This window comes from Myotis yumanensis, unplaced genomic scaffold, assembly GCF_028538775.1.
Source record: "Myotis yumanensis isolate MYYU_CA2020_CCGP unplaced genomic scaffold, mMyoYum1.0.hap1 SCAF_12, whole genome shotgun sequence".
NCBI classification, from domain to species: Eukaryota; Metazoa; Chordata; class Mammalia; order Chiroptera; family Vespertilionidae; genus Myotis; species Myotis yumanensis.
The window spans coordinates 26,772,446-26,913,277 of NW_027223763.1; the positions used below are offsets into that span (position 1 = coordinate 26,772,446).

General features: G+C 49.2%; 4 protein-coding genes across 18 annotated transcripts; 1 reads left to right on the forward strand and 3 right to left on the reverse strand.

The window, feature by feature from the left end:
* Positions 1-1,083: 1,083 nt before the first annotated feature.
* Positions 1,084-55,784, reverse strand: CCDC180 (coiled-coil domain containing 180). Of its 10 annotated transcripts, none has more exons than XM_070431122.1 (40): positions 55,063-55,784; positions 49,991-50,110; positions 49,484-49,550; positions 49,184-49,275; positions 47,247-47,437; positions 46,078-46,166; positions 44,505-44,608; positions 43,079-43,207; positions 42,864-42,974; positions 42,646-42,741; positions 40,611-40,774; positions 39,174-39,293; positions 37,127-37,206; positions 36,659-36,747; positions 34,592-34,714; positions 33,043-33,216; positions 32,121-32,236; positions 30,939-31,065; positions 29,751-29,790; positions 29,165-29,622; positions 27,779-28,008; positions 24,018-24,136; positions 22,285-22,465; positions 21,251-21,397; positions 20,459-20,603; positions 20,167-20,283; positions 18,808-18,906; positions 17,792-17,911; positions 16,264-16,436; positions 15,910-15,965; positions 15,716-15,791; positions 14,151-14,228; positions 13,976-14,042; positions 13,045-13,186; positions 9,661-9,821; positions 8,969-9,106; positions 8,394-8,505; positions 6,175-6,280; positions 5,321-5,456; positions 1,084-3,939 (listed from the first exon to the last, which is right to left on the reverse strand). In XM_070431122.1, exons 4-40 carry the CDS (start codon positions 49,250-49,252, stop codon positions 3,811-3,813), a joined length of 4,812 nt encoding a protein of 1,603 aa, XP_070287223.1. In that variant the 5' UTR covers positions 49,253-49,275; positions 49,484-49,550; positions 49,991-50,110; positions 55,063-55,784; the 3' UTR covers positions 1,084-3,810. The 10 variants fall into 10 exon arrangements, 8 of the variants coding, with proteins under 8 accessions (XP_070287223.1, XP_070287222.1, XP_070287224.1 ...); XM_070431121.1 differs by having other exon boundaries at positions 24,018-24,193; XM_070431123.1 differs by lacking the exon at positions 21,251-21,397 and having other exon boundaries at positions 24,018-24,193; positions 55,063-55,783.
* Positions 55,785-55,833: 49 nt separating this feature from the next.
* On the reverse strand, positions 55,834-89,840 carry LOC139020996 (stimulated by retinoic acid gene 6 protein-like). 6 transcript variants are annotated; one of them, XM_070431133.1, is made up of 18 exons: positions 89,652-89,840; positions 81,993-82,068; positions 80,161-80,226; positions 77,845-77,975; positions 76,931-77,051; positions 75,447-75,492; positions 74,558-74,686; positions 71,986-72,056; positions 67,834-67,945; positions 65,252-65,405; positions 64,793-64,868; positions 62,580-62,661; positions 62,254-62,302; positions 61,667-61,784; positions 60,492-60,611; positions 59,103-59,266; positions 58,200-58,346; positions 55,834-57,270 (listed from the first exon to the last, which is right to left on the reverse strand). In XM_070431133.1, the coding sequence occupies exons 2-18, from the start codon at positions 82,052-82,054 to the stop codon at positions 57,122-57,124; spliced, it is 1,797 nt and encodes a 598-aa protein (XP_070287234.1). In that variant the 5' UTR covers positions 82,055-82,068; positions 89,652-89,840; the 3' UTR covers positions 55,834-57,121. The 6 variants fall into 6 exon arrangements, with proteins under 6 accessions (XP_070287234.1, XP_070287231.1, XP_070287232.1 ...); XM_070431130.1 differs by having other exon boundaries at positions 80,161-80,261; positions 89,652-89,839; XM_070431131.1 differs by lacking the exon at positions 89,652-89,840 and adding an exon at positions 89,457-89,616.
* Positions 89,841-96,276: 6,436 nt separating this feature from the next.
* Positions 96,277-112,540, forward strand: IGFBPL1 (insulin like growth factor binding protein like 1). Its single transcript, XM_070430109.1, has 5 exons — positions 96,277-96,718; positions 105,526-105,635; positions 106,604-106,720; positions 108,693-108,846; positions 110,279-112,540. Exons 1-4 carry the CDS (start codon positions 96,277-96,279, stop codon positions 108,840-108,842), a joined length of 819 nt encoding a protein of 272 aa, XP_070286210.1. The 3' UTR covers positions 108,843-108,846; positions 110,279-112,540.
* Positions 112,541-117,522: 4,982 nt separating this feature from the next.
* ALDH1B1 (aldehyde dehydrogenase 1 family member B1) lies at positions 117,523-122,218 on the reverse strand. The gene is made up of 2 exons (XM_070431136.1): positions 122,142-122,218; positions 117,523-120,123 (listed from the first exon to the last, which is right to left on the reverse strand). Exon 2 carries the CDS (start codon positions 120,111-120,113, stop codon positions 118,560-118,562), a length of 1,554 nt encoding a protein of 517 aa, XP_070287237.1. The 5' UTR covers positions 120,114-120,123; positions 122,142-122,218; the 3' UTR covers positions 117,523-118,559.
* Between the last annotated feature and the right edge of the window lie 18,614 nt (positions 122,219-140,832).

Here is a 140,832-nt window from a genome sequence, read left to right on the forward strand (position 1 = left end):
CAGCCTATTTCAGAGCTCTTTCCCTTCTCTCTCCCCCAATCTGCTCCAAACACTGCAGTGGATTTAATAGACCTAAAATGCAACCAGACCCAATTTGGACTCTGCAGTGCTGGTAACACTCTCTGGCTCCATATTTAAAACGGGAAATATGAAAAAGCCACTCCCAGTTGAAAGAGCGCCAGTTGGAGTAGGAAATTAGAAAAAACTGCGGAGTCCAACATACAAAATAAGTGATAAAACCAAGTGAGTTGACCCCAAGTCTGAGATCCTTTATCCTTGCAAAGGGGTTCCATGTTTGGGCTGTCTTATGGGTTAAGGAAAAAGATGCTCTGCCGCTAGTTTTTCTAAGAAATCAGCTTTACTAACGAATACTTTACATATAATAAAAAATTTAATATACAGTTTGATGAATTTTGTTGTTTCTAGGTTGTGGCTATCTATATATATAAAAGCCTAAGCGACTATCTGACCATCTGACTGGTCGCAATGACATACAATGACCACCAGGGGGCAGACCCTCAATGCAGGAGCTGGTGAGCTGCGGTGACTTGGCAGCTGCGGTTCTCAAGTGATGCACCAAGGACCAGAGAGGAGGGAGCCCGATTAAAGGGTGCATCACCTGAGAAACACCCTCTTGCAATCCAGGACCCCTTAGGGGATGTCGGAGAGCTGGTTTTGGCCCAATCCCCACAGTCCAGGCTGAAGGACTCCACAGGTGCACGGATCCGTGAACCGGGCCTCTAGTTATGAATAAAACTGTTGTAAACAATCACATGCAGATTTTTGTATGGTTCTGTTTTTCTTGCTAAAAGAGTTGGGAGTAGAGTTTCTAGTTATAGAGTAACTGCATGTCAAACTTTGTAAGATAAAACTGTTTTCTAAAGTGATTGACCTATTTTGGATTCCCCTCCCTCTTATCCCCACCAATGTATGAGGGGTCCAGTTGTTCTAGTACTTAGTATTGTCAGTCTTTTTCATTTTAGCCATTCCAGTGGATATCTAGAGATGTCACATTGAGGTTTTTCATATTCCCATGACTAATGATATTGAGCATATTTTCATGTTTATTGGCCCTTCGTAGATATTCTTGGGTAAAGTATCTATTGTAGATAGATTTTTTATTAAGACATATCAGACAATTCTCAGAAGTCCCTGGGTAGCTGACATAGCAAGAACAGCTTAGGAAGTTGTGTTTATTTTCTTTGGGAATGGTCCAAGGCCCAAGGAGTTCAAGAATTAACCCTCATGCCTTGGATATAACTGGATTTCAGGGGAATTAAGGGACATTCAAAATTATACAAATTAGTTACTCTTTAAGCACAATGGTTCTTACTGGGGAAAGCAGTCAGTATATATGATACAGAGGTACACATAGATACAAAATTGGGCACATGATTTAAGAGATGGTTTTGTACTCCCTTTCCCTTGTAACCTCTCTTGTGTAAGGAAGGGAGATGAATTTGTTGTCACCTTATCCTGGGGTGAGAAAGGTGGAAATGTTTCAAGTGTGAAAATTCCATTGAAAGCTCTTCATGCATTTTTCTCCATACCTGGGGAATCTGATCATTTGAGAGAGCCACGTTGAACACAAAAACCAAAACACCTGTACAAGGCATACAGGACCAAAACTATTGGTTGAGTTTCTGACTCTTCCTCCCTTCTCTCAGTTCAGAAAGCACTGTTTACAATGCAAGGGACACAGCAACCATGTTCCAAGAACCTATCCGTCTTTCACTTTGTTTTTATCTCACCAGGCAGCTTTACCAACATCTCTTTCACCCTCCAAAATGTAGAGAGGCGATTTTAGAGGCCTCTGGTTGCCCTCAGCTCACTTCCCATCTGAACTCATCTGTTTCCTCTATACGTTGTCTTCAAAAAGGAAACCCAAACCCAAACTCTCGTTTCCATCAACATATGTTCCACCAGATGAGCCTCGGGGACTTGGTAACTGCGCTCCTGGGAACCGTTCCTGAAGCCCCCCTGAAAGTGGTTCCTCCTCTAGCTGAGCTCCTAGGGCACCTGACGTGTTCCTCAAACATATTTACAGTGGAGAACATGGGAGGTGAGTCCATGCCTTGAAAAGAATTTAGATTTTATTCATCTTTTTTCCCCTCTGAATTATTTAATCGCAAATAATTTTAGCAATAATCATTTTAACCCTTTTTTGAAGCTGAACAACAACATGTTCAAAGTTGTAAACAGTGATGAAACCCAGCCTCACCGGTTCTTGCTGCTTACAAGGTCAGGGAAAACAGATCCAGACTAAAGGGACCTTTGGGTAGATCTACTTTTGGTTAATCGGGAGTATCACAATCACTCCCTCTCCCGTCAGCTACTGCCTCACAATCAAATGCAGAGAAACGCCTAGACAAGTGCATTTGTTTTAACTGAGTAAGGAGAAAAACAAGACAAAAAGCAAAAGGGAGAGATTGCCAGAGCCCTGCTCAAATCCAGGCTGTGGTACAGCTAAGGCTGTGCTGATCAAGCAAAACTCCCTAATCTGCACACAAAGACCTCCCAGGTGAGTCAGCAGAAAGGGGCTAATCCCCAGAGAGGCGGATCCCTAAAGCTGTAGAGGCCACACAGCCCACAACATGGAAAATGGGGCATAACAAAAAGTTTAAAGCGGTACTGTGTAGTGAGAGGTCACGGGAGGACAGGGGAGGGTCTTGGCTAAGAGATGGCCTCTGCCCCCTCTCCAGTTGTGGGTCATTTACACAACTCAGCCTTGGGCAAGGCCCGGATATTAGGATGATTCCAAGGATACAAATATTGAGCTGTCAGCTGGTTAAGGGCCCAGTTGTGGGGTAGGGCACGGAGGTGGGGTAACTAATACTTTAAGGAAGGCAACCAGCTACCATATTCCTGATTCCGTAATAGTCAATCAACCAACTGGTACAAAATGTATATTACACTAGATGCCAGGGTGAGGAAAAGAAAAGGCAGTGGGAGGAAAGCACATTAGGTATGTGGAAGCCTACCTCGTGAGCCATTAAAGGAGAGAACGCATGTGAAAATGTGAACTGATGCAAAGTCAAAATGCCAAGCATGTGAAAGAAACAGGAGTGTACGGTGTCGGGGAAGGAATATGAGCGCCCTGTCCAAGTGACATAGAAAGCTACCGACAAATGAGATCTGGCATGATGGGGCCGCTTAGCAATCCAAGAAGAGAAAGTAGAGAAGGAAGACAGCAGGACGGAGGTTTCTGGAGAGAATGACCTGAGTCTCCTGGGATTAGAGCGGCCCTTAGGAATATTAAGGAGGCCTAGCAGACATTTTTCCAAGATGCTGTCTTTCGGTCAGGCGCGTTGCCAGGCAGACATACAGTCAACAATGGATTAATTCTTCACTGGTTCTAGGAATCAGGGCATGGCTGCAAGTACAATCCTCATTTTGTTTTATGTAAAATATACTCTTTTCCAAATTATTTCATCTTCCAAGATGAAGCACCAAGCATGACTTTTGTTAGTTATTTGCTTCAAAGTACTGGTCGCTGTTGTAAGTGACCTATTCCTCTTACCCGCCATCCCTGCTAACCACAGGGAACTCCTCCGCTCACCTCCGTCTTCCTCTTTGGAACTGGTGTCCATGGGGGCAGGGACCACATCGTGCCCTGGCCACAGATGAAGCTACAGTGCTGGGTACAGAGCAGGAATGATGGATAGATGGATGGATGCGTGCGTGCACGCGTGGGTGGACGGACAGATGGACAGACAGGCAGGTGGACGATGGATGGACAGAGACGGATGGGGAGGTCAAGAAGCAGTTCCTACAAAAGGAGCCTTTATTTGGGGTGAGTTGAGGGCCTTGCTAGTACAGGCTCTGGAGGGTTTCCACGGATCTCTTCCAGCTGTTCTTCCAGCGCTGGGCCTCGTTCACCTGCACTGTGTTCTCGTCCTGGATCTTCTTCAACTCCTCTTCAAACAATGCCAAATATTTCTAGGAGCGAGGCAGCAGGAAGAGGCCGCATGAGGAGGGGCTTCTGGACTCTGTGCTCTAGAGCAGTGGTCGGCAAACTGCGGCTCGCGAACCACATGCGGCTCTTTGGCCCCTTGAGCGTGGCTCTTCCTAAGCCTTAGGAGCACCCTAATTAAGTTAATAACAATGTACCTACCTATATAGTTTAAGTTTAAAAAATTTGGCTCTCAAAAGAAATTTCAATTGTTGTACTGTTGATATTTGGCTCTGTTGACTAATGAGTTTGCCGACCACTGCTCTAGTCTAGAGGAACACTGCAAACTGCTGGCTACTTGCTTTAACCCACCCCTGGTACTGGCAAGAGTTCCACCAGTCATTTCTCATGTATTTGCCCAACCACCAATCAGGCAGGTCTGATTGTTCAATAGATGGGGAAACTGAGGCTCCGACTGAGCCTTGCTGGGATCACCCGGCTAGAAAGAGACGAAACAGGGACCAGGACCCCAGTCTACCTGACTATGGACTCTGCACTTCTTGCTAACTGCTGCCCACCCTGTGGCCTCCTTGGGGATGTGGGGTCCTGGCTTCCTCGGGAGGCCGAGCCCTCTAGGCTTCAAGCCCTCGCTGAACTCAGCAGGCAGAGCTGGGGTCCCCTCTGCCTGGGGCTTGGCATGGTAGCTGGGTCAGGGCGGCCCCGGGCACAGTAGGCTTTCCCAATACCAGGGTCAGCATATCTCTGGGCAGGAAAAGGTTTCTCTCTGGGCACCAGGACCAAAGGTCCACACATCTTCAGAGCTGAGAGGGCCCATGGTTAGCATCCAGTTGTAGGCTCTTCTTCACACAGGCCCCCTGGGTGTCTGACAGGCACTCGGTTTTAACCCTGCCTCTGCCACTCTGTAGTGGCATCTGGAGGGCACTCTCTTTAAGCCTCAGTGTCCTCATCAGTAACATGGGACAATTCTACCTTCCTCATGGGGATGTTACAAGGACTCAATGAGATGCCTCATGTTGAGAACAGAAACCGTCAGCCGTTCCACCCACGGCTCCCAGGGCCTCCCTGCCTCTGACCGACTCTGGCCCCTTGTTCCTCTGAGAAGCCTTCCTCTCCCCGCAGTCTGGGTCGGGGGTGACCTCTGCGGGGCTCCTGCTGTACTGGGCTCACGCCATCAGATTCACGCTATCCCTGGGACTGGACATGACCAGCGGCTCACGTCCTTGTGTCTGAGCACATCGACTGTCCTGAGTGTTGACACTGTGCTCTGGGGTACCCTGACCTGTGCCATCGGCTCCATGGCCACAGGCCAGGACACTGTGATGGGAAGCTGTCTCCTTCCCCAGCCAGCCCAACGGGGCTGCTGTGCATCCCTCGGGTGCGCCAGTCCCCGCCCGCCTCTCCACTCACCAGGTAGACATCATCTCGGGCTTCCACGGTCGCCAGGTGGCCCAGCGTTGTTTTGAGGGTGGTGATTGATGGCGTTTTCCGGAGGAGAATCTCGTTTTGGATGGTGACTTCGGTGGGTTTGATTCCAGGCCACTTCCTACAAACAAACATGCATGTAAAAGCCCCGCAGGCTTGCCTCCACCATTTGCGGTGCACCCTCGAACCCTGGTGCGGAGATGAGCATTTCTTTAAATGTCTTCATTAAAAGAAAACCCCTTCTGATCATTTAACGTTAAGCTTCTTCAAGCTCTTTTTTGTATCTTCATCCGTGTGAAAAGTTTAAATCCACGTGAATAGACAACCCTGGGCTCTGCCTGGGCAGAGGCATGGCACACCTCTCCTTGTTTCCTACTTCTGGGCCCTCGTTCACTCCTCAGACAGCCAGCCAGGTGGCAGCCGCAGGCTCCTGCTCCATTTTTCCCACTGCGCTGTAATAGCTGCTGCTAAGAACGAAGCTGGGCAAGTCACTCCTTCCTTCTTCCTGAGTGACATACTTGGGGCACAGGAACGAGCACTTTGACAGCTCTTGTTACACATTCTCAGTGCCACCAGCAACCCTAGAATTTGCCTCACGGTGGGAAAGGCCTCCTTTTCTTTGTGGGCCCCTTTGTAGATCCTAACGGCCACTGAGTTCTCAGTATGTGCCAGGGGCACTCCAATCTCATTTAACTTTCTCTTCATAATACCACAGAAGGTAGGCTGCCACGCCCATTTCACAGATGAGAAAACTGAGGCACAGAGCATAGGGTTATTCCACAGCACTGCCCCCAGCAAATACAGCCATTCTTGGTATACCTCCCGTTCGTGGCTCTCACCTGCTGCCCCGTTCGATCAGAGGCTTCTCACTCTCTTCCTCCAGGGATAGCCCAGCAAGTTTCCTCCGAATGAGAATTGATGTTTTCTGTTTAGGGGGCTCCATCTCTGGCAGGCAAGAGACAGGTTACTGACCGAGGCCTTGTCCACAGCCTGAGATCAAGCCCCCCACCCCACCTCTGGCCTTAGAGAAATGAGGGCCTCACTCCCCTTCTCCCCACTTGGAGTCTCCCATGGGAGGCAGAGCTCCTCCCGCAGAAAAACTGACTGCACCAGATATGTAGGCTGTATTCTTCCTTTTTAAAAAAAGATTTTTTAATTGATTCTGAGAGAGGGAGGAAAGGTCAGGGAGAGAGAGAAAAAGTCGACGTGAAAGCGAAACATGGATTGGCTGCCTTCTGCACATCCCCCAACCTGGGATCAAGCCCACAACCCAGGCATGTGCCCTGACTGGGAACCAATCCAGCAACCTTTTGGTCCCCTGGATGATGCCCAACCAACTGAGCCACACTAGCCAGAGCTGTAGGCTGCATTCTTAAGTTTCTTTGTAATTCATATTGAATTCATTATTTTACTATAATGAATATTTACTGTCTTTGTAATACAAAAACTTTAATAAGAATAATATATTTTAATTACTTAATCGATTAGTGATAAATGAATAATACTTAAGATGTGATTTAAGTGTTTCTATAGCTACAAAAGTAATATGCACATTATAAAAATTTGAAACATCCCTAACCTGGAAAAAAAAAAATAGATTTTAGAAGTCTCTGGTAATCCCAGCCACCAGAGGGGATCATTATCAAAAGTCTGGTACTATCTCTCAGGCTCTGTCTCTCATTCTCTCTCTCTCTCTCACATGAATTCATATATATAGTGTGTGTGTGTGGTTTTTGAATGGGATCATAGAAAAGTACTCACTGTCAACTTGTGTTTTCACGTAACAGTATTTCTTCCTGCCTTTCCACATTAGCACATATAGACCATTAAACACACTTTAATAGCTGAACAGCAGTCACTGTACATTTCAGCCATAATTTATGTATCCCATCCCTTATAACTAGATATTAGTATTGTTCCCAATTCTTTGCAATGTTAGTGTTGTGATGAATATGCTTTAGAATATGTCCTTGAAAAACTGTGCAACTATTTCTGTTGGATAAATTCCTAGAGCAACAACTGCCAGGTCAAAATTAACAATTGTGACCGGTAGGTACAAGGAAGAGAAAAAGGAATTTTGACGGGTACTGACAGCGGGTTGCCCCCGAGAGCGGTAGCAGTGTTACCCTTCTCCCAGGGTCTCTATGGCACTTGGGCTTCCTCACAGTCTCACCAGGGCTGGTTGCCACCAAACTACTATGGTGGCAAGGCTGTTGGCGAAAATGGATATATTCATAATGTTCATATTTGCATTTTTTGTCATCAGTAAAGTTAAGCATTTGTTACATTTGTTACAGTAATTCACTGGCCATGTGAATTACTTCTCTTTTGAATTGCATGTGTTTGTCTTTTGTCTCTTTTTACAAATTTGACCTGGTAGAGTTCTTTGTACCACAGAGATGTTGGACTTTTCTCTGACTTTTAGATAGTAGGAATATTTTTCCAGTTTGTGGTTTGTCTTTTCATCTTTCAACAGTTTCCCTTGTTTTGTTTTGTTTTGTTTTTGCCACAGAGAAGTACCAGCCTATATTACTATATATATATATTAATTTCAGAGAGGAAAGGAAAGGGAGCGAGATAGAAACATCAATGATAAGAGAGAATCATTGATCGGCTGCCTCCTGCACCTCCCCCCCCCCTTATTGGGGATCAAGTCCACAACCCAGGCATGTGCCCTGACCAGGAATCAAACGGTGACCTCTTGGTTCATAGGTCAACACTCAACCACTGAGCCACGCCAGCCAGGCTCAGCCATTTCCTTTATGGTTTCTGGCTGTCATCTCATAGTTAGGAAAGCTGTCCCTACTCCAAGATTATGAAAATATTCACTAGTAGAGTTTCATTTTCTACATGTAATTGCTGACCCATTTGGGATTTGTTTTTTAATTTAAAAAAAAGTTATTTCTCATGAAAACAAACAAAAAGTCATCAGTCCCCTCGGTGGAGAATCTGTGTTCATTCTGGTGGAGTTGGGGAAAGGCAGAAATCCCGCATGGCCCATCAGCTTTTGTCTCGCCAATGCCCTGCGGCCAGGACACAGGGCCGTAGTGCCACTTACTTGCAACCTGGACATCATCGACGACGACCACTTCATCCAGCTGCAGCAGGAACTTTTCGGTGAAGCTGGCCAAGCTGGTTATGAATAACCGGCCACACTTCCTGATGCATTCCTGGAAGAAACATGGGGAGCCCAGTTGGTAGCAGAGAACCTTGCCTCCAACAGCAGGCTGAGGGAGGATTTGGGGAGCCAGCGGGTAACAAGACAAAGCCACACGTCAATTATAGCCAAGATAACTGACATTTGGTCTTCAGTCAGGAGACCTCTCCCAAGAGGTGACTTGGCTTGAAGGTAGGAAATGATTCCGAAATGGCCAAGGGACAATTCACCAAAGAAGAAATAAAACTAGACATGGATGGTGGGGGAAAAGTTCTCATTAATAATTTTGTAAATAATTAATTTAGAAATTAAGAGATACAAGTCACAAAAGGCCAATACTGACCATCTCCACCTGTAAAACCCGCCCACTTTCATCTCCTGACGTGGCCAGGGTGTCGGCACAAAGCCGTGCTCCATGCTGGTGCCGGGCTGTCAGTGGGGTCATCTCTCTGGAGGGAATTGATGGCACCACTGACCTCCAGCTTCTCCTTGGTGCTCATAATCATGCTGTCCAATTCTTTCTGTCTTTTCTCTTCCATTAGACACAGAGACTCCATTTGTTTTGAATGTATAGGGTGTCCAAGATTTGGATGAAGACTCTGGGCATTTTTATCCTTCAATTTTAAAAAGATCCAGAAATCAGCAGGAATTTCAACCACGCTGTCTTGAGGTCAGGACCAAAAAGTCACTGGCCTAGGTCCTCTGCCAGTTATGGCAATGGCCAGACTGGTGTGTGTTCTGACCAGGGTGTGTGAAGGGCCATGAGTGGGCAGAAAAGGCAAGATAGGGGCCTGGCTGGAGCTGACTCTGAGGGGCGGGGGAGGATGAGCTGAGCACCTGCCCAAGCACAATCCAGGCTTTGGTTCAATGAGAGGAACAACTCATGGCTGTGAGACCAGGGAGACAATCATTGTTGATCTCAATGACAATGGCCGCACATAACCCAGCTGACCCACCCAACAAGGAGTTTACTGAATGACTTCACTGAAGAAGCTGCCGGTTCCACTCCCATTCCCCCAATGCCTTGTGTCCCCCAGTCCCCATGCAACAATCCCAAGCCTGGCCCATCACCTTCCCTGGGACGCAGTTCTTCCCATGCCCTGCATCCATCTCTGCTCACCCAGGGCCCCTGAACCTGGAGAGGAAGGGCAGGTCCTGGAGCCCCTACCTTCCTTTTCTCCAGTTGCCTGTGATAATTCAAGAACTGTTCCCGGATCTCTCTGGTGGAGGTGCAAAGTTTTTGCCAGTTGTCCTCCTTGAAATTTTCCATCACCAGCCAACACATCTGGGGCAGCAGCTCTTCAAATCTCCGCATCTGGGCACGTAATTCTGTAGACATTGGGGAGGAGAGGCCAGGGGGGAGAACAGAACAGAGCCCCGTTGCTGAGGGAGTCTCTCTTACCAAGGCCCGAAGCAGTTTCCCAGAGAGAGAGAGACTTGGTCTTCGATGAGGTAATACCTATTTCATCAAAAGGGGTCCTGTGGCCAAACTAGTGTAGAGAAAACTACTACAGCATAAAAGTTCCAAAGACTTTTCTCTTCTAAACTCTGCAGGGCTTTTCGGCTCATTTAAAATAACATTATATCGTAAAACATTGTCTCATCCATTCCCTCTTTAAATATCGTCTTCTCTCTAGTCTCCTGCCTGTCCTCTCAGACTTCTAAATAGCTATATATGTTAGATCTGCTCTTTCCTCCATATCTCTTCACCTTTCTTCCCAAATGTCATCTGTTTTCCTGTTGTATTAAGGATGTTTTCTTTGCATCTACGTGCCAGTTCACTAATTTCACCTCCACCAATGAACAATATGGTTGTAAAGCCATTTATAATTTTTAAGTTTCAACTATTTATTTTTCAAATATAGGAGTTCTATTTCGTTCTCTTTCATTTCTACTTGTCCATTTTCATAATCTCTTGTTCCTTACTCATTTTTCCAATTTCCTCTTTTATTTGACTCTAATAAATACATGCTTTTATATTTTCTGTTTGATAAAGTCCTTACTGGCCTCATCCTGCTGTCTACCTCATGTTCAAGATACCTTTTTTTCCGTGTGTGTGTGTGTGTGTGTGTGTGTGTATGTGTATGTTTTGTTTATTTTTACCGTGAACTCTTTTTCTGGGCTTTTTATTTTGGGGAATCCTTGGAGGCCTGAATTGAAGGTGGATTTTACTAAAGAAGATTTGTAGCCCTAACCGGTTTGGCTCAGTGGATAGAGCATCAGCCTGCGGACTGAAAGGTCTCAGGTTCGATTCCGGTCAAGGGCATGTACCTTGGTTGTGGGCACATCCCTAGTAGGGGGTGTGCAGGAGGTAGCTGATCGATGTTTCTAACTCTCTATACCTCTCCCTTCCTCTCTGTAAAAAAATCAATGAAATATATATTTTTTAAAAATGAAGATTTGTAGTGTCTGTATTAAACAAGCATCTGGCACAACTAACTCACGATCATTTTCAGCTAAAGTATCAGTGAGAGTCCTTTTGGATGCTCCACAGAAAGTTAAATTCAGGTTTAGCTCAGTGTGACTTCAAGTTTAAAAACCACACTGGGGCTGGCTTATAGGTGTGGATTCTCATTGGAGTTTTTCTTCTTTACCCAGCACCAAGGTTTTTAATAAGACAGTTTGGGCTGTAGGAGTGGGAGGGGTGGTTTTTGTCTCGTTCCCCTTACTCTGTAGGTAGAGCCCTAGTGTCCTTTTGGACTTCCCACCTTGGGAGGTCCAGGCTTTGTCTCCTGTTCCCAATGCCCTGAAGGCCATGAAACCAGAGGCTTAAATTCACCTGGGAGTCAGCAAAGTCCTTAGGGAAGAGCCAAAATTACTGCTCAATTTATCTCTCAGAGTTCCAATTTTGTTTACGTCTGGGGCCTGTGTGTTTCTTGCTTCACAGTTAGCTCGATGCATTTAAAAGATTTCATCACAAACATATTATATCCGGCATTTTTACACCTTTTCACTGGGAGAGTTGGTCAGATACCTGGACTCCCAAACTGTAAGAAATGGAAGTGAACATTTACTGTGAACGGAGAATCTTCCAGAGACGCACATAATTGGCAGCATTTCCCAAGCCCATTTGACCACGGGACCTTCACTTTATGGAAGAGCATATAGAACGGAGTTCACCTGGGGAAATGCTGAGCCAGAGAAATGAGATGCTGCCTGCAGTGTCTATTCCAGTCGTTGCACAGCCACAGTAACGAGAGCCACGGCGGACTGTTTTCCCCTGCACATGGCAAGTCTGTGCGAGGGGTTTCATCCTCAAAAAAGCCTTGCATCGTGGGTTTTACAGACGAGGAAACGGAGGCTCATAGAGGCCAGGTGGCTTGGTCAAGGTCATACAGCTGGAAGATGGCAGTGCTCGGCCTGGATCACAGGTCTGACCATCCCCTAATCCTCTCCCTCTTCTATCCATGCTGCCTCTCCACCAACATAGCAGGCCTCTAATAGGCCCTCAGGTTCCCTGACTTACAAGAGGAATAACTAGGACTTATGACTGCATAAAACACACATGACTATGGATGAAGATGCAGAGGTACATGGAGAAATGGGCAAGAGGGGGGTAAAGGAGTTTTCACAACTCCTTTAAGTCATAATAATGGCTTATTATATTACATATAACAATAAATGTAAATGGCAAGATGTATCTACCTGCCTATTTTCATATCCCTGTTCTCTAGGAGGCACTCTCTACTGAGTTCATCCCAGCCTAGCCCAGCCCAGGCCAGGCATGCAGTAAGCACCGTGGAAGGATTCTTCAAGTGATTAAACACAGAGTCACCATATGACCCAGCAATCCCATTCCTAGTCATACACCCCAGAGAAATGAATACCTATGTCCACACAAAAACATGTACATGAATGTTCACAGCAGCATTATTCACAATAGCCAAAACACAGAAACAATCAAACACCCATAAATGAATGAGCAGATAAACAAAATGTGGTACATGCAGACAATGGACTATGATTCAGCCATTAAAAGGAATGAAGTGCTGATACACACAATAACTTGGATGAACTTTTAACACATTGTGCAAAATGAAAGGATCCAGTCGCAAAAGACCACATACTACATGATTCCATTCATATGATAGTTAACAACCGGAAACTCGATAGAGACAGAAAGTAGATTAGTGGTTGCCTAGGGCTGGGAAAGTGATGAGGGACCGGGGGTTCTAAACCTGACAGTGGTGATGGTTGCACAACTCTCACTAAATCCATTAAATTGTACACTTTAAATGAGTGAATTATATGCAGGTGAATATCTCAATAAAGCTGTCGAAAATATCTGTGCAATGAACAAAGCATTGTTAGTTATAGAAATCACCACATATCCCAAAATAAGGGGCCTTTTGGGACGAGGCATTGTTATTTCCCCCAGCTAAATCTGATGAAGGTTTTAATTCTAAGATGTCAACTTTTCATGGAGAGGCTCCTCTGACTCACCTGGTGACCTCCAGGTGAGAAAGTAACATCCAGACCCTGAGGCCCAGGTCTAGCTCAGGCAGTGGCTTCGTGCCACACCGGGGCCCGCCTGCCGGCCGCCCGCACCCACCTATGAGGCAGGAGTTGTGGTAGTCGTCCGTCTGGTTCTGGTACTCCAGGATCTTCTTGCAGACGTTCTCCATACACTGCTCCAAGGTATCAGACATGCAGTCGGGCCTGGTGACTGAGCGCTTCTCCCTGCGGTAGAACTCCTGCAAGAGAAGGTTGGCGGCGTGTGGGTGAGGACCCTCGCCATGGGACTCTGGTCCGCGATCCTGGCATCCTCCTCCCTGCTCTCAACACCGCCTAGCCTTCACTCCTGCGGTCCCCTGTGATGGTGACCCTTGCTCTGTCTGTCCTTTTCACCACTGCTGGTGTCACAGGGCTATGCAAGGCACAAGAGAGGGGATGGCACAATTCTATTTATCCTTCAAGGCCAGTATGGAATCTCTCTTCAATGACAGGGCTGAGGGCTTACTATGACACGCCAAGCTGGTTACCAGACTGAGGGCCACCAATATGGATGATCCGAAGCTCCTCCTCCGAAGGACTCACAGCTCAGCGGGAGGCAGACAGGAAAATGCACAGACACTCCTGTGTGGAGCGTGTGCTAAAACCGGGTACCGAGCAGTTCCTGTTGGAGGACCCCCTGCTGACATGTCCCACCTGTCTCCCTGTGGTGCCGCCATGTCTGTCACCCTCCTGCTGGGCACTGGCCTCAGCGACAGAGATGGGCTTGCTCCTCTGGGCAGACCCAGTATCTGAATACAGTTAGTGTCCAAGAGATGTTTAGGTCTGAATAAATGGCTAAATGAATGAATGAATGAATGAATGAATGAGGTTTAGCTGGGTAACCATGGTCATGGGGGCTGGAACCCCTTTCCCCCAGTTTCACCCACAGGGCCCTTATCAGCAGAATGCAGGAGGCAGAAGCAGCTGGGGGGCATGCGGCCAGTGGCTGGCAGAGGGGCAGGCAGAGGCTTGTGGGCTACAGCTCTCACCTCTATGACATTCATCAGATGCTCACTGATATCCCAGAGGAGGGTCAGGATGACCCCTTTAAAATCCCTGCAACAAACATGAGATGGATTCCTCAACGGAGTCAGGTTTAGCTAGCGCCCCTAGATGGACACAACAGGTTAAAATGTAGTTAAAGGAAAAGGCGCTGTCACTTACTCGGCCTGAATACGTGGCTTGTCCCAGAGCATCTGGTACCGTCTGTCTATTCTGTTGGGCTTGGTAAACCGTGTGACACTGTGGGACAAAGGTGAGTCAGTGCTCTGGAGGCCGGGGACAGACAGGCATATCTGAGCCTGCGGGAGCCCCACCTCCCTGTAGGCTACCTGCTTCCCACGTTTGGGGCTGAATCCTTCAAAATGCCTCTCTGCTCCTCAACAGTTCTGGAGACCACCTTACTGTGGAAATGAAGCTCTACCGCTGAATCCCACCCAAGGCCACTGAGAAGGGGGAAGGGAGCCAGGTGCGCGGCCTGCAAATTTGTATCCTTGCTACCCTGTTGAGCCCCCAAAGAAAAGTGGGTTGAGCCACATATAGGGTTGCAAGATTTTCAAACAAAAAAACAACGCCCCCATTTAAACTTGAATTTCATATAAGCGGCGAATGGTTTTTTAGTGTGTTTCTCATGCTATATTTGGGACATACTTACACTAAAAATATTACATGTTTTTCTGAAACTCAAATTTAACTGGGCATCCTGAATTTTCATCAGGCAGCCCTAGCATCATGGATTTCATTTTGTAGCCTAAATAAGTGTCTGTAATAATCGGCCCCCAAATGACCAGGAATTGGTTAATAGGTGACAGCTTTCCAAAGTTTTGTCCTTGTTTCCAACTTAAAACCAAACAGAGAAAAACCAAACATACTCCCCTAACCAATCATATCGGATGCCCCGCAGCTGCCCTCCTCCCACTTCCCATTGGAGGCCAACAGCCTCCAATCACATACACCCAAAGCCCTCCCTCTTCTCCACTATAAAGCTTTTCCACTCCTCTGCCTGCCTTTGAGTCTCCGCTAAAATGCAAGTGACGTGGCCGACTCCCTTGCTGTCGCCAAGTGCTGAGTAAATAGCCTTTGCTTTTCTCATTTGGTCGATCTTTGTTTACTTCTGCATTGCAGATGGCCTGAGTGTTTAAAAAGACCTTCTGGAGGTATGCAAAGCCATAGTTTCCTCACCACCACTTGCTCAAAACCAGGCATTAAACCACATCAAGGAGGGCTCACAGAAGACCAAGAAAGTTTGTGGCCTGCTCTCCCTCTTCCGTAAAAGCCATGTTGGGTGTTAGCCAGAGCGCATGCTCACTGAGCCATGAGTCTAATCACTCCAACATGGCATAGTGGGCAGAGCACATGGCTGGAAGGCAGAGGCCCAGACTCCTCCTAAGGTTCTGTGATGTCACCCAAAGAAAGCCATCTCCAGGGTCCAGCTTTCTGTTCAGTATGATGTGCGTGGGAAGGTAGAGGGCTTGGATCCACCAGCCATCACCTTGGGCACCACTGAATTCTCAGACAGGCTCTCTAAGAGGGAATGAGCGCAGATATGACCAAAACCAGCATCAGAGCTGGACCCTCACTGTGTCCCTTGGAGTCTTAAAGCTGTGGGCACAGGCGGCACATCCTGATGACAGACTCTGGTAAAGTAACAGGGTGGTCTCTGGCCTCCCTTTAGGGAGACAAGGTTGGGGTCTGGGAAGGGGAGATCTTGGGCAGCCCAGCGTCCCTACCTCACTACGGAGGTGGCATTGGCACTGGACAAGGTCTTTGCAGAGTGTTCTCCCTGGTTCCGGTGTCGCTTGAAGCCTTTGGGTGACAATCGCCCAGGACAAGAACAGAGGACCCCAGGTGAGTATGGACCAGGTGGCACCATTGGCTTCCCCACTGCCAGTGCCCTGCGACTCACAGGCCTGCTTGCTTTTACCTGTCGGCCATCGAGTTTTATCACCTGGGAAAACTGAAAATCTTGAGTCCTGAAATCTGAAACCAAAGGAAAGGATGTGAGGTTTTTCCCAGTGACCATGAGCACAGCTCATGCCAGACACTGGGCACCAGCCCGGTTAGCACACAACACAACAGGACTTCATCCTATCATGAGCCCCATTGTAGAGGAGAAAACGGAGGCTCTGAGAGGAGAGGTCCCTTGCTTAAGATCACAGGCTTTCAGGGGTGGGCTCCCATGGGAACCCAGTGTGTGTGGCTCCAAAGCCAGTTCCTAGAAGGCTCAGGGCATGGGCCCCGGTGGCTGGGCCCTGGAGGGCACCCCAGGGCCACTCACTGCAGGATCTTCTTGACCACATCGATAGCTGGGTCTTCAATCATGGGCCTCCCCATGCGGCTTGGCTGGACAAAGGACTCAGGGGTGACCACATCTACCTTGGCCTCCTCTTCAAGGACTTCTGAAGACACCAGGACGTCACTCTCGTTGTCCAAGTCAGTTAAGGTGCTGCTCTGCAGGCCAGAGAGAAAGGCCCAGCCTAGGTGCCAGGGAGGCAGATAGGCTGGGTTCACACTCCAGCACCACTTTGCTCAGGTGCTGCAGCTGGAGGCCAGCTGACTGACCATGTTGAGCCTCTACTTTCCCATTTATAAAACAGTAACGGTCACATCTCTTTTGGAGGGCCACTCACGCATGCATGCATGCATGCATGCCAAATTTCAACAATGTTCCCTGAGTGCCTGCTCTCTGCAAGGCTCTGCCTGGGTCCCTGGACATGGAGTGAAGAGGCCACATGGGCCCTTGCCCTCATGGACCTTAAAGTCTAGTCAGAGAGACAGACATGTAATACATATCAAGTAAGTGTTTGCTCACAATGGGGACCAGTACTGTAAAGGAAAAGATCCAGTGTCTTCTATGAGACTGAGGGTCATGGACCTGTAAGGCTGGCCTGTGGGTGTTCCCAGGCAAAGTTTTTAACTAATAGATGAATGCATGGATGGGTGAGTCGCCAACTCCCCCTTGAGGTGGACCTTAGAGAAAGGGTCAGAGTGGTGGCTCACAATGAGAGTTCAGTGACACTGTCCCCTCCTTTATTCTGAGTCATGACACTGCAGTGGGCTGTAAGAGGGAAGGCCCCAGCTGGACTTCTAAGCTTGTCAGGAGCAGCAGTGGTGGCGCGATGGAGGCTTAGTGTTGATGGTGTGGTGGGAAGAGCCTCCCCTTAGAAGGAAAGGCTGGTTCAAAACCTGGCAGGGTCTGAGGGTAACTAGAGCAGAACGTGAGGGGTGCCCATTTATGCTGCCAGAGGCTGCTATATAAGTCTGATGAAGGTGACATCTTAGGGGGGGGGGGGCAAAGTGGCATCTTGGGGATACCAGGAAAATGAAGAGGCCATGGAGGGCGGACTGCACAGGTTGCTGCATGGGTCTGATTTCACCCAGAGGGCAGGAGAGTGATAGTCACAGTGGCCTTTTCTAGGGTTTGGTCTGGCTGCAGCTCAGGAAACGGATCACGGAAGGAAGTGAGAAGCTAAAGACAGCCAGGGGGGGCAAGAGACCAGGGGATTTGGATGAGGTGGTAGGGGTGGGTAGAGAGAAGCTGGTGGGTGGAGTGAGCGGAGGGCCCTGATGGGGGAGAGGAGGTGGTATCAGGAGGTGAGGGGTCCTCTAAGAGACCAATGCAGGGAAGTGGCCCATCTTGGATTTGGACCCAGATCTGAGTGCACAGCCTGTGGCCTTTCCAAGGCACCCCATAGGCCTGATGTCCAGCAGGGGCCTGGGAGCGCCCTCCTCCCTTGGGCTTTGCTGAGCCCTGCATTCTCTAAGAGCTCACCCCCACTTCCCCGCCACCCCCTTCCATGCCTTACAGCAAACACCACTTGAGTTATAGACGCGTGCTTCCGCTTGCAGTTGAGGTACTGAATCCTCTGGCCCAGTTTTTCTTTCCAAGTTTGTATGAAGCCATGGAAGTCCTCAGTGACCACTACCTAGTGAGAACATGGGAGAAGAAAGCCGCAGGAAGCAGGCTGCAGGAGGGCGGGCCGATTCCATCTGAATCTCAGGAAGGGGAGCTGGCTGGTGAGAATGCCTCTTGGTTGGATGGAGGCCCCTCACTTGCAGGAAGGGCTCTGGGGGAGTGGCTGGCTCTCCCAGGCTGCTGCACTGGGACAGCAGCTCCTTCAGCGGCTAGGGCATTGGGAGTTCCACTACCGGGTCTACAGATTTGTTCTCGGCAAGTGATTTCAATATACTTGACTCAGTCTCCCCATCTGCATGATGGGGACAGGGAATGCTTCCCTAGGATTTCTCCTGGATCTTAACACGCTAGGTTCAGAAGGAAATGTTTGGCCCCAGATGGCAAAGGTGTGCAGAAGTGAAATGACCACAACTTTCTGGAGGGGCATCTCCAGGACAATGTCACATGCACACAGCGCCAGAGTAGCAATCCCATGGCCCATGCCCCACAGGTGTGTAGGAGAGCGCAGTGAGGTGCCGGGACACAAAGAAACATCGGCATCCAAATACAGGAGTCATGAGTGGCTCTGAAGGAAATGAGAGCAACATGAGTGATGTGTGTTCTCCACTCTGTGCTTTGGGAATGTTGGAACTTTTTCCAAGAAGCATGTGTTACTCTGCAAGAAAAATCAATAAAGACAGAAAAATAAATGTCCTCTATTGTTAGACAATGAAACCTTAATCAGTCGCTGAAATGAAAGAGAAAGGACTCTCTCACTGGACTCTAGCTGCCGGCCTGGGATTAAGTAGGGAGGCTCCAAGGCCCCTCGTGCTGGAGAAATCTTGACCGTGTGAGTGTATTTCCAGATTATGATTCCAGCATGAGGCATCTTTACCATTCGTAGCTTAGCATCTACTGAGCACTTACATTTTTATCTCCCTTTGAGTTTCGATACATTTCTACTTTGCTTTGAAGCTGTTCCAGAGAAGAATTTAATCCATCTGCTTGTGAATTAGATTTTGCCACCTAGAAAAGACAGAAGTTCCAAGATTTGTTTCTAGAATACTGATTTTGATCAAGAAAATGTTTAGTGAAACATATTACCTGAGAAATGAATTGAATACTGGAAAAATTAAATCAGGAGGGGGAAAAGGCACAATCTTATCAGAAACTTGATCAATGTGCGTTTTAAAGATTTTTTAAAAATTGTCAAATAGATAAGGCTTAAAAATAAAATTGGTGCCTAACCGGTTTGGCTCAGTGGATAGAGCATCGGCCTGCGGACTGAAGGGTCCCAGGTTCGATTCCGGTCAAGGGCATGTACCTTGGTTGCGGGGACATCCCCAGTAGGGGGTGTGCAAGAGGCAGCTGATCGATGTTTCTCTCTCATCAATGTTTCTAACTCTCTATCCCTCTCCTTTCCTCTCTGTGAAAAATCAATAAAATATATATATATAAATAAAATTGGTGACTCACAGCACTGGTTGAGGGTATAGGTATGTTTCTAGGAATTTATCCATTTCTTATAGGTTATCCTTTTGGTTGGCATATAATTGGTCACAGTAGTCTCTTCTGATCCTTTGTATTTCTGTGGTATCAGTTGCAATGTCTTTTATTTCTGATTTTATTTGAATCTTGTCTCTTTTTTTTCTTAGTCAGTCTAGCTAAAGGTTTGTCAATTTTGTTTATCTTCAAAAAAATCAGCTTAGTTTCACTGATCTTTTGTATGGTTTTTCTAGTCTCTATTTCGTTTATTTCTGATCTGACCTTTAGGTATTTCCTTCATTCTGCTAAAGTTTATTCTTCTTTTTAAGTTTCTTTTTCTTTTTTTAGTTCCTTGAGGTGCTCAGCTAGATTGTTTATTTGAGATCTTTGACCTGGACTCACATTTTGGCTGTACCGTTTAAGAGCTCTGTGTCCTTGACTAAGTCACGTACTCTGTGTGTTTCTTTCTCTCTAAAATGGGGATTAAAAGCAGTGCTTGCTTTGTACAGTTCTTGTAAGGACTAATATAGCCAATCAAAATAAGTCCATTAACATTCAAAGAACTGAATGAATGTCAGAAGCTATGACGATTTAATCTGTTTTCCTGGCATGAGTGCAAGTCCCATGGGGCAGAGACCACACCAGTACCCCCAGCTTCTAGGACAGTGATGGCATGCAGGTGTGTGTGTGTGTGTGTGTGTGTGTGTATGTGTGTGTGTGTAAGAGAGAGAGAGAGAGAGAGAGAGAGAGAGAGAGAGAGAGAGAGAAACAGACACCAGATGAAGAATTAATCGGTCCCACCTCACACTTAATGTTCACTTGCAGATTTGTCAGCAACCGCTGGATTTTCTCTAAGAAAATAAGGTCCACAGACAGGTTATGGATTTTACTTTCAAACTTGTTGATAAAATCATTGGCCTGTAAATAAATATAGAAAGTAAGGGGGGGGGGCTTAATTGGGCACTTTTGGGCTTCAGAAGCAGAGGGGGACAGGCTCAATTAATGGTTGGAAAGGGGGCCTGACTGGCCTCGTTGACCTTGTAACCAGGTATCCTGGGAGCCTGGCTGGAGGTCAAGGGTGGGGCTCACCCACCTGTTCCAGGTATTCGCTCTCCATCTTCTCCATGTTCATCATGATTGAGCTTTCAACAACCTCTATCCGGGTAGCTTCCTTCTCTAGTCGATTACACAGTGACTGAATTTCTTCAGGGGAAAAGTTGCCTCCCTCTGAAAACAATCTGAAAATAATTTGGGAGACATAGAAGCCACTGATCAGACCTGAAACTTTCTATTCATCCCAAATATGTGGTTAATAAGGCTTTAAATTAAAAGTACAAGATCAAGGTAAAATGAATGCAGGTAAGTCAAGGACAGAAGCAGGAAAATAACCCACATGCCCATCGAGGGATGGGTGGATAAACAAAATGCAGTATATGTGCACGATAGAATCGTATTCAGCCTTAAGAAGGGAGGAGACTCTGGCACACGCTTCAACATGGATGAATGCTGAAGACATTATGCTACGTGAAAGAAGTCAGACACACAAAAGGACAAATGTTGTGTGATTCCACTTCTAATGAGGTATCTGGAGGCAGAAAATCGAATGGTGGCTGTCAGGGGCTGGGGGAGAGGAGAACGGGAGTTAGTACATGACGAGTTCAGAGTTTCCGTTTGCAAAGATAAAAATGTTCTGGAGATGGATGTTGGTGATGGCAGCACAACACTGCAGATATCCTTCATACCACTGAATTGAACATCTGAAAACGGTGAAAATGCATAGTTTTATGTTATGTACATCTTGTCACAATAAAAAACTAAAGGGGACATGACCAACTCTCAATAGAGAAAGCCTGGTGGCCGCAGAGGCCCGGACGCTGGCTCCCACCTGCTGTGCTTGATGAAGTCAATGTTGGTATAGCGAAGCTTGCCCAGGCTCTCCTCCAAGTACTGGCGGAAGCTGCGCAGGGACACCTGGATGACATCAACGTAGCTAAGCAGCTCCCGGTTCAGGGTGCTGCTGAGAGTGACCAGCCTGGGGACATGGGAGGGGCAGGGTGGTGACTGGCAAGGGAGGCCAACCTGGAAGGCTGCTTGGGCTCCACTGCTGTGCCCAGCTGTGAGGCCACCAAGCAGCACTGCCCATCGTCTCTGCACAGTAAAAGAGGCATTCGAAGGAAGTTCAAAATGCCGGCGTGTGCGGGACACAGTGTGGAACTCTCAGTGTGCGGGGTCAGAGGGCCCCTCTCTCCTCACTCCAGCCCCTGCCACCAAATTGGTAAAAGAATCCCTGGGTCCTACTGAATCTTGTCCTCCCCCCGGCACCCTCGCTCTAACTCCCGGCAGCATGGCTCCTGTTCCCCAGGGCTCCCCGGAATGAGTGCCCTTGCAGGTTTCCTCTTCACACCCAAGTCCACCCTAACCAGTTGCCTCTTGTGTAGCTGATCACTGTGCGGAGACCTGTGAGGCCTCCTCGCCTGTTACCAGGCTGAGCCTCCCTGAGCACGCAAGAGCCCCCATCCCAAATCCCTGCATGGCCTCCTGGAACCCCTTGCTCTGCCCTGAGCACATATCTACCTCCAGCGGGGCCAGTGCCCCTTCCTGATGGGAGAATTCTGCCCCTACCCACCTTCCTCCATCCTGATTGCCCTGGACGGAAGGGGACATTTCAGGATATATTGTCTGCATAGAGCACCCTTTGTTCTCTCTGGCTGCACACCTGCCCCGGCCCCCAAGCCCCAGACAGATGTTTCCCACTTGGACTCTGACTCTCGTGCAGAGGTGAAAAGAAAAGAGAAGGTTGCTCCATGGCCTGGAAGACCCCAATTCTTTTATCCACCAGAGGGACCACCCCTCTGACAGCAGCCACCCGGCTGTGTTCTAGGCCCACAAGGCCAGGGTGGGGGACTCCAGGGCCCTTACTTCTGGCTCTTGGTGGCATTCAGGAAGATGTGTTCCATGTCACTAATCTTGCTGCGGAAGTTTTTAGTCTTCACGTTTTGCTCCTCTTGGAACTGGGAGAACATCAGCTTCTCCTTCTTCAGCGCCTCCAGCACCCCGGCACAGTGGCTGTCCAAACGCTCTTGATGAAGCAAGAGCTCGGCTGAAATGAACGAGGGAGCTGAGGTCCTCTGGGCCCCGAGTCGACTCAGGATATCCCTTTCCCTGACATGACGGCTGCCCTTCCCAGGCTGCTGCAGAGCAGGGACGATTCAGGACAATGTCCCTTCTTCTGCCCTGCTGCCCTCACCGGGGCGTGGCCTGGGAATGGGCACAGATATCAGGGAGGCCAATTTGAAACTGCTCCAGCGTCTCTAATTGGAGAGGAAGCTCTGCCCAGCTATGGTAGGGAGGTCTCTGCTGGTGGAGACACCCTGCCTACAGCTAAAGGGAACAAGGCCTGGGAGATGGAGAGCCCCAGAGAAGCAACCTGGGAGCACGTGAGATAGGGGCAAGGTGTTGGGGAGGTCAGGGATCTCGGTAAGAGGGCCTGGGAGAAAACACCCAGCCCACAGCTGAGCTGTTGAGGCTGGTTCCTTTTGATCATTTCCAATGAGCCTGAATTCCAGTGGACTTCTAAGATGAAGAACCGGGATTTGGCTTCAAAGGATCCATCACAGGTCTTTAGAGCTAGCAGACAGGCCCAGCTCACCCTATCTGACCTCCCTACCGCTGGGAGAGGTGCAAGTGCTGTGGTCCCAGCGCCGTCAAAAATGAATGGTGTGGCTCTGGGACATTGCTTCTCTGGCCTTGACTTCCACATGGTGCATTGGGCCAGGGAGCCAGGGAGGGGGAGGAAACCAGCCTTTGGAAAGCACCTTAACTTATATTTATCGTTGATGCACATTTTTCAGATGAAGACAGTGGGGTTCCAAAAGTCAAGAAGGTCTCCTGAGGCCACAAGCACTGGGACTCCAGGCCAGGTTGCCTGATTCCACAACCATTTCACCACCCCGGGCAATAGGAGGCTGGGTGGGATCCGGTGGGAACTGTCTGAAGGTCTGTGATGGAGCTTGAAGTGTGATCCAAGTGAAAACCTAACAGGGGTCACGGAAGGATCCAACTAAACGTGTGCCCCCGCCCCCATCACTGGAGCCCTCTGCCTAAGAAAGAAAAGGCACCACTTTTAAGTGTTATACATTATAAGCAGAAATTAATGGCTACCACTTCGGGAGGCCTGTGGCTTGTATGAGTTGCTGACGGTTCCTCACTGTGTCACTGCCACTAACAACATCCTCTTCTACAGGTAAGAGACAGACCGGAGAAGTCAGGTAACCTGGCCGAGTCACACAGCTACAGTGGTTGAGCCTGACAGCTCTGATCCTGGAGCTACAGGCTTGCCTCTGGAGCATCCGCCACATATCTGACAGGTATGTGAACAGATCTGGCATCCACACAGCTAAAACAGGACAACACCCTTCGTTTCAATATTCTAATGCCTCTTTAAAAAACAACAACTATTAAAACATTTTGAATGAGTCTTCTTAAGTACTACCTTCTCGGCCAGCCTGGGAGGAGCAAACCCTGACACGCGTGGTGTGACAACAAGATAAGGGTTGTGTGGTGCAAACTGGGGCAGCGAGTGAGCGTGGAGCTGTGGTGGCACCGACGCCAGGGGTCTGGAGCAGGGCCGCCTCCCCAGGCAGGGGCTGTACCTGCCCTGACGTTGTGGATGTCCTTTTCAATGTGCTCTGCTCTTGGCTGGTGCAGGTGCAGGCGCAGCTCCAGTTCTGAGTCCAGCTGATCAATCTTGGTGGACACGGTGACCCGGGCACTGAGGGAACATTGGTCAAACCACTTCTCTAAGTGCTCGAAAAAGCCAGCTCGAAGCCTGAGGGGGAGACCAGTGAGGGTCATTCTGACGGCAATCGGGGTCTACGAGAGATCTTTCCATATTGATAAAGTATTTTGCCCTTCCACTCTTCCTTCCTTATTTTATTTCCCCAAAACACTGTGTTTTTGGTGTGGGTGGATCATAATTCTTTAACCATACCCCTGCTGGAGGACACTGGATGGGTTTCAACCATTTGTTCTTACAGAGAAGGCCACAGTGAATTACCTTGTACATATGTCAAGTGTAGACGCATTTCTATAGGGCAAATTCCCTGAGCTGGAATTGTTAAATCAAAGGCTAAAATACACGTGTGATTCTTGAAGATACAACCAAAGTACTTCTACTTCGAGGCAACTTGAACTCCCATCAGCAGTGAGGAACAGTTCCTACTTCTCCATAGCCTCAGAGTGCATTGTCCAACTTTTAAATTTGACAACTTTGTCATATTATGACTGAGATTGAGCATATTTTCATTTGTGGAAGACTATTGTATTTCTTTTTCTGAAAACTATCCATTAATACATTTTGCCCATTTCTCTACTGTGTAACTGCTTGTTTTTCTTATTAATCTCTTTACACAGGAGCTCTTTATATATTGGGAACATGAGGTCCTTTGACTGTGATGTGAGTTGCAAATATTTCCCCAGTTTATCATGTCTTCCTTTTTAAAAGTTATGTTGACAGCTGTGTATTGTTAAGATGTCAGTTCTCCCCAAATTTATCTGTAGATTCAATGAGATTAAAAAAACAACACACACAACTCAGCAGATGTCCTCTTATTGAAACTGATGAGCTGAATTCAAATTTATATAGAAATACCAATGGTCAAGGATAGTTAAGACAACCTTGGAGAAGAGCAGATTTGGAAGACTTACACTTTGAGATATTGAGACTTGGTATAAAGATACAGTGCTCAAGCAAGGTGAGGTGGAGATGCAAGGATATACACACAGAGCAAAAAGAAAGGGGCACAGCAGAGCAGTGGGGAGAGAAGAGTTTTCCAAATGACCTGGGGTCAACTGGTTATCCATATGGGAAGAAATTAATGTTGACTCCTACCTCACACCATATACAAAAATCAATTCCAGGTGGATTTACATCTAAATGGGGAAGTTTAAAACAATGTCTTGTGGCAGATAACATAGGACAATATTTTCATGACCTGGGGCAAGCAAAGATTTCTTAGATAAGACACAAATTACACTAACCCTAATGAAAAAATTTATGATAGGAACTTATTACAAATTAGAAATTCTGTTCATCAAAAAATACCTTTAACAGAATAAAATAAAGTGCCCTACCGGGTTTGGCTCAGTGGTTGGAGCATCAGCCCTCAGACTGAAAAGTCCTGGGTTCAATTCCGGTCAAGGGCACATACCACATACCTGGGTTGCAGGCTTGATCCCCAGTGCTGTTCAGGCATGTGGGGGAGGCAATCAATCAATGTGTCTCTCTCACATCAATGTTTCTTTCTGTCTCTCCCCCTCCTTTCCACTATGTCTAAAAATCAATGGAAAAAATATCCTCAGGTGATGATTAACCAAAAAAAAAAAAAAGAAAAAGAAAGAAAAAAGAAAATAAATGGGAAAAAAAGAGTAAAAAAGGTAAGCAAAGAGAGGGAATGAATATTTGCCATGCATTTACCTGACAATAACCTCATATCTAGTGGAAGTAACTAACTCATATGAGTCAGGAGAAAAAAGATAGATAATCCACCAGAAAAAAAATGGGCAAAAGATTTTAAGATAAAATAACCAAATGGTCAGTAAGTATATAAAAAGATGCACAACATCATTACTCATCAGAAAAATAAATACAAAACCACAATAAAGCACCACTACTCGTATACCATAGTGGCTAAAATAAAAACTGCTGATAATACCAAGTATTGGTGAGGATATGGAGCAAGTGAAACTCTCACACACTGTTGTAAACTGTTAAAAACACTTTTGAAATCTCTTGGCAGTATCTTTTTATTTTATCTCCTCAAGATGGATACATGTATAACTCCATGTCCTAACAATTCCACTCTTAGTTATATATCTAACAGGAAAAAATATATATATATATATATATGTTCACCAAAAGATGTGTGCATATAAAAATGTTCAGAGTGGCATTGTTGGCATATCCCCAAATGGGAAACAACCCAATGTGCATCAGTAGTAGAATAGATCAATAAAATGTGTCATATTTTTAATAATTGAATACTACGCAGAAATAAAAAATGAGCTATAGCCACATTAAAAAATATATATGAATCTTATAAACATAATGAAGGACGCCTGATATAAAACAGTACATTCCGTATGATTCCATTTAAAGTTGAAACACAAGCAAAACTAATTCAGAAGGTAGAATATTTGTTATCCTTGGGGAAGACAGCGTAGTGACTTGGGACAGGTACATGAGGGGGACTCCTGGAGAGTTGGTAACATTCCACTTCTGTGAGTACTGGTTACCTGAGGTATTCCCTTTGAATAATTCACTGAGCTATATACACTCATGATTTCAGTACTTTTTGACATGTATGCTATCCTCCAACATGCAAATCTAATAATTTAAACACAGAACTATTTTTCTGGTTAGTTCCAAGGCCAGATGGCATAGTATTTGGTTCAAGACTCCGGAATTACAGGGTCTAAATTCATATCATGGATCTAACCACTTCCTATCTCAGAGATCTTCTTCAAGTTACTAACTCTCTGAGCTTCAGTTTCTTCATCTGTAAAATGGACTAATTACTGTACTCCTCTTATACTTATTGAAAGTATTAGGTCCTCTCAATAAATATTAGCTCTTGTGGTGGTCCTTGTTCTATGGGCTCTGAAGAGGACAGACATAGCCCTGTGATAGAGGAAGGAGAGGATGAGGTTCAAGTCAGGAGAGTTTCCAAGGTCAGAAAATGCCAAGATAAAGGAGAAAAGAATACAAAGGCCTGACTCTACTCCTTCTATTCCCTGCCCATGTGTAAACATGGGAGGTAGACTAGCAAGTGATCTATAGCTGGTTAGTCCTAGCCATGGTGCTGTAGAGCCAGAAGGACAATGGAAATGTTCTCCTAAAGCCAAATACAAATATCCATGTTTGATCCAAATTCAAACATGAAGGCCCAGAAACTTGGGAGTTAGGGGTGGTAAATTCTTAGTGGTAAAACTATGGGTCATTTCCATATTCTTCATCATACTTTTTTCAATTTTCTATATTAGTTGTGTCACATAATCAGAGCCAAATACCATACTGATATACTCACTCCTATAGTCTTTATCTACAAAATTTTTTTTTAAGTAAGAAACCCTAAGGTAACCAATGAGCCATGATCTAGATCCCAGAAATATCTTGCAGGGAAAAACATTAGGTCTTAGGTACAAGGCCCAAGACAGCAAGGCATCCTGGGACAGGTGGAGGGGTCACAGAAGATATCTGTAACTGCAACTAATCCTGGGCATTTGTGTTTCTCATCTATACTCTCAGGTCCACATTTCCTCTTCCTTGGTGAAATTAGTCCATTTTTTGTTAAAATGTTTCAACTTGTTAATAAAACTCGACAAGAGAATGAGAATAAAAGGGTTTCCTACTCACTGTTTCTTAACTTCTACAACCAGCCTGGATGGAATGAGTACTTGTTCTAGGAGCCTCGCATTGGAAGTGTCGCTGAGGAGAATGTCAGAAAGGTTGGAATGGGACCCCTTGATGCCCTCCTCTTCTTGTTCCAGAGGCATGAAGACAAAATAAGTGTTCCCACTGGAGACTGTGAAGGACTCCATGTCCTCAGAGGATACGGTCCCCAGGCTCTCTTCCTCGGCTTGGGACTAAGCAGAAAACAAGAATTTAGACCTGACATCATCAAGCAGACTTGGGGATGCAAACACAGGTTCCTTGACATCTGAGGTTATAAATCTATGACCAGAATCTTGCCTGTAGGTTTTTTTGTTTTGTTTTGTTTTGTTTTGTTTGTTTTTGTGGGGTGTTTTTTGTTGTTGCCCACAAAATGCTTTTAAAGTCGGGAAATTACACATATAGTCTAGATTCTGGAATTCTCTTAAAAATCAGAAAACCTGGCAATTCTGAGCCCACCTCCCACGTGACATTGTTGACTGGGGCTGAGTAATGACTGCACAGTTGCCATAGACTGAATGGTGGATGTTCTTCCAAAATTTATAACACCATCGTGTTGGTATTTGGAGGTGGGCCTTTAGAAGGTGATTCAGTCATGAAGGCAGAGCACTCGTGAATGGGATTAGTGTCCTTTTTAAAATAGACCCCAGAGAACTCCACTGCCCTTCCACAGTGAGAAGATGGCCATCTATGAACCAGGAAGTGACCCTCACCGCTTGTCACCGCTCTTTACCGCCTGTCACCATTTTACACTTGGTCTCCAGCTCTGTGACATGCCTATGGGCATTTGAGTTTGAGATCCCTGCTCAGAAAGAAGTCTCACGTGCCAGTTCTTCCACAGCAACACAGGAAAAGTATCTTTTGCAATTTCACGATGATGAAATTCAAGTTACTATTCTGTGAGTTTGAACGTGTCAGGCAAAATTTAATGATATGAGAATTACTTCCCTGTACTTGAAGGAGAACCCTGTCTGCCAACTTGGAGATGGGCCTTTGTTTTTCTCAACCAGAGAATGAGAAGAGAGGAAGGACAGAGAGGGTAAGTTGACCTATACAGCAAAGAGGAGCCAGGAAAGAGAGAGGACCCGGGAAGACCAAGGAGAGCCATATGACCTCAGAGTAGGTTGTCGGATGGGATGTGAGGAGAGGAAGGTGGATTTTAAAAAAAATTTCTATGAGATAATAATTAGGTCCCTATTGGCTAACATAAAAGGTGTGCATGCCTTTGTAATTCTTTATACACACCCCAAGGGAGACCGTGTCACTGGGGGTTCAAGCTTGTATTAATGACACACAGAGGGAACATAATACACTTTCCCCATGCAAAGCACAAACCCATTCTTGGCCTACCTCAACCATAAGTAAACTCTCAGGTTCTTCCTCTTCCACCTCCTCTTTCTCTTCGTCCTCCTCTTCTTTCTTCTCCTTCTCCTCTCTAGTTTCTTCCTCTGCCTCTTCCTCCTCTTTCTTCTCTTCCTTCTCCTTTTCTTGAACCATCACATTTTCCTCACTCGGGGATGGTTTTAAGGAGCTGTCTCTTTCAACCTGCATTGTTTCTAATTCCTGAATAGAGTCCTCTCTCGGCCCATCCGTCCCTTCACTCAGTAAAGGTTTTTCCATCCGGCTCACGACCTCTTCAGTTATGGAGTGTTCAGTGTCTCCATACTTTCCTTCTTCCATCTCTTCTGTGGACCAAGGGAAACTTTCACCTCCACTTGTGCTTTCCTCGCTCTTGCTCGTTTCCATGCTAGCACTCTGCTTCCCCCTCAGTTTTCTCATTCTCTCCTGGTAATCCTTCTCACATGCTTCTGTTGAGGACCAACCCAAAGCACAGAGAAAGACAGGTTACCCATGTAGCCTGAATTGAGTGTCCCCAACCCAAAAATATACACGAGTGGAGCCAGGGAGAATCAGACTTGACTTGTGAAGCGTTTACCTGGTTCCCTGAGTTTGAGAGTGACTTCCCCATCCAAGTTCTACAAGGAGAAAACAGGGACACTGAGCAGCACTGCCCTCCTCCTAAGTGCCACTTCTAAGGGCACCTCCTTTCTTTTAAGTAAAAGGAACTGCCCCTTCCCCCAATACCTAATGCAGGCATTTCACTGGGTCAGCAGGGTATTCTTAATTCAGGGAATCAGTTTTACTTAATCCCAAACATACTAGCAATCCCTTTCATCATACAGTAGGCATTAATAGAATAAAGTCTCATTCTGACATTTTTTGTTATTGTTGTTAATCCTCACCCAAGGATATTTTTTCCATTGATTTTTAGAGAGAGTGGAAGGGAAGGAGAGGGGGAGAGCGAGAGCGAGAGCGAGAGTGAGAGAGAGAGAGAGAGAGAGAGAAACATTGATGTAAAAAAGACACATCAATCGGTTGCCTCCCACACTCGCCCCAACCAGGGGCAGGTATTGAACCTGCAACCTTTTGGTGCTTGGGCCGATGCTCTAACCATGGAACACACCAGTGAACTGAAAGAATTGTCAAATTAGCCTTTTTGGAGTTCGCAGGTCTGGATTCGAATTCCAGCTCTTTACAAATTGGGTCACCTTGGGCAAGCCCCTTAAACCCTGTGGGGCTCAGTACGTGAGGAAGGTGATGTGGGAGGTCAGGCTCGGTGGGTGGGGTGCTTGCCACTGGCCGTGGACTGGAAGTACGGGTGGGTTTGGATGAGTGGAGACAGGCAGATGCCAGCAGAGGAGGAGGAGGAGGACGGGCAGGGGCAGATGCAGGCAGAGTGAGGAGTTAGCTGAAGCAGGGACAGTCACGGCGGAACCAGATGCGGGGCCTCTGCGGTCACCTAGGAGCTGTGGGCTGAGGGCCTTGTGAGCAGAGTGGGGAGGGCAGAGCTGTACTTTAGGAGGGCCGTGTGGCAGTGGTGGGTTGGATGAATGAACTCAAAGAATTGTCAAATTAGGCTTTTATTATAACTCCATCCTTCAACCTCTTCTAATCTGAGGAAGTGGTGCTCTCTCTTAGAAATGCTTTTGACTCCTTGATGTCCTGACATAGAATCTAATTCCACGTGGGTTAGGAAAGGTGTTCAGAGTTGAAGCAAATCAGAACTAGAAGTCATCCTCTGCTTCTCGGTGAATGACTGGGCTTTTTGCATCCCCCTCCGTACCTGCTCAAAGATTTCACGAACATGGAAGTATTTGCTGAGGTTGGAGCTATAGGAGTTGAGTTCGTTCAGAATGATCGCTGAGTACTCCATCACTTCTCTCGTCAAGATGACATGAAATTGTTCATACCTGGGAGGTAGGTGGGTGATACCTTCATCTAAGAAGGGCTCTGCTGAATGTGGGAGACCCCAGCCAACAGCGAAAGCCCTGACCCCACGGAGGTGGGCTAGAATTTGGCATTTAGCTCTGCACAGAGCTGCTGTATAGGTTTCCTTTTACAATGATAGTCCTTGGCTTGCTTTGCTATTTTTCCTGATCATACGAGGGACACATACTTGCTGTAGAACATTTAGAAAACACACACAATAGCGTTGTAACATGGTTCCCACTTCCTGCCCAACTGCCCTAACCCTGTACTTGAACGTCATCTACATGCTCCATCAAACCCTCTGATGCCCCAAGACGCAGGCTTTTATGTTTCCCAGGTAAGGAGACCGAGGCTCAGGGGTGACTTATTTGCCTCAAGATATAGATCGAAGTCCTGCAGACAATCAGCAGTACTATTCCTTTTCTGTAAATGGTCCTCACAGAATTAGTTGTACAAAGGCACAAAGATACAAGATGGTTCACAGAGAACTGTTTTTAACATTGAAAAACTGGAACCAATCTTCAAAAGCGAATCAATTGGGGGATGGTTAAATCATTATAAAGCAACTATATGAATGGATTCTATATGGTAATTTAAAAACAAAAATATATTTGTAGTTATAACCTTTACTTACAAGACACTATATCTCCACATAAACACATGCCCATAAAAACAAGTTGAGCAGGAATAAGGGGGATTTTTCTACATGTTTGTATTGGCTAACTTCCTTTTTGTCTTTAAGAAAGAGCAAGTATGTTTAAAATTTAAAGGAAGGAGAGAGCCCCGTGCCCTTGACCTTTAAGGAACAGGGCCTTGAAACCTCCCTCCATGAGCTTTTCAGATCAATGTCCTCCCTGGAAGTTTCTGTGCTGACTGAGAACGGAGCTGCAAAGGGCCACAACATTCTCCAGAGCTGGAGGCAGCAGCCGAACCTTGAGTTTGTTGGGCACACGCTGGGCTCCACAGCAGGCCGCCTCTGACCCTGAACACGGATGCCGGCTCTCCCCCTCCGTCTCCTGGGGTCTGGCCTGCCTACCTGCCTTTCATACTCTTCAGGTAGTCTTTGGCCTTTTCCAGGTGAAACTGCAGTGATCCCTCGGTGCTTAGCTGCCTCAGTTGGTCCAAGAGCTGGTCGAGGTAGGCCTCCTGGGCCTGGCCGCCCCCCCGAACACAGGAGGAAGCAGATGGGAGTTACCGGAGCTTGCAGAGTGGAAGTGACATGCAGAGACCCTGCCACTGGAACTGAGGTCCAGGTGCCCAGGGCAGGCCCAGGACTCTCCTTTTTTCACAAAAAGGGCACTGCTCTAGGCCCCGGGCTCTTCTCTGTGCCTGGCATGTCCTTCTCTGTCCACTTTACATCCCCGGGGACCCAGCTCCGGTGGGACTTCTCAGGGACCTGTCCCTTACACCCACCCAGCCTCGCCCATCACATCTTCCTGTAGCCCCTGCTCCTCGCTCTCATACTTGAAATCATGCTGAGAAGACCCCATCCACTCCCACCTGTGTGAAGGCAGGTGGGGCAGGAGCCAGCCCCCTGCCGGAAGTAGATGCCCCACACCAGCGGTCGCCAATTGGTGGTCCGTGGGCCACTGGTGGTCCGTGAGGTCCGAAAGGTTGGCGACCGCTGCTCCACACCCTCAGTCTGTCTGTCTGTCATGCACACTCTCTTACAGACACATCTGAATCCAGGGACCCATTGCACAGCCCAGACCGGACTTAGGTGGTCCCATAACCAAGGTGAGCCTCAATTTCCCACTGGCTCAAGTTTTACAGCTAGCTTGAGGTTTTACATTTGACATAAATTTTTGTGTATGGTGTGAAGTGTGGGTCAAAGTGGTATGTTTTTTCTTTTTTGCATTTGAATGCTGGCTAAGTTCACAGGCGACCAGGCAGAACCATCAGGCAGCAGACAATCCGGGCACAGTCCCTCCCACCTCCCCTGGGAGCTGGAGCCATACCTGGCACTGCAGGCTGTGCTTCCGGCGCTGCTGCTCCATCCGCTTATCAAGCTGCAGCTCCTGCACAGACAGCATGTCCTGATGTGCCTCCCACCGCTGCACGGCCTCCCGGAAATAGCTGAAGAGGTCCAAGCTCTGCCACTCTGCCCGCTTCGCTAGGGCCTCAAAGGATTTCTGCAGTTGCAGAACCCAGAGGAGGGGCCCTGAGTGCCAACTGCCCCCAGGTGAGGAGGAGGGCCCCACTCACGGGCTCCCTCTCCAAACAGTGGAGAACTCAAGTCTCCAAGGACTGGCCATTACCGCCCCTCAAGGTCATCTTCTGGGGCTCACCTTGGCTCATGGCCCTCCCTCCTCTGGGACAGCACTTCTAGTCTTCCCAAGGTCATACCCTTGGTCTGGCTGACCCTGAAGCCCCATGTCTAGAACCGCCCCATGGCCACTGAAGTCACTGACAGGAAGAAGATGGAGTTTGGGGTTTGGAAACCAGCCTGAGCATCCGGGTGGCTGCACCCATCTTGGCCGGGACATCTTTCCCTTCGTGAAACTCTGTAACTCTCAGAATCAGAGCCAAAGCCACACTCTGCTATGAAATCCTCAACTCTACTCCACCCTCTTTTGTTAATCCTCACCCAAGGTTATGTTTTCCATTGCTTTTCAGAGAGAGTGGGAGAGGAGAAGAGAAAGTGAGGGAGGGGGGAGAGGAGAGAGAGAGAGAGAGAGAGAGAGAGAGAGAGAGAGAGACCGATGTGAGAGAGACACATCAATTGGTTGCTTTCTGCATGAGCCCAGACCAGGGGCGGGGAGAGAACCCAAAACCCAGGTATGTGCCCGTGACCCTTAGGTGTGCAGGCCAATGCTCTAACCACTAAACAACATTGGCCAGGGCCTCACCTCTCCCCCTTTTAGAAAATCTATGAGCTTTATGCTCTCATCAGTGTTAGGGGTCAGCAAACTCGGCCTGTGGGCTAAATGTGGCTTCCATTCTTTTCTGTTTGGCCCTGGGAGCTAAGCACAGAGTTTATATTTTTAAATGGCTGGGAAGAATAATAAGAAGATATTTAATGATGTGAATATTACATGTAATTTTAATTTCAGAGTCCAAAAAGAAAATTGCATTGAAACACAGCCACATCCATTCATTTCTACATCGCCTTGGGCTGCTTTTGTGTGACGACAGTAGAGTGAGAATTTGTTACAGAGACCTGACAGCCCGCGGAGCCTGAAATATTTACTATCTGGTCCCTCACAGAAAATGTTTGTTGGCCTCATTCCAGATTCTAAGCATCATGGGGCAGGGTTTACTGCTCCTGTGGCCCTTCAGCACCCAGACTGAGCAGGGGCTCGAGGAGCACTCGAGGGTTTCCGGGGAGTCCTGTGTTGTATGGTGCCAGCGGGTGACTGGGGAGCCTGGCTGAGAGCCAGGACTGCTCTGAAGGGGGGCATGATGAGGGAAATGGACTCAGGCCCCCGGAATCCCGTTCTTCCCACGGCCCAGCACCCCGGGTGACCCCGCCCTGCTCCCCAGCGGCAGGGGTCCCCAGCCACGCACTTCCAAGGACTCCAGCTCCTCCTCCACCTTGGTCTGGAGCACTCCCACCATCTGCAGGAAGGCCGGGCTCACCATGCTCTCTGCCTCCTCCTCGGTGAAGGCTTCCCAGTCCAGCAGCTGCTTCTGGAGGGACAAGGCAGAGCCTGGCCGGGCTGGTGGGGGCTCTGCCCCGGGGCCAGGGCCTGGCCCCTGAGATCCACCTCCCCCTAATCCCTGAGATCCTCAGGGAAACCCTCACAGCAGTGGAGATGGCCTGTCTTTGTGGTCCGCCCACTATGTCCAGGTGCTGTGTGCTGCCCTCTCCTGTCTTACTGCATCCCCCAGATGTGTCCTCATTGGCCCCATTTTTAAAACAAACATGTTTTTATTGATATCAGAGAGGAAGGGAGAGGGAGAGAGAGAGAGACATCAATGGTGAGAGAGAACCATTGGTCGGCTGCCTCCTGCATGCCCCCTACTGGAGATCGAGCCCACAACCCGGGCATGTACCCTTGACCAGAATTGAACCCGGGACCCTTCATTCCATAGGCTGATTCTCTATCCACTGAGCCAAACTGGCTAGGGCTCCCATTTTGACAGATGAGGAAACCAAGGCTCAGAGAAGCCGGAGGCAAACAGCTGGCACATGGTGGGGCCAGAATCGGAACACAGCATTGCTCTACTGCAGACCCCACAGGCACAACCCACCATCCTGCGTGGCTTCAGCGTGGCTGCAAGCCAGACAGGGCTCCCATTTCCTGTAAATGACTTACGCTAACTAGAAAGTGGGCTCTCTCTATCAACAAAGCTTCGGTTTAATGCATAAAATCTAAAATACACTAACCTCCCCAAATTAAAAATTTGTCTGCTGTTCAATGTTTCCAGTGCTGCTGAAGAGGAATGCCAAGTGTCCTCTGTCAAGCTTAATGCACTCTTAGGATACGGGACAACTTCATTACTCACCCCCTGCGCCGGGCAAGGGACAGTGACAATGGGCGCAGGTGTCAGCTCTCAGGGCCAAGGTCGATGGAGCTCTGGGGGAAGTCCTGGGCGGCAGAGGGGAGGGGAGGGGAGAGCTGGGGCAGGGGCTCTCAGAGGACATGGGCTTTACTTCTGAGGTGTGACTGGGAAGCACTTGGCTGTCCCTAAGGCCACAGAGCAAATGGGCAGAGCCCTGTGGGCTTGGGCAGCCCCTAGGCCTTTCACACATGGGTCTCCTCATCTCCATATGGGACTGGCGACGCCCACTCTGCAAAACCGTGTGGGATTCAATGACAGGGTATGCAAGTGGGTGGCACAGGCCACAGAAAGAGCAGCACTCGGACCATGCGTCACTCTGTGAAACGCTCTGCTCACCTCAGAGTCCCGGTGGCTGAGCAAAAGCGGGGCAGACATGTGAGGGGTGGAGCAGCAGCAGCATGTGAGGGGGGGGGGGGGGCGCGGGCGGGCAGCAGGTGGGGCCCTCAGAGCCTGGGGACTCCTCCTGCTACAGCCGGCAGGCTAGACCCTCCTCACAATGATCGGCTTTTGTGTGTGTGTGTGTGTGTGTGTGTGTGTGTGTGTGTGTGTGTGTTTTAAATTTAAACAGTTTTACTGAGGAGGCAGGGAGAGAGCATTTTGACAAAATATTTCCTTGCGCCCCAGAAAGCCAGGCACTGTCATTGAAGGGGTTTGTGGGTGAACTCGCTGGCTCACCGTCTGACAGAGGTGGGCGCAGTGAAGAGCACTGGAAATACCCCCATACACCCTCCGCGGGATAAATGATGTCAAGTGCTGTGACACGGAGTGTCAAGGGTGAGGTCTGAGGTGCTCAGGGAGCATATCACTTTGCCTGTGAGATCTGGGAAGGCTTCCTGGAGGTGATCATTCATGTTGGGCTACAACCTGAGGGACAGGTGGGAAAAACTGGGGAGCTCAGGTTCCAGACAGAGGGAAGAGCTTCAGAATACCCATAGCCAGTGAAGGCCTGGGGCCTGAGAGAAAGGAAAGCAGGGGGCCCGGGGGGAGAGAGAGGCAGGGCGGGCCAGGGAGGGGACAGCAGGCCGAGCCGGCGAGCCTCTCCTCGGGCCCACAGGGAGGGACACCCACCTTGCACTTCTGCACGTGCTCCAGGCACTCCTGCCAGGTGTCCTCATACTGTACACGGAGCTGTATCATGCAGTCCATGTGGTAGGAGTCTCCACGGGCAGAAACAAAACATGTCAGCTGCTCTTCCAGAAGGAAGAGGGGCGATAGAAAGAGGAGTTCCCCCTTTGCTAAGGGCAGCGTCTTCTCCCCAGGAAAATGCCTGAACCAGGACTACAGAGCTCACCTAAGTTATCCTGGCTCTCCTGGCTCTGCCAGGCCAGGGCGTGGTGGTCCCATATGAGCCCTCAGAACGTATGCCTCCCTTCACACCCATCCCATCTCCCCCAGGAGGGCCTTGCCACCTGCTCCTGAGTTTATAAGGAACTCTCAGATAAATGACTGGCTGACTGACAGAGGAAGTTGCTACGAAGCTACTACTTGAGCAGCGTTCTGGAGAGACCCGAGGGAAACCCCGCAAACCCCACTCACCAAGGCTGTTGTTGATGGAGTCCAGAGAAGAATACCATTCATCCAGCTGAGCTTTGCTGTAGTTGGGGGGCAGAAGGTCGCTGGGAAGGAAGACAGGACAAGTAAGCCAGGCCTGAACGGAACCTCCACTGATGGAAACGAGTGGGTCTGCAGGGAGCCTGCTCCGGAGCAGGGTCTGTGACTTGTCGGGGTTTCCCGCTGCCACGCACATACCTCATGGAAAAGTAACTCATGTGAACGAGCCTGTTACTTAGAAAAGAAAACCGAATTTTCCTAATGGGAAAAAAACACACAGCTTACCTCACTTGAGCAAGGAAACCACCTTTGGGAACCTAATCTGAGATAACAATACAAAATGCATACAAAGTTATGCATTAAGACAGTCGCTGAACATTACTGTTTACAAACACACAAAAACCACAACCTTCATATCCAACAATAGGGAATTGTCCAAATAGAGCGCAATGAATCCTCTTGTGAAGTCATTTAAAAAGTGTGCAGCTAGCTGGTTTGGCTCAGTGGATAGAGCGTTGGCCTGCAGACTAAGGGTCCCAGGTTCGATTTTGATCAAGGGACAGAAAAAGGACATTAGTGGAAAAATGGGTAAATCCAAAGAAGGCTGATGTTTAGTTACTGGGAATGCATCAAAGTTTAGCTTCTCAGTTTTGACAAATGTCGAGTGGTAACAAGATGATGACATGAGGGAAACTGGGTGAGGGACAGACAGGAATGCTGTGGACTATCTTGGTAACTTTCCGGTAAATCTAACATTACTCCAAAATACAAATGCGTCAGCCTGCGGACCGAAGGGTCCTGGCTTTGATTCCAGTTAAGGGCACATGCCCGAATTGCGGCTCGATCCCCAGTAGGGGGCGTGCAGGAGGCATCCTGATTGATATCTCTCTTGCACTCTCCTTTCTCCTCTCTCTAAAATCATTAAAAACATTTTTAAAACATTTTTAAATTATATGCACATATGCTTATTGGATCTAAGTACATTCATAGGGATTCTCCCTGGACATTGGATAAGCCCGTCTTGGGCCCCTGGGAATCTTAGCACCACTCTCCCCACCTCACTGCCCACAAGCCAGCAGAGGGACCGGGCAGCCTGACCAGAGTACAAGGGCTGGGGGAGGTGCAGACAGAGCAGGTTTCGTGGGGGCCTGGCACTGAGTTTTGCCCAGTTTAACAAACAGGGGCTCAGAGTCAGAAATAAGTGGAGTTATGGAAAACAACAAAAGCATTTTCTTTATATTGAGATGTTTATCCACCTTGTTAATTTTACACCCGCGTGAAAATGAGGTCGCATGTGGAGCGGGAGGTACCAGCGAGGGGGAGGCTGTGTGGGGCTCTAATTGTCATTTATATCCCAGGAGAACTTGGGCAAGGTGGTGAGGGGGCCCGAGTCCCAGGGTTACCAGGATGGGAGGGACCAAGGAAGACATTGTCTCCAGCCTGCGGGACCACACAGGCTCCATCCTGCTGCTGGGAGTGGATGCCACGGGCTCCCCGGGCAGTGGGCTTCCAGGGTCTAGAACATTCAGTGTACCTCCCCCTAAACAGCTTATTATGGGATTAGCGCTGGGTGGACCCGGGCCTGAGGGAGGTGCCCACAGCCTCTAACAGGTCCCCTGTCCTATAGCAACAGTCTCCTCACTGACCTCCCAGCCTCCAGCCACAGACCTCTCCAAACTGCAAAGCGGATGGAGCCAGTCTGCTCCCCACTGCTCTCTGGATAAAGTCCAACCCCTTAACCTGACTCGCTCTCCCCTCACTGTCTCCCCACCTCCCCGCTGGTCATTGACTCTCTCCAATCTCTTTGGTACAGTCCCATTAAACTTCTTTCCGCAGCAAACATACCATGTTCACTGTTGCCACTGGGGCTAGAACAATGTAGAATGTGGGCCCAGGCCCAGAGACCAGGAGATGATGGCCTAGTCTGGAGGATGCCTCAGGAGAAAGGTCTGTGCTGGGGACTGGGCCTGCCTCCCCTGTGGGTGCCCAGGGGCACCCCTCCCTAGGGACACCCCCCTCCCCCCCACTGTACCAGATGGTGCAGAGGTGCCTCAGCCGCTTTCCCTGCAGGGCTTTCTGTTTCTTCAGCATGTTCTCCAGCTCCTTCTTCACGGCTGGAGGGTCCTGGATCCTCTCACTGGCCATGAACTCACTGGGTATCCAGACACATTGGCACCATGGAGAAAAGACGGGGGGCAAGGTGGTTGGGAGAGAAGGGATGAGACCCACGGTAAGAACATTCAGAACTCCACCACCCTTACTCCACTCCCAGCCCCTTCCTCCCCACCTTGGGCCTCTGGGACGCTGGGGAAAGGAGGTGGAGGAGCGGAGGGGGCGGAGGGGAGATTAGAACCAAGGCCCTGTCCGAGAGACTCTGGTGCTAAGAGCATGAGACCAGCAGGCTCAGACCCGGGTGAGGGACCTGACTGCTGCCTGCCAGCCCTGTGACCTGGGGCGAGTCACTGCCCTCCACGCGGCATCTCAGGTTCCTCTTCGGGAACGGAGCTGATGATGGCCAGGACCCAGCAAGATATTGCGAGCAACGCCCTCAGCACCGTGCCTGACTCACGGGACATGCCCAGTAAGTGTCAGCCGCTGCCATCACTGTTGATGACTACTGGCATTTGTTAACCTCCCGGGTCCAGAGCTGACCCTTTTCATGCGGCATCTTGCTGAGCATCACTGGCCTGTCACCAGCCCACCGTGCCCGCTCTGCACAAGGAGAGAGAGGCTCCGAGTGGTCAAGGGTGAGATCAAGGTCACAGGGAACGTGCAGGTGGAGCAGCTTTCCTCCATCCTCCGTGTCAGACTCTGGTGCTCCCATCGGGAAGCGCGGATGCACACCTGCAGACCCACAGTACACACGGACAGACACTGGTGTCCTCAGACATCTTGGCTCGAGGCATCCCTTCCTTAGCAAAAGACCGCCTCGTTTGTTGGCCCAAAGGTCCAGGGCCCTTGTATCGGTATGAACAAAAGTGCCACCTGGCAGAGGAAGCGTGGAGATGGGCCTTCACTTCACCTCCCCTCCCCTGGGTGAAGTTTGCCATCGGAGTGGGACAGATCCAAGCCGCTCTTTCCACCCCGGTAACGCAAGGCCACGTGGAAGAGTGAAGAGTGGAAACTGGGCAGATAACCAGACGAACGCTGCCAAACAGCCTGCACTGCTCTCGGAAAACGCGTGTGAGGAAAACAAGATGCAAACCTACACACGCAGCGTGGGCATCAAAACGCCTGCGAGAAAACACCACAACCCCAGCTGCGCTTCTCGCTGCGGCAAGGGGTGCGTGGTGATTTTCAAGTTCCTCTTTATGCTCTTATCTACGTTAACTTTTAAAACAATAGCACACATTACATTCACCACCAGAAAACTGCAGCATTTTAAAGCAACGGCAAAAAGGAAGGGAGGATGCCACCCCCCCACCCCCCGCCTGTGCCCGCCGGCCAGGGGGGCTGGGCAGCCGCTGACCTCAGGTTCTGCAGCAGGACATCCTTCTTGACAGCCTTCCAACCGTCAACCAGGCTCTGCCAGCGGCGGCGGCTCTCGAGCTCCTGCTTCAGCGTGGCCTCCATCAGATTGACAAACAGCTGCGCGATGGCCCTCCGGTTGCCCAGCAGGGCCTGGTTTATGACCTGTGGGCACAGGCAGGCAGGCTCTAGGTGGGTTGGGGGGCTCTTGAAGGCTCAGTTGGACAGGGTGATGGGAGGCTGGAGAGGGACCGGGTGAGGTGCGGGCTCAGGGGCGGGAGGGGAGCGGTGCGGCCGTGGCCAAGCGGCGGGTGGCGGTGTCTGAGGAGTCCTGAGGGGTCACTGGGCACTCAAGAGACTGCCCCGAGCTCCATAGCCATGGCAGCGACCAGAGTCTTTCCCGAAGGCTTAACCATGAGCCGAGAGTGAGCTTCAACACAGCTCCAAAGCCACCTCCGACTGTTGGTTAAAGACACCGATGTTGGTTTGCGGGAGTTGAGCACTCCAGAGGGCTCTCGGTGTTTAACTGTTTTCTGTTTTGTTTTTTAATAAATTTGTTCCAAAAGCAGAGCGCCCACGCCATCAGGGAGCAGCCACATATGGCCACGCTGAGAACCGGGATCCAGTCACCAAAGGGGGCCGGAGCGGGAACACCCGGAGGCAGTCCTCCCAGTGTTCTCTCCTGGGCACGCTGGGCATGGCAGTGGGGAAGTTCCTCATTGTGTGGTACTGCTCTGCCATTTACGTCCCTGCCCCCTTCATGGACAGCAGCCTCTCCCACTCCCCCAGGGGCAACAGCATCCAAAAGTGCCTCCACACACTTCCTGGATCCCTCCAGGCACTGCCCTGGGCTGGGGGTGAGGACCTGCCAAGTGCAGCGAGCAGAACTTCCTGCAACGCTTGTCACTGGAGCCTGAGGCTCGATGCAGCTGTGCTTCCTGGCATTGCTAAGTATCTCCCGAGCCTCCCAGTCTGCGGCCGTAACGTGAAGATACGTACAGCACAGGGAATTCTCGAAATCCAGTGAGATAAACGCACACAGGACAAGTGGCATGTGCCAGCGTTATAATGAGTCAAATAAACCTGAGGAAGGCAGACCGTGAAACAAAACCAGGACATGGCTAACTCTGATCCCCTGATGGAGCACACGGATACAAGTTAGGAACTCTTTCCTGTCTCAGAGTGAGAGCTGCCCTGGCCGAGCCCCTCCGCTGTCATCCTCCCAAGTTCTGGGGGGTAAGTATGATTGTCCCCATTTTATGGACAGGGAGCTCCAGGGACAGGAGCGGAGTTACTTCACGCCTGCGCAGTGAAGAGGGACGTCTGTGCTCGCTCCCGGCCCGTGAGACCCCAGGCACAGACCTGGCTGAGCCCATCGGCCATTCTGAACGCTGCGCTCCCTGCGCCATTATCTGGCTGCCAGCTCTTGGCCAGGACCTGGGAACCCCTGCAGGCAAAACGCGCCTCTGAGGAGCCAAGAGCAGTGCCCTTTGTGCAGCAGAGGAGCCAGACTTCACTGGCTTGGGAGACACTAAAAAACAACCTTGAATTTCTTGTATTTTTCATCCCAAAGAAAGCAGCCGGGGAAGGCTGGGGTGGTGGACAGGGAAGCAGCGGGAACAAAGCCAGGGGGCAGGCATGGTTCAGCAGGAGGAGAGACAAGAACCACCAGGAAAACGAGACTAACAGAGCAGGCGGGCGTCACTCATGAGGGCACAAGCCACCCTGCGACTGTGCCAGCTGCGAGATGACGCCCCAGAGTGCAGCCCCCGTTGTGCTGCACGTGGCAGCTGAGACATGGCCCCGTAGGCGCCTGTAAAGTCGTCAGTGCTCCAAACGATGGCGCTGTGTTCGGCAGACGGAGATTAAGATGGCAGGAAAGCATGGAACGCACTTTAGAAAGATTCCCATTGAAAATATTTAACTAAGAGTCTGGTTCTGAACCTAAGTGGTTACAGAGTTACTTGGAAATGCTACCTGTGAGAAGTCCGTCATTTCTGAGGCACCTGGCTCTGGGGCACATGAAAACCACTCACCTTGGCTTCGTTATTTATCAGCCTGTACACATCGGGCTGCATGAGGTAGGAGGTTTTCTCTATGATCAGCACGTATTTCTTCAACACGCTCTTTAGCTAGAAACGACAAGGCGCCATAGTTAGTGACGCTCGCTCGTCCTGGAGAACTGAAAGGAAACAGGGCATGCCTCCTACAAGTGGAAATCACCACGAGCCCACCCACTGGCGGGCCGACTCACTCTGTCTGCCCGGGAGAACTCGAGTGAGTTCAGTGTCTCATCCAGCTCCTTAATCCCCTGCTTCTGGAGCAGGAACCTCTGGGCCACCTGATCCCACAGCTCCATCAGGGTCTGTGCCGAGAAGTTTGGGTGAGGCTGGGAGGACGGAGGGCAAGGCGGGAAGGAGGAGGAGGAAGGCTGGGGATGGGGCCGGCCAGCCCACCAGGGACCCCTACTTGGATGTCGTAGTCTACCAGGTTTGTGTCGTTTTCCACTACTTTGAAGAGACAGTTGATGTTTTCATCACACTCAGCCAGCTTTTTTAAAAGAAGTGCCCCTGGCTCCAAGATGAGCGGTTCCATTTCCTAAAACAGGCCAGGAGAGCGATAGCTACAGCATCGATAGCCTCGGGCCAGGGGGAAGCCCCCCAATCTGTAATGAGGAAGAATCAGCCGAGGTCCTGTTTCAAAAATAATACTAATTCTTACCCAGACCTAAGGAGTGTCGATTCACTAATTAGCTCACAGCTAGAGCACAGGGGCAGCCACCACTCGGGGCACAGAGCTTGTCCTCAGACTCACTTGGTTCTCACCACAGCCTGGGAAGTAGGTGCTGACATTTGGCCAGGCCCATGGTTGGGACTCAACAAATATTCATTAAAAAAGGCCTTAAAATTAAAAAAAAAAAATTTTTTTTTAAAAGGCTGTAAGCCCTGGCCGGTCTGGCTCAGTGGTTAGAGTGTCGGCCCACACACCAAAGAGTTGCAGGTTGGATTCCCGGTCAAGGGCGCATACCTGGGTTGCATGTTTTATCTCCGGCTCTGCTTGTGGTGGGTTCAGGAGGCAACCAATTGACATGTCTCTCTCACATGAATCTCTCTCTCTCTCCCGCCCCCCTTCCACTATCTCTAAAAAGCAATAAAAAAAAAAATATCCTCAAATGAGGATTAAGCCGAAACCGGTTTGGCTCGGTGGATAGAGCGTCGGCCTGCGGACTGAAAGGTCCCAGGTTTGATTCCGGTCAAGGGCATGTACCTGGGTTGCGGGCACATCCCCAGTAGGAGATGTGCAGGAGGCAGCTGATCGATGTTTCTCTCTCATCGATGTTTCTAACTCTCTATCTCTCTCCCTTCCTCTCTGTAAAAAATCAATAAAATATATTTTTTTAAAAAAAGAAAAAAAAATGAGGATCAATAACAACAAACAAATAAAAAAAGAGAGAAAGGGAAAGTGGCCCATAAAGAACTCCAGGTTTCCTTCAGGTGGGACTAAGCCTCAGTTACGTTGTGTGACCAAAGCCACCGAGCTCATGTCCCGTTGGGGCACACTGGCAACGTGATGAGCTGGGCCCCATGAATAGGCTTAAGCGGGGAGATCAAAGGCTGAGGCTGGGCTTTGGCACTAGACCTGGAGTCCAGTTTCCACTTGGCCCCTTAAAGGCCAAGTTAGACAAGACTTCCTGGGCTCACCTGTCAAATGGGAGTCATGACAGAACCTGACGCAGGTGACAACATGCACTCAGACGTGTCTACTATGGCTCTGTCCACACGACGGTGGGCCGCTGAGAACCGGGGAGCTGGGGGGGCAGGGGAGGGTGGGGGCCGGGACAAACCTGCCTTCGGAGGCCCAAGGATGGAAGGGGAGCAAAAGCACAGGTTCTCACCATCCCTATCTGGGCGATCTCCTCCTTAAAACTCATCAGAGTGTTCTCGTAGTTCTTCTTCTTGTAGTCCCCTTGAAAGGTGACGGTGCTGACCCTCTCAGGAACTGGGGGAGAACAACAGAGGTGGTGAGGCTGTCCTCAGAGCTCCCGGGCAAGGGGAAGGCATCCAGGAAAGGGCAGCAAGGTACAAAGTGCCCTGGCTCAGGAGATGCATCCCGAAACCAGGCCAGCAGTGCCAGAGGCTTGAGGGAAAAGAGGGAAGATGAGGTGATCCCTAAGTGCTATAGAAAATGAAGCCTCACATATGCAGTTAAATGCTGGCAAAAAGTTCCAAAAGGTATGTACAGAATGGGGCCCATTATGTCTTTTAAAAATTAGTTTTATAGAAGGAAATACATACAAAAATAAGAATAACAACACTTACATGTGCCAGTTGTTGTTCTACCTCAATTACTTATTGGTCTTATTTTACAAGCGAGGACACTCAGGCTTGGGGTTAAAGGACAAAGGCCGTCAGTGGCTGAGCAGGGATTTGGACACAGGCCCTCTGCTCTAGGGTCTGCCATCTCACACTGCTCTGCTGTCCCCTGAACCTATGTGGAAGCTGAACACCACATGTTTCATGGGGGTGGGCACTCTTGGGAGGAGAAGGGGTGCTATTGTAGAGGCGGAGTTTTTACTTATCTCCTTTCTCCGTTTTTCCATAGTGAGCATGTCTTACATTTTTAATCATAAGGAAAAAGACCCTTCGGCCCTGGCTGGTTTGTCTCAGTGAATAGGGCGTCGGCCTGCAGACTGAAGGGTCCCAAATTCGATTCTGGTCAAGGGCACATGCCTGGGTTTCGGGCTTGATCCCCAGTGGGGGACATGCAAGAAGCAGCCAATCAATGATTCTCTCTCATCATTGATGTTTCTATCTCTCTTTCTTCTCCCTTCCTCTCTGAGATCAATAAAGATGTATTAAAAAAAAAAAAAAGAAAAGAAAGAGATCCTTCATAAGAAACCGGTTTGGCTCAGTGGATAGAGCGTCAGCCTGCGGACTGAATGGTCCCAGGTTCGATTCCGGTCAAGGGCATGTACCTGGGTTGCGGGCACATCCCCAGTAGGAGATGTGCAGGAGGCAGCTGATCGATGTTTCTCTCTCATCGATGTTTCTAACTCTCTATCTCTCTCCCTTCCTCTCTGTAAAAAATCAATAAAATATATTTAAAAAAAAAAAAAAAGAAAGAGATCCTTCATATTGAGATAAAGTCAACTAAGAATGTGGTATGAAGGAAGAAAATGTGGATTGAGAAATTCTCTTGTGAAATCACAGTAAAGCGAGCATCATCCTTTACCAACTGGTTTTCATTAGTAATAGTGATAGTGCAGGAAGTCCCTTCCTCCGCCGCCAGCTCCCTATACTGGGAGAAGGCTCAGGGGAGACGGCCCAGGGGAGAAGACTCCGGGGAGAAGCCTCAGTGGGAGCTCCACACAGTGAGGGCTTCAGGTGCTTCTACGTTAAGCTCCTAGGAGGTCCCCAGGGGCTCTCTGGGGCCCAGGCCAGGCCTGCCCTTGCTGATTGGAGGCTCACCGATGGTGTCCGTGAGGCCCCGGACTTCTCGGGCAGCGATGGTGCTCTCACTCTCTTGAGCTTTTTTTTTCTCGGTTATTTTCTTTTCCCTGAGGAAAAAAATAGAAAAGAACAATGAAACCCCAATATCCGCACCCTCAGGGCAGCTCTGGAGGAGGACTGACTTCCTGTCCCAGAGTCCCAGCCCTGAGAGGGTTTATGGCTTGCGCTGAACTGGAAGAGCCAAAGGGAAGCCCAGCTTCTGCTACATTCTTCCAAGTGCCCTGAAGGAAGATGCAACCCTGGCTTTCCTTTCCTTTTCCCCCACGTAAGGAGTCTGAGCTCACGGAGCTGAAATCATCTGCTCAAGTTTAGCTTCTGAACTTAGAAGTCAGAAGGAACCCCTGATCTTTCTGCTCCAAACCCACCAGCTCCCATCTCAGGAAATGGCACCTCAGCTGTCCATCCAGGAGCTCAGGCCAGAGACCCAGGACTCCTCAAATCCAATCTAGCACCTGGTCCATGGGTTCTGCCTCTAAAATATACCTGACATGACCTACTCTCCCTCTTAAGGTCCCACCAAGCTTAAATGGACTGCTGTGGCCTCCTGCCTGCCTCTTCTTGCAGCTCCCTAGATTCTGCACGTGGCACCCAGAAGGCCTTAATAATGAAAATCAGCTGCTCACTTCAGTAATGTCCAAAATACCGACTGTGGCGTGCAAGCCTCTCCCAGCCTCATCTTCCTCTCCCCAGGCCACTGACTTCTTCAGCCTCCGGCAGTGGACCGAGCCCATCCGGCCTCAGAGCCTTGCCCATGCTTCCCTTCCCTCATCTTCTGGGCTCAGCTGAGTCCCTTCCTCAGAGAGCTTTCTGGACTTCCGTCCCACTACCATCTTCTGTGTCAGAACCCTCCCACCTTTGGGGAGACCATCTTATTTATTTACTGTAGAGGCCTCAAATTCCAGGAGGGTGGGAGCCCCATGCCTAATGCCTGGCCCTCAGCACTTAATCAATAATTTGGGAGGTGGGGGGAGAAAAGGAGAAGCAAAAAGTCCTAAAAAGCAGGTGTTATTACCTCCCTGGTACTTCCTTCCTACCTAGCACTCATCTTGTGTGAGCTCTTTTTGAGTTTTTGAAGGCTCTGATGCACCCCCAGTGTGTGGGCATGTGGCCTGGATGGCAGGACCTACCGGTAGAAAACAGGGTTTTCCGTGACCCAGTCATTGGGTAGGCTGTGCATCCACTTGTGCTGCCGAGGGGACAACATCTCCCCTTCAGGAATATCCACCTTCTTCACCAAGGGCTTGCTGCTGTTCTTCAGGGCCATGGAACTCTCCCCATCTCGCTTCCTGGAGGTCACCAGGGAGTGGACCAGCTGCACCTGAATCCAAAGAAGAGCCAGTTGGGGGGAGGGGTCAGAGCACAGACTTCCCAGCACCCTCAGGCTGACTGTGCAGTGGGAACCTGCCAGTAGGAAGGGGCTTTGCAGGAAGGCCTCCAACCCCAGCAGAGCCTCCAACCCCAGGTAGGGCACACCACATACAGAAGGGTTCTCCGCTCCCTATAGCAGCCATTCAGTCACTTCCAGGAAGACATCTTTTAAGAAATTTTAATGAAGACCAAGACCAGCATTTTTATAATCACAAGGAATTCAAAAAATGGAACTGTCCAATGACAGGGGATTGGTTGAGAGGATATTATAGGTCCCTTCAATGGAATGTTAGGCATTTATTAAAAATGAGACTTAGGATTTTTTGTGACATCTGATATGACATAGTATATGATATGTTATGCTATAAAACATATCAATTAAAAAATAAGTTAAGCCAGGCCGGCGTGGCTTAGTGGTTGAGCATCGACCTATGAACCAGGAGGTCACGGTTTGATTCCTGGTCAGGGCACATACCTGGGTTGCAGGCTCAATCCCCAGTGTGGGGTGTGCAGGAGGCAGCCAATCAATGATTCTCATCATTCATGTTTCAATCTCTCCTTCTCCCTTCCTCTCTGAAGTCAATAAATTATATATTTTTAAAAAGATAAATTATAACCTACTGATACAGTATGATCTCAACATTTAAAATGCATAGAAAAATGACCAAACATTCTGGTGGGACAGGAGTCTCTGAAACGTACAGAACATATGCCAAACATTAAAAATGTACCACTTCCAGGGAGTAGGATCATGTGAGTAAGGATCATTTGTTTCTTTGGTCTCTTTATCCTTTCATAATTTCCAAGCCTTCTATCAAGAACGTTTTTTAGGGTTCAAAGTAGGAATGCAAATCCCTTTTAAAGAAGCAGCACAGAACTTGAAAGGAAGTGTTCAAGTCTGCGTGTTTCTTTTAAGATTTGTTTTGTCTGTGCAGTGTCTTATAGATGACAAGGCAATTCCAACACCTATGTTACTTTAATACATTACAGGGCCTAGATCAACTAGGCAGCCACTAAATGTTGCAAAGTATATGAATACCTACTGACATGGGAAAGGTCTGTGAAATACTGTTAACAGAGAAAAGCAGGTTTCAAAACACTAGTATAGAATCAAACCCAGTTTTTATTATTTATTGATTTTGAAATTAAATATAATTTTATTGATTTCAGAGAGGGAGGGAGAGGAAGAGAGAGACAGAAATATCAGTGGTGAGAGAGAATCATTGATTGGCTGCCTCCTGCACACCCCGCACTGGGGACTGAGTCCCCAACCCAGGCATGTGCCCTGACCAGGAATGGAACTGTGACCTCCTGGTTCATAGGTCGACGCTCAACCACTGAGACATGCCCGCCCGGCTCAAACACAGTTTTTAAACAGAAAAATTAGAAATGTTTTTATTCATAGGAAAAAGGACATCCAATGGTTAATTCTGGCTATTTCTGAGTAACTTAAAGGTTTTAATTTAAATTTTCTAATTTTCCAGAACAGACACTTAAATTTTATATTCTTATACTTTAGGAACTAATAAGAATTATTTTTTAAATTGAAGCCATTTTCCAAGCCTTTATTTCATTAGATTACCAGGCAAGGAAGACTTCAGAGGGAGGGAAGCTTTGGAGGGAAGGAAGGGAAAGTTTGGGGGAACAGAACAAAGTTTGAGGAGCAGGAAGAGGGGAGACAACAGGACAGGCCTACCTCAGCCTCGAAGATCTGCTGGTAGACTTTCCCGCCGGGAACCTGGGTCGCCTTCCCCACCGAGGACATCTTGGCCGCGGGTTGGACCGTCCCTGCAGGAAAGCAGACGTCGGAGAATCACGGTGGGGTGGGCTCTCGGTCAGACCTGAGGCTGAGAGGGAGCCTCCACCCTCCCAAGGACAAGCTCTCTCCAGAGGATGTGGCCCCGCACGTGGGGCGGGACCCCACCGATGGGCCCCTCTCCGGCCTCAGCGTTTCTCAACAAAAAGGAGGGAGGGGCGAAGAAGCAAAAGGACAAACCTCAGGCGAGAGCTGAACTCACAGAGAAGCCTGGCTCCCCAGTCGCAGGACTCAAACCCCAGAGGGACTTCGGGGTGAAGAATAATAAATGTTAATTGTTGGATGCTCCACTCTCCAAGCTCTTTTGGGAAAAGTCAATGTGTCCAAGGTGTCAGATGGGATTTGAACCCGACCTTGAACTCCCAACCTGGCGCTGAACACGGTCTCCCCGAACGCCCCCTCCTCACCCCCAGCCCCACCCCCCTGGCCCCCGACCCCGCAGTGCACACAGGGAGGGGAAGTTGAGATGGAGCAGCCTGACGCTAGGCTCCTACAGGTGCTCAGAAGATCAGCAGGCTCCGCTCAAGACCCAGCCCACCCCGGCCCCAGCCCACCGAGGGGGGTGGGCAGCCCTGGACATCCCATCCGAGCCCGGCCGGCCGACCGAGTGGAGAGAGGTTGGAGCCGGGGCGCGGCCTCACCCCAACTTCAGAAAGCACCGCGCAGGTCAGCCAGGGCCGGCCCTACCTCTCCAGGAACAGGACGCGCTTGGTCTCCAAGGCGACGCGGAGGGGCGGGAGTCCCGCTGGCTCCGCCCCCACTTCCTTTCCTCGCGGGGCGACGCTGCCCTGGCGACGGGAGCGCCCCCTGTGGAGCAGTGAGACTCTTGTCAACCCCACCATCCCGGCCAGGTCTCCTCTGTGCAGGGGGAGCTCAGGGCTGTGGGGAGGGTGAGTGTTCCGGAACTAGTGGGAGGCAGGCACCGCGTGCAGCGCCCAGTCCTTCACCACGGCCAAGAAGATCGGTCCTACCTTCTTCACCTTCTTAAAAACAGCCTCCGAGCGAGCGATGCTGGGCTGCAGGTCAGAAGTGGAAGCGTCTCTAAGAGAGAGAGCACCTCTTTCTCCGTTTAGAAGAGGTTGAAAGGCTCAAAACTTAGGCCTCCAGGCTTGGAGTTATCATAAAAGGCTAATTTGACAATTCTTTGAGTTCATTCATCCAACCCACCACTGCCACACGGCCCTCCCAAAGTACAGCTCTGCCCTCCCCACTCTCTGCTCACAAGGCCCTCAGCCCACAGCTCCTAGGTGACCGCAGAGGCCCCGCATCTGGTTCCGCCGTGACTGTCCCTGCTTCAGCTAACTCCTCACTCTGCCTGCATCTGCCCCTGCCCGTCCTCCTCCTCCTCCTCTGCTGGCATCTGCCTGTCTCCACTCATCCCAAACCCGCTCATACTTCCAGTCCACGGCCAGTGACAAGCACCCCAACCACCGAGCCTGACCCCCTCGCCGCCCCCCCCCCCCCCCCCCCCGACTCCTCTCTCTGAGTGCTTGTACATGCCTTGCTGTCAATGACAGGAGTTCAGAGCACCTGTTGAAGGTGTTTCCTGAAGGGCAGGTGTGCCTTGCTAACTTTCATTCCACCTGGATTGCCCTCAGCAGGGGCCTGGAAGCCATGCCTCTGCTGTCCCTCCTGTCTTCACTGCATCTCCAGGGGAGGGCACCCTGCCTGCACCAGGGCTGGGCACTGCAGGGGAATCCCACTGGCCAGGAGGACAAATGGGCCCCCTAGCCTTGGGTCTAAATGGCTGGACCAGGGACAGGTATGTGTGCATTCTCTGACTCTCCCCTCTGTCCCTGTAGCAGTCGCTGCTAATCAATTCCACCTGGGTGTCTAGTTGGCAATGATATATACCCTAGATCAGTGGTTCTCAACCTTGGCTGCACATTAGAATCACCTGGGAATCTTTTTAAAATCCTGATTTCTGGGGCCCCACCCCATAACAAAGAAACAGAATTTCCAGAGGATGAGGCCCAGAAATCAGGATTTTAAAAAGATTCCCAGGTGATTCTAATGTGCAGCCAAGTTTGGGAACCACTGCCCTAGATCAGTGGTCGGCAAACTGCGGCTCGAGAGCCACATGCGGCTCTTTGGCCCCTTGAGTGTGGCTCTTCCTAAGCCTTAGGAGCACCCTAATTAAGTTAATAACAATGTACCTACCTATATAGTTTAAGTTTAAAAAAATTGGCTCTCAAAAGAAATTTCAATCGTACTGTTGATATTTGGCTCTGTTGACTAATGAGTTTGCCGACCACTGCCCTAGATGGATTTTAAGAGTCTGGGGAACTGATGGATTCTTATTGGATCCTTTCTGAATAGAAATCAGAAGCTTCGTGTAAACTAGGAAACACAGCATTTATATCCTGTGCCCTGGGCATCCCTGACCCTGTCTGTCAGAGAGGGCTCCTCTGGAGTCCCCTTCCTGAGTGGATAAAGAAAGCTGTGCAGGGGAACGTTCTGAGGAGGTGAAGCCTCTGGCATGGCCTTGGGCCCAGGCTGGGGGGCAGAGACCCCAGTGGGGCTCAACCAGGCTCTGAGACACCCCATCCCTTTCCATTTATGGTTCAGCCGGGCTGGGGGCTTAGCTACACACTGAGAGCCCAGAGGAGAGGACTCTGATTAGTGTGGGCTGGGTGGGGTAAGGCAGCTGGGACAGGACCTCTGACTCCTCATCTGAAAGAAGGGTGACGATCCTGGGGGCAGGGTGGTGGTGAGGTTAAGGGAGGGAAGGAATGCACAGGCTTTGGCACCCACTTTGCTTGGGGGTGTAAGGGAGAGCGATGACCACAGTAAGGTGACAGAGTCCTCAGGAAACCCTGTGAGGGAGGTGAAGTCTCACTTTCCAGATGAGAAAATAGGCTCATGGTCAGACCACAGGCCCAAGGTCATGCGGGGTGAGTGTTCAAGCTGGGATTGTGCTAGAATCCGAGCACCCTGGCTCATGGAGTAGCACTGGTACCAACTGACTTGGGTCAGGTGTCCAGGGCCCAAGATGAGGGGTTCTGGCCGGAAATGGGGTGGAGTATGGCCTCAGTGACCCTGTCCTGGATCCTGGCAGGAGCAGCCCACCAAGCTATCCCGGAGATGATCCCTAGGGAGCCCAGAAGAGGAATAGCAGGGGCAGGGGAGTGTGCCTGTGGGGAGGGGCTCCAGGGCCAGAGGAGAGGGGCTCCTCCCTCCCAGCTGGAGGCCTTGAAAGGGGGCCTTCCTCTTGCAGCCCTGCCTCCTGTTGCCACAGTGCCTGAACCCTCCCCCAGAAGTGACTGGTAGGAGGGGGCCTGGAGAGCTGGGTGCAGGATGGATTTGGGGGTAGGGAGGAACCTGGGACCATAGATCCTGTGACTTGTCAAAGGAGGCCCTGGGTGGTGATTAGGAGTAATCTGGTGTTCTTAGAGGGCGAGGGAGGGGGATTGAGGGGAGGCTGCTCCACATGGGAACCCTGGGGTGGGCCAGGAGGCTGAGGGTGAGGAATCTTCAGGGGAGGCTATCAGGGCAGCACCTGAAAATTGGGGCTCATCACCATTCCCACCCCAGTGGCACAGGGTGTCATCCTATTCCTTGGCACGCTCCTCACTGACCTGGTGACGCTGGACACTGTGATGGAGGATTAGCTGGAGGTCAGTCTGGGGGCAGGAGAGCGGGCACCAGGATCCTGAGACTTGGTAGAAGAGAGCGCCCCCCCCCCTCCCCTGTCCTGGGGACCCTCTCAGCTGCCTTGAGGGCGAATGAACGGAGGCTCCCCATAGACACCCATCCCAGTTCCCAGGCTGGCGAAGCAGCAGAAGCAGCAGAGCTGCCTGAACGCAAAGGTGCAGGAGGTTTTGTCCAAGATGGCTCAGCCTCTCCCTCAGGCGGTGCCCACAGTGGAAAGAAGTGTCAGGGTCCTCCAAGTTGGGCGGCACATAAGTTACAGAGTTGTCCCTTCCTGTCTGAGGCCTCAGTCCCCCACCTGCCATCAGAAAGACTTGGGCTGGAAGAGCCTCAGCTCCCACATCCCCCCAACTTTGGAGCCCAGAGTCGGGCCTAGGTCGAAGACCTGTTTTCTGTGTGTGCCCTGCCCCCTTGAGGGCTCTTGTGGAACCGCAACATGAGAAAGAGGGAAGATGGGGGACTAGTTATGGACTAGCTAGGAGGCTCTTTCTGGTGGACTTTGGCTGTTTGCCTCCCGAGGGAATCAGATCAACCTCCAGAAAAAGAGTAAGGCGAGTAGCTGTGGCACTCACTGCGGGGGAGGGGAGGGAAGTGGAACCCCCCTGGGCAGGACACTCCGTGCTCCATCCCCTGCGCTTCACATTTACTGGGAGAGTTTGATAACAGAGAAGTAGGGGCTGGTACCAAGGACAACGTGCTGGAAGAGGGGCTCTTCACACCCATCCCTGAGAACAGTTAGGACCTGGATGGAATTGGAGGGAAGGAGGGTTCCCATGTGTGCAGAGGCCCAGGCCTGGCCCCCTGCCTTAGTCCTCACTCCTAGGGCCCCTGCAGCATCCCCCCACCATGCCCTACCTGCAGCCTGTCTTTCCCTCTGTCCCTGAATACAAAGTAATGAGAGAGATCTATGTCTTGCTGCGGGGGGCTGCAAGTCATTACAATCTTGAGCCTGAGGAGCGATTTGGGGCCTGGTTCCAGGATATGGAGCAGCTCAGCAGAATGAGAGGTAAGGCTGGGCAGGAGTTAGATGAGGGCAGGTACAGACTCTCCCTGGTGGCCATGGCTCCCTTATCGGCTCCAGACCTTGTGGCAAGGCCACCCTGGGGCACCTGGACTCCAGCTACTGGGCAGACACTGGGAGGAACACGTGAGGTGTGGCACAGGTACTGCTCCGTCCTGTAGCTACACCCTGTCCTGCCAGCTGCAGCCCCAGTCCTAATCAGCCAATGGAACACTCAAGGCTCAGAGGAACTGGCTACCAGTGAGCTCAGGGGTGAGTGTCCAGGCTGACAGTGGCTGAACCCCAAGGGCTCCGTAAAGCTTTGGGGCAAGTGTGGTCTTGAGGAGTCAGGTCCCAGCTACTGACCAATCCTGTGCCTGAGGTGGGTCACCTCCACTTTCTAGGACTCAGTTTTCTCCTCTGTGAAATGAGTGATGCTAAATGATCGCTCACATGGCAGGGACACATGGGGTACTGACTGATCAAGCACTCAGCACAGTGCCTGAATCAGAATGAGTGGGGACAGGGTGGTGAAGGTGGGCCATGAGCCTGGGGGATGCCCCCCCAAGGTAATCCCTCTCTTCTATCCAGCCAGAAAAGAACACCCAATTGACAGTCCTAGAGGGCTCTCCTCCTTGCTGGGAGGTGTTGCCATCACGCCCTCTTGTGGAAATTCTGAGAACAGCACCCTGGTAAGGGAGCCTTCTAGGTTTAGCAATAGGGTTTTCTCCTCAGACTGGCAGAACTCCTTACTAGAGTGCTGTTCTCAACATTATTAAAATCCATTTTCTTTTACAGCTGAGAGCTGAGGTTTGGTTCTCTAGCTTCCTGTGCTAATTTAAATTAGTTCAGATTCTCACATTCCTCCTCTAACTAAAATATCTCACAGGGCCATTAGTGTATTGCATATGGGAGAAGGGAGAAGGGCCAACCCCTTCCCTGGCTATGAAGGAGACCTTCCGGGCCCCCTTCCTCAGAGAACACATTTCATTATCATGAATAAGGAGTAGACACAGCCCCTCAGAACTCCTGGGGTTCAGAGGTCGAAATTCTTTATAGGCATAGCAACAGCCACTGACACGTGGGCATCTTTAAAAATAACACTTGCCTGGACTACGTCCTGTCCCAGGACAGTGGCTTCTTTTCTACAACTCTGAAGGAAGAGGGACCATGTTCTTCGTCTCTTGCTGAGGTTTCTCTGGGCCAAATATTAGGAACTTGTGGTTTTCTAGTCCAGTCTCTGGAATTGCATCAGCACTAAGTAGGGAAAGAAATGTAAAGAGATTGAACACTGCGTGTGGAAGGGACAAGGCCAGAGGAAGATAATTTGCAAATGAACTAAGGGCAGGCAGGACTTTCCCTCCTGAGTCCCCCCTCTAAGGACCCAATGATCAGCCTTTCTAGATTTGAATCCCCGGGGATCCTTGTCCATGATCTCTGGATTCCCTTTCCTGCTTCTTTCACAGCCAGGGGAAAGACGACAGCGGGGCCTCGTTCCATGAGCATGTAGCTACCTGTGAACTAAGATGTCCAGCCGCCCTGCACATCCTGGAAATCCCCTAGAGGCCCCAGCCTCTCTCTTGGGGACATTGTGGCTGAGACCTGGCTGGGACCTGATGGATGAGCTCTGCTCTGCCAGGATTAGGGTCCATGTACTTGGCCATGGAAAGACCCTCACACTTCCCCTCACTTGTCAAGGTGACTTCTGGGAGCAGGTCTACCAACAGGCCTAGAAGCAGATAGAGCTGCTGGGTGCAGATCCTGAGGAGGGTCAGTAGTAATCTCCAAGGCAACTACCTCAGGGGAGACCACGGCCGGCCCCTTCTTCACGGAGCTGCGCATCCTGAGGCGGACAGATGTTAATCAGATCACCACCAAGTTAACGTGACAGGTATTTATTGAGAGTTGAGGGTAAATCAGGCATTAACTTAGGAGTGTTTGTATTAACTCATTTCATCCCCCAAATAATTTTGGGTGTTGTAGGTATTAGCCCTTTTCTATGTGAGGAAAAGGAAGCACAGAAAGGCAATGTGATTTAGCCAATGCCACACGGCTACGAAGTGATGATGTGGGGATCCCAGCAGCCCGAGTGTCCGTTTTCCCAGCTTCTAAAAGCAGAATGACAAAGCTCGGTTGTGGGGATTAAGTTAAGAGATAAGTCCGGCAAACACCTAGCAACGGGACTGGGTTCACAATGGGTGCTCGGTAATGATTCCTGAAGTTCAATGGCTCTGGGAGGTGGACAGGGACCTCCCTCACCCTGTTGGGAGTCCTCCTGGCACTTGCACTGTGAATGGTCAGACTTTGTACAGACCCCGGGCCATCAGAGACCTCGTGCCTGGGTGTGAAGGATCTGGGTAAGTCCCAGGCCCTCTGCACAGAGAGGAATGTCCAGGCTTCCAGCGTGGCGTCTGGGCCTCCCTGGAGGGTCTAACAGTTCCCTACGCCCTGCACTGCAGGCACCGGAGGGCTCACCCTCGTCAAACGCACCTGCTCTCGCGGCTTTGCTCTTATCGTCCCCCACCTAGAATGCCTGCACACCCACCTCTGCCTCCCCAGGAAGGTGGCTTTCCCAGGGGATCCCCTCGCCAGAGAGAACGTGTACATCTCTGTGACCAAGGCCCAGTCGTCCCGGCAGGGAGAGCTCAGTATGTGCCTGCTCCCCCTACCAGATGGGAGGATGGACCACGGGTTTCCTTCTCTCTCACCACGGTAAGGCCTGGAAAGGAGGAAGCAATGAGGGCCCTGTTGAACTAAGGCCATACTTTCTCCCAGAAAAAAACAATCAGACGGTTAAACTATCCTGATACGGAAATTTTACCACCTTCCTCAGTGACACAAAGTTCTGCCCTGTGGTCACACTAAGTGCGTCTCAACACGGAACTCCCCAAGGCTGTCTCCCAACCATGGGGAGGAGAAATCATGACTGGACAGAGTTTGTTCAACAGAGTCTCTCTTTCGTGCTTGGTCTTTTTACTAGAGGAGTGAATTAGACCTGAGCCTTCATCGTTCAGCCCAGATGATATCCTGAGGGGCCAGTGCCATGAGCCATCTATGTGGACAGTGGCTGGGCGTGCCATCTCTCTGGGGGGCAGCTGCTGGGTAGCCGGGGCCTCGTCTCGGCAGCAGTCATCCGGGCGTGGCGAGGAGCGGTGCCGGAGGCCATGTCAGCTCTCTGAGTCCGTCAGCAGGATCTGGGTGAACTCCTGGGAGCCGTGGTCTGGTTTTGACTTTCTGAGCATGACCAGTCTGGGGTTGTTGATCAGGGTCTGTAGCAGGCGCCACCTTGTCCTGGGCCTCGCCGAGGTGCGGGGACCTAGGAGAGAATCAGAGCAGGTGGCCTGGGGGCAGGGGAGGTGGTAGCTGTCTCTGTGCTTCTCCGAGGCTAAAGAAAAACTGTGAGGTGTGAGGTGTGGGATACAAGTGGGGCAAGGGGCTGGACCAGGCGTCCTGGGGACATGAGGGTGGGTGGAAGGATGTATTTATCCCACAGAGCTGGGCGTCTGCAGTGTTGGGAACAGTGATGACCGCAGTTCAGATCGGTGCTGACAAGACAGGATTACCTAGGGCTTCCCAGCAGCAGGCAGAGCAGAAGAATCAGGTGGGAGAGTTGGGAGTAGACAGCATAGAGCCTTGAGGGGCAGGAGTTGGTGGCTGAATGCCCTCTTGGAGGGCATCTGGCTGAAGGCTGGGATATGCGTGGGGTCTCAAACAAATTGGGGGACTCAGCAGAACAGGGAGGAGCCAGCTAGAAGGACAAGGACATAAGGCCTCAGGGGCCCCATAGCCAGGCTGACTAGGGGCTAACCCTCCTGATCTCCTGAGTGGATTTCCCAGGGCAGGGAGTGTGGAGGAAGGCAGGCAGGGACGGGGAACCTGTGACATCTCAGGGATCCCAGAAAACATTAGGGTACAGTGGGGCCTTGACTTACGAGTTTAATTCGTTCCGTGACGGAGCTCGTAATTCAAATTACTCGTATGTCAAATCATAAAGTGAACCAGTGAGACACGTGATGCTGGGCTGATGTTGTGGCGTTCACTGTGACGTTCGCTGCGCCAACTAGCGGTGGGGTATCTGAAGCTGGCTCGTAACCCGAATTTTAGCTCGCAACTCAAAGCAAATAATCAGCCGAGAGACGGCTCATATCTCGAAAAACTCGTTAGTCGGGACACTCGTAAGTCAAGGCCCCACTGTATTTGTTTCCTGGTGTCTAAGCACAGGGAAGGTTCAAACAGGAGACTCACCTGCTGACTGACGCAGGTGCTCACATCTGATGGCCTGCTGCAGCTTCCTCTCCCTCAGGCCTGTGAGCAGGTTGTGACAGAAGCTGACCAGCACGGGGTTGGTGTGATAATGGTCCACATAGAGCATGCCAACCCATGCACTGAACCCTGAAATCCACAAGGCAAGTCAGGCCCTGGGGCACATCGCAGGGTGGCCCGGGGGGTGCTTTTTATGACAACTGCAGCATCACTTTGCTCCTAAATGGTGCCCGTGTCTTTGCCGAGAATCTAGAAAATTGGGTATAAAGAGCCAAAAGGGCCCTTACAGATCACATTCTACTGTCATCCGTCCATTTCATGTGGAACTTAAAGCTCAACAGAGCTTGGGGCTCCTTTAATGAACAGATGAGTGAATGAATGGACACGGGCCAGAAACAGAACAAAAGCTATCTTTGCTCTACAGAAATGGTTTTGATTTTAGAGTATTTCAACTGGACAGACCAATTTCTTCTCTAAGTACGTTTCCAAATAGCACCACCAGTAATGCTGGGATGAGTCCTTTCTCCAAGTTTTCAGAGCCGGGCAGGCACAACTCGCCTCCTAACCATTTAGAGAGAACTGTGCTACCTCCCACTGCCTGCCATTATACCTCAAAGCTCTGTCAGCTGCGCAGATATTCGATCGCCTGCATTCCCTTCTCCCCATTGGGCTGAATGTTTTGGGCTTTTTTGTTTGTTTGTTTGTTTGTTTCTACTCAGTTTATAGCCTCCCTGGGAAGATAAGCTCTGAGCAGAAGTGAGGCGTGAACCCTAGGCCCCTGGTACCCGACCTCCAGGTGGCTTCTACAAAGGCGGGAGTCCAGTCTTCCCCCAACAGGTGGCCACAGGGTGTGGCCACAGGTAGGAGGTGGGGCTGGCCACTGACCCATGTCGGCTCCCTCGTAGCCGTTCTGCATGATGGTCCTGTCGATGCGGGCGATCAGCCATGTGCCCAGGATGCAGCTGATGAGAAGCCTGGAGAGGCAGGCGCCCAGGCCCAGCAGCACGTTGTAGAAGAACAGAAAGTAGTTGAAGTTGTGGAACACTTTCCTGCGAATGGAAGCAGGCGGAGGGGCGGCACCCTTTCAGTGTGAGAAGCTGGCCAGGCAGGCGGGCTCAGGTGCCCCAGGCCATTGGCCAAAACCTACATCTCCTGGCTGCGAGCTGTGTGACCTTGTGCTGTACGTGTGAGCTGACTGTCCCCACCGCCCAGCGCTGGTGTGAGGACTGGCTCAGCTGTAACATAGAGGGCTCTGAGCACAGGGCAGGACGAATGCTAGTAGCGACTGCAATGACTGATGGGACCCTTGGGTTTTGAGGTTTCCTGAACAATGAGAAATCTCCTGTGGCCGCAGCTGGTTGTGTGGTTACACAGAGGCTGTGGCTTCCCCACTGTCTGTTGCAACAGCGACCTGCCCCCAGCTGGGACTGCTCCGAGTTCTCCAGATAAAATTTCCCAAATGACCACTTGATCGTGGGGTCTCCTGCTGCCTATGGGATAAGTGCAAACTTTGCATATTGAATTCCTGGGCCGTCCTCGAAAGGGGCCTTTCTGGCATTGGCACATTGTGCCCCTCCCTCCCCTCACCACCCAGGCCACTGCATGGCCATCACATTTGATTCTTACTGTTCTCCTGACACATCCTGCCCTTTCATGGCCTCCTGCCTTCATGGTGCAGTGGGGGATGCCCTCTCCTCAGCATCCCACCATCCTATCAACCTCAGCTCAAGCGTCCCCTACAGTGGAATTAACCACTCCTGCCTCTCTTCTATCATCCTGCCTCTCCTCATTACTCCTGTTCCTCTTGTGATCCTTTCACGCCCTCTGTCTGGAGGCTACTGTCCCTATATCTGTGTCTGTCAGCCCCAGCGGACCCTGCGCTTCTCACAGGCAGGTCCTGTGGGGATATCTCTTTATGCCTATGCTGTTTCCTTCATCATGAATGGCTTTGAATAAGTAAATTAGAAAGGATTACCACTGGCCAGCACTATTGTTCCAGTTCATATTTGAACACATCTCATCCTCAGAACACAAATGCACAATTATTGACATTCATGGATGTTTAGCAAGGTCATACAAGGTCACATAGCTCATAATGGGTGGAGCCAAGATTTGGAACCAGAAAGTCTGGCTCCAGAGTCCACTCCTCAACCACAGCTCCTCGCTCTATAAGCGAGTGTAGAGTTTGCCCACAAACCTGCCAATGGTGAAGAGGAAGGAATAAGATTGCTGAGACCAAAGTCCTATACTCACCATTCCCTTCTTTGCCCTCACCTGTTGTTGAGCGCCAAGGGCTTCTGCTTGTCAGCTGTGCCCATCTTGGGTTGCAGGAAGAAGCTGGCAGCGATCCATACCTGCAGGATCATGAGACCCAGGACGATGGATATGGTGAGGCTGAAACACAGGGTGAGACCATCCTAGGTGGCCTTGTCCATTCTTCTCCAGCCCTTCTCAAATGCCCAGTGATAAGTGCCCAGTGAGATGCTGCCAGCCCGCCAGACCAACAGTAGCAATGAGCTCTGTGCTTTATGCCTACAGAGCATTCCATGTCCATTCTGCGGTGAGAAAATTGAGGCTCCCAAAGGGGCGATAACTTTCTCAAAGCCACATGGTCAGAGTTCTAGCTCTAGACCAGACCTTCAGGATCCAGGCATGGCAACTGGGACGAGTGGTTTAGCAGCATGGGAATCGAGGAAAGGAATGGGGCTCATGAAGGCCACGTGAGAGTGGACAGGGCAGGCTCTGCACCAGACTCATGGGCGTCTCTAGGTGAGTCTGGAAGCAAGGAGCTCAGAGCAGGGGGTGTCCAGGGAGCACCACAGCCTGTGTTTGCACCCCCTGAGCGGCAGTGTGAGCCAGTGGCTAAATGAGGCTTTGGTTTTAGATTGCCAGGCTCCCAGTCTTGCTTATCAGTGGACAAGCTGCTTCACATCTCTGTACCTCTGTTTCCTCATCTGAAAAAGAGGGAGCTAAATAAGTCCCAACCTCCAAGAGTTCTTAGGAGAAAAAGCACATAGTGAATTCTCAATGTCAGCACTCACTTTTATCTTTCATACGGGGAAACTGAGGCTCAGAGAAGCAACCTACCCAAGTCATCTAGCTGATTTAAAACCCAAGCACAGATCCCTCTCTCCTTCTACTACACTGTCCTATCTCTCACTTCACCTCCTCTCCTCTGAACCTTCCCAGCTATCGAATGGACACATGCGTATCTGCCACAGACACCACTGGGACGGGCCCCATTAAACAACGAGAGTGGCAATATTTTGTAAATTGTAAGGTTCCTATTGCGATGTGTTGCTCTTCTGGCCCATGCTTTGATCAGACCTAAAAGCGCAGTTCCAGGGAGTGGTGGGAGCTTAGCAGGAAAGGGGCATTTTGAGCAGCAGCTGTGAGGGCCCACCAGCTCCCAGGCCTGGGCAATGCCAGGAAGCCCACCGAGCACTTACATTCCAATGCCCAGTCCTTGGAGCATCTCCCGGCCCTGGTTGTGGATGATGGGCAACACCAGGCTGTACACGATCACCATGCCACACAGGCTCTGCACCACGTGGATACTGAGGTAGCCTGTGGGCCGAGGGAGCCGGTGGTCACTCAAGGCCCTTCGTGACCCAGTCACCTGTGTCCCTGTCTGCAGCCCTGATCCATCCTCCTGCCACCAAAGGTCCTGACACTCTGTCTGTGCTGTTTCTTCTGCCTGGCATGCCCTCATTTTTCTTCCTGTTGACCTTCTGCTCACCCTGCCAGGTGTGGTTCAAATGCCAACTCCACTAGGATGCACTCAAGCCCTGCCCAGGGTGTGGAGTCACTTCCTCCTCTGGATCACCACCGCCCTTGGCATACACACCCTGTGGGCTCAGGACAGGTGGGGGTGATGATCTATATGACTGTGTGACTCTCCCTCCCTCCTGAAGGTCCCTCACAGGCAGGAGCTAGGGCTGCTCCTGCCTCACCTCTCTCCTCCCTGCCTACCCTCAGGCTCTGCAGGTGCCAGGTAATGTGTGTTGAATTGAATGGGTCGCGTGATGGCACTTACCCCACAAAATGTAGGCTATTTGCCAGCCAGAGTACCTTGCAATGGCCGCCTGGGATTTAAAAAGAAAACGGGTCCCAGAGGGGAGAAAACCTTGATCACCCCGGACACGTGTCCAGCATCCCTGTCTCACTGGAGATTCACCCACCAACCCACTGAGGCATCTGGCTGTCCTCATTTCACAGCTGAGGAACCGCATGATGAGAACCACTGTCCCATCACCCAGCAGCAGAGCGTCCTAGAACTGAGGCCTCTGGCTGCCACCCAGGGCTCCCCCACACCACGCTGCCCCTGTCCGAGGTGCAGGAGACAGGTCTCTGCAGACTTACCACACTCCCTGAGGAGGAAGGGTTATGGAACTTCAGAGGGAGAAAGTGTTTATTTCCTGCCCACAACCTCTTCACGTGCTTTCTAGAGAAAAGGCGGGAAATTAGTAATGTTCATAACCACAAGTCCTCATGCATGCAGAGCTCAACAGATACAAACAGAAGGGCCTGTGGAGGGAGATGGTGGGCAGCTTAGCCTCTACTACTGACCATAGTTCATGCGATGGTTCAGATTAGCCTTAAAAATCTCAAGTTTAATACATTTTATTAAAATAATAAACAGTTACCTAGTCTTCATGACGCTATTTGAGACTGTGTATGTGGCTTTTATTTTCTTCATTTTGCTCTACTTTTTGTATTTTTTCTACAGTGACTATAAGTCATTTATGTAATAATACTTTAAAACAGATGAAAACAGGAAGCCATTTGTAATGATACTCCCAACGTATAACATAAAGGGAAATGAAAAGGGGGCAGCACCCCTCACAATCCCAGCACCCCAAGAAATCACCGCATGTTTTCCCAGTTGCTAGTCTCGGGCCTGGACCTTTGCATAAAGACTAGGTTGGCAGAGTCAAGTTCATGGCCCAAATTCACATCTGAGTCCTGCTTTTTCAATAACATTCTATCTCCAGCATTTTCCAGGTGGTTTTGTCATTTCATGACCACTGAATTGGGACAGCTTGGTATGAAACAGAGAGTGTAAACATCTCATTAACAGTTTGTATATTTATTACATGAGGAAGTGATGGTACTTGGGTTCTGTTAGGATAAGCATTTCATTAAATCGTTTTCACCTCCCTTTTTACTTTATTAGTTGCATCTACTAGAAAATTAAAAATGGCACCTATGGCTCTCACTGTTTCTGTCTGGCAGCCCTGCAGCAGAGTGTGCAACCAGGAATACAAACAATGTTTAGCTCAGGGGCAATACATTGAGGTCTGAATGGAAGAGTTACTTTACACTGAATATTTTTTTTGGTAACTTTAAAAAAAAATAGCTTGTGTGTAAGTTGGAATAATTCTAAGAAAAATAAAAATACTGGCAAAACGCTTCCCAGGTTGTAGGGTGCTTTCTTGTCCATTATTTCCTCTGCTCCATCATCTACAATGGAAGCAGAGCCCAGATCATCGCTCCTGGGTGACAGGTGTGGGAGAGGGAGCCAGCTGGGGCAGGAATGAGGCCTTCCCAGCACACGTGACTTCTCTTCCCTGTGCTCTCAGTTGCCCTCTGCCCACGTCCATGCAGTCTGCTCTGCACAGTGGTTGTCCCTGCTCATGACCAAACGCCTCAGTGAAAATCTCCCAACGGCTTGAAGACTAAGCACGAAAGGAAGAGACATGTCCCTTCATCAGACAGGGCAGGGGACAACATCAGTGTCCAGTCCACCCACAGGGCCCAGGGAGAAGTGAAGCTGTGGCCTCTTCATGCCAAGAGAGTCTTTCTTTTGGATGCCACTGGCAAGAGACTCAACCTGTGGGCAGCCAGATGGTGAGGATGCAAAGGCAGGATATTCGGGGGGGCGGGGGGGAGGAGGCAGGAAGATTGGCCCTGAGCTTCCTGTAAGTCAGTATGAGTTAGAGACTGAGACAGAAAGAGAGGAAGAGAGAGGCAAAGACAAAGGCAGAGAAACAGAGAGGCCAGAGCTACCTGCATTCAACAGCTATCTGCATGCAAATGCTAGCTAGTATTGAGGGCCATCCCCTCCTCCTGCCACTGACTTCGGTCCTTGAGGTTGAGGCCCCTGGTCCCCTTGACCCAATTTCCTCTGATGTCTTCTTGAGCCACATTCATCTGCTGATAGCCCGGTGCGATGAGTCCTGGAGAGCAAGAGGGGTCTGACACCCAAGAGAGTTGCCAAAGTGAACAAGAAATGTCAAGGTCTGGGGTCAGAAGACAGGATCAGCCATTACTTGCTTGGGTATGATATTTTGTTGAGTCTCAGCTTTCTCGGCTATAAACATGGAGATGAAAGTACCCCTCAGGGCTGTGGTGAAAATGAAGATTCTAGCACAATGTCCAAATCATAGTATAGAAGCTCAAGTCAATAGTTCTGATTTGTTGTTTACTAACAATAGATGTGGTTGTCCCTGGACCTTGCACACACTCCTGGTTCCACTCCCGGTCACTGCTGGCACTGCTTGGGAATTCTTAGAAAATTCCATCAGATACTTTCCTGGCTGGAGACACACAATAGACACCCTGAGCCCTCTTACCTGTAACAAGCCAAAATGTGGAATAGATAGCTCACGCACGTGAGGAAGGCAGGAAAAATGGTAACCACCCAGACTCCTGAAACAGAACAGATGACAGGAGAGGCCTCCGAAGGTGAACTAGAAACAGTATTTTCAAAATGCAGAAACTCACATCAGAAAGGTCTGGGTCCTTTAACACACTTCTTGTGTAAATACAGTTGTGCTTATATATTTCTGTTTCATTTTTAGCCACACACACACCCTTGAAATACTTTATTTCCTGCACAGTCCTCTCCTTTGCTATTAATATTTTCAACCCATGAATAATGGGAAGAGAAAATTATGGCATATATACATTTTAGGTAGCTTCCATCCTTGTAAAACTTTATTGAACTTCTAATTGCCACTTTTGGGGAATGGGGAGGGGAGATGGTGACCCACCTCCAGTTAAGGGGCAACCATGTGCAAGGCTGGTTTTACCTTTGAAGATGTTCATCAGCTCCTTCGCCTGTAGGATGACTGGGGTCAGGGTCCCGGTCTGGTTCACGGAGGCAATGTAGCTCTCTAACTCGCCTTCAAACACATCCAGCTTGTCTCTCACATACATGAACACGCAGAACTCAATGACAATGAACTGGGGACACAGAGCAAATGCTTCAAGGTCTCACCCTACTCCAGCTTTTGCCCAGTATGTGAATAACTATGGGTCTCTCTTTGGTTTTGAGGTCAAAACTCTTTGAAGTTCAACACTCATCTGCAATAGACTCTGGACACTGGCTCTACTGAGGTGAATGGGATTGTGGCTTCCTTGTAGATGGGAGACACCACAAACTCTGTTCTTCACCCCTCAGCGTACGAGACAAGGTCCTACAGGGCTCAAAGAACTCTTCAAACTTTAATTAAACCAGAGTGAGATAAATGCCTAATGTTGAATAAGGGGTGACCTTGGGGACAATTCCAGTCATATCTCATTGCTCCCCTTCTTGCATCTTAGTGATAACCAAAAAGAAGGTACCATTTCCTATACACATGCCATGCTTGCTCATCCCCATCATCCTGTCATCATGCCATCCTGCTCCCTCATCATGCCATCCTGCTCCCATCAACTCTGGCCTTGCCATTTTTATTGCTCCACTTTGACCCTGCTTTTGACCCAGTTTACCTTGAATAACTTTGACCACACGAAATGTTTTGATTCTGTGCTTAATAAAAAATTTATTGAGCCCTGACCAGTTTGGCTCAGTCATTAGAGTGTTAGACCGTGGACCAAAGGGTTCAATACCTGGTCAAGGGCATATAGCTGGGTTACAGGTTCAATCCCTGGCCCCAGTAGGAGTACAGGCAGGAGTTAACCAATCAATGTGTCTCTCCACACTGATATTTCTTTCTCTCTTCCACTCCCTTCCACTCTCTCTAAAAAAAGTCAATGGAAAAAAATATCCTCAGGTGAGGATTAACAACAAAGAAAGTGTAAAGGTGTGTGTGTATGTGTGTTGAGAAAGCAAAGTTAAATAACAGCCAAATGAAATAAGACATTTCAATTTTTGACCCTTTAAAATAATATAGTACATCAAGTTTATCCACTTTTCTTTTTAATCCAAAAATTATTTGTCAATTATTTTATATTTAAATGACATAATTCTTATTTGGTTAAGTAACAGTGTAGCATAAAAGACCTCAATGAAGCTATTTTCTTTAGCTCTGCTGAAATAAATGTCTCGTAGAACTCACCAGTGAGCCCATCTGGGCCTGGTGCTTTCTTTTTTAAAGGTCATTACTCATTGATTCAACGTCTTTTAATAGCTTTAGGCCTATTCAGATCGTCCACCTCTTCTTGTTTAAGTTGTGGCAGATTGTATCTTTCAAGGAATTCGTCCACTTCACCTAGGTTATCAAATTTGGGGGCACAGAATTGTTCATACTACTCCTTTATTGTTCTTTTAAGCCCATGGAATCTGTAATGATGTTCCCTCTTCCATTTCTAACGTGTCCCCTCTCTGTTTTTGTGTCTGGCTAGCGGCTTGTTGATTTTATTGTTTCGAAGACCTAGCTTTTGGTTTCATTGATTTTCTTTATTAATTTCCTATTTGCAATTTCACAGGTTTCTGCTCTAATTTTTATTATATCTATCCAGCATATTTTGTATTTAATTTGCTTTTCCTTTTTAGATTCCTAAGGTAGGAGCTTAGAGATTGATGTAGATCTTTGTTCATTTCTAATATATACATTCAACGTTATAAATTTCCCTCTAAGCACTGCTTTTGCTGCCCCTACACACACATTTTTGGTAAGTGTGTTTTCGTTTTCACTTAGTTCATTTCATTTTTTAGTTTATTTTTAACTTCTCTTGAGATATTTTTTCTTTGATCCATAGTTACTTGGAAGTATGTTGTTTAATTTCCACTATTTTGGGATTTTCCAGTTATCTTTCTGTTATTTATTTCTAGTTTAATTCCACTGTGGTCTGAAAGCAGACACTGTGTAATTTATATTCTTTTAAATTTTTTAAGATGTGTTTTATGGTCCAAAATTTGGTCTATCTTGGTGAATTTTCCATGTAGTCTTGAGAAAAATGCGTGTTCTACTATTGTTAAGTAGTTGATGAATGTCCAAAATTCCGATTGATTGTTGGTGTCCATTACAGTTCAGATTTCCCTACCTCAGCACTGATTCCCGTGGGGTTTCTGCTCCATGCTGTTGTGATTCTCTATATGTACCTGTCTGTCTCTTCAACTTAGGGGCAATGATTTACCCCATAACCCCACTTCTATGGATCTAAGAAGAGTTGTTGATTTTTTTTTTCAGTTTGTTTAGGTTTTCATTTGTTGTTAGGATGGAATGGCATTTCGCAAGCTCTTTACATGTGGAATTAGCAAGTAAAGTCTCCATAAATAATTTGATTATATTTATTAGTAATGTTCACCACATGGGTAAAAGTGTCCTTGGAGTCAAAACTGTTTAATCTACAGAGATGAAATTTTGAGCCAGCTTTTTAAGAACAGCTCCTCTCCCAGCCCCACCCCATTTGCAAAGTAGAAAAGAATGTGCTCAGATCTACTTACGAGATACAGGCAGATAGAAGCCAACACGGTGGTTCCGATCATTCTGCTTGGGAACTGAAAGCAGGGGTCCCACTCGTATATCCTGCTTTGAAACCAAGACTTTTTTCTCTCTCTGTTAATGAGTAAACACCAAAAAAAGACAGGTTGTGGTTGGTAAACAAATGCCTAATTCTTCTAAAAATAACCTTGTTACCCCTCTTCATCTTAGATTTCAGTGAAGAGCAAAAACACTGGTAGATTCTACAGTTTCTATTCTCCCCTGATTCTTAAGAACAGAGACTGGGTTCTGTCTGGTGCAGCAATTCACCAAACTGAAAGGCTAGAGCAGCCGTGGGCAAACTACGGCCCGTTTGAAATGAATAAAACTAAAAAAAAAAAAAAGACCGTACCCTTTTATGTAATGATGTTTACTTTGAATTTATATTAGTTCACACAAACACTCCATCCATGCTTTTGTTCCGGCCTTCCGGTCCAGTTTAAGAACCCATTGTGGCCCTCAAGTCAAAAAGTTTGCCCACCCCTGGGCTAGAGTTTCTGACCTCTCTTACCTGTAAGAGTGACCAAGACTAAGTACAGGGCAATTAGTGACCAGAGGGGTGGTGTGGGACTTTGGGGAGGGTGGTTAGATAGAAACAACACTGCAGAAGGGGCCCCATAGCCTTTCCTTCTTTTCTCCTGCCTGCCATCTGAAATGCTGACATAGTAGCTGATCCAGACTGGAGTCCCGAATCAACCGTGGACCATAGACAACCTTCATGATGGAAATCACTAAAATACTGAAGCAGGAAAACAGATGATCTTGGTGCCATAGTGAGCAGCAGTCCAGGATCAATATGGACTGCAACCTCCAGAATTCTTTTAAATACATATATTTTTATTGATTTCAGAGAGGAATGGAGAGGGAGAGATAGAAACATCAATGATGAGAGAGAATCACTGATCGGCTGCCTACTGCATGCCCCCTACTGGGGATTGAGCCCCAATCCCGGCATGTGCCCTTGACCGGAATTGAACCCGGGACCCTTCAGTCTGCAGGACCCTTCTATCCATTGAGCCAAACTGGCTAGGGCCAGAACTCTTTTATATGAGAAATAAATCTCTCTCATTTGTGCCACTATTATTTTGTACTAGCGACCCAGTGCACAAGAATCATGCACTGGGGGGCAGGGGGAGCCCAGCCTGCACCCTCTCACAGTCCAGGAGCCCTTGGGGGATGTCCGACTGACGGCTTAGGCCCACTCTGGCTCTGGCTGAGTGGCGATCCCCCTGTGGGAGTGCACTGACCACCAGGGGGCAGCTCCTGCGATGAGTGTCTACCCCTTGGTGGTCAGTGCGCACCATAGCGACCAGTCGTTCTGCTGTTCAGTTGATTTGCATATTAGCCTTTTATTACATAGGATTATTTGCTACATATAGCCAAGTGTAATTCTAATGCAAGTACTAGCTTTGCTGGGGATCGAACCTGCAACCTTTGGTGTATGGGACAAGGCTCCAGCCGAGCCACCTGATCAAGGGTGTGCATTTGTTTATTAAGTGTGAAGTTGCGGGACTCAACCAAGATGGCGGCATAGGTAAACACCGGAGACTGCTGCCACAAACAACCACTTCAAAAATACAACTAAAAGACGGAACGGACATCACCCAGAACCACAGGAAAGCTGGCTGAGGAGAGACTCTTCAACTAGAAGGAAAGACAGCAGCATCCTGAGGCTCAGAGGAGGCGCAGTGTGGAAAATTTAAAGGTGCGGAGGTGCGCGAGAAAAGCGGGCTGGTGGCTGAGGGCGCGGTTGTCATTTTCGGTCGGGAGTGAGTCTCAGACTTTGGACTCCAGATCCGGGCGAGTCTCTAGGGACTCAGACACAGACGGGAGAAGCGGGATTGTCCGGCATCAGTTGGAACCTAAGGGCAGCTTTCTCTCCGAAGTTTGCAGCGGCTGCTGGGGTTCTGAGAAGCAGAGCCTCGGGGAACGGGACTGAGAGCAGCCATAACTGCTCCCTCCGCCCGCCCTGCTGATCCCTTGCGATCCACCCCGCCCAAGCCCTGCGCAGAGCCATTTGCCGGATCGCCTCAGGCAAAGGCTAGATTAGCACCTCCCCAGAGGACAGAAGTTTTCCCATGGCAGACACAGCTGATTCTCACAGCCAGTCGGCCTGGTGGTCAAATCCCTCTAGTATTAACTACAACAATCAAGGCTTAACTAGAACAAGACTGCGCACAAAGACCACAAGGGGGTGCACCAAGAAAGCATAAAAAATGTGGAGACAAAAAAACATGACAGAAATGGAGGATATGGAGCTAAAAAACGCAATTTTGAGGGCTTGCAATAAACTTGTGGAGAGCCTCACGAAAACTAATGAGACCCTCAATGCTACGATAAAGAAACTAGAAATTAAGCATACACGGACTGAAATAAAGAATATTATACCCAATAGCAGACCAGAGGAGCACAAGAATCAAGTCAAAGATTTGAAATGCGAAGAAGCAAAAAACATCCAACTGGAAAAGCAAAATGAAAAAAGAATCCGAAAGTGTAAAGATAGTGTAAGGAGCCTCTGGGACACCTTCAAGCGCACTAATATCAGAATTATTGGGGTGCCAGAAGATGAGAGACAGCAAGATATTGAAAACCTATTTGAAGAAATAATGGCAGAAAACTTCCCCCACCTGGTGAAAGAAATGAACTTACAGGTCCAGGAAACGCAGAGAACCCCAAACAAAAGGAATCCAAAGAGGACCACACCAAGACACATCATAATTAAAATGCCAAGAGCAAAAGACAAAGAGAGAATCTTAAAAGCAGCAAGAGAAAGAGGCTCAATTACCTACAAGGGAGTACCCATACGACTGTCAGCTGATTTCTCAACAGAAACTTTGCAGGCCAGAAGGGAATGGCAAGAAATATTCAAAGTGCTGAATACCAAGAACCTACAACCAAGATTACTTTATCCAGCAAAGCTATCATTCAGAATTGAAGGTCAGATAAAGAGCTTCACAGATAAGGAAAAGCTAAAGGACTTCATCACCACCAAACCAGTATTATACGAAATGCTGAAAGGTATCCTTTAAGAAGAGGAAGAAGAAAAAGGTAAAGATACAAATTGTGAACAACAAACATGCATCTATCAACAAGTGAATCTAAGAATCAAGTGAATAAATAATCTGATGTACAGAATGAACTGGTGATTACAATGAATCAGGGACATAGAAAGGGAATGGACTGACTATTCTTGGGGGGGAAAGGGGAATGGGAGATGTAGGAAGAGACTGGACAAAAATCGTGCACCTATAGATGAGGACAGTGGGTGGGGAGTGAGCGCGGAGGGTGGGGTGGGAACTGGGAGGAGGGGAGTTATGGGAAAAAAAAAAAGAGGAACAAATGTAATCTGAACAATAAAGACTTAATAAAAAAAAAAAAAAAAGTACTAGCTTTGCCACTGTGTGAGCTTGGATTAGACATGTCCCTTCTCGGAGGCGTATTCTCTTGTACACAGTGGCAGGGATAAGGTGACCACTATGATCACTGAAGACAGTATACTTTTGCCTGGCCAAGAGCTATATCCTCTGTTATTGGTAATGGCATACGAGTTTTTCTCTGAGAATTTACTCCTTTCCCACCATCAGTCCTAAATGGGCAAGTACAGCTGAACCACTTCCTGGGTCCAGTAGTAAACATGTGACCCAGCCTTGAAAATCACTTTAGTCCAATCCCCCAGCCACAGTAACTGGTCCTGGAATGGCATTTGGTCCAATCTGACCCAATAAAACACATGCATGGGACTTTGGTTTGAATTATTAGATAGGAAAAATTCTCTTTCCTGTGAGCTTAAACCAGGAGGGTATAAGCTTAGAGATTCTGGGGGCCACCTCGGGGAGGAAGCCCATCTAACCAGAAAGCTAAGTCAGATAAAAGCACAGTTAAGAGGGGACAAGGGACAGAGGCGTAGTTCTGCTGGATCCACCTAAGCTTGAAACTGACTACCACCAGACTTTTAAATTACTCAACTCAATCCCATTTGAGTTGAGTTTCTGTCATTAGCAAACAAGAGCCCTGACTAATACAGAAGACTTCCTGTCATCTTAGGGTCTCATGCTGTCAGGGCTCGTCCCTGTTGGTGGGAACACCAGTGGTGAATGAGTCAAACCGTGGCTTACTGCAGGGGGGGCTTCCGCAGGAGCTGCTTGACATGCTCTGCCTGATGAATTTCCAGAAACGGCTTTTCTTCCTGTGAGAAAAGAGAGAGGGATATGCTTTGGCTCACAAATTCCTGTTGGAGTGTTGGTCTCTTCGAGGGGCTATCACCACAGAGGGTAGGAATTTGGGTAGCACTTGCTCTTTTGGATTCAGCCATTCCCAGACACCAGTTACTTAATGGAGCGAAAAGCAGGGTCCCGTCTCCTGTTACCAAGCACTTGCTTTCAGGAAGTGCCGGTGGTCTGGCTCCCTTGCCTCCTCTGCTTACTGACTGCACCAGTCACTGCTCTGGGAAGTCTTTCTTCTCTTTGAGATTTGGTGATTTCCCATCATAGTTCAAAACACGGTTTAAAATCCCATTGTTTTTACTTATTATAAATAGAAAGAGTTTCTTTCACTCATTTCTTATTCTGCAGTATTTAAAAAAACCCCACTTTACTGATATGTTTTAAAATGTTTTCTCTGCCTGTCTGGTGTGGCTCAGTGGTTGAAAGTTGACCTATGAACCAGGAAATCACGGTTTGATTCCCAGTCAGGGCAGATGCCCGGGTTATGGGCTCGATCCCAGTGGGGGCCTGCAGGAGGCAGCCAATCAATGATTCTCTCTCTCACCATTGAAGTTTCGATCTCCCTTCCTCTCTGAAATCAATAATAACAATAATAATTTTTTCTCCAAGTGTAATTAGCTTTTCACAGTACTCATCTATTCTGCTATATATGCTGAATATATACATTTTACATGCTATGAGATGAAATCTTAAATAATGCAGATATTAGGTAGAGTACAGAGGACCTGGTTAGAATTTTGACTGGTGAGTGACATCAATGAGATGGAGGAATAGGGGGTTCCAGCACTCAGGCCACGCTGATACACCTATTTTGACAAATACCCACAGATGAGAGTAACTTTGTAGAAGCCCATGAGTGTACCGGGGAGGTTCCAGAACTCCAGTCAAGCAAAAACTCTGAGAAGAAATGCACTGAAGAGGGTAAGAAGAACATTTTCACTTTACCAGTGTCACCCATCCTCAAGGTGGCACAGCTCAGTGCATAGAGAGACCCCCACCTTGGCCTGCAAATTCTCCCATGAGGGAAAGAGTAAAGGTGTAGAGCTTTTCTATGCAATTAAAGTAAGTTGTTATCAACTTAAAATAAACTGTTATAAGATGTTTTATATACGCCGTATAGTAATCACAAAGAAAAACCTGTTTTATACAAACAAATGATAAAGAAAAAGGAATCAAAGCATACCACAACAAAAAGACCCACACACATCACATCACAAAAAAAGCAAGAAATGAGGACTTACAAAACAGTCAGAAAACTAACAAAATGACAACTTTAAGTCCTTACCTACCAATTTCTTTAAATGTAAATGGATTGAATTCTCCAAGTCAAAAGACATAGAGTGGCTGAATGAACTTAAAAAACAAACAAAACACCTCATACAAATATATGCTACCTTATAGGGGACTCACTTTAGCTTTAAGGACACACATGGGCTGAGAGTAAGGGATTGGAAAAAGATAGTTCATACAAATGGTAACCAAAACAGAGCAGAGGTGGCTATATTTATATGAGACGAAAAAGACTTTAAGTCAAAACTGTCACAAGAGACAAAAAAAATCATTATATAATGATAAAGGGGTCAATTCCTCAAGAGAACATAACAATTGTAAAGATATATGCACCCAACATCACGGCACCTAAGTATATAAAGTTAATTATTAATAAAACTGAAGTGATAAATATACAGCAACTTAATAATAGTAGGAAACCTCAACACCCAGCTTTCAACAATAGACAGATAACCCAGAAAGAAAATCAATAAGGAAACGGCTTACTGGAACAGCACTATAGGTCAAATCGACCAAATAAACATACATAGAACATTCCGTCCAAGAGCAGCAGAAGATATGTTCTTCTCAAGAGCACAGGGCCCATCCTCCAGGATACGTCACACATTAGGCCACAAAACAAGCCTTCACAAGTTCAAGTATCAAGTATCTTTTCTGACCACGACATAAAGCGAGATATCAGTAACAGGAAGAAAACCGGAAAACTCACAAATATGTAGAAGTTAAACAATACATCCCTGAACAACCAACAACCAATGGGTCAAAGAAAAAAATCAAAAAGGGAAATCAAAAAATATCTTAAAAACAAATGAAAATGGAACTACAACAGACCACCACTTATGGGATGCAGCCAAAGCAGTTCTAAGAGGGAAGTTTATGGTGGTAAATGTCTACACTAGCAAAAAGAAAGGTCTCAAACAAACAGCCCAACTCTATACCTGAAGGAATCAGAAAAAGAACAGTGGTTAAGAAAAAGCCTCGACAACCAAATGGTCTGGGTTGCTTTTCTGGCTCTGCCACAGACGGGATACGTGATCCTGGGCAACACATGTACTTCTTTGGGCCCAAGCTGCCTGCTACAGAACTGGGGGGAGGGGGAATAGCACCTCCCACACGGACTGTTGTGGAGGCCAAACCTGTCAGGACGCGCGCAGTGCTTATACTTAGTACTCACCGTCTGTAGCTCCCAGCCCAGGCGGACCCTCAGAGACTTGACGAACATGTACAGGAAGCGGCCCAGCAGGAAGGACAGGCACAGCAGTGAGGGCCAGTAGAACATGACGGTCTCATACCTCCCCAAAAACTACAACGAAGCAGACCACTGGTCACTGGATCTAGATGGGGCAGGACCAGGCCCCTGATGAAGCTGTGGACAGGAGCCTGCCTGCCCCAGCCTGCTCCCACCAAAGCCCACTCCCAAAGCTTGGATTCTTGCTCCTCCAGCCCCACATCATTGGAAAGAGCAGGGGACTTGGAGTCCAGCAGCCCTGGATATGAGTCCAACACGCCCATTTTACTTTATACAAAGGGATTTGTTCAGATGAGGTGTGAAATGCTCCTTTTGGAAAATATAAGAGAAGTAGAGGGAAAGTAAGGGCGGGGGGGGGGGGGGAGAGGAAGGGAAGAGGAGGAGGAGGAGGAGGAGGAGGAGGAGGAGGAGGAGGAGAGAGAGAGAGAGAGGCCTTGCTCCTTTTCCTGGGGTATGGGACTAAACAGATGAACAGCTGTATCAGTCTCCCATTAATAGACAGGGAAACTGAGGCTACATGAAGGAGTGTAAAGAAATGAGCCCCTGATTCAGCCATTCCTGGTCTCAGTGCCCAGATCTGCTGCTTCTTAAGAGTTACTCCATATCCTTCAGACAGGTTTGTTGAGAGCTTCCCCACCTTGAGGGGCTGCTATGGGCATTGACTGAGAGAATATCTCTCTGAAGTAGTACCTTGATGAACATAAGATACTATACAATGGAAGCAGGATGAATGGTTCCAACTCCCTTTTGTACACAGGAGAAATCAGAGGCCCATAGAATGACAGAAGCTTGTTCAAAGTCACACAGGACTCACCTGCCCATGGGGACACTGTGTGATGTGAAGAATGGTGACAGCAAACCTGCCGGAGAGAAGCAGGACTTGGGGTACTTCCAGCCCCTGTGACAACAGCCCAGATCGCCCCGGCCTGAAGTTACCTCCTTGACAGGGCTGGTTTCCAGGCCTCCGTGTATGCCCCACCCAGATCAGGCACCCTGCTTGTGCCTAAGAACATGCAACAAAATTCATTTAATGCCCTCAACTCGGACACAATCCCAGAATCCACAGCAGCAGAGCAGGAAGACCCTGAGCGGTCCCCCCATCCCTCCCCTTCACTCAGAGAGGGAAACTGAAGCCCAGAGATGGGAAGGGATTTGTCCAGAGTCACACCAGAGCCAGGACCAAGATCCAGGTCTCCTGACTTTGGGGCTGAGGCTCTGTCTGCCTGTAAAATGAGCCTCAAAGCTTTGCTCCTGCTGAACACACATTCCTGGTCATGTCCAAGCTTGGGTCTTCCTCCCATGGTGTCCAAGCTGCGGCGTGACTCCTGCCACCCTGTCCTCTCCTGGTCAAAGAGTCTGTCATAGGCTGAGACGTTACTCCTCAGCTAACACTGAATATCCTCTCTTGTAATTTTTTTTAAAAGCAAGCCACTTATACACTCTGGAATTGCAGCCACTGGCGTGCCAGTCACTTGTCAGCCCCCTGCATGCTTCAGACACTGGGCCTGGAACCCCTGCCCTCAAAATGCTATAGGGAGGCAGGCCCCATAAGGAGAAGTGGACAAGGAAATGAGCCTAGCAGGACTAGAGAGTGGAATTGCCCAGGGGATGATTCAGTGAGCAAACATTCCCTGGGGCCAGGTCTGCTGGCCCAGTGCCGAGGGCACAGAGCTGACAGAAGGGTCAGGAAGCTCCCACTGTGGTGGCAACAGTCCACAAAGGACGAGCACATGTCCCTCCCTGGGTCGGGTGGGGGAAGATAATCCTCCCGGGGAAGAGAAACACGGAGACAAGGCGACCAGAACACGTGGTCACGAGGGGCTTGTCTCATTTTCCAGTATGTTCCCTGGCTCGTCCAGTTTGCTAAATGAGTATGAGGAAGGAATGCAGGAGTTCTATATGACCTGCATACATGCCAGAGACTGGTTAGGGGGTAGGAGAGAGACAGGAGAGAGACTGAGGCACATGCACTTTCTCCAGGGAAGCCACAGCACAGGGAAGCAGCATCCACACGAGACTCCTGCTGCCACCAGTGGGACCCTCGCAGTTTATGGAAATGAATTTTTCTACATCTCTGAATACTGGGAATGTGTGAATCACGAATGGCTGCTTGTGAAGCAGACAGAATGCTGGCCTGACAGTGGGACTGTGGACCAATCATTCCACCTGCCCTGGGCCTAAGTTCTGAGCAAAGGTACCCTTCCAAGGAGGGCTCTGAGGTCACCACCAGCCCTTTGTCCAGTGTTCAGCAACGGCCTAAGGAATTGTGGGAGGGCAGGCAGGCAGAGTCTGTCTTACCAGATCAGAGAGTAGAGGAAGCCCAGGATGGAGCTGACCAGCTGGAACTCCGATGAGAGGCAGGCAAAGAAGGGGAAGTGGGACAGGCCGACTTCGAAGCCTCCAATCAGAAGCACAAAGGCTGGGAAAGACAGGGCCAGAGATGCTGTGAGTGCTTCTCACGGGCTCAGGGGAGCCCCAGGGAAGCTAAGGGCTTTGTGCTGACTTGCCGTCATGGACCTCAGGACCCGAGGAGATGAGTGGAGGAGCCCCAGCTTAGCACAAGAAGGAATGCAGGAATGTCTTTCATTCATTCATGCAACAGACCCTCCTGGTACCTCTTCCATGCCAGGCACTGGGCTAACTGTTGAGATGAAGAAGACTTGCTCCCTACCCTTGATTAGCTCACAGTAAAGTGGGTGGAAACAGACCACACCAACGAACAAACAAGAATCACCGAGAGAAAACTGGTTGGACAGAGAGGTTTGAAAGTTGTCATATTAGGGATGGTTGAACCTGTAGATTAAAGTTGCCACTTCAGGGGGAGCATGAGGCATGGAGAATGAAGAGGCCCCAGACCAACGGCCAAAGATGATCTGCTCTTTGAGGAAGTATCTGAGGGCCTATTGATAGTAAGAAGGCAGCCATGACTATGGCTCAGGAGAGATTTTCAGGGTGGGTGGTGGTGAACCTACTTTCTGAGCCTTTGCTCTACTCTGTCTAAAGAACCTCTGCCTCTAACTAGGAGAATGCCCCCCACACAAGCTTTGAGACTCTGTGGGCTAGGCACTGATGTCAGACAAGTAACAGGCAGGAAGAACACTGAGTTCCCTCACAGAGCTTACCCTCTGACCCCAGAGAACCCCTGCATGCTGTCTCTGAGAGCAAGAATGTCCATGGTTAAACTCCCAGCAGCTATGAGGCGGTCCTGGTACCTTGGGCCCACTGCGGGATCTGCCGGAGCTGGGAGCCTTCTGAGAACAAGAACATGACCTTATTGGCTGTGGCTCCGAAGGCAATTCCGTAGGACCATCGGTTACTAAAGGTGCCCACGAAGTCCAGAGGTCTGTGAACAAGAGAAACAGTTCATGAGGCCAGAAGGTGGCTCCAAGACATCCCACATTTCATCTCCAAAGTCCCAATCCCACCTTGAGGATGAATGATTGGGGAGTGAACTATTCATTTCAGATGACATTTTCTTAAGCCCTCTGTGCCAATTCTGGGGCTAGGCAGGGATTCAGGGTACTGAAGTGAGGAAGACAAAATTCTTTAAAAAAGTTTTTTATTGTTGACAGTACTATTACAGCTGTCTCCTACTTCTCCCCCTTCTACCCCCTCCGCCCAGCCTCTAACATTCCAGCCCCCCCCACCCACCCACCCCCGCCTTCACCACACTATTGTCTGTGTCCATGGGCTATGCATATAAGTATATAAGTTCTTTGGTTTATCTCAGGAAGACAAAATTTCTTCCCTTATCTAGGAGGAGATGAGCAAGGATACCAGTAGCCATGACAACAAGCAAAATGGGATGAGTTTCATCTATGGGAACACAGGTAGTATGACTCAAGAGACCAAAACAAGGAGTATGTCCCAGACAGGCGTGGGAGAGGCTGCCAGGCATCCAGCCAAGGTCTATGAAAGTTCTTCTTCTCAGTGTCCCTGGGAAGGTCTGGGTATCATTGGCTGTGCTAGTTCTACCTGATCACGCCTTTCCTAGTTACAGCTGATTGGACTATGGGTGACCACCTGCCTTTAGATGGGCCAATCAGATGTCTGGTCTTAAATTTCAGATTTGTGGCCCTGAGGACATGAGCCAAGCAGCTGTCAATATTCTGTTGGCATCATGCTAGAGGCAAGCTGAGGTTTTAGGGAAGCAGAGATCCTGCCAGATGGCATGGAGGAAAATGGTAAACGGTGCTGAGCGCGCCACAGTGACACAGAGAGAATCCGTCTCCCAGAGATGCCCGTCTCAAGAGCCCCCGTTCCCATGAGTCCAGCCTTACAGTGAGACTTCTGTAACTTCATAAAAAACCCTGTTCTCATTTTATGTAAATAAGCTACTAAATATCTGTTTCTCCTAATCACAGGAGACCAGCCTACATCAGAGTAAGCAATTGCAATTGGATAGAAGAGCAAAGGCTTTCCCAGCAGTGTCACTTGAGGCAGGCCTCAATGAAACCTCAGGGCGGTGCGAAGAGCAACCTCACCTTCCTCAGCCATTTGCCCTCTCACCTTCACCTCCAAGGATCAGCTCACGAAGCACCTCTTCTTCGGAGCCTCCCTGGCCACCCACTCCCAGCCAGGCACATGCAGTGTCCCCTCAGTCGTAAGCTCATGTCTGTGTTTCCCACACCTCCCTCTGTGTTATCACTTGCTACTCTGTGCTGGCATACAGGGTCCTTGGACATTGCAGTTAGATTTCTCTCTCCCTGAAGCCCAGATTTTCTCTAGCCTCGGTCCTGACATCCTGGTCTCCTCTCCCTTCCCCAGAGGCCAAAGCTAAGGTCTCGGCATGTCCACATGCTTGAGCCTGCTTACGTTATGACGCTGGCGGAATTAGAGCAAATATCAACCAGACCTGGGTTAAAGCTCTTGTCCCTTACTAGCTGTGTGGCCTTGGGCATGTCACTTAACCTCTCTGAGCCCAAGTGGACTCATCCATTACATGAACATAACCACTTTCACCATGCTAGGCTGGCAAGAGGGTTCACTGAAGTAACGCAGGCAAAGCAAATCATTCAGTGCCTGGGTCACAGTCAGTGTGCAATAATAAATATTAACGATAATGAAGAAGAGAATGAACAATTAGACCTTAAGGAAAAATGTGGTCATGGGTGCAGAGACTCAGAACAGCAGGGCTAGAAAGGCCCTGAAAGTGCCCTGGTCCAGTGGGCTCTCCTGGTGCAGGACTCATGGTGCCATCCCAACAGAAGGCATGCTGCCGTCAGGGACAGGGAACTCGCTCCCGCCCTGCTTCCTGGTGTAGCCATAGTGCTGACTATAGGAAGATCTGAGCCTCCTTGAGATGTTTTACTAGTAAGCATATCTGGGCACCCTTGGGTGCCTAGGATATAATGGCTTGGAAGCCAATTCTGAACTCTCAGGGCTTGGTTTGGGTTGGGGCAAGGCTGTCCACAGGGAGGCAGAGGTTGGGTGGAGGAGGTAACTGGGAGTTATCCTGGCCTGACTATTGGTGTTGGCTCCAATCACTGATACCAGAAGCTGCAGTAACCAGCCCTGGCTCTACTCACATGATAATTCCAAAGTGGTTCCCCAAGAGGGAAGAAGTGTCATCTCTCTGTTTGCAGTGCTCCCGTCTTTGGAGAAAGGACAAGACCAAAATGATGAAAAGCTACAGGGGAAGAAGATGAGAGAGTCAGTGGGAATATTCATCCTGGGCATGGCCTTGGTGTCAGCCCTGAATGACACGTGTGGGTGAGCAGAGCACTCAGCATGTGTGCTCTGCTCAAATGCCAGAGGCACAGAGTGGCTGCACACACCCTGGAGCTTCCAGAATGTTTTGTAATCAGCTTTCCTTTGGGTTGCCCTGAACAGATGTGAGCTCAAATCTAGTCTCTTCCATATACTGGCTGAGAGAGAGACTTAACTTCTCCGAATCTCAGTTTCCTCATCTGTAAAAAAGGGGAAAATAACTGTCAGGTTGCAAATCCTTCTTTGCTTTTTCCCCTTGTGGATTCAGTCATTTTCTCACATAGTTGAGGCCCTTTCTTCTTCTTTTCTACCAGAAACTTCTTAAGACTTGTCTACACTTGCTGACTCCATTTCTTTGCCTCTCACTTGCTCTTCAACCTCCTAACCTGCCCTCATTGCTCCATGGAAACAGCTCTGGCTAAAGTCACTAATCACCATCTTGTTGTTTCATATGATGTAAACTTGAAGCTCAACTCTGGCTTGACCTTCCAGCAGCATTCCTTCCACCTCCTCTTCTTAGAATCACTCCTCCCTAGCCTTCCATGCTTTCCTGGGTTTTCTCCATTACGTCTCAGTCTCCATTGTTAGATCATTCTTTATCCAACCATGAGATTTGGAATTCCTCCTAGTTCAGTCCAAGGAACACTCTTCTTATTACCCGATCCTCTCTTCCTCAGCAACCTCATCCATGTCCATGCTTTCCATGACCACCAATACACAGAAGACTCACAAACTTGATCTTTAGCCCAGACCTGCCCTTGAGCTCCATAATTGTTCCAAATACACAGCTGGCATTTCTTTGTGAAAGATTCTTGAATTCAGTACATCTTACATGAAACTCATGATTTTCCTCCCTGCCCAATCCCTTCATCCACCCCAAACCTGGACCTCTTCATATTTTCCTTAACTAGAAAATGGCAGATACCACCATCCTCCCAGCTGTGCAAGTTAGAAACCAGAGTCATCCTCATCATCTCCCTCTCCTTAACTTCTCTATCCAATCCATTACCGAGTCCTATTGCTTTTACTCCCAAATGTCTTGAGTTGACCACCATCATCTAGGATGAGGTACAATTGCCTCTCACCTGGACCCCTACAACCATCTCCTAACTGGTCTTTCTGCGGCCTCTCTGGCCCGCCTCCAACATGATCCCAACACTGCAACCAGAGTGATCATTTCAAAACATAAATCTGATCACACCACCCTCATGCTAGAAACACTCTAATTACTTCCCATTGTACTTGGAATAAAGACAAAACTCCTTTGCACAGAGCCCCACAGGGCTCCTCCTGGCCTGGCCCTGCCCACCTCCCTGGATAGCTCCCCCTCAGTTCACTCCAGCCACAGCAGCCCTCCCGGTTACTCACACTCTCCAATCCTCCCCGCACACACACACACACACACACAGAGAACCTTTGCACATGCCCTTCCTTCTGCCTGAAATACTCTTCCAATAGATCCCAGCTCCACCATTGCTTCCCTGAAAAGCCAGGATCTCCAACTCTACACCCTTAAAAGCCTTCTTCTTGTGTTTCTAGTGCATAACGTCAAGAAATCTGCTGACCTCTTCAGGCCCCTATGGGAGCTTGTGTGTGGGAGCAGCCCAGTTCCTCTTCCATCCCCTCCTCCACCCTCTCCTGCTTTACTTACTGATGGGATGAGCGAGTAATGGAGAAAGAGTTCCATGTCCACCAAGCCAGCGCAGGTGCCATTTAACTGCCTTGTCCTGGAAAATGGCCAAAAAACACATTCATATCATCGGTCACTGCTGCAGGCATTCGCCCTTCGGTCCTGACCATCACTGTCGGGAGTTTGGCTTGCAGTCCACTAAGATCATCTGATCTTTTTAAATTTTGCTTTCTCAGAGCCAGTACTACCCACATGTGATGTATCTTCCCCAAGTGGATTAACCTTTTTTCCGATTTCTTTCTCCACCCTGATCGTCTACCCAACCGCCCTGCTAACTGGGCCTAACTCCTTCCTTCCTTTTTCTTTTTTTTAAAAAATATATTTTATTGATTTTTTACAGAGAGGAAGGGAGAGGGATAGAGAGCCAGAAACATCGATGAGAGAGAAACATCGATCAGCTTCCTCCTGCACACTCCCTACTGGGGATGTGCCCGCAACCAAGGTACATGCCCTTGACGGGAATCGATCCTGGGACCCTTGAGTCCGCAGGCCGACGCTCTATCCACTGAGCCAAACTGGTTAGGGCCCTCCTTCCTTTCTTGATGACACAGTCAGGGACAGATTCAGGTCCTGTGGGGCCCAAAGCTTATATCATTTGGACATCCTTTTCAAATGTAACTCCAAAAATATCTTACTTTCTCCATGTTTTAAGGAAAACATATGACCATGTAAACACTGAACTGGGGTGCCCCCACCCTCCAGCAGCCTTGGGAGGGTCCTGAGGAGCCCTGAGACGTAAGTTTCCGTAACTTTGCAGGAAACCAGCCTTTGGGCACAGTTTTCCAAAAACAGAGGTCAAGAAGCGTCAGCTCGCTTCTGACCCACGCTGGGCCCTTGGGGCAGGATGGCGGTTATCTGGATGATAGTGTGGACTCTGTCCTCTCCAGGCTTCAGTCCACAGGCCAGGGCTGCTGGGGTCTCAAGTCTGAAACACGTGACAGACAGTTTTGTGACTTCTCTTCAAAGGGACCTCCTTTCTGGGGCTCTCATCACACTTGCTCGTGCTGCTCTGACTTCCACCGCACCAGCTCTGCATGTTCTCACACCTCCAGATCTCTGCTCACTGTGTTCCCTACCCCAGCAGCATCCATCCAGCCGTCTCCTGTGCTTTCTTCCCTGGCCAGCTCCTACTTTTCCCTCAGAAGTCTCAGGGGAGAGCACTCCGCTGGGGAGCCCTTGAGCATGACACATTGCCCCATAATTCTTTAAAATTCCAGTGCTCCCCGGTTTTGTCTAACGATGAGTCTGGAACATCTAGAAGTGGAGGGGGTTGGGGGGAGCTTAAGCTGTCAGCAATGTGATAGGACTGTAAAGCGCAGACTCTGTCTTTTAGGAAAGTCAACTGAGCACATACATCAGTCTCCCCTTCCCATAAGAAAACCATCAGATGTGATTTTTTAAAAAGAAAGAAAATATGGCCATATTTGAAAGCAAGAAGAAAACCTATCAGGGACACAGACCCTGAGCAGTGGAAAGAGACTGGGACCAGGTCAAAGAGAAAAAGCATCAGCTGACCCGGTCCAGGCTGTGGGGCCGGTCGAGAAGTGCTCGACACCAGAGTGCAGGAGGCTGAAGCAGGATGGGGCTGCCCACTGACCACAGAATGATAGCCTGGGATTGATCGGGTACCCAAGTGTCCTCCCACCCCAGCTGACTAGCGGGGCAGTGGTGTTTAGATCTGAGGGAGTAGTTAGTACATACGGGTCACTCAGAGAGAGGCAGTGCCCAGATCACAGGTGGCATCTGGGAGGGACCAGGAGTTCCAGCTTCCAGAAGGCCAGCTCCTGAGGCACCCCATCTAGGGACATCCCACCCCACCCCACTGCACTGAAAGAGGCCGTGTACTGGCAGCAGCTGCCACCCTCCCACAGCTAATATCCCAGGGGAAAGCCCCATCACAAAGATGAGCAAAGAGCCACCAAACATCTAAGGAAAGATGACACCACAGAAGGGAGCCAGAAAGTCAACAGAGGAACTTACTCCTGAGGAAATAAAGTCAACGCAGAATAGAGGGGATTCTCTAAACAAAGACTTAATCAAGGAGGAAGGAGAGGGGTACAGAAAGCAACAGCAGGCAAAGAAATTAGCAAAACTTACGGTTGATATTGAGCACAGAATTTTAAATATGTACTTATATATAATAAAATTATCCTATAAATTTACATTTATACAATTTATATAAAAATATATAAATATTTATATATTTACATTTATATTATTTACAATATAAGTAAATTTCTAAGTGTGAATTTATTATATAAATAAGTTATATATGTATATATAGAGACCATTTTTAGAAACACAATTACGCAAAAGACCCTCTCTGAAACAAATATTGGAGGAAACTTTCAAGCAATAGGAAAAATATATCTAAATGGAGAAGGATTTAAAAGCAACCACGGCCCAGCCTGTGTGGCTCAGTGGTTTAGTGTCGACTTATGAACCAAGAGGTCCCTGGTTTGATTCCCTGGCAGGTGAGTTCAAGGAAGGTGGGTAGTGCAGCCCTGTAAATAAGGGGTCCTCAGCTACAGCGGCTGGTGCCACTGGCCACCTTCCGCTCCAGCAGCCACTTCGGTGAACACATGAAGCATGCCCCCGAGTCAACCCAACTCAGAAAGCCAAGGAGACACTGCCTTGGTCTCTGAGACCCACGAGGCTTCCTTTGTGGGTCTGGGGCTGGTGGGGCAGGTCTGGTGCGGGGTGGGTAACACCTGCTGGGCAGCAGCAAACCAGCACCCCCAAATGCAGAAGGCCCACTTTCAAGTGGTGATGCCTTGGAAATGCGTTTATGATACGCTGTTAAATGGAAAAAAATGATAAAACAGTATGATCCCAGGTTGTGAAGTGGTGGAACTAGTAGAAATCATTTTACTTTCTTTTCCCCTGGAAAACAGCCTCCGGGTTCAGTGGGGATGATCCTCATTCTCTCTCGACTGCCTGCTTTTGAATAGCTCTGGCCAAAGAAAAGGAGACTCTCGCTGGCTGTGTTTCTAACTCCTCAGACCCCAGACCGTTTGCTCCTCTGTTTCCTGGAGTGTCTCGGGTCAGCCATTCCCCGGGCTGAGCACCCCTCCCCAAGCCTCAATCAAGCGCATATTGTGGGCAGCCAGCTGGTATCCCTGGTCTCTTGCTAGGTGTGAGGTGTCAGGAGCTCCCCTACCCTGTACTCCTGACCACACAGTGGACTGAAGTCCTTCACCTGGTTAACCAGTAGCCAGAGCAGCTGCCCATGCCTGGCCCCGTGACCAGTCTCCCACGTCCATGCTGCTAGCAGGGTGACCCAAAGCATGGCAGCCTTGCCCAGAACTGTCCCGCTGCCGTCCCCAGCCGCCGGCCTCCTCGGAGGCCGTCCTGAAAAGAGGCCCAACCAGGAAACCAGCGGCGTTTGCCCCAGCCCTGGTGCTCAGTGCCGTGGCTCCTGAGGCTCAGGGGACTCATGGGTCTCAGTTTAGTCAGTTGTTAATTGTGAAGTTGGACTTAGCCCACTGTCACAGCAGCCAGCCCACTGTTTAGAAATGTCTTTTTATGGGTCTATGTCCCCAGTGGATGGGGAGCTTCTCGGGGGCATTCATCTCCATGCGCCCAGTTCCTAGCCTGACATGTGGCACTAGCAGGTGCTCACTGATATTCCCAAATGGATGGATGGGAAGCTAACATTTCTCCAGGGCCTGCTGTGAACCAAGCTTACCCTTTAAGGGTTAACCTTTTATTATTAACTAACTTCATCCTCACAGCAGCCCGGAGAGAGAGGTCCTGTTATCAACCCATTTCACAGGTGAGGAAACTGAGGCATCAAAAAAAAAACTTGTCCAAGCTTACCCAGCTGGTGAGTTGGGGAGCCAGGACTTAAAACTCGGGCAATGTGGATGATCATGTAATTCCCAGCTGTCACATTCTGTGTCTCATCAACCTAATTTTCTGTTCCTATGGCCAGGGCAGTCTGAGCTCTCCTGGGACAAAGATGTGAGAATCGCGGGGACTTGTGACCATTTAAGGGTAAATGTGTGACAGGTCATTTGTGCACAGCACAGTAATTCCACGGGGGGAAGTAAACTTCTTTTTGTGAGTGAAATCCACGGTGAAATGACAGGCTGTCTGAAGGAGGGGGAGCAGGTGGGAGGACCAACAAAATAAGACTGCCCTGCGTTGACGACTGTTGGAGCTGGGTGATGGGAATGTGGGTGTTCTTTACACTAGTCTCTGCTTTTGTATAAGCTTGCACACTTTCCTAAAAAGAACTTTATGTTTCTCAAATAAAATTAAGTCTATGACTATCATACAACCCACATAGGCTGCCTGCCACCTTGCCGACAGTGTCTTTGGCCCACCTCCCTCTCTCGTCCCCCTCCATCGCCCTCAGGCCTGCCTCTGACAGCCTCCCCAGAGAGTCGCCTGCATCTGTCTACCTCGCTCTCTAATTGCCTGTTGGTTTGTCTCCGTCTGTCACTTTCTGTGACTCTGAGAATCAGGGGAAAGTTCCACAGTGAAAGACAGAGACTCTCTTTTCTCTGTGTGTCCAAATCTGTTTTCTTCTTTGCCTCAACCTCTTCCATTCATTTTGACCTTGCTGTGCAGCTAGGGAAGGTCAGCTCTGGGTCAGTACCCTCCTTTAGAGGGTGTGTCTCGGGGTGTTTCTATGCTTATGTGGGTCCTCAGGTCGGCCTGGAGGGAAAAGCCGGGATTTGGAGACAGACACCTTGAGATCTTGGGTGAATCATTTCTCCTCCTGAAGCCTCGGCTGCTTTGTCTGTAGAACGGGAGTGATGCCACCCCTTCCCTGGGTCATTAGAGAACGAGTAGGAATGGCGCTTTGTTAACTGAGAAGCACCACGCATGCTGGTTCTCGGGCCTGCTTCTACCTTCCCTACAACTACCTCCCCCCAACACACACTGTTTCACAAGGTGGGAGTGGGGACTCCAAGCAGCAGCCCGGACCCCAGCAGACCCTGGGGTGCTCTCCTGGGGTGGCACCGGCATTATCAAGAGACACGGGAGCCACTGTACCAAGGAGCTGGATACCCTGGCTGGGTGCCCTGGCTCCACCAGAACTAGCTGGTTAACCATCTCAGAGAAACAGAGTCAGCTCAGCCAGGTTGGCAACAGAGCTCTCCATGGGGGCCCAGCGGTGGGACCTTCCCCGTGCCAAGCTACAGGCACCGCGGGAAAGAACGGTGCTTTATGGCTGACGCAGCATCCCCATTCTCCAGGCCTCGCGGACCCTCAGAGCAAGGTCAGAGAGAGGCTGTCACGGGCCCACAGTGGGGCTCACACACAGGCACTAACGTAAGCCATGAGGATTAGAAATCAGGTATCAATTGTCTGGCCTGTCTTTATTCCATTTTTCTCCCAGGACCTCCCTGCTTCCTCCTCTGTGCCCAGATCTCTGTTTATTCTCCTGTGCCTTGACCTTGCCCATTCATTCTGAGCTTACGGTACAGCTCAGAAAGGTTGGCTCCAGGGGGGCTGTAAAGGGTGTGTTTCAGGTGCTTTCACACATGTCTGAAAAGTTTGGAGAGAGCGACATGAAAGAAAAGGTGCTTGAAGAAGACAGAAGCCCAGTTTTCTACTCCCTACCATGCTTAACTGTCCAATAAAGCAACATTTGTTTTCATTTCTTTTCACTTAATAATAATAATAACTATCACATACTGAAGGTTTGCCACATGCTGGACATTGAATTAAGGCCTCTATGGTTATTATCTCACTTAATCCTTTTAAAACTTAGGCAGCGCGGATTATTATTCCCACTTCATGGATGAGAAAGCTGAGGCTTAGAGAGAAAGAAGTAAATGCCCGAAGTCACTCAGCTAGAAAGCAGCAGAGCTATCATTTGAACCCTTGTTATATTTTCTACACAGGAAACATATTCATACACAAAATTACATTAAGACATTGAAAGGGGTTCTGTGTCTGTGGTCCTTGAAGAAGACAGGGACCCCTTATCTTCACTGGGCAGACAAGTCTGACAACATGCTCAGGCCTGAGCCCGCCCTGTGAGAAGGGCCCTGGCCAGCTAGCCCACGTCCAGGGAGATGACCGTGATGGAGAGAAGGTCCTGAGAGGGATGCGTGGGGAGTATGGTGCTGACGTCAAATAAACGTCAGGGGCCCAGAGGCCACACTGGCACCTCAGGTGGGCCAAGTTCTTTGGGTTCAGCCCAACTTTTCTGAATCCAGACCATAAAGCCAGTTGACTGCCTCCTAGTCATCTCCTTTCGATGTCCCATGGGCATTCCAGTCCAACATGTCCCAACGGAACACCCCCTCCAACCTGCTCCTCCTCTGGGGGCCCTCCCCTCAGGAATGGCACCACCATCCACCCTTTAGTCTAAGCCAAAGACTGAGTCATCCTCAACTCCTTCCTCTCCAAGTCACTCCCATTCAAGCCCAGTCAGTTCAACCCCTCCAATCACTACCAAATTCAGAGACATCTCGATCCCTACAGATCCCTGCTTAGTCCAGGCCACTGTCATCTTCACCTGGACTTTGCAGTAGCCTCCTGCCAGGTCTCCTGCCTCCAGCATTGCCCCTCTCCAACCCATTCCCCACTCTCTGACCAACTTCCTAAGAGTCCATATTCCAGCACATCACTCCCCTGGTCCCTCTCAGCCCAAGGAACCCAGCTGGAGAGAGAAGAGAGAGAGAGAGAGACCAATTCCCTTGGGCTTTCTAGTTCATGCCCCCACCCACCGAGCTGACTCCCTGCTCTCGGTCCCCCCGTCCATCAAGCTGATCTCTGGTCTGTTTCCCGTCACGTGCCCTTTTCCATGCACTGCTCTCTGGCTCCCTCCTGCCTGTGCCTGTGCCTGTGCTGTGCCTGCAGGGATCTCCTTCTCCAAGTGACTCTCATGATGCCTGTCCGTGTTCTCATGACTCCTTCTCTCCCTTTGCCTTCCACAGCATCCCCTGACAAGCTACACGGATACACTATAACCCCAGAGAGCGAAGGTTCTATTTTGTGTATATCTGTAGTAGTCTTTTCCTTTCTTAGATCTTAGACATTTGCATGGTTGAATGAGAACTCTTCATTCCTGACATCTGGGCAGGACTTTCCACCTCTCAAAGTCCTGTCACATTCTGTTCTCGGTGATCTCCACAAAGCTGTGGGCTAAGAAGGACGGGGGTTATTACTCCCGATTTACTGAGATCTGCCAGAAACTGCAGAGCCAGGATTCAAACCCGGGTCCTCCAACACCACGCCTGGACTCTTCCCACTCCACTCCGTGGCTCCAAAAGGAAGATGAACGAAATCTGTTCACTTATCCAAGAACCCTACCCATGACTCTTTCCTCTGTGCCAGCCTGCACAAACTAGCGAAACCAGGCCTTTCTCCCAATTTCCATGAGCCATCCACATCAGAGGAGGAAGCTGCCCGGACACACGGTTGTCCAGCATGACTGGTCTTACACCTTGTCTCGGAACTCACCTCTCGGCTGTGGAAATCATCTCGGTGGGAAAGCACCACCCGCAGCCCCGGTGAGCAATTTGCTTCTCGGTTTGTCCTTTGAGCTTCCCCAGCCTCTCGGTTATGACTGCTTCTGACAGTCTGGAGTTCCACCCCGGTCTCTTCACAGCACCCAGACAACTCACGGAAAAGGCAAACATCCAGTCAAATATTTACCAGAGAAATCGAAGCAAGCGATGGCCTTCTTCCTTGTTTCTGAACGCTGCTGGCTATTCTTCTGCTCTTCCTCCTCTTCTCACACTGAGTCAACAGGAACCTCCCTCCTACTTCCCCTCTCCTGGGCCCTTGTTGTCTCTTATAGGCCCCTGCCATAAGCACTGGCCCTCTGAGCCATCAGAGCTTTGCCCAGCGGAGGCCTCTAGCTGGCTGTAAAATTTATTACCAGCAATCCAGTAGGACTGTGCCCCAAGCAATAAACGAGGAAACTGGAACCACTCACTGATTTTAAGATTCTCCTTGGGAACAAGGCCGCCCATTTGCTGGGAGAAAGGGTTGGAGACAAGTTAAAAATGAATCCCACATTTAAAAAAAAAAAAAAGAATCCCACAGATATGGTGGAGAATGTGATAAGACTTCTACGTTACCATAATTGCCCATGGATTCTAAATGCCCACCCTGTTTCCAAATGATCTTCTGGGGCTTATTGGCAACTAGGCTCCAGGGAGTCACTGCATCCATCAGCTCCTAAGCCAGTCTATGGCCCCACCACACTTTTATCACCCGTAAGTTGTCTGTGGCTCCTCCCCTTCTCCATTCATTATGCCTCCTGATGGTTCTTATCCATCCATTTGTGCCAGAGGGTTCAGGGTGTGGGTATGTCTTGTTCACTTCCTCTTTTTCCTTCTGTCAGCATGGAGTTGGTGTTCAGAATGGTGGAGCCACAACCTGGAAGGAGCCTGGGTCCCTGAATCAACACTGAAGGAGAATAGGAATAGCTGTTTAGATTTTACATGAATAAGCAATAAAATTCCATGTTAGGACCATTATATACTTTGGAGTTGGCTATAGCACCTAATTCTTATCCTAATCAATACACTGTATTTTCCATCCACACTGCTTCTGCCCCAGATCCAGTCCTCTGCACCTCCTGTCTAGACTATGGTAAGAGCTTTCTAATGGCCTTGCAGCTTCTAGGCTCTAAGCTCAGTGCATACATACATACACCTCCCTGCAGCACAACTCAGATCTGTCACACCCCTGCCAAGCGTCGTCCCATACTCTGCACTCCCGACTCGAGCACTCCAATCCAAGCCTTCCAAGAAGTTGCTTTAACCCTCTTTTCCAGCCTAATCTCCACTGGTTTCCTACACACATCTACAGGGTTTTTTAAGTTGCTTAATCATCCTTAAACATAGCCTTTCATACTACTCTGGATCTTCAGGGAGCAAGGAACAGAGATCCACTCAAATTGCCCTGAGTTAAAGGGGCTTCCTATTACTCCCCGGCAAGGGCTAGGATCCAACCTGGGAAGGTGTTGGAAACTGAGGTTCTTGGGAATAGTTCTTCCCCTCTCGTGGCCAATGGGTTTCTCTTTCTCTCATCTCTCTCCCTCTTGGTATTTTGGCTTCAATCTATTCTCTCTGCAGTTCAGTCCCTTTGCTTCCTTATGATTTCCACTCTTCCCTGGTTTCAACTCAGCACTTTCCTGACTCTAGCTCATATCCTTTCACCTTCTACCCGCAAAATTCACTGGCTCCTTTCCAGGGTTCCCCAGGTCTAACTACCGGGAGAAAAGATCTACCCCAGTTTATCTTTTCCCCCAGGTAGGACACAGGCTAGTCTATGCTCTTCTGTCCTTGGCTCAATCCCACACCCCTTATATTCGTTTTCCTAGGGCTGCCATGACAAAATGTCACACACGGGGTGGCTTAAACAACAGATATGCATTATTTCACAGTTCTGGAAGCTGAAGTCCAAAATCAAGGTGTCGCACAGCAGGTTTGATTTCTACTAAGACCTCTTTCCTTGGCTCGCAGAAGGCTGCCTTCTCACTGTGTCCACACACGGGCTTTCCTCTGTGCAGGTGCATCCCTGGTGTCTCTGTCTGTCCTAATCTTCTCTCCTTATGATGCCACCAGTCAGGTGGGATTAGGGCAGTGATGGCGAACCTTTTGAACTCGGCGTGTCAACATTTTGAAAAACCCTAACTTAACTCTGGTGCCGTGTCACATATAGAAATTTTTTGATATTTGCAACCATAGTAAAACAAAGATTTATATTTTTGATATTTATTTTATATATTTAAATGCCATTTAACAAAGAAAAATCAACCCAAAAAATGAGTTCGCGTGTCACCTCTGACACGCGTGTCATAGGTTCGCCATCACTGGACTAGGGCCTCCCCTAATGGCCTCATTTTAACTTAATTACCTCTTTACAGGCCCTATCTCCAAATACAGTCCCATTCTAAGGTACTGGGGTTAGGGCTTCAATATATGAATTTGGGGGGGACACCCCTGGTCTAAGCAGCTCTGGTGGAGTGAGAGAGGGTCATGGAGGCAGTGAGCAGGCACCATCACTGACAAACTCAGGCCATTGGTGTTTGCCCATCTTGATCCCTTTACTCCCACCCAGAACACGCTCTCCACCTCTGCTCCCCACCATCGTCTTTGTTCATTAAGTCCTACCTCAAGCATCACATCTGACATGAAGTGTCTCCTGATCACCAGGTATAATCTTATTTCCCCTGGCTTGGTCTCCATCTCTTTCACAGCATGCATTTAGGCCTCCTTCATTTGTTTAATGCATTTAACGCATATTTGTGGCGAAGTAGTCTGGTGCACTGGTTCAGAGTGTGGACCTTGGGGCCAACTCCACCATTTACTAGCTGTGTAGCTCTGGCCAAGGGACATGGCTTAGCTCTCTGAGGCCCAGTTTTACCTGAGATAAGGCACACCTGCTTGATGGACATGTGAAGTTGAAGTGACCTAATACACATACAACGCTCAGGAGGGGGCCTCACGCGCAGTAAGTGCTCAGTGGCATTAGCTGTTACTGGGCGCCTGTTCTCTGCCAGGTCCTGACTGCATGCGACCACACAGTCACGTCACAGTTCAGGTGTCCAGGTCTCAGCTCCCCTGCTGGATCACAGCGGCCAAGAGGCCACGACTCGACCTGATTCAGCATGACGTCTCTGGGGTACAGGGGAGGCCCCATAAGTGCTGGTTCTCAAGATTGAAAATAATGGGAGAAAAATGAAAAAGACAGAAATATAAAGACCGCGTACAACATCACTCTCTTCCTCGATGCCTAGAAACAAAGAAACACTGCAAATGTGTTTTCTCTGGAGCCAGGCCTCTCTGTGCCTGGAAGAAGCAGTTCCTGGTGCATCCATGCCGCGTCGTTCAGGGAAAAGCCTTGCAAAGTGCTGCTTCTTCCAGGCGCACGGAGATGCTATCCCTTTGGGGAGTGCCCACCTGCCAGATGCTTCCTGGCTCCACTGCTCAGGCTCAAATGGACATTCTAAACTCTGATCATGCTAGTTCTTCTCACAATTCCTCTCTTCACACCCTTAAGGAAGAGTCATTGTGAACTGCACTGACCACCCTGGGGAGGTTGGGAAGGGAGCCACCTTCAAGGGGGAGAAACACTAAGACACTTGTTATGAAATGTTTAAGTTCAGGAAAATTCCACCCATAGTAATAAGGACGCATTTCTAAGGGGTGACCATGCTGCAGACATGACCCCTTTTGAACCGGAAGTCAATCCTGTGTAATAGATTTCATTTTCCCTCTCCCATATTTTCTCAGTTTAGTGTTGAATCAAAACAGAACTTACATGGATCCGGAGAATATGTCAACATTTGATTTGTCTCTACCATTCTAATCTATTGCCTCTCTAATCTAATGTGCACTGATTCCTTTTGAATACTTTTGTGGAATTCATCCAGGTTATTGATAAAAACTTGAATAGAACAGAGCCCTAGAGCACTCCACTAGAGACCTCTTTCCAGGAGCCAGGTAACGATGCTGCAGGCAGCTGGCAAAGAGTGGGAAAGAGATGACTGACTACACCCGAACTCGGGTTAGGAAGGGTTACTGTGTTTAGCCCTGTGTTCAGAGACATAACGGAAGGAGATTCAGTATTTCATCACAAAGACAATGCTTGTCTCTCAAGTGCTGGGAGCTTATCACAGGACAGCCTCTATTTATTCTGTAGACCTATGGCTTAATTATTAAGCTCAGAAACAAAGTAACCAAGATATATGGAAGACCTAGTGCAATTTCTTTACTGTGACATTGATAGCTTTCTGGGGTGGGTATGACCTTTGACTAAGAACATTTTTCTCTCTTTGAAAAACAATGAAACTAACCTATATTCCTCTCCTGTCCCTTCTCTGTCACAAACAGGGCTGGCTCCTCCTGCTGGCAGAAGAAAGACAAACTCCTTAGCTGGGTATTCAGTGACCTCAATTTATCGTCACAGACTAGGCTCAACTCTGGGTAAGTCCACAGGAAAGCTGGACTGGCCTCTCAGGTGCCACCCGCCTCTCCTGGCCTCACTCATGTCCCAAAGCACCCATGTGCCAAGAAGTATGCTAGTCCCTGAGGACAGACACACATCTTGTGCCCTCTTCCCAGGTCGGCCAAGATCCTGGCTTAAGCACAGTATCCTCTCTAGGGAGGTTTTGGTGCTTTTCAGTTTATCTCAGCTGGAATACTGAGGAGGGGAGAGATTACTGCACCAGAAGGCAGGCTGGACGAACGGCCGAGGTGGTGCTGCACAGGGACAGACAGGAGCAGCAGATCAGACCCTGCAGAGGCCATTTCTAGAGCCCCAGGAGGGGGACCCTTTAAAAGGAAGGCCAACCAAACTGAAGCTGGGGTGACTATCTGTATGCATTTCTCTTCTCTCCTCTGGACCGAGAGCGCCTTGTCCCAGCACTTCGGCTCATTTGTATTATTAGAAAATGTTTATCAAACTAATGAATTAGGAACGTCATTCCTAGATCTGTAATCCCTGGGTTGTCCACAAGATGGCGATTTGCACGGGTGGCACAACAAACTGCATTTTGGTGGAAGCCCTAGGACAGCTGTTCTCAACCTGTGGGACGCGACCCCTTTGGGGGTCGAACGACCCTTTCACAGGGGTCGCCTAAGACCATCGGAAAACACATATATAATTACATATTGTTTTTGTGATTAGTCACTATGCTTTAATTATGTTCAATCTGTAACAATGAAAATATATCCTGCATATCAGATATTTACATTACGATTCATAACAGTAGCAAAATTACAGTTATGAAGTAGCAACGAAAATAATTTTATGGTTGGGGGTCACCACAACATGAGGAACTGTATTAAAGGGTCTCGGCATTAGGAAGATTGAGAACCACTGCCCTAAGAAAAGATGCTGAAGGGAAGAATGGAGAAGCAGGAAAGACTTTCTGCAGACTTACCATCCCCTGCCCCGCCCCTGACGGAAACATGCTATCCCCTCCATCCACATTTAAAGTATCTGCCTGTCAGACAGTAATGCCACCAGTACCAACCCTGGATTCCATGGTACCCAGCAGGCCAGTGATCTGGTCCTCTCCAGCCTCACCTCCTGCCTCCTGAGCTTCCACACCCCACAGCTCTGCAGCTGGGCTGAGCTTTCTCCCCGCTCCCCACTGTAGGGTGTTCTCTCTGCTCTTCCTGCCTTTAGACACACTGTTCCCTCTCTCTGCCCTCCTTCCAGACAACTCCTACTGTCTCCCCAAGACTCAGTTTAAGAAGCACCTTTTCCAGAAAGCCTCCTTAACCTTTGCCAGACAATAGACAAGCCTAAACTTCCTTCCATCCTCACTTTCCCCCATAATTCTATGGGCCCACAAGCATTGCCTACAGTGTTAACTGGCTCTCTGGGAACCAGAGTTCACTCAGCGATGGGCTTTTGGGCAGTTTCAAAAAGGAAATGGATGCCAATCATCTTCAGAGCTTTGGAATGTTTTCTCCACCCAGATATCACAGGCTCAGGGTTGGATAACTGCATTTTTTGTGCAATTAAACGCTGTGTGAAGTTTAAAAGCCTGAACCCAATCCCAAATATATCACCATATCTCATTATAACCCAAATCACTCCTGACCATGAGATGCACCACGACTTTATGTAGTATTAAGGGGGGAAAGCTAATTAAACGATGCTTCACTAATCGTACGAGAGGCTTGATTTAAAGATGATAATAAGTGGGGAAAGTGTGGGAAATACCACAGGTGGAAAAACCAAGCACGGAATAATGTGCAGGGCATGCTGCTGCGTGTGTATGTGTTTAAAGAGAGGAGACTATGTGATGACACTTTTATAGGCATATAAAATTCCCGGAAAGACACACCAACAACCTGATACGAGTGGCCTGTTGAAGCTGGTCTGGGGCATTGGGTGGAAGGGAAACTCCCGTGACATCATTACATCCATTTGTAAACTTTGACATTTTAAACCATATATTCCTTTTTAAAAATAAAACTTTGAAAAATGCAAAATAAAATGGCGCATCCTTCTGAGAGGATTAAGGAGCATAATATTTGGAGCCGGCCTTGGATCTGGAAACCGTATGTACAAGACAGACTACACAGCGACTTCGGGCAAGTTCCTGCCCCGACTGCGTCCCAGTATCTCCGGGACCCTACTGCAGAGCGGCCAGGAGCCCACCGCGCCGCACCGGTCCCCGGCCCCCCGGCCGTCTGCGGCGCCCCGCGGTGCGGGCCCGGCCAATCAGCAGCCGCGGGGCGGAGTGGCGGCGCCTCCCGCGCGGTGCGGAGAGCGAAGCTGAGGCGCCTCTGCCGTCCCGCAGCGGACGATGCCACGCTCACCCGTGCTCTCGCTGCTCCTGCTGCTGCCGCCGCTGGCCCTGGGCCTCGGGCTCCTCGGCGCCGGCGGCCGGCGCCCCGACTGTGGTCCGTGCCGGCCGGAGCGCTGTCCTGCGCCCGCGCGCTGCCCCGCGCCCGGCATCCCGGCGCGCGACGAGTGCGGCTGCTGCGCGCGCTGCCTGGGTGCCGAGGGCGCGAGCTGCGGGGGCCCGGCAGGCGCGCGCTGCGGCCCCGAGCTGGTGTGCGCGAGCCGCGCCGCCGGGGTGGCGCCCGAGGGCACCGGGCTCTGCGTGTGCGCGCAGCGCGGCGCGGTGTGCGGGTCCGACGGCCGCTCCTACCCCAGCGTTTGCGCACTGCGCCTGCGCGCTCGGCACGCTCCTGGAAGGCACCTTGGCCACCTGCACAAGGTGCGCGATGGCCCCTGCGAATTTGGTGAGTCCGGCTTCCGCCCCGCAGTATGTCCCTCCCTCCCCCCCGCACCACGATGGACAGCGGTGTCGAAGCCTCAGTTTTCCCTTCAGGATCAGTTTTCCTGCCCGGCAGGGTGCTCAGGGAGACGGGCAGGAACTCACATCCTGCGCTCTCCCTTACTAAGCTCATAGCATGTTTTCCTCCACAAGACTGGGAGTTTGGGAGTGGCAGGTCCTCACTGTTTGGATGGAGAGGGAGGGGACGTGAAGATGCCAGAGGAGGAGGAGAGGACCTCCAGACCAGGACTCGGGAGCTACTCCAGGGAAGTAAGACCTTTGGAGACTTGGGCTCTGAAAAGATTATAGTGCCGGCAGGGGCAGACCCAGGTTCTGTGGAGCTAAGGCTTAATACAATTTGGAAGGTCCCACTTTAAAGGACTTGAAAATTAATCATTGCTTGGAACCTAGAAACTTAAAGTTCATTAACATTACAATACAGTTGTTTATGGGTGCGCTTGCTGCTCACCCTCTCTATGTAATTTTTAAAAATCAAACAAAAATAAATCAAAACATTAGTAAAGGAATACCCAGAGATGCACTCTGCCAGCCCACTAGATTTTGGAGAACTGCCCCTTTCTACGCTGCCTGGAGGGGCCGGTGGAGAGTCTAGGGTGAGTCCCCAGGAGTCCAGGTTGGGGTTCTGGCTAAATGCCTAGGTCAGTGTAGTGACTTCAGCTCCAACAAGGAAGCTTTGGGGGTGGGGGAATGCCTCAACAGGCATTGGGAAGTTTCTATTATTATTTTCCCAAAAGCATTCCAAGTAGATGCATGTCCAGGGGACCAGTGTTGGAGATGGGGCGGGAAGGCTCCTGTCCCAGGAACATGAAAACAATGTTTCATGCACCTCCTTGGAGCACAGGAAAGTCACCAATGGCTATTCCTAGTTGGGGCTCCCACCAGGAGAAAGCTGTACTGCTGGTTCCCTGAATGACCTTGGGCTGGTCCCTTCTCCTCCGTGGGTGGGCCGTGTCAGCTCCTGTGGAGCCACTGTTGAGGTCCCTTTGTTTCTGCCCTGTGGCATTTAAACAGTCCTGTCTCCTTCCTTTTTCTAGTTCCTGTCACTCGTTTTTTTACAATCTGCTTCCTCAGCAGTTAATTCACAGGCAGTTCTCTTTGTCTCCAGACAGGTAACACTTTCACTCCACATGCAGGAGACATAAGTGCTGACCAGGTCCCCGGAATCTACTGGTGTGGAAGGTCTCAGATGATTTTCCCCTGGAGTGGTATTCTGTTCCCAAGAGAGAGAGAGATGCCTTGAAAAATATTTAAGATGTTTAGACCAAATCTACTATTATGGGGAGGAGCCAGCGACAGGGGGTGGGGAACAGGGGACCGGCCAGGGGGACCAGTAAAGCCTGACCGGCTTCCAGGTCCCCTACACCCTGTTCTGTGCTCTTTCAGGACAGGACTTGATTGTGCGACGTTAGGCAGGTGGTGGTTGCCATGGTTACCAGCGGGAGGCCAGATGGCAGATGGAAACCCCATACCCCTAATTCATTGAAAATTACCAAATGACAAGTAAATGTGACAGCCCCTCCACTCTGATCTATGGGCCCTGAGGCGCACCTCAGGCACCAGCCCCGGGTGAAAAGATGTTCCTGGAGCCAAATGGAGGCAATACAGAAGCTGCTTTTAATGATCCCATTAGTGACAGGCATCAGGCCTCCCTGGAATTTACTTCTCCTTTCCCAGCAGTAATTGTCAGCCGCTACAGACCCGGCACTGTCTTCAGTCGCTTCTTGTCCTGAGATGTATGTGTGGCCCCTGCCCCTGTGTCCTGGTGGGGCCTGAAGGTGTGGATGAGCTCTTTCCCAGCTAGACCAAGGCAGGGCGGCACCTCACTCTGTGCTGCCTAAAGCCACCCTCTATTCAGAGGACGCAGCAGGAGCACTTTTAACAATGCCCCGGGGGACCCTGGTTGAAGGGAAGCAGGCGCAGTCAACAGCAGCAGCTGTTCTGCCTCAAAACTGGCAATAAAGCCAGCCCTCCCCAGCTCCTCACCTACCCCTCACTATGTGAGCCTCCCACTTTAACAGAGCGAAGCCTCTGTAAATATGTATTAAGTTCTGCACAGCGGGGGAGGTGTTCTTACACATGCCTCTCAGGAGCATTTGGAAACAGTTTTCAGGCTGAAATGCTTCCCTTTCCTCCTGTGCTCTGAAATGCCCCCAAATGCCTAATAATGAGGGTCATCCTCTGATTAACACACATTTATTGAAGACCCACTGTGCTCCCACCTCTGAATAATTATTTACTGTCGGAATATATTCAGTAAGTATATTTGCATCTCATCTTCTTACTCGGTTTTTACAGCTGTCCTGGCCAGGACTCTCCCCCATTTAATAGAAGGGAAAGCTTGAGTCTTGAGGGTTTCTCAGTCTGGATCTACCCTCCTGTCCCCCGCACCCCCCCAAGGCTTGTTGCCGTTTCCTCTGTTTAGTACTGGGTGACGGCTCCTGAGAGGAACAGGAGTAGCGTCACAGAAGAGAAAGCCTATGAGAGGAGCCTTGAAGGATGAGTAGAAAATTCCCAGGTTGAGGGGTGAGGGAGGCGGAGGTGCTGGGTGGGCAAAACGGTACCAAGGGACCATTGGTACCGTTTTGCCCACCCAGAGCTTAGGGCAGGGTCATTGCCAGTCTGAATGCCAGGCTGAGGGGTGAAGCTTTGTTCTATACAGAATGATTGGTTCTGTTTCTCAGCTGTAAGGAGGCGTGGCATTCTGTGGTTATTGCTGTCGTTACGTTAAAAGGTTGTGTTGTTCCTTCCAGGTATGCGCTCTGATTAATTGCTAACATTGGGAGGGGGTGGGGTCCTGCAGACAGTAGGTTGACGTCCTGTTTCGAAAGCTAAATTAGATAGGAGCAGGGTCCTGTGCCAGCGCCCACCAGGACACTAAGCCTCTGAAGCTTCAATAAGCTCTTAAGATCCTGAGTCTTGGAAAATCTACCTCGGTTGGAAGTCCAGCTCCACTTAGACATATGTCTTTTCGAGGCGTGTGTTACCAGGTAACCAGGAGAGGCAGCGAATGCCACTTTGTGAGAGCGACAAAGAAGGGGGCCTCGTGCTTAAAAGCCTTTCAAGCGCAGGGAGGGGCTTGGGGCCCGGCTGAGGGGAGCGGGATTAAGCTGTTTCTCATTCTACGTGATAAGGTGACTATTAGCATAAATTACAAGGGCTGTTCTGCAGGTTGATCATTAAACTCTTGGTGGGGCGCTTTTTCCTGCAGGCAGATGGGGTCCTGGGGGATGACTTTTGATATTCTTTCTTTCCCTAGCACCATTAACTTGAAAGAAATCTCAGAGGCATTGGGAAGATCTTTCATTCCGGCCATCAAGGACACAGCTGATGGGTGGGGGGACGGACCACCACACGCTATAATAACATCGGTCCCTTTCATTTGCACAGATCCCACAGTTAGTGACACAGTCACATTCATTCTCTCCCTTCACCCTGGAGGACGAGGGCCAAAGTCATCATCTTCATGTGCAGATAAGGAGGAAACGGTTCGCAACTCGCCGGAGCTCCTGTGCTGGGCATTTGAGATTCCCTTGGTACCATTTTGCCCACCCACTGCTGCCTGTGTTGGGGCACACCTGGGTGACTATTTTCTGTTACCTGGTGGGTAGATTTGTGCTGTCCCAGCATTTTCAGGGCTGTTGCCGGCACGAACAGAGGGAAACAAGTATTGAGCAAGGAAGGGCTAGAAAGACAGAGCCAGCACGTTCAGACTGGACCGGCCAGGCACCATCCTCCCTCTTGAAAGCCATCTGACTCTTGTCAAAGGCAGTAGACAGGAAAGCCTGGCTCTTCCAGGAGTGTGGCAGCTCTGGCAGCGCTGAGGCTTTGCCCCGGGCTCGCCCGAGGAAGGGCCGTGGCCTCTGGGGCCTCCGGAGAGGACTCTCCGATAGGTCTGCTCACCAGAGCCCATTAGAGCAGTGACGGCGAACCTATGACACGCGTGTCAGAGGTGACACACGAACTCATTTTTTTGGTTGATTTTTCTTTGTTAAATGGCACTTAAATATATAAAATAAATATCAAAAATATAAATCTTTGTTTTACTATGGTTGCAAATATCAAAAAATTTCTATATGTGACACGGCACCAGAGTTAAGTTAGGGTTTTTCAAAATGCTGACACGCCGAGCTCAAAAGGTTCGCCATCACTGCATTAGAGGCATCTTTGAGGAGACCATCCTGGGGGAAGCACCACCTGCCTTGTCCTCGAGTCCCTCCACGGAAGCCTTTACAGTTTGCAAGGAGTCTTGTAATTGTTCCTCACACCAGCATATAGGGATGGGAGGGAGAATGGACCCCGGTGCCCATTTTAAAGAAGAAGAAACTGAGGCCAAGTCATAATACGGGGGTGTGGCCAAGACAGGATTTGAACTTGGTAACCTCCTGCCAGTGGTAGTCGTGTGGTTGAGTATCCCAGTGCCACACTTGAATGAGCCCTTGGGGACAGAAGTACTGGGGGTGACCTGCTAGTGTTAAGGACACATCACCCATTCAATGGTGTCTTCACAAGAGCTGCTCCCCTGGGGCGATGCCCAGAGGGTTTTATTCCTGGGCAGAAAAGAGTCAGCAGAGCAGTGTATCCTTGGACAGGCCTGCTGGCAGGGGAGTCCCTGGCTGGTGTCTGGGAACTTGGATTTCAGGAGGATGCCGAGCTGAGAGCAGTGCTCACTGTGCTTAAACTGAACGAAGGGGACCTGCTCCCCTGCTCTCCTCCTGGGAGCCTGGAACTTCAGTGTAGAGTAGGCAAAGGGAGCCCAGGTGGCCAGCCCCCACTAAGGCACTGAGGGTCGAGTGAGCTTCCCTGGTAGATGGCGTTTTGCATGTTGTCACAATTTGCTGCTGGGGAGTTAAGCGTGTCCTGTGACTCCACTCCGAGGGGCTCTTGGAAGCTTGCACTGGTTTTCCCAGTCTTTGCCCCGTGTGCCATTTCCCTTTGCTGACTTGCTTTGTCTCCTTTCGCTGTAATCACAGCTGTTAAGTAAAACCATGCTGAGTCCTGTGGTCTTCCTAGCAAATCGTCGAGCTAAGGGGTTGTCTTGGGGACCCCCAACATAATCCCTAAGGTATTTTCTTGTACTGAAATGGGGTCCAAACAAAATAACGAGTGTTTCACTTTGAAAATCAGTGTGGAGCCCAGCAGTGTGTCTCACTGGTTGAGCGTCGTCCTATGAACCAGGAGGTCACGGTTGTGGGCTCGATCCCCAGTAGGGGGCGTGCAGGAGGCAGCCCATCAGTGATTCTCTCTCATCATTGATGTTTCTCTCTCTCTTTCTCCCTCTCCCTTCTGCTCTGAAATCAATAAAGGATATATATTTTTTAAAAAATAAAAATCAGTGTTGGGTTAATAGATTCAGTCCCTGTTCTTCCAGACCCTTCACCTGAGCCTTGGTTTTCTCATTTGTAAAATAGGGATAAATGCAGGGCTGGTGTGAGGGTGAAAAGAGTAATGTACCTGGACGTGTCATCTAAGGAGAGGGCAGAGCTTGGAGCCAGACCCCCAGGCTCATAGCCTCGCCCCGCCTTTTACGGCTGGGTGACCCTGCCTAGCTCCCCCGGCTGGCAGCTGCTGAGAGCTGGAAAGGTCAAATGGGTTAATAATCCCCGTAAGCAGAAGAGTGCCTAGCACACAGCAAGCTCAGTGTTAGCTGGTGGCATTGTTGCCATTGTTACGATGATGATGATGATGATGATGACTGTAAAGAGCTGTTATGGATAAAAATGTTTTCAATGTAAAATCAGACAGGTTAACATTAAAAACAGATTACTATGACAAAGAGACACGACAATTTTCTAGATAACCGGACTGTCCTCTGACTTGGTTATGGCAGCGGTTGGTTACACAACTGTATGCATCTATCAGAACTTAGACCTGTACGCCAGAAAGAAGGCGTGTGCTGTGTGTAAATTTAAAAATAAAATTTTGAATGTCACTTTATCATCAAAAGCTCTTTTGTAAAAGAAATGGTATTTTCTGCCATGTGAAATCAGTGGCAAAGACAGCCTCTCCTAATTGCAGTTATTGAAAGAGAGGGAGAGGGGAAATGCAAGGAGAAAAATAGGAAATGTGATTTACTGGTTTATTCATTTAGACCTGAAAGGGATTGATGAAATCTCATTTAAAATTTATGACTTTACATGAACGAAAGTAAAGCATGTTGATTGAGTGTCCCTTTGGAATCCATTGAGGGCTTTGGAGTAAGACGTGATTCTGGTTGTTCCCACAGCGAGCCGTTCCAGGACCGGTTTGGGCTCCGGGGGGAGGCGATGCTGGCAGGAGGACGTGAATACATCAGACTCTCTTTGTCATCTGTGCAGATGGGGCTCCTGCCATAGAGCAGGGGCGTTGTGGTTCTTTGTGGCAGCCAGGCAGGTGGCTGGGTGCATCGGGCAGTGTTAGAAGCCTAGGACCTTGGTTCATCGAAGGGACGTTGACCACACTCAGGGACGTGGGTAGAGGGCAGTGAGATGGCCACAACTGAAGACGTGAGCTGATCAGACAGACTGAGGAGGAAGAAGGGCAGTGTCTGTATTCAATTCAGCCAGGGGGCTGTAGGGTTCAGAGGGCAGCATAGGATAAACAGGCGAGAGTTACAGGGACGTGGGTTTTTAGTTCCAATGAGGACAAGCTTTCTTACCAGCAGAGCCCTTCAAGGATAGAAGGGCCTGGCTCCATAGGTAGTGAGCTCTCTGTCACTGGAGCCATGCAATTGGAGGTTAAATGAGCACATCACAGATGGTCAGGCACAGGATCTTGGGGAGAGTTAGGACCTCTAGTTTTGATATTCTGTGGCTCTAAGATAGTTCCCCAGAGTTTTTTGGGCACCAGCTTGACGGGTGTGCTTCATAGTCTGTCTGAAGGAGCCAGACCAGTCTCATTTCAGCATCCTTTCACTCCTCCCTGTAGAGAGCGCCTGGGAAGGCACATGAGCATTTATTTAATTATTGTCAGCTGAATCCAGTGGCGTTGGTAGAGCCATGTCCTGGAAACACACCTTGCCAGAGGCAGGAGTGTTGTCAGCCTGACCTTCAGCCCAGGCACCAGGGGGTGGGTTTCGTTCTCTAAATCCAGCCAAGCACCAGGAATGAATGACTCAGGCCCACCCAAGAATGCACATAATCTCCTTTGTCTTGACCTTTAGTAAAACTTCCTGGTTTTTGCTGTATAAAATAAACGCGCTGTATTGGCTCTGGGTCCCTGTCTCTCCATCAGAGGACAGTGGTCCCATCCAGTCCCAGCTTTCCCTACTGTATGTGTGTCTGTCTCTTTCATTTTCTCAAGCCCCCATCGCCCCCACTCAGGGTCCAGTTCTGAAAAGAGAGAAATATTTATACCTACCCTCTCCCCTTTTCTCCCAGCCTTTTGTCTCCCTCCCTTTGTTCTTCTTTTCCTCTCTAAGGCTGGCTTGCCAGGCTGTCCTTGAGTAATCAGGAAAGCCCCAGGAGTCTGTACACTCTGCAGTTGGAGAATGAATGTGTTTGCTCTTTTATTTGTCATGTGTTTCTTCATCCAGTCATCTGTTTACCAGACCTGTGTCTGACCCCCGCTTGCATACTGTGTTAACTGAAACCATCACTTTCACACTCATCACATAGTAAGATCAGCTCAACAACTCTGTGATCAGCAAAACCCAGCAGAGAGCATTTTCCCGCCAGGGACCCACACTTCACCTTGCCCAGGACACCGTGGGGCCAGACGCAAGGGTGGGCCAAGCTTGCCTTCTTGTGCAGGTGAGACAGGTGGAGCACCTGGACTGCGAGGCAGGCTATGATTCAGCAGGTCAGCGCGGTGCAGAGCCTCTGGTCCTGGACTAGAATACATGCCCTCTCAGCCCTGCATGATGGGAGCCGTCCGCCTCTGGAGCGAGGGGGTGTATGCCATGCAGAGACTGGAACAGTGAGGGGCCGATGGAGAGCCTGAAGGCCAAGGCCCATGGACTTGATTCTTTTAGTCCCAGTGTGAGTAGAGCAGATGCCAGGCACACAGAGAAGGGCAGAGTATGGAGTATGAGTTAAGAATTTCTAACTCGGATACCCACATACTCTCCGATGCCCTCCAGTGAACCCACACCCTCCCTCTCCTTTCTGTAATGTTCCAGCAGCCTAGATCCACACTGCCTGACTCCCAGCCTCTACAGGGCTTCCAGGCCAGCAGTTCTGCCATTGGGGATGGGGAGGTGTGCGGGGTCGGGGGGCCCAAGTGGAGTCTGTGAGTCTGTGATATGCAAATGAGTGTCTTGAATGGCCCGCAGGGGGTCTCAGCTCCAGGGTGGATGCAGCTGTCTTAGGTGGCATTATTCTTTGAGGGCCCTCCATGTGGAAAGAGAAAAGCCCATCTGTTAGTAGACTCGGCTGTTGGTGAAGCAACACCAGCCCCTCCCGGAGCCCAACGCCCTGTCGTGCAGTTGAGCCTAAAGCAGATGGCACCCGGGGCCTGGGAGGGAGTGTGAGACCGAGCTCTGCCGCAAACAGGCTGGTAGCTTTAGGAAGCTGCCTTTTCTCTCTGAATCCGTTTTCCTGCTGGTGGGGCAAAGACAATGGGTGACGAAGCACGCAGGCATCCCTCCGGGTCGAAGGCAGACTCTCCTCCACGATGCCTTGCCTGTGAGTTTGTTCTGTGTGTGTGGAGAGCTTTGGTCTGCCACTGTCCTCCCCATGTTAGACGGTCCCGCAGGCTCGCCACAGTCAGGGGATTCCGGAAGCGGCGTCCTGGGTCCTGGCAAGGTAAAGGTTGTGTTCCCTTGTCTTCTTCCAGCTCCTGTGGTCGTCATCCCACCCCGAAGTGTTCACAACATCACTGGGGCCCAGGTGTACCTGTCCTGTGAGGTGAGGGCAGTGCCTCCCCCAGTCATCACGTGGAGGAAGGTATTTATATATCACAACTCGAGCGCGTGTGCGTGTGTGCATGCGTGTGTGTGTGTGTGTGTGTGTGTGTGTGTTTGGGGGGCAGTTAAAGGCTTTTTATCCCTTTTAAGTGTGTTTGTGTGCATATGTGGATCAGAGAACTTTAAAAGGATATCTTATATACCAGTGATGGCGAACCTATGACACGCATGTCAGAGGTGACACGCGAACTCATTTTTTTGGTTGATTTTTCTTTGTTAAATGGTATTTAAATATATAAAATAAGTATCAAAAATATAAGTCTTTGTTTTACTATGGTTGCAAATATCAAAAAATTTCTATATGTGACACGGAACCAGAGTTAAGTTAGAGTTTTTCAAAATGCTGACACGCCGAGCTCAAAAGGTTCACCATCACTCTTATATACCATTCCTCTGCCTCCAGGTTTATGCCTCAAAACCTTTACCCTAAAGCTCTCCCCAGAGAAGAGCAGTTGCCATCCTTCCTGTGGCATTTGCTCTCTTGGTCACTCAGCTGTCAAGAAAGTTCTGCTGTTTACCTAGCCTAGATCAGCTGGAATGAAGTAGGAGACAACTTAACTGGCTTGGGTTTTAGAAAAACTTGGCTGGTGGCAGATAGCCCCATCCTGTTCCAAAACTAGATCTTCCTGCAGATCAATTTTTGAGCGACTAGCAGGGATCCCAGCATAGGTTGTGCCTCGTCTCATCAGCCCTGAGAAGGGCCGTGGACCTCTGACCTGCCTCTGCAAGATGGAGCTGGTGTCCACATCTTTGCTGTCCACCAGAGTGTGCTGGCTGTATATGCATTTGGGTTTTTAAAGTGACTGATGAACATTTTAACAGGAACAGGAGCTGTCAGGGTTTTGGCCTTCCCGTCAGTGGGAAGATGAAGACAGTGAGGATGTCTATGGGAGGTAGTTTCCAGAAATGCTTTCTCTGAACCATTCCTGGCTTTCCTGTCCTCTTCAGGTCACACAGTCTCCTGAGGGCACCCAGGCGCTCGAGGACCTGCCTGGGGACCATGTCAATATCGCTGTCCAGGTGCGAGGGGGTCCTTCTGACCACGAGGCCACAGCCTGGATTTTGGTGAGTAGCTCATTCGTTTCAGATTACTGGCTGCTATTGACTGGCCCTTGTAAAGCACCCTTTATATTTCTATAACATGTTACATGTTTCAAAGCTGGTCTTATCCAGTTTTCATTGGACCCCATAAGAACTCTGAGGAAAGCAGAGCTGGCAGTATAACCCCTGCGAGCAGGTGATCTTCCGTGGTCGGCAGAATTATGGCCCCGGAAAGAGGTCCCTGTCCTAGTCCTTGGAGCTTATGGGTGGTTTCTGTTATGTGGCAAGAGGAGAGTAAGGTTGCAGATGGAATTAAGGTTGCTAATTACCTGACTTTAATAAGGAAGTTACCCCACATTATCTGGGTGTGCCCAATGAAATCACAAGAGTCCCTTAAATGTGGAAGAGGGAGGCAGGAGAGAGGCAGCCAGAGAGATGGCAGTGTGAGAAAGACATGACTCACCATTGCTGGCTTTGAAGATGGAAGGAAAGGGCCACAAGCCAAGGAATGCAGGCAGCCTGTAGACCGGAAAAGTATGTCCCCCATACATTTCTAGGGTCTCTAGAAAGAAAGCAGCCCTGCCAACACCCTTGATTGTAGCCCACTGAGACACATTTGGGCTCCAACCTCAGGAAGTGTAGATAATAAGTTTGTGTTGCTTTAAGCCACTAGGTATGTGGTAATTTGTTACAGCAACCATAGGAAACTAATACATTTGCCTGAGACCACATAGCTGATAAGGAGGGAAGGTTTACTTTCACATCTTCTCATAGCTTTTCTGTGCCACTTGCAGCAGTTTTGCTAAGATGAGGAAATGCCAGGTGTTTGAAGGAGCAATGAAGTGATGAGACAGGGGTTCATGTTGGCCAAGTTGCTCTAACTCTTTGAGCTTCAGTGTCCACAACTGTGAAAAGAGGGCTTTGGACTGGACAGCATCCAAGGGCCACTTGATTCTAATAATCTGTGACTTACCTGCGAGGCTCCTGTAGCATGAGGATAATGATGCTCCCCCTTCACCAATGATCACCGTGTGTTCAAAACGAGATGGTGGGCATAAATCCTCCCCAGTCTGTAGAGTGACTCACAATTGATAGAGGTTGTTCTAACAAGAGAAAGCAAGAGAGGAGAGCACTGCTGGGGATCTGCTCTGCAGGGGCCGGGGAACAGGGTGCCCTCGGGGGTGTCTTCCCCACTTCGCCACCATCTCTATGAGGTTTGGCAAATCCTCAGTGTCCAGCTCAGAAACTCAGAATGCAGTTGGGTCCGTGGCTTTTTCAAATCTGAGCCTCGGTGTCCACAATTGTAAAAAGAGGGCTTTAGGCTAGATAGCTTCTAGGGGCCCTGTGACCCTAACATTCCCAAACTTTATTACAAAAAAGTGTGGAGGAAAGGTTTTCTCTGGGGTTAATTTGTGAAGGCTGCCTCCTTTGGGAGCCCCTGTGGGCCATTCCTTGGCACTAGATTTTTGTTCTTTTCATTTGCAATATTTTCCTTATAATCTATACCAGTGGTTCTCAACCTTCCTAATGCCGCGACCCTTTAATACAGTTCCTCATGTTGTGGTGACCCCCAATTTCATTGTTACAAGTTGAACATAATTAAAGCATAGTGATTAATCACAAAAGCAATATGTAATTATATATGTGTTTTCCGAAGGTCTTAGGCGACCCCTGTGAAAGGGTCGTTTGACCCCCAAAGGGGTCGCGACCCACAGGTTGAGAACTGCTGATCTATACCTCTCCCCTTCAATAAGAGGACGGGGTAGCTCACAGTAAAAGGCAGGGATGCAGAGGAAACATTAACATGAGAGCCACGATAGAGGGTGCTGAGAAAGAAATTTAAATTCTTCCTTGGCAGCCAAGGCAAGAAGAGAAACAGAGTGAGCTCAAGCTTATTCTAAAAAGGAATAAGTGCTCAGAGGTATCACCAAGACTCAATAAGGAAGTGATTTTGCTGTGCCACAAAGAACTATAAACTTGTTTGCTTTATTTCTAGATCAACCCTCTGAGAAAGGAAGACGAGGGAGTGTACCAGTGCCACTCGGTCAATTCGGTTGGGGAGGCCCAGTCCCATGGCAAGGTGACGGTTAGCGACCTGAGCACGTACAAAGCCCCTCGCTTCCCAGCTCCACAAGACCGCATGTGACAGAGTGAGTACATGTTCTAAGTCATTCTTTGTATTTTATACACCTGTGCCCCAAGGGATTGAGATGGTTTATAAAGATGTGCAATAAAAAGAAAAAACACACATAAACGCAGGAAACCAGGATACAAAACAAGAGTAGGAACATACGACAGCAGGTAGAATCTCTAGTGTGTTCTATGCACTTATCACTCTGGGCTTCCCACCTACCATGCACGTGAAGAGCTGTGAGCGTTACGGGCACGCACAGGGTAAAGAGGACCGGCGGTTTCTCTCTGTTTCTGAGGCTGAGTGGAGTGTTTCCTGCGGATCCCCCTAGAGAGGCACGGAGAGAGCAGACACAGTCATGTGACAGCACCACATGCCCACAGAGAAGACACATGAGCCTCATTGTCTGTGTCCCAGTTCTTCCCTGTGTCTCTTAGCAGCACATCTGCAGAGAACCTGCGTCTCCCTGGGCCAGGCAGGCCCGAGTCCTCAGAGTCACCCGGGTGAGAGCTGTCCCCCGCCAACAGGTGGGCTGTGAACTTAGAAAACGAATCCCTTATTAGCCAACTTCTGCTGCTTAATAACCCCCAAACCTCGCTGGTTCACAGGCACCAACATGTATCTCCTCCTCACATTCCGTGTCGAGGTGACAGGTTGGCGTGGCTCCCCGCCATGTGGGGACCCAGCTGGAGGAGCAGCCCCGCTGTGGAATATGTCCACTCTCGTGGCAGAGGGGCCGAGCGAGAGGCCAAGCCAAGCGCACAATCTCATTTAAAGTTTCTGCTCGGATTCAACGTTTGTCACATCTGCTTAACTCCGTTTCCAGAGCAGGTCCCAGGGCCACACCCAGCCTTAGAGGGGTGGGTGGCGTCTGCTCCTCTCACAGGAGGCGGAGGACAGGGAGGCATGCTCTTATTTTTTGTGTGTTTTTTTAAATATGTTTTTTATTAATTTTTTTTTTTTTTTAGAGGGAGAGGGAGAGGGAGAGAGAAACATCGATTGGCTGCCTCCTGCTTGCCCCCTACCAGGAATCTAGCCCACAACTCTGGCATGTACCCTGGCCGGGAATCGAACCAGCAACTTCTAGGTGCATGGGATAACGCTCAACCAACCGAAAGGGAGGCATTATCTTACAGGAACGCAGGAATAGTTGTGAACAGGCACTGTCACCAAGGCCTACTGACAAGTTTTCAATAGCAGGAAAAATTAGAAACAATATGAAAAGCATTAGGATTTTGCTGTGGTTGTGATGTGTATGATTTAGCCACTATTGTTAGACACTTCCTGTGTACAAGGCCTTATGTCAGGTCTGTAGGGATGCACAGAAAACCAAAAAGTGAACGTCAGGAAACTGCCAGGAGTGCCATTTCCCCCACCTCCCATGTAGCAGGAAGTTGACTGTGACAGAGCAGGCTTCTGTCCTCTTAACTCTTTTCCCTCTTTTCTTCCAGGGTCTCAGAAGCATGATCACGGGATGATGGGAAAGTCAAGTTGTGGGTGGTTTCGCTGTGTGACAAGTTGGAAAGACTGTTTGTAGATGACCCCTTTTGTATGTTTTTAAAAACTAGATGCAAACTAGATTCATATGCAGATGTAGTTTTTAGCAGGGCAAACACGGGGAAAATGTCTAGACTGCACGTGGTTTTTTTGTACTTTTGAAATGAATTGCTCTGAGAGAATTTTTTAAAACTACTCCCTCCCGGGGGAGAGCATGTCGTGGTGTATTTGTAACTCTATAGGGCTAGACGAGGGTGTGCGCTGTGACTCTTCACCTCAGTTGTCTGCGGCTGATTGGCGGAGCTCTGTGACTTAGTGTGTGTGGTAGAGCCGAGGAGGAGGGTTCCTCTGTCCTTTGCCTGGCCTCTCATTTGCTGTGTGACCTGGACAGGTCCCTTCCCTCTCTGGGCCTTGGACTCTTCACCTGTGAATGTGGCATTTGGACTGGATGTTACCTGTGTCTCTTTGAGACCTGTCATCCTAGAGTAAGATGGCCCTACAGAAAAAAATACAGGAAGTGTGGGCTTAGCATTCTTTTTTAAATGGTATTTCCTCAAAAACAAACACCATTGCTTCACACTAGGGTCAGGATAGCTGGCTGCAGCTCTTCTATTCCTGCCACTCTCCCATTTTAAAGAAACACTTTACCAGACTCAGGGGCCCCATGGCTGGGCGTTTGGGGACCGAGATATCTACTTGTTCCCAAGCCCAGCATTCTTGAACCAGGTGGGCAGTGGAGACCTGATTCCTAGACATCAGATTGTAAGAACAGGGTCCGATGCTCTCTCTGGGCTGTGGAACGAGAGTGTAATAGAAGGTTTGACTTAGAGGATTTTGATTTCAGCCAGGAATGGGGCTTGCTTTCTATATTTTAAATGAAGAAAGGAAGAAGGAGAATATTTAATGTCTGGGCTAAAAAAAAAATAGGTATCCTCGGCGATTAAAACTTTTAAAATCGGGATCTCACATGTGGGTAGTCCTTGAAGTTCATGAAGCCCTTTTCCTTCTGCAGTCACTTCCCAAGTGCAGGGCAGCAGGGTGCAGGTTAGTGTCCCTGCCCCTTCCCTGAGGAAGAACCAGGCTCTGAGAGCAGAGCAGGTGCCCAAGGTCTGAAGGCCTCTGAGAGGGGCCAGACTCAGGTGCCTGGCCCTCCTTGGCGCTCTCTCCACTCCGTGGTGCTGCTTCTTGGGAGCATCTCGAAACTCGGTAGGAGAGGCTGCCAGTTCCCCAGGTTTCAGGGACTCTTATCCAGGTTCACCTCAACACTGAAAATGCAACCTCGTGCTGCCCGCGGTGGGCATGACATTTTGGGGTTCTTTTTGGAATTGCATTTTCTGCCTTTAAGGCTGGCCATTTCACAACTGACATTTGGGGGTGGCAACACCATGGCATGCTACCCAGCAGTAGACGGGCCTGGGAACCCAGACACATGAGGTCCATGTGGGACTTCACCCCTGGCTCACCGTGTGACCCTGAGCAAGTCCCCTTCACTTTCTGCACCTCGGTTTCCTCATTTGAATGAGAAGAGAATGAAACGAGATGGTGGTTTTCAAACTTTAAGACATTGGAACCCCTTCTTTGAGTAAAATCAGAATTAAAACTGATCAAACTGGAAGCTCTCCTTGTCTGTTGGAGGTTGGAGCTGCTGGGGGACCTGCTCACATCCCCTCCCTACTCAGCACCTCCTAACCTCTCCCACTGACCACCACTCGATTGTCCCCGAGGCCTGCAGTTAATTCCTCTTGATTTGAAGGGGTGTTAAGACACTCAGGAGGAACAGGGAGGCTGAGGCCCTGGAGAAGGTGGTAGAACCGTACTGCTAATAAGCACACTTCACAAAATCAATTGAATCTCCTCAAATTTGCCCGAACAGAACTGGATATAGACCCAGAGAGCAGGGTGGACAGAGCCCTGTGATGAGGGAGCTGAGCATGAAGACTGATGAGGCTGGGTTTACATCATAATTATGTGCAAAAAAATTAATAAATGTTACACTGTCTGAAATTTTCACCAAAACCAAAAAGGTAGAAGAAACAGGATTGTCCCAACCTAACGGCTTCTCATTGGTGAGAGCCCAAGGCCTCTGCAGAGGCTGAAGAACGTGTGCTTCCTTTGGAAACATGATCTCCCAGAGCCTGTGTTTTCTACCCTATTTTCATAGATGTGATGATGTCACAGGACCCCTGCACCCTGAAAATAAATGTTTTTAAAGGACAGTCTTTGGTCTCTTTGTCCTTGGAATGCTCCTGTGGGTGGCCCAAGGCCCACAGATCCTTCACCATCCCTATGCATCTTGCCCCTTTTTTCTTGCCTGTATCCTCCTTACCTCTCACCTGGGCTGTAGTCACAGCCCCAACTGAGCACCTTGCTTGCAGTTATTAACCAGTCCTAATCGTCCGCTGCTGGCCTGATTCTTCCAGCTCCCCCTGAACTTGGGTCTCCCACTAAGAAACATTCTAGTATTTAATTCACTCACTTAGATCTGCCCTCTGCCATCTTCCACATGCATGCAGGAGTGCCATTCTCCATAGGCCAGAAGAATGCAGACTCTGATTATGTGAAGGTGGGAGGGCCCTGGGCCCTGCACTCAGGTGAGACTGACTGGGGACGAGTGGGACAGGGTCACTGTCCTGTCAGGAAGCACAGGTGTCCACTTTGTGATCAGAGTAGGAGATCAGGGAAGACTTCCTAGAAGAGAAGAGGAGGCATCTGAGCTGGGTTTGAGTGGCTGTGGGGGATTCCTGGCTAAGGAGACAGCATGTGAAAGAAGCAGGGCTAGAGGAGTGCTGCCTCTTTTGTGAATGGGGAGTAGTGACCATTGCAGCTGCTTGGGAGCTGAGGTGGCAGGTGGGGGGACTGGGGCCTAGGCCACACCCCTAAATGCCTCCATAGGAGGTGTGACTTGATGCTGTAAGCAATAGGCAGCCTGGATCTCCGTCTGTCGTCAACTAAGTTATAACTGGGCTCGAGGAAGATCTTTTGAAAGCCAGTGTCCAATCCCAAATGTACCCACTTCCCACCTTAAATGTAAAAAGTCTGATTTTCAGTCAAAATTAATTTTTTTGGTCAGGTTGCATGGTGAATTTAATCCTATGTTTTTAAGAAAACATCACCCTCGCCTCTCCCCCAGGGATGGATGACGCAGGTAAAATTAATAAGAATGAGCAAATCAATCGACAGTGAACAGTCTCCTCTAATGAATTTCCTCACTCCCAGCCTTCGCCGGGGCCTCTGGAACATTAAATCAGAGAAAGATTATTATGCGGTATTTTAATTAATTAAGGGAAACTAAAGTGCCCTGGTGTCTGCAGCGCAATAATGAATTCAGAACTTAGGAACTCATCACACAGGGCAGAACTGGATACTGGTACTTGCACTCCCTGGAGTGTGAGCTCCTCTTGTCAGGACGGGCTCTGAGTTCAGCCTCTGCCACCTCCAGAGCTGAGAAGTGTGTAGCACAGGAAGCAGTTATCTTCGTCTCTTCTTCCTCATGCCTACATCTCCCCCTGCCAGGCGCGTATTAGGGAGTGGCTGGTTGTACAGGGAAGAGTAAAAATCATTATTACTAGGAAGTGGGAGTGGGTGGAGGGAACAGAAGCCTCTCTCCACTCATGAATCCACCCAGCACACACATCTGCAGAGCCCCTACGAGGCACCAGGCTTCCCTGGGTGCTGAGGGGTCCACCCAATAAAAGTGTTGGAGAAATGAATAAACCCCCACCTTGTCCCCAAACCTGCTCCCGCAGCTAGGTCCCCTGTGGCAATGCTGGCACCATCACCCACTCGGCTACCCCAGCCAGCAACACGGGTCACCTCCTGGCTCCCACACCTGGTCCAGGTTAGCATCACTGGCATGGGCAGTACTGTCCTGAGTGGCCGTCAGCTTCAGGTGGCCCCCTCAACCTATCCTCCCACTGAAACAGAGCCAGCTTTAGAAACCAAAATATGCCCCTTTCACTTTCCTTTCAAAGCTCTCATGGTTTCCCATCACTGGACAACGTGTGGATTTTCCCACAGGGCCCACAGTCCCTTCTCTACGCAGCCCCTGCCTCCTCCCAGGCCTGTCCTTCCTGCCTCTCCTTCCTCACACCATTTCTTCAAACCCTCCATGCTTTTTCAAAAACTTCATGCCCTTCCCTCTCCCAGGAACACCCTTCCTGCGTCTCTCTGCCCGGTTACCTCCTCCTCATCCAGTAGGATCCTGTTCCTCTCACCAGGCCTTTCCCTGAGGCTGAACTGTGCAGTAGAGTGAGAAGACCTGAGTTTGCATCCTGGCTCCACTTACTATCTGAACATTTCTGGGTTCCATGGTTATTTATCGAGTGTGGAATATTAAGAGGTGCCTGATAAGGACATGGAGAAAAGGGAACCCTAGTGCACTGTTGGTGGGGTTGTCAATTGATGCAGCCACTATGGAAAAATTAAGAATAGAACTACCATATGACCCATCAGTGTCACTTTGGGGTATTTATCTGAAGAAATCCAAAACACTAATTGGAAAAGACCTATGCACCCCTATGTTTACTGCAGCATTAATTATAATAGCCAAGATATGGAACCAACCAAAGTGTACATAAGTAGAGGAATAGACAAGGTGTGGTGCATATATACAAATTAATATTAACCATACAAAAGAATTAAATCCTGCCATCTGTGACAGCATGGATGTACCTGCAGGGTATTATGCTAAGTGAAATAAGTCAGATAGAAAAATACAAATACTATATGATTTCATGTACATGTGGAACTAAAAAACAAAATAAATGAACAAAACAGGAACAAACTCAGAAAACAAATTGGTGTTTGCTAGATGGGAGGGGAATTGGAGGGCTGGGTGAAAAGGGGGAAGGGATTAAGATGTACACACTGGTAGCTACAAAATAATCATAGAGATATTAAGTACAGCATAGGGGATATAATCGGTAATCCTATATAATAAAAGGCTAATATGCAAATTTACTGAATGGCAGAATGACCAGTGGAATGACAGGTTGCTAAGACATGCACTGACCACCAGGGGGCAGATGCTCAGCGCAGAAGCTGCCCCAGCCTGCAGGCCCCAGGCCAGCCAAGGCGGGTACCAGCTGGGCCCCCCCACCATCACCCTGCTGGTCCCCCCACAGGGAGGCAACGACTGGTGGCTGCAGTGGCGGCGGGGGGTGGGGCTAGCAAGCAGGCAGCCAAGGCGGGTGTGGGGCGGGGGGAAGGGGGAGGGGCCCTGGTCACCCTGCCGGTCACCCCACAGATCAGCCCTGATCACCGGCCAGACCTAGGGGTCCTACCCATGCACGAATTTCATGCATCGGGCCTCTAGTATTCTAATAACTATGTATGGTGTCAGATGTGTACTAGACTTATGGGGGGATTAGATTATTTTGTTAGTTATATAAACATCTAATCACTATGTAGTACACCTGAAACTAAGATTGTATGTCAACTGTAATTAAAAAACTAAAAATATTTTTTTAAATAAAGTAATAAATCAGAAAAAAAAAGTGCTTGAGGGTAATTAGATGTAGTACATGAGATAAGTATTGTGGGTGCCTATCACTATTTCTTCCTTCTGTGATCTCATGGCTTCTGTACTTCCATTTGTCACCGGTTCTGTAATTGTCTGCCTGCCAGACTGTGTGCTCCTGCAGGGCAGGGACTGCCTCATTCAATTCTCTGTCCCACAGCCTGCCTAGAGCCAGAAACTTAAGCCTTTTTTTTTGGTAAACCAATGAATGATCTGAACAAATTAATTAACCAGGTGGCCACCAGAGGTCAGCCTCACACCCAGAATAGAGCTAAACCAAATCAAAGTTCTTAACTGGCCGGGCATCTGGGGTCAGCTCAAGAGAAGCAGCGTCACTGTGACCGAGCAGCAGCTCTGATGGATGCAGCAAAGAAGCGGAGCTCTTCAGAAGTCAAGTTTGACCCCTTGCCGGTTCATGCTAAGCCTCTCAGCTTCCATTTCCTCATCTTAAAAAAGTGGTAACCCCACTGCCTATTTTACAGGATTATGTGAGGCTCAGTGGCTAGTAAAGGCGCCTGGCATAGCATCCGGAAGAGCAGAGCTCGGTGTAAGTCTGTTGGGATGGGTGGATGCCTCAAAATCACAACATATATAACCAAGTGAAATCCTGCGGGCAGCGCCTGCATTAAATGATGCCCAGTTCCACTTCCCTGCTAGAGCGCCCTGCATCCAGAGCAATGGGCATGAGTGCGGAGGAGCCACAGGGGGCTGAGCCGACTAGAATATGACCTGACTCCTCAGTCTCAGAATTTCAGGGATCAGAGCCCTAGAAGGTTGTCCTTTCCCAGTCCCACCCCATACTGGGTCACCCTGGACCAAGTTTCTCTTGGTTGAGAAGTACTGAGAAGCAAATGAGCAACGGATTTGTTAAAACACTAGGATGCTGCTTGATAGTCACTCACTCACCTACTCACTTCTGTTTCCCCGTTTCATGAGAAATTCTCACTTCTATGCAAAGTACCAATAGGCTCTGAGAGAGGCAGATAAAAGGTACACTTCGGGGGACAGTCAGGGTCACCCCAGCCTTAGACAAACGGCATAGAAAGCAGAGATGAAGGAACCAAACAGACTCAGAATCCCCAGAAAGCAGTTTCAGGTCAACTCCAAGGTCAGATACTGAACAAAATCATCTTTAAGGCTAGGTGAGACAACAGGATGTAAAGAGCGGGGGGCGGGGCGGGGGGGGGGGAGTGCATTCACTAGACTGAGTGGATCTAAAAGTAGGGTGGTTCGTTATTAACGTGGTAGAAAGGAGGAAGACAGGGAGAGAGGGCTCATGCTGTGCAGCTGGCTTGGAGTTACTCCCATCCGCTGGGGAATTAAGACTAACAGTAAACATACTGAATTCTCAGGTTTGAACCTCTGGAAATCCCAGTATGTCAGGATGGCATGATATTGAGCTTGGCTTGAGGTGCGGTGTGTTTTGGTAGAGGCTGGGGGACAGTGCCAGTGGAAGGCCTGAAATAAGATCTGACATGGACTTGTTCCAAAACCAGAGCTTTTTTCCGTGGGTCGTAAAGTTGCACTTTGTCACCCAGCCAGCCAGGAGAAAACAAAACTCGAAATACTGTGGAGGGGACTTTTGTACCGGCTGGGGGTTGACTAGATGACTACCTGGGTCTGTTCCATCCCCAAAATTCTGTAACGCATTCAGTAATAAGAAAATATTGACACAACATGTATTTGCAAACGAATGTATGACTTTATTTAACTTCTAATTGAAATAAATTCACATAAAATTCACCCTTCCAAAATATGCAATTCAGGGCTTTTTAGTATATCCACAAAGTTGTGCAACCATCACCACTATCCAATTCCAGAATATTTTAAAACCTCCCCCGAAAAAATTTTCATACCCATTAGCAGTTACTCCCCATTTCCCCTCCCCCACCCCCTCGCAACCACCAAACTACTTTCTGTCTCTATGGATTTGCCTATTCTGGGTATTTCATATAAATGGCAACATACTCTGTGTGGCCTTGTATGTCTGTCCTTTCACTCAGCATAATGTTTTCAAGGTTCATCCATGCTGCAGCGTGTGCCAGTACTTCATTCCTTTTTATGGCTGAAAAGCACAAGGACTGTTCCATGGGAACATTTTGCTTATTCACTCAGTAGCTGATGGACACTTGGGTTGTTTTTACTTATTTTAAAGGAACGCTTGTGTACATTCATTCTTTGCCCGTTCCTTCCCTCAAATTAAGGAAAATGAAGGCCAAGCAAGCAAAATAGTAAAAAACTGGTACTTAGAAAAGGAAAAGCACCCTTGATTTTTAGGTTAAGTCAATGAAGAATGGGGCCAAAATCTGACACCTATCAAAACTCCCAATGCCTTCTAATCCCATGTCTGAGGTGAGCCCACCCACTAAACCTGCAGGTTAACCATTAGAAAGCCCTGGGTCAGCAGGAAGAACTAAGGTCCAGATCAGTGGTTTTTAGTTTTTCTATCTTCCAGGGGTTCTTACGGTTTCATGGAAGCAACACGGGGCCTCCAAGGCGGCTGGGGTTGGGGCACAGGTGGACAGGACTCTGAGCCCAGTCCCATCCCTGCTTTAACCAGAGCAGCTCTGATTCTAATTATTTCATTTGTTGAGGTTCTAAATGTTCATTTGGAGCAAATAGAGGGGGGGTCCATGACAAAAAAAAGTTGTTGGCGATCACTGGGTAGATGGTTGTGGAATTCTTGGACTGGAGCTGGGTCTTCAGGGTGGACATTCTTACGAATTCTTCTGTGGAACCTTGATGGTGACTGTCTTCACCTCTGTGTAGGCCTTAAGCCCGTCCTCCCCCAGCTCCCTCCCATTACCGGACTCCTTAAAGCCTCCAAACGGCGTGTGGCAGGTGACAATGTTGTAGGTGTTTACCCACACCGTCCCCGCTTGGAGTGCCTGTGTGAAGTACATGGCCTTGTCCAGGTCCCGTGTGAACACGGCGGCAGCCAAGCCGTACCTGGTGTTGTTGGCCCTCTCAATCACCTCCTCAATTTTCTTGAACTTGAACAGGGGCTGCACAGGCCCAAAGATCTCCTCTTTGGCAATCCTCATGTCATCTTGCACACCACCAAAGACTGTGGGCTTGATGAAGAAACCCCGCTCCCCAAAACGCTCCCCACCGCAGAGAAGTTTTGCCCCCTCCTTCTGGCCAACCCGGATGTAGCCCAGGATTCGCTCAAACTGCTCCTTGTCCACCTGGGGCCCCTGCTGGGTGTCCAGCTCAAAGGGGTTCCCAACTTTCCTCTGCTTCGCTTTCTCCACTGTTCTCTCAAGAAACTCATCATAGATGGATTCTTCGACGAAGGTCCGGGACCCTGCACAGCAGCACTGGCCCATGTTGAAGAAGAGGGCTTCGTGGCACTGCTCCACGGCGTGGCCCAGGTCAGCGTCCGCCAACACGATGCTGGGGCTCTTCCCGCCCAGCTCTAAGGTGACTCTCTTGAGGTTGGAATCTCCAGCTGCCTTCTGGATCAGGTGGCCCACCTCGGTGGAGCCAGTAAAAGCAACTTTGTCAATATCCATGTGCTGGGCCACGGCCGCTCCTGCTGTTGGGCCATAGCCTGTGATGATGTTCACCACCCCCGGGGGGAAGCCTGCCTCCTTGATGAGCGAGGCCAAGTACAGGGCAGAAAGGGGGGTCTGCTCTGCAACCTTCATGACCACGGTGTTACCGGTGGCGAGTGCCGGGGCGAGTTTCCAGCCCTGCATGACCAAGGGGAAGTTCCACGGGATTATCTGGCCACAGACACCCACGGGCTCATGCCGGGTGAAGCAGAAATGCTCACCGTCCATGGGGATGGTCTTGCCGTGCCACTTGTCAGCCCAGCCGGCAAAGTACCGGTACACCTTGATGACCTCATCCAGGTCCAAGACATAAGACTCCTGGAAAGGCTTCCCATTGTCCAGGGTCTCCAGTGAGGCCAAGTAGACACGATCCCGCTCCACTAGGTCAGCCAGGCGGTTCAGCAGCCGGCCCCGCTCAGAGGCATCCATCCGGCGCCATGGAGACCCCAGGCGGAAGGCCTCGCGAGCTGCTTTCACTGCCCGATCCACATCGGCTCGGTCCCCTTCGGCCACATGGCCGATGACCTCTCCCGTAGAGGGGTTGACTGTTGGGAAGGTCTTCTTGCTGACTGCATCTTGCCACTCGTTGTTGATGAATAGCTGGTTGTAGCGAATGTCTGGGTTCTGGATGGGGCTTGGAAGGGCTGCTGCTGAAGAGTACGGGGCAGTCCTGCCTCGGAGGCAAAGCAGCCGGGGCACCAGGAAGCGCAGCATGCTGACTACTCTGCAGAGGGACAGGAGGAACCAGGGTGAACAGGCGAAAGGGGCCCAGGTGGTCCCCCAAAGGTCCACCAGCTCAGACGTCCCAGGATTCTAGCATAAGGGCTGTCACCTCAAAAAGCATGGATTGCAAGGTGAACAACGGCCCTGAAGAACAATCTGGTCCAACTCTATCGTGTCCCACCTGTCCTTCATCTTACTCCCTCCCCTCAAGTGTCACCTTCTCAGCAAGGCCTTCCGTGACCACCCTGTGTAAACTGCAGCTTTCCTCACCCCTAGCACTCTCTATCCCCATACCATGCTTTCTTTTTTCTCCAGCTGACGTACCAAATAGTAGCTTTAACACGCTTCTATGTTTATTGTCTGCCTCTCCCCAATAAAACATCAGCTAATTTTTTTTTTTCCTGTTTGGTTCATTGCCTGGCCCTGCTGCCTGGACTTATGCTTGCTACATACATTTCCACAAAGGCCATCTAATTGACCTAAGAACGGAGTAGAAACCAAAGAGACTCAGAGACAAACTGTTCTCTTAGAGACAGGCTTGCTTCACTTAACCTCTGTGCCTCAGTTGCCTCCCATAAAATGCCCCAGGGGGCTATGTTCAATGGGGTTGTGCATATAAAAGCCTGCCACTCTCCACCCAGGACATCAGAGCTGGCAGCACCCTCAGAAACCAGCCTGAGGTTCAGGTCTCAGCTTGCCAGGGGTGCAGCAAGTCCAGCAGCAGCTGGGAAGAAGGACCTGTTAATTTCTTGCCTACAACTCTGAAAACAGTGTAGATTTGATTAAAACAGCAGCTGCAAAACTTAAACAGTATATAAAATGTATTCAACGAAATGTAAATGGTGTATAAAGTTCCTAGGTTCACTGAAGCAGCCACTCTCCAGCCAGGACCAATCTCTCTACCTTGACTCTCTCAATGGAGTCTTGTCCCATCCAACAGCAAAAAGAAATTGAACTTGTCCTACTCCCCAACCCCATACCCCTACCCTCTGCCACTGGGCATGGAGAGGAGCAAAGAACTCATTCAGAAAAAAACCTCAACCAGGTCCTCAGCTCCATACAAATCAACGCTGCCCAGGAAAGCCCTCCCTTGGGAGGGTAGTTGAGCCAGCAGACCTGTTAGGGGTGCACTCAGGTTCCACTCTGCTCAGGGCTCTGCCCCATGCAGGAACAGCCTGGGGTCCAACAGGCCTGGGTCTGAGAAAGGAGGGGTGCACCAGAATGGGTGTAAGGAGGAGCCACCCATCCATGGGGTGGGGGTGGAAGGGCTAAACAGGTGAGAGAAGTGGTCACAGGCCAAGGTTGGGAAATCTTTTATGCCAAGCCAAAACCGTTCCTACTCCAGGGGCCTGCCTGTGTGGGGGCTGCCAGGCACGGCTATTTGCATACAGGAAGATCGCTGGTGCACCAGGTGTTGCAGTTTGCAGGCCATCTTCTCAGCAGTTAACTCAGAGAATCTCTAGCAGCCCTGGGGTGATCAGAGCAGATGCTGACCCCCATTTTGGAAGAAGGCTGGGGATCAGAGAGGTTCAGGGGCTCACCCAGGATACACAGCAAGTAAGAATAGGAGCCTCAGCCGGGGTTCCCACAGCCCTAGCTTTGCGTTTCTTCCTGACTACGGGCAGTTTCTTCGGTTCCTGTATTAGTGCCCCCTGTGCCGAGGACCAGACCTCACCCTTTCTGCACGGAAGGGGCTTTCCCCTACGGCTACAGTGAGGGGCCCTCCTCTGGATTGGGTCTAGTGGGCAGGAGCACTGAGGCCCAGCTAATCCGAAATGCTTGCAGGGGGGTAGGGAGCAGCAGGGGGGAGGGAGGCTGCATCCTCAGTGCCCTCAGGTGCCACCTGGGGACCTGGGACCTGGGACCTGGGCGCGGGAGAGGGTTGGAAAGCGTGGATAGGTCCTACGGCGCACGCCAGGCGGAACGACGCCCCCAGATGGGTAAGCCGAGGCCAAGAGAAGGAAGCTCCCACCACGGTGACCGGAGCTGAGGCCGCCCGGGGAGAACGGAGCTGGTTACCTGCTGCAGGTTCGGGCTCACGCTCCGGCGCGGGTTCGGACTTTCCGGGGTTGTCCTGCCTCCTGCCTGGGGTTCGCCACAGGCCCCGCCTCCGCGCAGCCCAGAGGCTCAGCGGCCAATGAGGCTCCGCCTGCGCCCGGGGCGCCGCGAATCATCGGTCCCAAGGCCCCGGGTTGCGGTTTCCGGTGGACTGGCTCTGCCCCGCTCACCACCCGGGCAGCCCCGCCAAGCCCGCGCGCCCTCCCTCGCAGCGCGGCTGGTTTGGGAGCAGAAAGAAAGACCAGAAAGGCGCAGGGCTTCCCCGGGTCACAGCCATCTGAGACTGGACCCCAATATATTTTGCATTTCCCCCTCCCACACGGTGCACCTAGTTAGGCTGCCATCCTTGAACCTCTCCTTGCCCTCTTACTAGTGTGTGCCTCCCGTCTGTGTATTTACCTTGGTTCACTAATTTCTGTCTCCGCTTTCTCTGCTCTTTTTCCCAGTTTTGTGAAGATTTTATATTTGTGCATTTTTTTAAAAAAAATGTTGGGGTTTTTTTTGTCCTAAGGATAAAAAGAATATATGCACACTGTAGAAAGCTTGGAAAACAGAAGAAGATGAAGGGGGAAAATTACCTTCCATCCTTTTACACAAAAGTGTCTTATGGTATTCCCTCCCCCCCCCCCCCCCCCCCCGCATTTTTCAAAAATTCTTTTAGTTGAAATAAAATCATATGGTGACTTCTATTTTGCCACATGCTTTTTTTTTTTAAACTTAGGGATTTCTTATGAAACTTTTCTCATTTCACTAATTAATTACAAGACGACATCATCCTCTCCAAGGTGGCGTAGAATTCCATGCTAGGGAGGACTGTTGATGGACATCTAGCTTGTCTGCATCTTGTTGTCATATAAGGTGCTAAGATGGACATCCTGACCATGTACTTCTCACTCACTCCGTGTCCACTGCACCTTCCTCCTGGTTGGAGAGGTTGGGAAGCTAGGAGCTCAGTTTCCCGGCCTTGTTTGCAGCTCGAGTTCTGGATGTGAACTAGCTGCTGCAGATTAGCAGTACCCCTGCCAGATGTGGAAGGTGGGGGGTAGAGTCCTGCCCAGCCCGGACATCACTAGCATGGTGGCGGGAATGTGAGGATTGTCTGCATTAGCGCTCCTGTCCCTTCCTCGGCGTCCAGCTGCATCTGTGGCTGCAGCTCCACTCCAGCTACCTGCTCTTCGAATCCGGCTTCAGGGTGTGTCTTTGACCTACATAACCCCAGGTGGCCTCAGATAGTAATGAGGCTGGTGGGCCAGGACCATCTTGTTCTGGGAGTTGGTCCTGAAGGGCTACCTAACGCCTGCTCTCCCTCTGGCCCTGCAGCAACTCTGTCAGCCCCTGATTCTCTGTATTAAGTGCCTATCTCCCCATATTGTTCACAGTCTCTTGCTTGAACCTGACTGCTTCACATAGTTCTTTCTTAAGCAACATCTCTATGGAATCTTTTGTTACCATGTTATCCTTAGGATGTTTCCAGTCCTTGCTACAAAGTTTAGTTGGTCACTAAAAGCACTACGTCTTGCATCCTGCCATATCTGTACTCCAGTTTCCTGGCAATCCTGTAGCCCTTGCAAAGCCTCTTCTGCCTCCCCTGCAGCACATGGCCAGCCTAGAACTCCTTGGGCACTTGGCAAGGCACTCCATGGTGGATTGACTCAATGATTATTTGATCAATCATTAACAGGCCTCGGCAAAGGCAGTGAGTCCATGACAAAGCAAGCATCTTCATTTGGTCAGACCGAATTGGAAAGCTGTGGCAGGTGAGAGAGGCCAGTGGCAGACAGGAAGTGGTCACCATGGGGAGAGGTTGGAGGCTGTGTTCTGTAAGGAGCAGCTGAAGAAATTGGGGGTATCCACTCCTTAGAACTCAAGGGACAAGGTTATACCTTCCAAATCTCTGAAGGGTGAAAGCAGATATGGTCCTAGAAGGCAAAGCCGGACCAGTGAGGGGAAGTTACGGGGCAGGGGGGGGGGGGGGGGGGGCACAATTGGCTAAGGACGGAAGGGAAGGAGCGCCTTGAAAGGCAGTGAGCCCCCACCTCTGGAGGAATACAAGGGGAATAGACAACCACTTGGCAAAATCTTATGGAGGGGAGTACCAGATAAGGAGTGAACTAGACTTAGCTGAGCATCAGAATTGCCTGAGGAGCTTCAAAAAAAAAAATCTCCTTGAGTCTCACCTTCCAAGATTCTAAATTATTATATGTTGGTTGGAGCCAGAAATTTGTTTAAGTTTCTACATGCTTCTGATGTGCAACCATATTTGGGAAACACCAGCCTAACTGGTCTTTGAGTATTCCATGACTCCAACATAGACAGTTTTCAGAAACAGACCTGCCCAGTGAATGCTTTGTCTGTCTCTAGATTCCATTCAGCATGCGCAGCCTGGACACTTCCTAAGCTGTGGCTGGCTCAGAACTCAACACAGTAGTCCTGTCGCAAGACATTTGTAAAAGCATCAAAAAAAAAAAATTAAAAGACTAAAACTTTCCACGATGCTTGACCTTTATGGTTTGGAGAGAAGGATGAATGTGCAGAGGCTGAGGGGCAAATCCACAAATTATTTTTGCAGAGAGGTTAACTATTTTTCAGGATTGTTTTGGATTCAGTTTTCTGGTTGTCAAACAAAGATCCAGGCCTGGGTAACGGATCCTGGGCCTGGGGCCACTGAGAGTGTTTGGACTAAAAGGATTGAAGGTGAAGGGGAAACGGTGAGATAATACAAGCCACAGTCAGGTCATTGTCAGCAACGACTGTCACCCAGGGATGTATTTACACTGGCCTGGTGGGGGAAGAGAAGCTATTTCTGGCCTTAAGCGTTTTGGAGCCTTATATGTCTAGGAAGTTACTGGAGAAGATTCCAGGCTCTGAGATAATGAACGGAACTGACAGATTCTAAACAAAAAGACATTCGAGCTGCACTGGGTGTTTATTCTGCACTGAGCATAACAGGTGCCTCTGTTCTCTGCATTTGACCTGAACAGGGAAGACTGGCTCAGGACACTGAGGGAATTACAGGGAATGGAAATTTTAAATAAAGATGTTTATCAAAAGCAAACCAAGGTATCCCCTATTCCCCCTCTTTTTCTCCTAAGTGCACCTCTAAGTAAAGTTTACACTCTGTGAACACAAAAATCTGAATGTTGTCAAACCAAACCAGACCTGAGTATTTTCCACAGCTCGGCTTCCTTTCTGCCTGCCTGGCTTCCTTGCTCTTTCCTTCCGTCTGCACCTCAGTGTACAGTTGAAGAGACTGAGACCCAGAAAGGAAAAGGGACTTGCCCGAGGTCACACTGAGGATGGGTGTCTGAGTTCAGACTGCAACCAAGGCTCTCACAGAAGCACCCATATAACCCTGGCGTGGAGGCAGAGTGTGTGGCAGCGAGTGGCATCTGCCGTCAAGGACCTGGAGGTGGGGAGATTATCTGGATTGAGCCCAATGTGATGATTAGGGTCCTTGTCCAAGAGACACAGGAATGTCAACATCAGAGGAGGAGATGCAAAGACAGAAGCAGAGGTTGCAGCGATGTAGCCACCAGCCACCAAGTGCAAGCAGCTGGAAAAGGCAAGGATACAAAATTCCCCCAGCCTTTCTGAAGAAACGCATCCCTGCCAACACCTTCATCTCAGCCCAGTGAGACACGTTTCAGACTTTTGAGCCCCCAGAACTGTAAGATGATAAATTTGTGATAATTTGCTACAGCTAACAAATGGAAAACAAATACAACGATTAACTCATTTATAGCTTTTTATAGGCACTTAAGTTTATGGCCCCTGGAGCAGGCCAGATGGTCAACAGTATTCCGTGTGTAGAAATGCCATAACTATGGTGGACACTGTGTCTTCTGTTTACCCAGCATTCCTTTCTTCTGAATACAGCACCCCTCCTGCCCCCACCTCCACCCCAATCCTATTTTTGAGTCAGAACTGGTCAGCATAGCATCCTACATATTCTGGGGACCTAGTTAAACCTTCTTAACTAGGAGTGCCTTATATCCTGCATTTCTAACAAGTTCCCCAGTGATGCCAATGCTGCTAGTGCCAAGACCATGCTTTGAGTGGCAGGGGTAAAGGATGAGAGCTGAAGGACAAGCAAGGATCGACTAAATAAAGAGGCAGGAAAGGTACAGATGAAAAGGGCAGGCATCTTCACAGGCCTTGAGGGGGGAGGGGTCAAATTGCATTCAAGGAACTGGGAGAAGACAAGCAGGTCAGAAGCAGGAAGCTTGAAGGGGTGAATGGCTCTGGAAGAGGCTGGAGGCATGGGCAGGGATCAGACCATGCAGGGCTGTGGAGGGTGAAGTAAGGAGTCTGGCTCCTGAGCCAGCACCCTGGATGAACCTAACACAGCGATTTTCCCCTTTTTCAACTCATGGCACACATAAGCTAATGACTAAAATTCTGCAGCACACTAAGTTACATATTCTATTTTTTGGCCAATCTGGCAAAAAACACACGTATAATTTTAATTCGTTCACACCAGATGGCTATTGTTACGTTGACTGTTATCATTTCATTATTTGACAATCTAAGGGAAACGAAGTCAATGCCCCTGACTAAATAGCAGGTATTGCATGTTTTAAAAATTCTTGTGGCACACCAGTGTGCTGTGGCGCTCCAGCTGAAAATAGCTGATCTAACATGGTCTCACTCTGGAGGAGCTCAGAGGACAACGATGAGATTGACTCAAACAAAACGAATGCAAGAAATTCTGTTTCTTTGTTATGGGGTGGGGCCACAACATTAGTAACAAAGAAACAGAATTTCTGGAGGATGAGGCCCAGAAATCAGGATTTTAAAAAGATTCCCAGGTGATTCTAATGTGCAGCCAAGGTTGAGAACCACTGCCCTAGAGTGTCTAAGAAGAAGGAGTCAAGGTGGACATGATCCAATTTGCAACTTGAAAATCTCATTCTGGTTGGAGTGAGTGTCTCCTGTAGTTTCCTGGGGGAAAGACGATTCCAAGGTATGTTACCAAGAAAAACAAGTATTGGTGAGTACTTAAGCTGGCTGCTAATGGGCACAGACAATTTGTTATATCCTCTCTATTTCTTGTTTATATTTAAGCTTGTTCATAATAAGAAGAAAAAAAAAAGAAGAAGAAGACAAGATTATGTTCCCAAATCAATAGAATATGTCCTCTTGGTTCAAAGGTTCTGTAATGGATCTGTCGCTTAGTGACCCTCATGACTGGGCTCAATGTCTTTATCTAAATCCATAGTTAATTATTGGACGGCAATCACGGAACCAGGCAGGGGTGGTACAAAGGGCATAGGGTGAGGTGTCAGAGCCTGGGTCCTGGTCCTTGCTCCAGCCTCACTGTGTGACCTTCGGCAACCTCCTCCCCCTGGGCCTCGGTCTCCCCCACTGAAAAGGAGGGGATTGAGATGGACAAAAGGGCCAATAGGGGTTCAGGGTCACAGAAAGTTGAAGTAAAGCTGGTAAATACTGTTCATTGCGAGCAGAGTCCTTGGGCCATAAACTTTGGACCCCCAATGCATGCTCTGTGAGAAAACCAGTCAATTGACTTTCCCATCCTGTTATCATCTCTGGTTATGGGCCATTATGAGGCAACGGTTGAAGTACAAGGTGTTGGCAGCGGCCAAGTGTATCGTGGCACATTTGCTGATTGAGCGAGCCTGAAATGCTGCCCACCGTTAATGACACACCGTGCGGATTTGCCAACGAATGCACAAGGGCCTCTTGCATCCAGCAGTATCTGACTCCTTGCTGACCAGAGTAGGGGAACAGTGGCTCAGGATGCCCTTGTCTTTCACCTCTGTCTCCAGACAGTTCTTTTTGATTCAGCGACTATTTCCTAGGCACAGCCCTTTGCCGAGGCCCAGCAGTTCCCACATTAGCAGGCAACTGCCATCCATCATTCCTCGCTCCACTCAGTTCCTGTTGCTGATGACCCTGCAGCAGAAGCCCTGGCAGCGCAGAGGTGAATGGGACAGCACCCCTGTCCTCAGGCTGCTCACTCACTGGAGAGGCAGACGGATGTGGAAACTAGTGTGTTTCTCTCACACAGCATGGAAAAGCCCCATGGTGCCAAGAGAGCAGAGAGAAACAGGAAACAGAACAAAGCAAAGCCTGGGAAGGTCAGGGCAGCTTCCTGCAGGAGGTGACACTTGAGCTGAATCTTGGAAGCTGAAAAGGGCTGGGGCAGAAATGGCACTTTTGGAAGACAGAGTTGAGTGTGCAAATGGCCAGAGGTGAGAAGGGGCTTGTGGACTTGTGAGTAACTCCTGCTGGCTGGTGACCAGGGTATGATGGCAGGTTGGGGAGCAGTGAGAAAGCCAAGGCTAGAGCAGTAAGAGGGGTACAGATCATGAAGGGCCTTACATGTCATGCTGAGGAGTTTCAATGCTATCCTGAGGTGGCACAGAAGGACATCGAGGCAGGAGGGTGACTTGGTTAGATGAGAACCATTTAATGTCATCAGATCCCATGGCAGTGAGTGAGGATTCGGCTTCACTCCGAGTGGCAGACTCTAGTGAAGGTGGCTTACACAAAACAGTGGTTGATTTCTCCCAATAAGTAAAAGAAGCCCAGAGGTAAGCAGTCCGGGGAGGTAACTGTGTAGGATACACATCCTTTCCTATTCACCATTTGTTATGCTGAGCAATGGACATCGTGTCCGTGGCCCAAAATGGCAGCTACCACATCCACATTTCAGTTAGCAGGATAGAAGGAGCGATGAGACAAAAAGGCAAAGTGTTCTTGCCAGATGCTTTTTATCTTCAGTTGACAGATAAAGACACTGAGGCTCAGAGAGAGAAAATGGTTCACTCACAAGTGGCACAGCTGGAATTGCAAAGCTTGGCCTCGAATGCCACACGCTTCAGCTCTAGGCAAGCTACTGGAGGGGACTGGCCTGGGCTGAGTCTCTCCTCTGCACATCTGGTTCCAAAGATCTTGCCCTGAGGGGCCATCCAGGAGGCAGCCCCTCCCTGAGAGGAATACCACGATGGCTGACCCCTGGCCTTACAGAATCAGGCACAGATCAGGGAGCAAGGGGGCCTAGAGTTCCGGCCCAACACCACCATTTTACAGATGGGGAGACTGAGACCCAGAGAGGCCTTGAACTAGCATCCGTAACGAGAAACCACATGTGGCACAGTCTTATTTATTGTTCCCCTGGTATCAGTGCGGTGTTTAAACAATCTTTTCAGATAGGCTGCATCCTGGTTAAGGTATCAGCTGCAGGTTGGTGAAATTGCCCCAGGGTTGGGATAAGGAAGGTGCTTCCCATTGCACATCTGTTCACATGGATAATGGGTCATGGAACCTTCTTTCCCAGAACAGACGGACGTACCTGCACGCTAGAGAGGGTGGACCCACAGAGGAGAGAGGACATGAGGTGTAGTGGGCAGATCTCCAGGCTGGGAGACCAGAGGCCTGGATCCCAGGCTGCCTGCCTCCCTGTGTGTCTTCTGGGCCTAACTGTCTGCACAGTGAGGGGATTGCACTAGATCACAGACCTCAATGAAATCTTACAGAGAAGGCCAATGTGAAGCCCAGTGAAAGGGAGCTGCTTGCTGCATTCCCCCCTCCCCCTGGTGACCCCTTGAGGCAGCACCAGGGGTCTCTGGCTCTGGGTCCTTCCTAGCTCTGGGCCTGGGCTGAGAGGTTTGGGAATGTCCCTGAGGAAGGGCGTGTAAAATGACTTAAGGGCAGGAACCAAGGAATGTGGCTTCCAATTTGTCCAGTGAGAATCCTTCATGGGGTCTAGATGTCAGCTGGCCAGGTCTGTCCTCCCAGGGCCAAGTTCTTGAACCAGACGACCTGCTAGAAAGGCTGGTGAATGGATAGATCACAGGTCTCTGGCCGGGCGATGGCTTCATTCCCAGTTGCACTCCTAGTTCTTCCATGAGCCAAGGCTCTGGTGTGTAAAGCATGGGAGAGGCTCCTCAGAGAGCTGGTATCAACCCTGGGGAGTGCTTGCATCTATGGAGGGGCCCAGACCAGGCCCAGTAGTGCTATTCAAAACACCGACTAAAGGAAATCCAGCAGTGACTCGTGAGCGTAGAGCCTGGCTTTAATTTTTCTGAACCTGGTCCTTGCATTTCCCTGCTGAGCTAGGCATTACTCCTTTAAACTCTGAGTCATGGGAGATTTTAGGGGTCCTAGGGCAGGGGCTGGAGGCCAGGGTGGAGGTGGTCTCTTGGGGGCCCAGACATCGGCTGCCTACAAACTGACAGGTGATCATTTTATGTTAAAGCATCTATATGATAGTCCTAGTGCTTTTTCAGCTAAAAATGAGTCCTGCGTTGTCATTTATGACTTGAGCTAAAGGGGGTGCCACTGTGGCAGGAAGAATATGAATTAATACTATTATTGTTACCCTGAATGTACAGGACAGGACACTGAATCAGAGAGGGACAGGGGCTTGCCCCAGGACAGGCAGAGAGAGCCTGGCAGGGCAGGGCAGGGCAGGGCAGGGCAGGGCAGAGCAGGGCGGGAGTAGTACCCCATGACATCTGTGGCCTTGGAGGTGCAGTTACTGCCTGCTGGAACACACCAGTGCTTTGCACATGGATGTTTATTTAACAGGCTTCCTGACTTTCAACACCCAGAGAGGGGAAATAGACAATTTAATCTTATTTTCAAGCAAAAAGAAAACCAAGAGGAGGGGTAATGAGGGGTCAGAACAATCCTCCCGCCGACCAAGGCCAGAATCTCAGCTCGCTCTCCACTAAAGTCATCTCGGTGACTGTGGGATGGGAGGGGCTGTTTATTCACCCGACAGCACTGGCAAACCCTGTTTAATCAATACCTTCTTAGAATCATCATCACCATTATCTGCTTCACAGAGCAGCGAAGTGTGAAAGTCTCTCCCTCCCCACCCATGTGCTGCGGCACACCACGAACTTGTGGTTTGAAACAACACACATTTATTCTATTACAGCTCTGGAAGTAGATGTTGAAAATCAGTTTCCTTGGCCAAATCAGGGTTTCAGCGGGGCCGGACGCCCTCCTGAGGTTCTAGGGGAGGACTCATTTCTTTGCTCTTTCAGTTTCTAGAGCTGCTTTTCTTGCATTCCTTGGCTCATGGTCCTTCCCTCCATCCTCAAAGCCAGGAGCGTAGTACCTGCTTCCTTGATAAGGATGCCCGTGGTTGCACTTAGGGTCCACCTAGATAACCCAGGGTAATCCTCCCAGTTTAAATCTTTAACTTAATCACAGCTGCAGAGATGCCTTTTCCAGCCAAAATTCTGGGAATTAGGACCTGACTTACTTTGGGAACCATTATTCAGCTCACCACATAAAGGAAACCACATAGAGGAGATGCCCTCATTCGTGTTTCTGTTTGGGTTCCAAAGCCATCTGTCATCTGGCTGAAGGCAAATGGGCTAAAAACATGTTGATCTTAATTTGGTCTAAATGACAATTTGGTAAAAAAAAAACAATGTTATAACCAGGCTCCAAGATGGCCCCCAGCACTCTGACTCCTAGTATTCACACCCATATTTTGTGGTCTCCTCCCACATTGTACCAGGAGGTTCGCCTGTGTGACAGCAGATGGTAGGAGCGATGGTGGTATGTCACATTGCTATTAGACTATGAAAGACGGAGGCTTCTGTCTTGGACCTTCCTCTCTGATCTCCTGCTCTGGGAAGAAAGCTGCCATGTGAGCTTTGGAAAGGCCCACTCGGGAGGAACTGAGACCTCCTTCCATGCTGCCAACCTGCCCACGAGTGCACTTGGAAATGGATCCACCAGCCCCAGGCAAGCCTTCAGGGGGCTGCAGCCCTGGCGGGCAGCTTGATAACAATCCCATGAGAGGTTCTGAGCCAGGACCATCCAGCTAAACCCTTCATGGAGTCCTCGCCTTCAGAAACTTGTTTAAAGGTGCTAAATTTTGGGGCAATCTGTTATGCAGCAATCCTATATAATAAAAGGCTAATATGCAAATAGACCGAACGGTGGAATGACCGGTCGCTATGACGCGCACTGACCAGCAGGGGGGCAATGCTCAATGCAGAAGCTTCCCCCTGGTGGTCAGTGCACTCTCACAGAGGGAGTGCCGCTCAGCCAGAAGCCCTGAGCTGGGCTCATGGCTGGTGAGTGCAGCAGCAGTGGCAGGAGCCTCTCCCACCTCCACAGCAGCACTAAGGATGTCTGACTGCTGGCTTAGGCCCGCTCCCCATGGACATCCCCCGAGGGCTCCTAGACTGTGAGAGGGCGCAGGCTGGGCTGAGGGACCACCCCCCTCCAGTGCACGAATGTCATGCACCAGGCCTCTAGTAGATAATAAAGACAATGAATATTCTCAGTCTTTCTTTTTTCTAGTATAGACAATGTCTCAGTACCCATGGGGGATCGGTTCCAGACCCCAAGGATACCAAAGTCCAAAGATTCTCAAGTCTCTCATTAAAATGGCATAGTTCTTGGTTATAGGCTACAGCAGAGTATAGAGATACACCACTTCATTCGTGTGGAATCAGCATAGTGCTCAGCATGTGGCAAATTCAAGTTTTTCTTTTTGGAACTTTCGGGGATTTTTTCCCCCTGAATATTTTTTTTTGATCTATGATAGGTTGAATCTGTGCTATGAAATCCATGGACATGAAAGACTGACTGTATTGGCAACTTTTAGTTTCTCCAATGGGGCATTTTGTAAACTTTTGGGTAACTTGACGCACTTTTGTCCATTTTCCAGGAGTGTGCATGGATCCACTTTGCTGTTTTATAAACGTTCAGCTTATTTTCATCCACTACCCCTGCATGCTCATGTTATTTTGTTTGTTTAATGTATTTTATTGATTTCAGAGAGGAAGGGAGAGGGAGAGAGAGATAGAAACATCAATGATGAGCCCTAGCCAGTTTGGCTCAGGGGATAGAGCGTCGGCCTGCAGACAAAAGGGTCCCGGGTTTGATTCTGGTCAAGGGCATGTACCTTGGCTGCAGCGGCTCCAGGGCCTGGGCCCTGGGTAAGAGCTCCTGCAGGAGGCAACCAATAGATGTGTTTCTTTCACATCAATGTTTCTCTCGTTCTTTCCCTCTCTCTTCCGCTCTCTCTAAAAATCAATGGAAAAATATCCTGGGGTGAGGATTAACAACAACAACAAAGAAAAACATCAATGATGAGAGAGGATCATTGATTGACTGCCTCCTGCATGACCCTTACAGGGATTGAGCCGGCACCTGGGGCATGTGCGCTGCTCTGCTTTGGCTCTAGACGTTATAGGAAAGGAGTGAGCCAAGGCAGGGCTGCGCTTAGTGCACTGGGAAGTCAGAGAACAGGGGGCCTTGGAGACAGGATCAGGGGATGAGCCCGAGTCAAGCTGCTGCTGCCCGCTCTGCCCTGGTTGCAAGCCTCCTGGGGACCCTTAGAGTTTAGGAAGAAATGAAAAGTCCATGCCTGGGAAGGGGCATGGGTGTGCTCTAGAGCGAGCTTGCACTGAGTCTTTGTCATGAGGATTCTTATCCCCCTTTTCTTCTTCTTTTTTTCCTGCAGGCAAGAATCTTAGGGGAGGGTTTCAGTAGAATATTCATCAGCTTTCCAGGTGCGTTTTAAATATGCTGATGCATCAAAATGAGCATATAGGGAAATTGGTGATTATTCTATGGTTTGTTTTATTTTTATCTTCCGTCTGTCTGGCTTTAATGGGGTTTTTGTTATTTGTTCTCCGACTTCCTCTGTCCTTGGGTTTAACTGGCACAAATGGTATTAATGGGGCCTTTGTTCTCTATTTCCCAGGCCAGGGTGACTTAAGCTATGTCTTCTCTGGTTAGGGAGGAGTGTGTAACCATTTGTCCTTGGTTGGGGAAGATAAGGTCTTGTGGTTCCCAAGCTGGCAGCCAGCTGTCCAAACTGTTTGGCCTTGTCTACTTTTCTTGTCTCAGTTTCCCCATTCCACTCGCCCAGGAACTTTCCTAGCTTCTTATCATCCTGCCACATGACCAGCACATCCACGGGCACAACCACGCCACAGCTGTGTTGGTTGTTGATGCATCTGAGCCGCAGAGGAGAGAAGAGGCAACAGCTCGAGGACCAGCTGGAGTCAAGGCCTGGAGGCAGGAGGAGGGCAGAAGTGGGTGGCAAGAGCTCAGATGACTGAGGGACTATGGAGTTTGTGTCAGTCGGGCAGCATCTGCAGGTGTTTTTGAAGCAGTAAAGGGATCTGCTCTCTCTTGCAGGCCCACGCAGCTCCCATCCAGCCCCTGCCCCAGACCCTCCGCGCTGTGCCCAGTGTACTCGGCCGCCTCCTCCTGGTACCCTCCAAGAGGCACCGACTGCCTGGATCCCCTTCATGCCTCTCCTCTCCTCTCCATCAAAGTTTATCCCCCGTTTGTCCTTCTGCCATGTTTTCTCTGCTCTCCGCTAAGGTCAGGCTGGAGGGAACAATCCGGAGATCCATCAGGGTGAGATGTCTGGTCAGAGAGCAGCTCTCTGTTAAGGTTTGCTCATCAGGTGCCCTTGGATGTGTTGCTTGTCCTCTCTGGGCAGCAGCTGTTCATCTGCAAAGCCGAGAGGGTAGAGTAGGCCAGTGGTTTCCAATCCAAGGTCTTTAGCAGTGAAAGCATCCCAGAGGACACTATCGCCTGGAAACGCGTCCTCTCCCAGATGAGCATTCAAGAAACGCTGTTTGAGAGGCAGGCACAATAGATCCCCGCCAGGAGCCAGAGGGGAGGGGGATGGTGAGCCTCAGTTTCCACCTCTGTAAAAGGGTGTAACACCCTCTGCATCTGACTTGCAATAATCTGCAAACAAGCTAGCACAGGTGAGGCAGCAGAGGGGAGGGAATGCTGGGGTGGGGTGGGGTGTCTGGGGATGAGAAGGCTGAGAACTAGCAGAGCTCCCAGTAGGTGTCAGGTGCGGGATCTTTCTCCTTTCTTTCTTTCCACTGCTGGGCATGTTGGCTGTATGTGGGGTGGACCAGGGAAGGAGAGCCATGGCCCTTGGCCATCCAAGGTGGGAGGTGATGGGTGACCTCCCTCCCAAAGTCTCTGGCCCCACATTCCTGACTAGGTGCACGTTTTGGACACTGAGGGTTGGCTGCAGGCCAGGCCTGGCTGCGGGGCTCCGGGGCCAGGCGGGGTGGAGTGGGAAGCAGCTTGCCTCAAGATGAATAGGCTCAGCCCACTGCTTTGTTTAGCTTTAATCATTCAACTTCTCTCTTCTATTTGAAAACCTGCATCTGATGTGATGGCCTGGCAGCTGGTGAGAAATGTGGGAATCTGGGCCACTCAAAGGTTTGGCTGTGTGTGTGACAGCCCAGTGCTCTCTGCCTGGATCTTGCTCACTCACTCACTCACTTACCCATCACACATCTACTAGGAGTTCACTAACTCCCAGGCTCAGTGCTAAATGCTGAGATCCAAGTGGTGAGTAAGACTCACATGATCCCTGCCCTCTGAGGATGGGGAGACTGAGAAATACAAATAAAGTCTGGAGTTTACTTCATCGTGACGTACCAATGTCAAATTTCTTTGTTCTGACCCTTGTACGATGGTAACATAAAATGTTAACAATGGGGGAGGCTAGCGGAGGGATATTTGTAATCTCCGTAGTATCTGTACAACTTCCCTCTGCATCCACATTTATTCCAAAATTAAAATTTATTTTTGAAAAAGGGAAGCAGAAACATGTTACTACTAAAATAAAAGCATTTGTTTAAAAGGGAGGGAAGGATGAGTAATAGACAAAATACTTCTTAGAAAATGACATGGAAAGTTTTATTCTGTCCTAGTTGACGGGGTTAGGATTTTTTTAAAAAATATATTTTATTGATTTTTTTTACAGAGAGGAAGGGAAAGGGATAGAGAGTTAGAAACTTCGATGAGAGAGAAACATTGATCAGCTGCCTCTTGCACACTCCCTACTGGGGATGTGCCCACAACCAAGGTACATGCCCTTGACCGGACTGGAACCTGGGACCCTTGAGTCCACAGACTGACGCTCTATCCACTGAGCCAAACCGGTTAGGGCAGGATTTTTGATAGTTAACAAAATTCCTAAGGAAAAAATGTTAAACCCTGAGGATTTGTGTAAGTTGCTGTCTTATAATCTCATGCTTCAGCTCGGTGCTAAAATAGAAGGGTGTACAGTAAAAGTATAGGAGAAATCACCAATTCTAGAAAAACTGCAGAAGGCTTCCTAGAAGAGGGGGCATTTTGAAGAGGATTTTGAAGGATGAGTAGGAGTTATATACTAATGAGAAAGTACAGATAATACTTACTCTATAATTATATTTACTAAATATTTATTGGTTACCCACTAAGTGCCAGTCACCAGGATGGGCTCTGAGGATACAGCTATAAACAGAACCAAGAAATGTTCTCTGTCCTCATGGTATTTTATTTCCTACTACTGTCAACAACATATGTCACGTTGTAATATGGGGAGGGGGAGTGTGTATGTTTTTGGTACGTATGGTATTCAACATACGTCAACTACTGGGTCTGCCCTGTCACCCACCCTGACTTGTAAGGGACACCACTCCACCTGCAGCCTCTGCTGCCTGGGCCACTGTGTTCCTACCAGGCTGTTTTTATAGATATGCAATCTGTGTTGTTGCTCGGAGCATTTGGTTTTATGTTTTGCTGTCATTGTTTTGAAATGCTTAATAATTTCACCTTTGAACTTGTGTTTTGTAAGTGAAGTCTAATGAGATAATGGAGAGTATATGTGAGCAGAGGAGATATGCTGGTGGCAGAGCATGTGTATGTGGGCTCAGCCCCTCGGGGATGGTGGGCAGTGGGCCTGGCCACTTGATATGCACACACACTACATTTAGGGTGGTCCAGGGTGCTGAAGGACCACAAGGGGGCAGCCAGGGCTGGGACCTGGGCACAGATTGGTGGTGGTGATGGTGACAGCAGCAGGAGAAGCAGCTATGCTGGCAGCAGCCAAGGCCACAGGACAGAGGGACCTTCAGATCGCTGGTCTTGGTTCTTTACTGCATTTATTGGGGGACTACTTTGTGTCAGGCCCTGAGTTTGATAGGAAGTCTAGTTATGCCCTACTAGAAGTGGGAGGAAATGTTGTTTCTCTTAACAGTTTTTCATTCCATTAAAAAATATATAGCCCAGCTGGCATGGCTCAGTGGATTGAGTGTCATTTCATGCACCAAGAGGTTCAATTCCCAGTCAGGGCGTATGCCTGGGTTGCGGGCTCAATCCCCAGTAGGGGGCGTGCGGGAGGCAGCCCATTGATGTTTCTCTATAATGAATGTTTCTATCTTTTCTCCTTCTCCTTTCCTCTCTCTCTAAAAAAAATCAATAAAAATCTAGTTTAAAAAATATATATACCCTGTCCAGTGTAGCTTAGTGGTTGAGCTTCGACCTATGAACCAGGAGGTCACAGTTTGATCCCCAGTGAGGGCACATGCCCAGTTTGTGGGCTTGATCCCTAGTAGGGGCATGCAGGAGGCAGCTAATCAATGAGTCTCTCATCATTGATGTTTCTCTCTCTCTCTCCCTTGCCCTTTGTTTCTGAAATGAATAAAAATATATTTAAAAATACTATATAGCAAATTTGGATGATATGAAAGGGAAAAAAAAGGACTGTAGATTCAAAACCTCAACAAATAATTAGTATTAACATTTTGGTGTACTTCTTTTTAGATGTTGCTATGCATATTTTCAGAGTGTTTAAGTAATACTCTATAATATATATTCTAGCCCTGGCCAGGTGGGTCAGTGGATTGGAGCATTGTCCCGATACGCCAAGGTCGTGGGTTTGCTCCCCCATCAGGACACATACAAGAATCAACTAATGAATGCATAAATATGTAGAACAGCAAATCAATGTTTCTTTCTCTCTCTCCCCTTCCTCTCTCTCAAATCAATTTTAAAAAAGAATTTAAATTAAAAATATATATTCCATTTAGTGACTATACCATATATTAACTTTCTTTGACATTTATGTGGTTTCCAATTTTTGATGACTTTGCTTTGCATCTTTGTGCATAATTGTACCTTTTAATAAACTGACTCATTTCAAAAAAAGCATAAAGTTTTTCATGAATTTCACATTATTTCCTAACCCAGAAATTCTGCTCTTTGTCTGCAATGGTCTCCTTAGGCGAGTCATTCACTCATGGGTTGGTTATTTCAGCACTGACTTCTCCTCAGCTTTATCACAATACAGTTAATAACTCTGCGGAAATGGACAAATTCCTTGGAAGACACAAACTACCAAAGCTTCACTCCAGAAGAAATAGATAACAAGAATAGCCCTGGGTCTGTTAAACAAATTGAATTCATCATTGAAAACCTCCCAACAAAGGAAACTCCAGACTCAGATGGCTTCCCTGGTGAATTCTAATACCAAGTTCTCTAAGGAAGAAATAACACCAATTCTACACAGACTCTCACAAAAAAGAGAAGAGGAGGACACGCTTCTAGTCATTTTTAAAGGCCAACATTTCCCTGATACCGAACGCGGACAAAGACATTCCAATAAAAGAAAAGACTGTAGTCCAACATTCCTCATGAATAGAGATTCCCCTTCAACAAAATATCAGCCCAGCAAATCCCGCAGAACATACAAAGGGTCATTCATAATTGCTTTGTTGGGAAGGTGGGCCATGGGCCAGGAATGCAGGTGCCTTCAGGAGCAGGAAAAGGGGAGGAAACAGATTCTCCCCGGAGCCTCCAGAGGATACAGTCCTGAGCAGCCACGTTAGTCTGCTGATCTCCAGAACTCTACCGTAATGAATGTGTCAGATTAAGTTGCTAAGGTTGCACTGCTGTGTTACAACGTCAAGAGGAAACTCAGAGCATCACAGGTGAAGGGTTCCTGTTTCCAGAACACTGGGACTTGGCGTGGGCCTGGCCAGGGCAATGGAGAATGCGGGGCCCCAGTGACTGTGAGCTCTCGGTAAGGTCCCTCCCCGTTGTGGCTGGATTGTGTGCAGGCTGCCTCCCTCCTGGCCCACTGACCCACCAAGCTCAGTGATCATGTCTCCACGCCAGAGAATGAGCCCTTTCTCCCCCACACTGTGAAGCTGGACCCCCACACTGAGGGCGGGACCCTGCACAGAGCCCCCTGTGAAGTGGGTGGCTGGCTTTTCCTGCCCTCTCAAGGTCCATCCTGGAAACTTCGCCCTGTATGTGGCCAAGGACCAGTCTGGAATTGGAGGCAATTTGGATCCCGCTCCCTCCCTCCCCCCACTTTTTGTCTTGTTTTGTTTGGGATGCTTTCTTCTCATGCCCACTAGAGGGTACTGTGTACATGTGTATGGAAGGTTCTGAACACAAATCTGAGCTTTCCCTCCTACAAACACTCAAGTAAAAAACTCGGACAAAGACATCCCCACACATGTGCCTACAGTCAGACACATGAACACAAACACACGACTCATCACACACATAGCACCTATGTATATATGTATCAGTACATGTACATAAAAACATACATTCATGAACGTAGATGTCACGTGGCCATAAAACACAGAGACACACAATGCACTTATCCACATACATTCAGATCCACACGGAATCATCTGTACACACACACTCACACACCATCACTCTAGACATACACACAGCCAGTGACACATTGGCAGACAAACACAGTCACGTGTACAGTGACATAACTACATACTAAGACTCCCAGACACAAGCACGAGAACACAGACACGTGACACCAACACATCTAAACACCAACACACATGCACACATAGCCCGGACCTTAGTTATCATCTGTAGAAAATGAAGGCCCTTGAGGGATGATTAACATTGTGGTGTTTTCTAAGAAAAACAATGGAAATGTCAACGTCATACTCTCGATGGAACTGTTTTATTCCTCAAATGTTAATGAAAGGCAGATCAGATAACACTGAGTTTTTAAAGAGAAAAATAGTTTTCTGCCTTGACAAAGCAGAAAACCCAAGCCACAGTTTTGTAAACAATGTGTTAACATATGGAGGCTCTGAGATACCCCCAAACAGATACTAGTTAAAACAAAATGCTAAAGGAATTTCAATTTAAAAAAATCAAGATAACCCAAAATATCATGTAAAGATAAATAATAAGGCCAAGGAAGTCCTTCTTTCTTAGAAAGAGTGATAAAGACTCACGGAGTCTTTGCAATGGTTATCAGATGGCCAGGCCTGGAAATTTGCCTTCGAGAAAACAAAGGCATTAAAATAAAGAAAAGATAAGAGAAGGAGAATGGGAAAGGGAGCCTACAAAAATAGCTGATTTGATAACGCATTGTATAGCTGAGAAAAGTCAGCTGTCAGAAATGCATCCTGCTCTGGCAGCCAAGCCCTTGCATGAGACAAGTGTGTTCTCTGGGCGCTGGGCAGAGGATCAAGAGGGGGTGTGAGTGGCTTTGCACCAATGGACACTGTCCATTGCTTGGCCTCTTTCCACAGAAGCCTTAAAGGCAGGGGAGAGAGGCTTGGTTCTGGGCCAGGACACCAGGTCCACATCTCGGCCACTTCCACATTGTGTGATCCCAGCACGCCCTGCTCCTCCCTGGGCCTCAGTCCCCCAGGTGAACAGTGAGGAAGTTGCCTTCTCTAATCTCTGAAGTTCCTTCTCTGACACCTTCTCATGATGAGCCCCCAGGAATCTTTCTGAGACCCCCATTGCATCAGTGGCCAGAACTGTTGCAAGTAGCTCTGTTTGTGCATTTAACAAAGTGCCCGTTCCAGCCCATCAGCTCGATCCCAGGGAACAATAGCTCAGGAAT

What these genes read in the sequence shown, in the direction of transcription:
- LOC139020996 (XM_070431129.1), bottom strand. Translation starts at nt 89,476, where the DNA reads ATGATTTCCACAGCCGAGAG. An exon ending in GCTGATGAACATCTTCAAAG is followed by an intron (nt 64,869 to 65,251) that starts GTAAAACCAGCC and finishes GTTCTGTTTCAG; the next exon opens with GAGTCTGGGTGGTTACCATT. An exon ending in CTTCCTCCTCAGGGAGTGTG is followed by an intron (nt 62,303 to 62,579) that starts GTAAGTCTGCAG and finishes TTTAAATCCCAG; the next exon opens with GCGGCCATTGCAAGGTACTC.
- CCDC180 (XM_070431121.1), bottom strand. Translation starts at nt 49,252, where the DNA reads ATGTCCTCGGTGGGGAAGGCGACCCAGGTTCCCGGCGGGAAAGTCTAC. An exon ending in GTGGTCAAGAAGATCCTGCA is followed by an intron (nt 15,966 to 16,263) that starts GTGAGTGGCCCT and finishes CTTTGGTTTCAG; the next exon opens with ATTTCAGGACTCAAGATTTT. An exon ending in GGCAACTGGAGAAAAGGAAG is followed by an intron (nt 9,107 to 9,660) that starts GTAGGGGCTCCA and finishes TTAAAATTGAAG; the next exon opens with GATAAAAATGCCCAGAGTCT.
- IGFBPL1 (XM_070430109.1), top strand. Translation starts at nt 96,277, where the DNA reads ATGCCACGCTCACCCGTGCTCTCGCTGCTCCTGCTGCTGCCGCCGCTG. An exon ending in CGATGGCCCCTGCGAATTTG is followed by an intron (nt 96,719 to 105,525) that starts GTGAGTCCGGCT and finishes GTCTTCTTCCAG; the next exon opens with CTCCTGTGGTCGTCATCCCA. An exon ending in AGGCCACAGCCTGGATTTTG is followed by an intron (nt 106,721 to 108,692) that starts GTGAGTAGCTCA and finishes CTTTATTTCTAG; the next exon opens with ATCAACCCTCTGAGAAAGGA.
- ALDH1B1 (XM_070431136.1), bottom strand. Translation starts at nt 120,113, where the DNA reads ATGCTGCGCTTCCTGGTGCCCCGGCTGCTTTGCCTCCGAGGCAGGACT.